The 119345-nt window shown below is 42.1% G+C and overlaps 1 protein-coding gene and 1 long non-coding RNA gene across 3 annotated transcripts; one reads left to right on the top strand and one right to left on the bottom strand.

The window, feature by feature from the left end:
* Positions 1 to 2334: 2334 nt before the first annotated feature.
* On the bottom strand, positions 2335 to 47763 carry LOC116979554. Its single transcript, XR_004413742.1, has 4 exons — positions 47484 to 47763; positions 21703 to 21877; positions 18283 to 18492; positions 2335 to 2426 (listed from the first exon to the last, which is right to left on the bottom strand). It is a non-coding gene; the product is annotated as an uncharacterized LOC116979554 (long non-coding RNA).
* Positions 47764 to 48681: 918 nt separating this feature from the next.
* Positions 48682 to 111448, top strand: slc25a36 (solute carrier family 25 member 36). Of its 2 annotated transcripts, XM_033031108.1 has the most exons (8): positions 48682 to 49075; positions 49110 to 49188; positions 73576 to 73743; positions 84396 to 84473; positions 88467 to 88567; positions 102434 to 102500; positions 104421 to 104710; positions 105741 to 111448. In XM_033031108.1, exons 2-8 carry the CDS (start codon positions 49148 to 49150, stop codon positions 105932 to 105934), a joined length of 939 nt encoding a protein of 312 aa, XP_032886999.1. In that variant the 5' UTR covers positions 48682 to 49075; positions 49110 to 49147; the 3' UTR covers positions 105935 to 111448. The 2 variants fall into 2 exon arrangements, with proteins under 2 accessions (XP_032886999.1, XP_032887000.1); XM_033031109.1 differs by lacking the exons at positions 48682 to 49075; positions 49110 to 49188 and adding an exon at positions 50293 to 50408.
* The last annotated feature ends 7897 nt before the right edge of the window (positions 111449 to 119345 follow it).

The raw sequence follows: 119345 nt of genomic DNA, 5'->3' as shown, positions 1-119345 counted from the left end.
CTCTGGTTTTATTTTCTTCTTTTGTTACAAAGTCATGCATTCAAACAAGAGACAGCTCTTTTCTCAGGGAACCCTTTTGATGTTTTATAAAGTCCTGTTGCTATTTATAAGACGTATTTATACTGACTTTTGAAGCGTGGAAAAGTGGTTACCCGGAAGTCCCATGCTATTTGAGGCTGCCACCATGCGGTGCTTCACGTCTTGTTTAAAGTTAATTCAAAGCATCTTTTGAAGTGCTCAGGTATTACTGTTCACGTTCTCTGTGTGCTAATAGTTTAAAGCAGTGGTTCCCAACCTTTTTTAGCTCATGGCCCCCTTGGGATCTTTTAATTTTTCTGTGCCCCCCCCCCCCCTGACATTATCAGCGGAAAAAAAGTATTTCAATATTAAAATACCTTCCATAAAAATATCAGTGTCTATTAATTGCACATATATTCTCTTTTATTCTATTCCACAAACATCAAAAATATTTCACCTACATTGATTTAAATTTATTAGAACTGAAATTTAGGAGGCAACAGGGTGGTAGCTCTGTGGCCCCCTTCATTGAACCTGTGGCCCCCTAAATCCCAAAAATTTTCTGTGGCCCCCCTGAAATTTGCCATATTGCCCCAGGTTGGGAATCACTGGTTTAAAGAACCAGAAGGGAACAGCTTTCATCCAGGTGGGAGAATTGCAAATGGAACTGAGCATTGTAAATTTGCATTGGACATCGCGTCTGCAGAAGTGTCTTGACCCAACACGTCGCCTATTCCTTCTCTCCAGAGATGTCTCTTGACCCGCTGAGTTACACCAGCATTTAGTGTCTACCTTACTACATTAACAACATGGGTGTAGGAAAAGAATAGCAAATGATCAATGTTTAATGGTTGAATGAGACAAAAAAAATCCCTCTGCCATAAAATTCTCAGGAGCATTTGATATTTTACAAATATCAAAATATTAGGCTTGTCTTGGCAGAAAAAACAGATCAATTTTTCAAGACATGGACACCCTTCACCAAATTCTTACAAGGATAGGATGGCGCAACACAACTGGATTTAAATCCAACTATGGGTTGGGTGAGGTGGGCGGGGGGGGACGAGAGGCTAAAATGTTAAAATTGAAGCTGTACAATAATTGTATAATTTTATATGCCGATTGTTTTATTTTTGTACCCTTGCTTCTAATAAAAATAATTAAAAATATATATATATATATTTTACAGGTGCAATGAAGTGTAGGGGCGGCATGGTGGCGCAGCGGTAGAGTTGCTGCCTGACAGCGTTTGCGGCATCAGAGGCCCGGGTTCGATCCCGACTAAGGGGGCTGTCTGTACGGAGTATGCACGTTCTCCCCGTGACCACGTGGATTTTCTGCGTGTTGTTCGGTTTCCTCCCACACTCCAAAGACATACAGGTTTGTAGGTTGAAAATAGGCACAAAATTCTGGAGTAACTCAGCGGGACAGGCAGCATCTCTGGAGAGAAGGAATGGGTGACGTTTTGGGGCGAGACCCATCTTCAGACTGATGTCAGAGGAGTGGGCGGTACAGAGATAAAATGTAGTCAGTAAGACTGGTGGGAGAACTAGGAAGGGGGAGGGGATGGAGAGAGAGTGAAAGCAAGGGCTACTACAAGTTAGAGAAGGCAATGTTCATACCGCTGGGGTGTACGCGACCCAAGCAAAAAATGAGGTGCTTTTCCTCCAGTTTGTGCTGGGCCTCACGCTGAAAGGTCAGTGTGGGAATACGAGGGGGAGTTAAAGTGCTGATGTATGCAAATAGTTGCCACTTAAAAGGTGCTGACAAAGTTACAAAGTATTTGCACAAGGTCCACCCCCCTCCCCTGCCCCCTCACCCTCTTTCTCACCATCCCCCCACCCCAGGTCCTCATTGTTCATTGTTCTCCCCCTTCCTCATGGTGGTCCCTCCACGCCGGGTCCTCCATTATTCTTCCCCCTCTCTCAGGGCGGTATCACCACGCTGGGTCCTCCTTTGTTCCTTCCCCCGGCAGCGGCGTCCACGCTGATGATTTGTTGGTTCCAGTTCAACCCATTTCCATCGTCACGATGAAGGAAATCAGTTTGATCTCGTCTGCTTTCTGAAGTTTCCCAATATATGATGAGGAATGATGGCAATAAAAATAGTATGTTTAAGCAAAGAATAGAAACTGGTCATAGAGTCGTAGAACATGGAAACAAGCCCTTTGACCCAACTTGCCCAACATGTCCCATCTTCACTAGCACCACCTGCCTGCTTTTGGCCCATGTCCCTCTAAAGCTGTCCTGGCTAAATGTTTCTTAAACGTTGCAATAGTACTTACAAAACGTCGCGATAGTACCTGCCCGTCAAATGTCTGAACTGGGGTGTGATCCAAAAGGGTGGAGATTCAAAGGCAGGAAGGTAAAAAGCAAACATTCTTCCCCGTCCTCTTTCTCTGTTGCTTTCTATGATATCAATAAAAATGCACGGAAGTGGGGATTATAGGTCTGCACAGCACTCTGTTATCGTACCTCCAGTAGGTCTGAACATTCACTGGCAACAAGTTATTTAAGTTGTCATTCATACTAGCTTTCCAATCACTGTCGTTAAATTGTGTTCACAAAATGAACTCAAGGTTTTTTTACCCCATCATCCCTGTTCCATGCCTTAAGGGGTTGGACAGGCTAGATGCAGGAAGATTGTTCCCGATGTTGGGGAAGTCCAGAACAAGGGGTCACAGTTTACGGATAAGGGGGAAATCTTTTAGGACCGAGATGAGAAAAAAAAATTTCCACACAGCGAGTGGTGAATCTGTGGAATTCTCTGCCATAGAAGGTAGTTGAGGCCAGTTCATTGGCTATATTTAAGAGGGTTAGATGTGGCCCTTGTGGCTAAAGGGATCAGAGGGTATGGAGAGGAGGCAGGTACAGGACACTGAGTTGGATGATCAGCCATGATCATATTGAATGGCGGTGCAGGTTCGAAGGGCCGAATGGCCTACTCCTGCACCTATTGTCTATGTTTCTATGTTAACCGTACATCCCATTTATGGGACTCGAAGTACGGTGGTAGCTCAGCAGGTCAGACAACATCTCTGGTGAACATGGATAGGTGATGTTTTGGGTCGTGACTGAAGAAGAGTCCCTACCCAACATGTGACCTATCCATGTTCAGAGATGCTTCCTGACCTGCTGAATTACTCCAGCAGTCTGTGTCCTTTTCTGTAAACCAGCGTCTGCAGCTCCTTGTTTCTACATAAAAGGACTGCTGCTGTTATAGACATGTTTAATAGATATATATTGAGTTAAAATAACTCAGGCCATAAACTGCTAAGACTGTTGAACGGATCATAAACCAAGTTGTGTAAGGGTGCTGTGAGTTTCACGGTGTGGTGTCATTTACTTCCAGGATTGACTGCCGTGTGGTATTCAGACAGTGCAATGTGAAATCCCTTTGCACCAGACATTGCTAGAGGGCAGTATTGCCTCAGGTATTTTCCAAAGTACACTTACTCCGTCTCACTGAACTGAACGTCCTCTCTCCACAGTCTAAAGTACAGTGTACGTATTCCTGCTTATCTCTGTCCCACGAGTGCCTATTTGCAATCGAACGCTTGGCTTTCCCGTCTGAACTACTGAGACAGCGCCCAGGAATGAACTGCAAAATGGAAAGTGCACACACTCCTCCAGTTTACATCAGAAATTGCCGAACAATGTACAGGATCGATAATCTACATAAAAAGACTGGCAACAATTCTCCAATTTCTTCACATTCTTTCCATGAATGTTCACTAAATCTGTCTGGTCATTTTTGCTAGTTACAAAAAATATTTTGCCACCAATGGAAGTCACTCCCGGCTCATAGAGGGATATTTCTTTTTAGTAATGGAAGCTTCTCTTAGTTTATTTAGCTTAGAGATGCAGCACAGCAACAGGCCCTTCGTCCCACCGAGTCCGCGCCGACCTGCTGACGCTGAAAGGTCAGTGTGGGAATGCGAGGGGGAGTTAAAGTGCTGATGTATGCAAATAGTTGCCACATAAAGGGTGCTGACAAAGTTACAAAGTATTTGCACAAGGTCCACCCCCCTCCCCTGTCCCCTCACCCTCTTCCTCACCATCCGCCCACCCTAGCTCCCCATTGTTCATTGTTCTCCCCCCTTCCTCATGGTGGTCCCTCCACGCCGAGTCCTCCATTATTCTTCCCCCTTTCTCAGGGCGGGCCCCACACATTAACACCATCCTACACACCAAAGTCAATTATCCAACAAACCTATACATCTTTGGAATGTGGGTGGAAACTGGAGCACCCAGAGAAAACCCACACGGTCACAGGCAGAACGTACCAAGACAGCACCAGTAGTCAGGATTGAACCAGGGTCTCTGGCGCTGTAAAGGGCCTGTCCCACTTTCACGACCTAATTCACAACCTTTTTTACTCGCGGACATTTTTCATCGTGCTAGAAAATACGCCCCGACCTACTTGATGCCTCGAGTATCTACGACTAGCATCACGACCTGCTACGACCTTGTGACGGCCATGCTGCACGAGTCAAGGGCAAACTCGGCAGAGGTCGTGAATTAGGTGGTGAAAGTGGGACAGGCCCTTAGGGCAGCAACTCTACCACTGCGCACCATTCCTCCCTTCCTCATCCTCTGCACTCAACGAGCTGCTGAATGCATGACCTTGCTCACAAGAAGAAATACTGCCTCTGGTGTGATTTTTTCATTCACATTCATTCAAGTACCGAAGAATTCTGATTTTCTCAATTGTCAATGAATGTGTATTTAAAAATAGCTCCACCTGGAGGTAAGTTGTGGCAAGTCAGAGGACATACAGGCTGCATAAGGAGGGTGGTATGGTGGCGCAGTGCAAGAGTTGCTGTCTTACAGTGTCAGAAACAGGTTCAATCCTGACGACGGGTTTGTAACCCGTGTGGATTTTCTCCAGGAGCTCCGGTTTCCTCCCACACGCCTACAACGTACAGGTTGAATACTTTGACACAGTAACAGCTGCAGCCTAAATGGACGTGAGCAATGTTTTAATTTGCCAACAGTCTCCTTGGTAAAGAGAAATCAAAATTCACATCACACTCAGTGGGAATATTTCCACAGGTTAATATTATGTTAATTTTATCACAGCTGGCTCCAGGCAAAGATAATTTTTGATGTTTCCTCTGAAAGGAAAAGCCAAGTGTTTCTTTATTACGCTCTGTGTGAAACAACATTTCACAGACCCGAGATGCTGTAATTGCCTAAAGCATTTTCAAATGAAAGTGACATCTTCAGCGACCTATGCTAACTTTATTGCTGAAAATATTATGTCCCACACAGGTATTCTTTTCAGATGTTGGTCAATTAAAACATTGCTCACTTGTCCATTTAAACTACAGCTGTTACTGTGTCAAAGTATTCAAAAAGAAATCATGATATATTTTATTCTGAATTACATGATGATTTCAACAAAGGAATGTTTCACAGCTGCTGTCTACAGGATCCTTATGACTTTAATTATTTTTTAATAAACAGTTTAATACAAGTGCAAGATTGTTGGTGGATCAAAGAAAGGTGTCCTTAACCACAGGTGCAGTAGGTCAAGACTTATATCCTGCAGTGTTCTTGTGATTGGAAAAAAATATTTTGATACATTTAAAGCTTAAGATGCTTCGAGCATCTTGGAGAATATTGAAAATAGACACAAAATGCAGGAGTAACCCAACGGGTGAGGCAGCATCTTTGGAGGAAAGGAATAGGTGGCCTTTCGGGTCAACATAGAAAATAGGTGCAGGAGTAGGCCATTCGGCCCTTCGAGCCTGCATCACCATTCAATATGATCATGGCTGATCATCCAACTCAGTATCCTGTACCTGCCTTCTCTCCACACCTCCTGGTCCCTTTAGCCACATCTAACTCCTTCTTAAATATAGCCAATGAACTGGCCTCAACTATCTTCTGTGGCAGAGAATTCCAGAGATTCACCACTCTCTGTGTGAAAAATGTTTTTCTCATCTCGCTCCTAAAAGACTTTCCCCTTATCCTTAAACTGTGACCCCTTGTCCTGGACTTCCCCAACATCGGGAACAATCTTCCTGCATCTAGCCTGTCCAACCCCTTAAGAATTTTGTACGTTTCTATAAAATCCCCCCTCAATCTTCTAAATTCTAGCGAGTCAAGACCCTTCACCAGACTGGAGATGATCCCTGATTATTAGATCCAATAATCCACAATTAGCTATGAACACTGGCCATTACTATCACCAAAGCAGTAGGAGGCTTGTGGAGGGAGATATGTAATGTTTTAGTAGCCTCTACTCTACTCGTTGAAGGCAGTAGTGTAACTTCTCATCTTTGTTAAATGAAAATATTTGGACGCTATCGACTCCTCTCATATCATCCCATTTGGATGAACGTGTGTAACCCATTTGGAAAGCCATGAAGCATTGTGATGATGAGAATCTGTGGATTGTTGCATGATTGAAGGCATATTGAAGGCATATCCAAAAAGAACCTCTCTTGAGGATGTTTCCACGGTTCTCCTGCTAAGTTTGTGGTGCAAATTGGAGTTACTGGTTTGTGTTGCGGGCATTGTAGCACTTCAGTGCCTTGAGGAATGAGACACAGAAGTGCTCACATTTTCAAACCACATCCCGTTGGTTTACGCAAGCATTACAACGAAGGCACGATTATGTCAGGAAACAAGAGTCCTTCATTGTCATATGCACCGAGAACAGAACAATGGAATTCTTACTTGTGGCAACATAACAGGCCAGGAAATGCAACACACACAGATAATATCGAGTAAACAACAAAACAATTAATGAATAACCACAATATCAAGGGAAAAAAACCTAAAGTCCTTAGTGCAACCAGGACAGTTCATAAAAGTTGAAAGCAGATGCGATCAGAATAATGGGCAACATTTAACAACTGTGCTACATGGGGAAATGCTGTTACCATAAATGTGCAAGCCATGGGAGAAGAAGTAGGCCATTCGGCCCATCGAGTCTACTCCACCATTCAATTATGGTGGGTCCATCCTTCCCTCTCAACCCCATTCTCCTACCTTCTCCCCATAACCCTTGACACCCTAACTAATTAAGAGTCTGTCAATCACTGCCTTAAAAACACTAATTGACTTGGCCCCCACAGCTGTCTATGGCAATGAATTGCAGATTCACCACCCTCTGACTAAATATATTCCTCCTCATTTCCTCTCTAAACGTGTGTTCTAAAACATTGAAAGTCCAGCTGCTGCCAATTATGGTAGCACAGAAAATGGAAGGACTAATCAGTCCTCCATTTAATGAGTTTAAGAAGGAACAACAGATGCTGGATAATCGAAGGTAGACAAAAATGCTGGAGAAACTCAGCGGGCCGAAACCCTTCTTCAGGGAAAGAAGAAAGGAAGAGAAGGATTTTTCCTTTTCTTTCTTTCTTCTTCTCTCCCCCCCCCCCCCCCCCCCCCCCCCCCCCATCCTCACATCAGTCTGAAGAAGGGGTTCGTCCCGAAACGTTGCCTACTTCCTTCGCTCCATAGATGCTGCTGCACCCACTGAGTTTGTCCAGCATTTTTGTCTACCTCCATTTAATGAGGATGTTATATGTGAGAGAAGCCAGGAAATTCTGGGTAAAAAGTAGTTTAGCATACAGCGACTAAATGCAGAGCTACAGACGTGGGCCACAGGATTTGAGGCATGCAGAAGGCAGAGTGAAAGGAAGATCGAGTTTTTGGAATATGTGGACCTGCAACATATAGAAGGATATACAAGAGAATAGTAGGGCAAATGTTGCCAGTTGGTAGTAGAGACAATATTGCTGACATACCATGCATAATACCTGGGAGACTGACTGGTTAATGATCAGAAATGCTTGCAATGAATATGACCACGTCACACCAAATCAATATCAAATCTTATTTGTTCAATGTTTTAACCAACTGGGTACTCTTTGCACAGTAAGGAAAGGGCATTGGAGACAGTATGGTTTGGTGGGGATGCCAGGATTTCTGCAGGCAACAATGCTTCAGGTTCCTGATGTAATTAGTTTGACATCCAAGTAAAATATTTTTTTCTACCCCTGCAAGTAAAAAAGTTGTGTTGTTGGTTTCAGTAGCATTTGAGCAAAAGAGCCAGTGGGGATTGAATAGTAGAATTCAGAGTTCCTCGTTTAGGGTGGAGTCCAGTTACAAAAATCATTACCAATTAGAAGACTAATACAATGTTGGTCTTGTCTACCACTCTTTTACTGCACTAAACGTGTAATGCATATAGTGCCAATACCCACAGATTCCTGTGCTAACACAGGACCTCTGTGCTTCCCTTTGGAAATCGCATGCAGAGCTTGTAACTCTGTACTCTTGACTTGATGGCTGCTGTGAAATGGGGCTGGCACTTATACAACAGCCACAGTACAGCAGCAAAAAAAGGCTACCATGGAGGAGAGGGAAAATACAGAAGAAAAAGAGAAACAGGATGCTCTCCAAGATAAGTAGGAAGGAACTGCAGATGCCGGTTTACAGAAAAGGCAGACACAAAATGGTAGATGCACAGAATCTCTGGTAGATGCATAGAGTTTATTGCACAGAGAAGGGGAATCAAGAACCAGAGGACATAGGTTTATGGTGAAGGGAAAGATTTAATAAGAATCTGAGGGGTAACTTTTTCACACTAAAGTGGTGGGTGTATGGAATGAGCTGCAGAGGAGGTAGTGTGGCAGGGATTAATGCAACGTTTAAGAAACATTTAGACAGGTACATGGATAGGACAGGTTTGGAGCCAAATGGGTGAAACGCAGGCAGGTGGGACTAATGTAGAAGGGACATGTTGGTTGGTGTGAGCAAATTGGACCAAAGGGCCTGTTGCCAAATTGTATGACTCTAAATTGCTGGAGTGTCTCAATGAGTCAGGCAGCATTTCTGCAGAAAAGGAATAGGTGGCATTTTGGGTCAAGACCTTTATTCAGACTGAAAGTCAGGTGAGTGGGAAACTAGAGGTATGAAAAGGTACACAACAAACACTGCAACTGTTTACCATATATATTAATGATTTGGAAGAGGGAATTAGGAGCAACACTAGCAAGTTTGCATATGACACAAAGCTGGGGGGCAGTGTGAACTGTGAAGAGGATGTTAGGAGGTTGCAGTGTGACCTGGACAGGTTGAGTGAGTGGGCAGATGCGTGGCAGATGCAGTATAATATAGATAAATGTGCGGTTATCCGCTTTGGTGGCAAAAACAAGGGGGCAGATTATTATCTCAATGGGGTTAGGTTAGGGGGAGGTGCAGCGAGACCTGGGCGTCCTTGTACACCGGTCACTGAAAGTTGGCGTGCAGGTACAGCAGGTAGTGAAGAAAGCTAATGGAATGTTGGCCTTCATAACAAGAGGATTTCAGTATCGGAGTAAAGAGGTTCTTCTGCAGTTGTAAGACCTGGTAAGACCACATCTGGAGTATTGTGTACAGTTTTGGTCTCCTAATTTGAGGAAGGACATCCTTGTGATTGAAGCAGTGCAGCGTAGGTTCACGAGATTGATCCCTGGGATGGTGGGACTGTCATATGAGGAAAGACTGAAAAGACTAGGCTTGTATTCACTGGAGTTTAGAAGGATGAGGGGAAGATCTTATAGAAACATATACAATTTTAAAAGGACTGGACAAGCTAGATGCAGGAAAGCTGTTCCCAATGTCGGGCAAGTCCAGAACCAGGGGCCACAGTCTTAGAATAAAGGGGAGGCCATTTAAGACTGAGGTGAGAAAAAACATTTTCACCCAGAGAGTTGTGAATTTGTGGAATTCCCTGCCACAGAGGGCAGTGGAGGCCAAATCACTGGATGGATATAAGAGAGAGTTAGATAGAGCTCTAGGGGCTAATGGAGTCAAGGGATATGGGGAGAAGGCAGGCACGGGTTATTGATTGGGGACGATCAGCCATGATCATAAATGAATGGCGGTGCTGGCTTGAAGGGCCGAATGGCCTCCTCCTGCACCTATTTTCTATGTTTCTATGTAGTGCTGGCAGTGATGACCAAGGAAAGGTGGAGCCCACAATGGTCCATTGTTGGCTGTGAAAGAGGTGATAAGGAAGGGATATATAGATGGGAATTGTGGAACCAGTAGGAGGCTAGGGTGAGAGAGGGGCAGGGAGGGAGGTAATAGAGTAGCTACCTGAAATTAGAGAAATCAATATTCATACCACTGGGTTGTAAGCTGCTCAAGCTTAATATGAGGTGCTGTTCCTCCAATTTGCACGTGGCCTCACTCTGAAAGCGGAGGAGGCCAGGATGGAAAACGTGGGCATGGGAATGGGAAGTTAAAATGCCTGTCAACCGGGAGATCACAAAAGCCAAGACGGATTGAGCATGTCCAGAGTACCACTCCTACACAATGAACTATCTTGATCATCGTCTGTGCAATGAATGAATCCTGGCCACTGCGAGTCTTTTCTCTGTAATTACTGAATGAATTCAATCCAGAGATTAGATATTGAGCATCCCCTTCTTCTATTTGGATAATTCTGAATAGAAAAACATTCATGGAATTGGCTTTAAGCCATTTGAACGTAGTGTGGAAATTAGTTCATCATATAATGGATAATGGAATTTCAGACATTCTTCCTAATAACTTTTAAACATTGAAAATGTCAATGCAGACTTTGTGAAGCAAAGATATAAAGGGTTAAGGAATAGAGCACAAGGATGGAATTAGAATACAGGAACAAATTAAATTTCAGAAAGACTGATGTACTGATTATTTAAAATGTATTAGATTATCATACTAAATACTCTTCCTTGTATGAAAATTATTAAAAAATAAAAATTATTTTCATCAATGTTGTCTCGTGTAATAATCACGAGCCGTATCTGGCAATGGACTTAATTGCATTTCCGCACTGTATATGGATGAATCCACAGAGCCTTTTTCCCAGGGTTGAGAAATCAAGAACTTGAGGTCGTAGATTTCAGGTGAGAGGGAAAAGATTTAATAGGAACCTGAGGGATGAGTTTTTCGCACAGATGATGGTACATATATGTAATGAGATGCTAGAGGAAGTGGTGAGGCAAATACAATATGAACATTGAAAAGACAGTTGGACAGATACATGGATAGGAAATGTTTAGGGGGATACAGATCCAACACAGATAAAAGGGGCTCACTAAAACAGGTATCTTGATTGCATTAATGAGTTGGACCGAAGATCCCGTTTCCATGCTGTATATCTGCATGCCCAGCTATTTTTAAAGTTTAATATCCTAAGCTAGTTTAGTTCAGAGATACAGCGCGGAAAAGGGCCCTTGGGCCCACCATGTCCGGGCCGACCAACGATCCCCACACACTAACACTATCCTACACACACTAGGGAAATTTACAATTTTACCATGACAATTAGCCAACAATTAGCCTGTACGTATTTGGAGTGTGGGAGGAAACCAGAGCACCCAGAGAAAACCCACGAAGGTCACGGGGAGAACATACAGCCAGCACCCATAGTCAGGATCGAACCCAGGTCCCAGGCGCCGCTGTGTGCAGCAACTCTACCGCTGCGCCACTGTGCCGCCCCAAGTTCTTGGTCCTAAAGGAGGGTCTCGACCCGAAACGTCACCTATTCCTTCTCTCCAGAGATGCTGCCTCTCCCGCTCAGTTACATCCGCATTTTTGTGTCTATCTTGGCCCTGAAGAACAAGCTTAACAAGATTTCAAATAACCTTCCTAAATAAGAGTCATTAGTTAAGCCACTGAACTGAACAAAGAATGAAATTGTTTTCCGGTATATAAGATCCTGTTGTTGGACCTACTGGAACAATAAATTCCTGGAAGAATCCATGAAGTTCGACATGGAACGTCAGCATTTACTTTTACAACTGTTGGAAATGTTAGAACTCTCATCCAAAGGTGCACAAGCATGGAATTCCTCACAACTAATCTGATTGCATTCAGCGTGGACCGCACAATTTACTGTAGTTACCCATTCATTTCACTAGACGTTGTTTAAGCTGGCAGAGTTTACCTAATGGGCCTGTCCCACTTACGCAATTTTTTCGGCGACTGCTGGCACCGATCATAGGTCGTTGCAGGTCGCCTAAAATTTTCACCATGGTGAAAATCCAGCAGCGACCAGAACAAGGTACGACTCTTTGGGCGGCTACTCACGACCATACAGGCTTCACCCCACGACATGTCACCGGGGTGTCGCCTGTATGGTCGTGAGTCGTCTCCTCAGTCGCCCAAAGAATTGTAGCGCCTTTCTGGTCGCCACTGGATTTTCAACATGTTGAAAATTTTCGGCAACCTGCAGCGACCTATGACGGGTGCCGGCAATCGCTGAAAAAGTCGCATAAGTGGGACAGGCCCATAATGCTAATTATTTCAATGGGGGAGAATGGCTAACAGGGAACAAAGTTTCATGTCATTTACTTATTTTAATTTACTTGAGAGAATTTAAATGTGTTTATTTTTAAATGTTTTCTACCATTTGAATCTTTTAGTTTTACTTTTATTCAATATTTCAAATAATTTCACAGATAGATTAATAGAATCTATACATTTTAATATTTTTGACTGTTCAGTCCAGTGGTGAGGCTTCAAACTATTTTGGCAGTGGTTATCAAAATTCCTGAGCAGATTCTCTGAGTGGGGTAAGGTCATGTCATAAGTGGTAGGAGCAGAATTAGATAATTCGGCCCATCAAGTCTATTCCGCCATTCAATCATGGCCGATCTATCTCTCCCTCCTAACATCATTCTCCTGTCTTCTCCCCAAAACCCTTGACACCTGTACTAATTAAGAATCTATCTATCTCTGCCTTAAAAATACCCATTGACTTGGCCTCCGCAGCCTCCTGTGGCAAAGAATTCCACAGATTCACCGCCCTCTGGCTAAAGAAATTCCTCCTCATTTCCTTCCTAAACAACCTTTAATTCTGAGGCTATGACCTCTGGTCCTAGATTCTCCCATTAGTGGAAACATCCTCTCCACATCCACTCTATCCAAGTCTTTCAACAGTAGATTCAAGGACATTCCAGGTGATTGTCATGTATGTATATTTATGTTCATTGGTGAAATAGTAACATTTAAATGGAAGTGTGCAAGTGATTTCTGATCATCTTGTTTTATTTTATTATCTTGCTTCAACCAAGGTGGCAAATGGTTGTTATGCAAGTAAAGATAATGATGCATTTGGGAAATTAAAAAAATCTGCTCTAAATGCTCAACATAATAACATATAGGTAGTTCATTACACTATTGATTTGAAATTCCAAGTCCCATGACATTTACTTATCTGTACAGTAACTATGAATTTTACCTCTGCTGTTTGTAAGTCCAAGCTGTATGCAAATTGAATGTTTACACCAATATTGATTCAAATTCAAAACCTGCACTCAAATTTGAAGGATCTTAAGTTATGAAAAGTGTCATGTAAACAAATCCTTTGTGTTATTTATTTACAATTGAGAAACAATAGACAATAGACAATAGGTGCAGGATTGGCCATTCGGCCCTTCGAGCCAGCATCGCCAATCAATATGATCATGGCTGATCATCCACAATCAGTACCCCGTTCCTGCCTTCTCCCCATTTTCCCTGACTGCGCTATCTTTAATAGCTCTCTCTAACTCTCTCTTGAAAGCATCCAGAGAATTGGCCTCCATCACCTTCTGAGGCATAACATTCCATAGAGCAGAACCCTCTGTGTGAAAATGTTTTTCCTCATCTCTGTTCTAAATGGCCTACCCATTCTTAAACTGTGGCCCCTGGTTCTGGACTCCCCCAACATCGGGAACATGTTTCCTGCCTCTAGCGTGTCCAAACCCTTAACAATCTTATATGTTTCAATAAGATTCCCTCTCATCCTTCTAAATTCCAGAGTATACAGTCCCACTATCCCGGGAATTAACCTCGTGAACCTATGCTGCACCCCCTCAATAGCAAGAATGTCCTTCCTCAAATTTAGAGACCAAAACTGCACACAATTCTCCAGGTGTGGTATTACCAGTGCCCTGTACAACTGCAGAAGGATTTCTTTGCTCCTATACTCAACTCCTCTTGTTAAGGAGGCCAACATGCCATTCGCTTTCTTCACTGCCTGCTGTACCTGCATGCTTTATTTCAGTGACTGATGAACAAGAATCCTCAGATCTCATAGTACTTCCCCTTTTCCCAACTTAATACCATTCAGTTAATAATCTGCCTTCCTGTTTTTGCCACCAAAGTGGGATAACCTCACATTTATCCACATTAGACTGCATCTGCCATGCATCTGCCCACTCACCCAACTTGTCCAAGTCAGCCTGCATCCTCATAGCATCCCCCTCACAGTTCACACCGCCACCCAGCTTTGTGTCATCTGCAAATGTTACTTTTAATCCCTTCATCCAAATCATTGATGTATATTGTAAATAGCTGCGGTCCCAGCACCGAGCCTTGCGGTACCCCACTAGTCACTGCCTGCCATTCAGAAAGGGACCCATTAATCTCTACTCTTTGCTTCCTGTCTGCCAACCCATGTAGAGGTCCTGCCCCTCCCCGCTCACTCCCGTCCCTCCCCGCTCACTCCCGTCCCCCCCCCCCCTCCCAGCTCACTCCCCCTCCCCGCTCACTCCCCCCTCCCAGCTCACCCCCCCCCGTCCCAGCTTCACTCCCGCCTCCGCCATTCAGTCTCCCCCCCGCCCCGCTCACTCCCCCCCTCCAGCTTCACTCCCCACCCCCGTCCCGCTCTACACATCCCACCCCCTCGCTCACCAGTCCCCCCCCCGTCTCACGGATCCCCCCCTCCCCGCTCACTCCCCCCTCCCCTCTCACATCCCCCCCCCCTCCCCTCCCCTCCCCGCTCACTCCCCCTCCCTCCCCCGCTCACCCCTCCCCCCCTCCCTCCCTCACCTCTCCCTCCCCCCTCGCCCTCACTCCCCCCAGTCTCCCCTCCCCGCTCACCTCCCCTCCCTCCCCCCCGCCTCCGCTTCTCACTCCTCCCGCTCCCTCCCCAGCTCACCCTCCCCCCTCCCCCTCTCACTCCCTCCCCCCCCCTCCCAGCTCACATCCCCCCCCTCTCCCTGCTCACTCCCCCCCTCCCAGCTCCTCCCCCCCTCCCTCAGCCTCCCCCCAGCTCTACGTCCCTCCTCACTCTCCCCCTCCCAGCTCCTCTTCCCCCCTCCCCCTCGCTCCCCCAGCCCCCTCTCCCCCCCCGCTCATTCCCCCCCCCCTTCACATCCCCCCCCCCGCTCACTCCCCCCCCTCCCCGCTCACTCCCCCCCTCCCCGGACACCTCCCCCCTCCCACGTCTCACTCCCGTCCCTCTCCCCGCTCACCCCCCCTCCCCGCTCACTCCCCCCCCCCCCCCTCCCCGCTCACTCCCCCCCCCCTCCCCGCTTACTCCCGTCCCCCTCCCTCCCCGCTCACTCCGCACCCCTCCCTCCCCGCTCACTCCCCCCCCCACCCCCCCAATAACCCTTCTGGCAATAACCCACCACCTCCAGTTTAAATTCCATTTGGAATATTTTGGAGGACCAAGAAACCAAGAAGAAACCAATTTTCTTTCCATGTCAGTACCCTAATCCCAATACCATGTGCTCTAATTTTGTCCACTAATCTCCTATGTGGGACCTTATCAAATGCTTTCTGAAAGTCCAGGTACACTACATCCACTCGCTTTCCCTTGTCCATTTTCCTAGTTACATCCTCAAAAAATTCCAGCATTTCCCCTTCATAAATCCATGCTGACGCGGACCAATCCTATCCAATTGTGCCGCTATTTCATCTTTTATAATTGACTCCAGCATCATCCCCACCACCGATGCCAGGCTATAATGCCCTGTTTTCTCTCTCCCGCCTTTCTTAAAAAGTGGGATAACATTAGTTACCCTCCAATCCACAGGAACTGATCCTGAATCTATAGAACATTGGAAAATGATCACCAATGCTTCCATGATTTCTAGAGCCACTTCTGTAAGTACCCTTAAAGTACCTTTAATTCCAAAGCAAACCCAGAGAGTTAAACAGTAAGAATATTGCATGCAGGTAAATTCAATGCTGCCTAATAATCCTAGATCATAATTTGGTATCCAAATGAACTTGGTAAGTGATGCCTCCATTTCAGTTGAAATGCAAATAACCTTCTTTAACTTCTACAATCCAGTTCCTAATTAGCTCTGAAAATTTTATTTTCTGAATTGAATTAAGTTTAAACATGGAAGAAATTATGCAGCTCTGTCATAAATTTGATTCACAAAATGTGACTTATCTTAATGGCAAATTTGAGGCACTTTCGTTGCATTTAACCCAGTTAATTTAAGTAAGGATTTGTGAATGTTGCCAGTCATATGGACATCTTATTGGAAGCACGTTGACGATTATAGCAGAAAATTGCCACAATGAAGGATTAAATTTTTATCTAATTTTAGCTCAGAGTAAAATATGCTTTGAACACTTAACTTATATCCTTAACATTCCTACTTTGGTTTCTATCTCTGTATCCCAGTTTCTCTAACAAAGTGAACAAGGTAATAAGTTTTGTATGACTTCAATTGCTAAAATTTGCAATCCTTTCAGCCAAAGTTCATGTATCCCAGTTTTCCCCTTCATCTTTTCTCCTCAGGCTAACATTTAATTCTACAAATAGGCAACGCCCCACATTTGAATCACGAGTTAACTAACATTAATTAGTTTTATAATAAGACATATGGACAAGATCGTTTTTTCAGAAATGTAATCAGTGAGTTCTTCTCGCCCGGCAGAAAGGCCACATTCATTCATTTCTCTTTTTCATGAATGATTTGAATGAGGGAATTAAGGTAAGTATTTAAAAAATGTGAAGAAGACAGGTAAGCACACACACACAAGGCTAACTTAAATTAGAAGATGCAAATGAATGCAGCTGCTGGCTTACAAAAAAAACCCACAAAGTGCTGGAGTAACTCAGTAAGTCAGGCAGCATCTCTGGAGGACGTCGATAGGTCACCTTTCAGGTCGGCATCCTTCTTCACTCTGAAGAAGGTTCCTGATCCAAAATGTCGCCTATAGATGCATCTCCTCCATAGATGCTGCCTGACCTGTTGAGTTACTCCAGCATTTTGACTCTATGCTGCCTGACCTGCTGAGTTACTCCAGCATTTTGACTCTATGCTGCCTGACCTGCTGAGTTACTCCAGCATTTTGACTATGCTCCCTGGCCTGCTGAGTTACTCCAGCCCTTTATAACTTTTAACATACTGTATATTAGTTCCATGCTGATTTAAATAATATGCCTTTTTTGGTAAACTCCTCTAATTATCTCATGATGTGGCAAAGAACAACCAGCTGGAGGAATTCAGTAGGTCTGGCAGAATCCGTGGAGGTAGAGGGATAGTTCACGTTTTGATTCGAGACCCTGCATTAGGATGAATCTCAACATGAAACATCTCAACCTCCACAGATGCCGCCTGACCTGCTAAGTTCCTCCGGCAATTTGCTTTTTGTTGCAGATTATGTAATCTGCATGTGTCTACCATATTATGTATTTGGGTGTGTTAAGCACCATATTTAATGTCATAAAATATGAAATAATGACCTGAGAATCATAACTAATAAAATATTGAAGTGCAAAAAGCAAATAGAGACAATAAAATGAGTTGAGTCCAACATTGTTAATGCAATACAATTAGGAAGTTATCTACACTGGAATTGCTACACTAGCCCCACAAGGAAAGGATACTGAGGTACCCCAGACTCCACTGTGAAATGTAAAGTGTTAACCAGTATTTGTACAAAATTGCCCCATTTCCTTTGGAGAGTTGGACTGGATAGACTTGCACATTTGCCATTTTCATTTTGACTACATGTAGGTGAAGGAGAGACTTGCAGGTTACAGTCAAATGTGTGTAAACCAGATGGGGGTCTCAGAATTAATTCTGATTTCATCAACAACTTGTCAATATAAATGACATTAATTATTATGTATCTCTCCCACACGATGAGGGAGATGAGGCATTGTCAATGGGCCCTTCATCAAATTCACTGCATAAGCATCAACGGACCAATGACATGTGTTTGCAGCCAAGTTACTACAATAAGACAAGATCATTGCCTGTTCTGCAGTTCATTGGTGCCAGACAAAATTCAAGAATTCAAGGACATTCTTGATAACCGGGAATTGTGATTCCCATCCAGTTTATTTTTTTTAGTTTTAGAGATACGTTGTATCTCCAGTTTTTAAATTCCATTTCGAATATTTCGGAGGACCAAGAAACCAAGGAAACAGAGTCTTTTCCCACTGAGTTTGTGCCGACTAACGATCCCCGCACACTATCCCACACAATAGGGACAATTTACAATCTTTACCGAAGCTAATTAACCTACAAACCTGTACGTCTTTGGAGTGTGGGAGGAAACTGGAGCACCGGGAGAAAACCCACGCGGTCATGGGGAGAACGTACAAACTCCGTACAGACACCAGTTGTGAGGATCGAACCCTGGTCTCTGGCCCTGTAAAGCAGCAAGTCTATTGCTGTGCCGCTATGCTGCCCAAAGTTGGTTGAGTCAATCACATTAAAGAATTTTAACAGCAGCAAACCTGAAAGGAAAATCAATCATTTTTAGTCAGTCTCAAAAATTATTTAACAGATGCAAAATACAGTTCAGAACAAACACACACGATTAAAGTAGAACTCAATGTCAACCAAATGTGGCCCTGTCAACTAGGGCATTTGCAGTTTGCCACCTCCTTATTTTCTATTATTAATTCCAGAGACTCATTTTCCATGACACCAATGGTCACATTGCCAACTCTTTTCTTTTTAAATTATGTACAAAAACTCAGCCTGTCCCGCTAAGTTGCTCCAGCTTTTTGTGTCTATCTTCTGTTTTTGTATTAATCTTTCTGGCTAGTTTTCTCCCAAACTAGGTGTCACTTATTCTTTGCTAGTTTGCTGTTTGCTAATCTTTCTATCCAATCTTCCACCTTTGCACAATAATATCATTATGTTTTTTCTTGAACTCTGTTGCTAACTTTAACTTATTAGTTAATCACAAATGCTCCTCGTGTATCCTCTGCTACTTTAGTTTCGTTTAACGCGGAAACAGGCCCTTCAGCCCACCAAACCCACGCGATCCCCATACACTAATAATATCCTGCACACTAGGGACAATTCTTTTTTTTTACCAAAGCCAATTAACCTACAAACATGTACTTCTTCGGAATGTGGGAGGAAAGCGGAGCACTGGGAGAAAACCCACACGGTCACAGGGAGAACATACAAACTCTGCACAATACAGCACCCATAGTCGGGATCGAACCCGGGTCTCGGGTGCTTTAAGGCGCTGCACCATCATGCCGCCCGTTGGGAGACTATGGACGTGGCCTACAAACTGATTGGAAGTTTCTCGTGAGACGCTCTTGTAAGTTTCATAGCAAAAGGATTTGAGTATAGGAGCAGGGAGGTTCTACTGCAGTTGTACAGGGTCTTGATGAGACCACACCTGGAGTATTGCGTACAGTTTTGGTCTCCTAATCTGAGGAAAGACATTCTTGCCATAGTGGGAGTACAGAGAAGGTTCACCAGACTGATTCCTGGGATGTCAGGACTTTCATATGAAGAAAGACTGGATAGACTCGGCTTGTACTCGCTAGAATTTAGAAAATTGAGGGGGATCATATAGAAACGTACAACATTCTTAAGGGGTTGGACAGGCTAGATGCAGGAAGTTTGTTCCCGATGTTGGGGAAGTCCAGAACAAGGGGTCACAGTTTAAGGATAAGGGGGAAATCTTTTAGGACCGAGATGAGGAAAACATTTTTCACACAGAGAGTGGCGAATCTCTGGAATTCTCTGCCACAGAAGGTAGTTGAGGCCAGTTCATTGGCTATATTTAAGATGTGACCCTTGTGGCTAAAGGGATCAGGGGGTATGGAGAGAAGGCAGATACAGGATACTGAGTTGGATGATCAGCCATGATCATATTGAATGGCGGTGCAGGCTCGAAGCACCTATTTTCTATGTTTATGTGATATCATCGGCAAGATTAGCCATGGCTTGAGAAGCAATTGTAAATGAAATCTACTTCAGTGCAAGTACACCAAGCATTCTCAACTCCATACCATTATCATTAATGACCAAAGCTATTTCAAGGAGTATAATCATTGCCACACCTATCCTAGTGAGTGTAAAATCAATGGAAGAGTACCTTCAGGAAAATCTCCAGGCAAGGATGTGCACCATTACAGCATGTCCAAAGAATCATCAGCATGCATTGCCATGTTTTGTCACTGCCTGCTTCCTCCCATTCTCCTGCTGTCATCCTTCAAGCTGAGCCTGAGCTCTCAATCTGCCTAGTTTACGGAACATGCAGAAAGTGATGATGAAAGTGGTGTCACAGGTAGATGGAGTGGTAAAGAAGGATTTTGGTACATTGGCCTTCATCAGCCAGGGTATTGAGTAGAGAATTTAGGACGTTATATTACAAATGGACACAAAGCATTGGGGGCTGCATTTGGAGTACTTTGTTCAGTTATAGTTACCCTTCTAAGGAAGGATGCTGTTAACTTTTGGTCACCCTGCTATAAAGGGAGAAAGGAAGAGAGAGAGAGTGAGAGGGGAGGGAGAGAGAGAGAGAGAGAGGGAGATACTTGAAGGGAGATTAGGAGAGGGACCAAGGGCTTTGCTTTAAGGAAAGAGGGGCAAAGTTTAAATGAGATGCAGGGAGCAATTTTTTTAACACGGTGGGTGATGAGTACCTGGAAAACGCACTGCCAGGGTTGGTGGCATTTAAAAGGCCATTAGATAGGCATATGGATATGATGGGGATGGAGGGATATGGAGTAGTTCAGGGTGAATACTGCCATGTGTACCAAGGTATATGGAGTAGTTCAGGGTGAATAACTTTGTTTTGCATGCTCATAAATTCAAAAGTGATAGGAGCAGCATTAGGCTATTCGGCCCATCAAGTCTACTCCGCCATTCAATCATGGCTGATCTATCTTTCCATCTTAACCCTATTCTCTTGCCTTTTCCCCATAACCCTTGACACCCGTACTAATCATGCTATCCAATTAGATCAGATAACACTGTACATATATCCAATCAAGTCAGACTCAAGTACAATATTCAAAATATTACACCTGGATGATATGAGACTCCTCCTCGCAGGCAAAGCAGACCACTTCCAAAAGACGTGGTCTGCATTAATGGACTTACTACAAGTATAAGGTGCAACAGTAATAATGGTGTACAATAAATGGTGCCAGGATCTGGTAACGGGGGATGAAAAATATGGTTGGTATATCCCTTTTTGCGGAGTTTTGTATAATAGAGCGACTGTTTCTCTTTCTTTCTCTTTTCTAGGGTCTATTTCTTAACTTTCTTCTCTAACTCTCTTTCTAATGGGCTTTTTTTTCCAACACTTTCCTGCACTATCACGACTCTTTCTCACTTTCCTTACTTCCTTTATTTCTATCTTTCTTAAAGCTCAAAAAATGAAGGGGTACAACAAATGTAATAAGATATATGTGGTGTGTATTACTGTAACATTGTACTTCTAATAAATAAATAAAAAAAATAAAAAAAATTAAAAAGTACAATAGGTCAAGCAAAGGGGAAGATAAAGAGTGTAGAATAAAGTTCTCAGCATTGTAGCACAACAGTTCCATAGACAAAGTCCAATGTTTACAATGGGGTAGAGATGAATCGGACAGTGCCCTGGGTTATAGAAGGACCATTCAGAGGCTTGATAAGATGGGAAGAAGCTGTTCCCGAGTTACATCATGTATGCTTTCAAGCTTCTACACCTTCTGCCCGACGGGGAGCTCAGAGAAGAAGGAATGACCCGGATGGGACAAGTCTTTCATTATGTTGGCTGCTTTTCCAAGGTAGTGCTGGGCTCCTGTGCGAACATATTATTTTAATTACTTCCTTGCACTAAAATTAATCATATTGCTCTTGCCAACTGAAGTCAGCAATTACCTGAGAGAGACAAGAGAGAGAGAGAGACACTTGTGTTTTATTGTCATATTGTCATATGTCCCAAAACAGAACAATTAAACTCTTGGTACACAAAAATGCTGGAGAAACTCAGCGGGTGCAGCAGCATCTATGGAGCAAAGGAAATAGGCAACGTTTCGGGCCGAAACCCTTCTTCAGACTAAAGAATTTAAATTCTTACTTGCAGCAGCACAACAGTTATGTACTCATATTTCTATGTAAACACCATAATAAACGAAAAAAAAGTTCAGTATATAAAAGCAAACCATTATATTGCAAACACAAGAACAATTGATTGAATCCTTTATTTGTCATTCAGACCTTTCGGTCTGAACGAAATGTTGTTGCCAATGTCCTCAAATCTAAGTAGTTTGGAGCTTAGTTAGAAGTTGCAGTGTAGGAAGGAACTACAGATGCTGGTTTACACCAAAGATAGACAGAAAATGCTGGAGTAACACAGCGGGACAGACACCATCTCTGGAGAGAAGGGATGGGTGACATTTCGGGATGGGACCCTTCTTCAAACTATAGTATTTAATAGCCTGATGGTTGTAGGGAAGAAGCTGCACCTGAACCTGGACGTTACAGTTTTCAGGCTCCTATACCTTCTTCCCGATGGCAGGAGTGAGATGAGAGCTTGGCCAGCATGGTGTGGGTCTCTGATTTTGCTGGCTGCCATTTTGAGGCAGCAACTCCTGTTGATCCCTTCGATGGTGGGGAGACCAGTAGTCGTGATGGGCTGGGTAGTTTATCCTAATTATAAATGAGATATTTAACTGAAGACTCATCAAAAGGATTTAAAGAGTTTTCAAAGAAATGTATTAGAGCAAGACTTTTATTTAGGACTGTACAGTTGTTCATACTTGGCAATCTTTGATTGCAACGCAAATGAGATAGTAATCAAGGCACATTAGTTTAAGCAGTTTATCACAGATGCTGCAGTTTAGTAAATTCCTGTGGTTACAGTCTCGGAAATGTAATTATTTTCAATACCACTCATTTAATTAACTGAAATATGTAGCAAATCCTTCACAGAAGTGAACTTCATGATGTTATTAAATTTTAAGCAATCATCGTCCGGCTGTTTCATTGACTATTGCTTAATTTCCTCATTCCCTTTCAGCTTTCTTGTCTTTGATGGCCAAAGATATTCTCCTTTCCTAGTATTACTCTCTGTTATCCAATTCTTTGGGAATGTGCTCCAACCTGTCCATTTTGTTTCCTTTACAGATACAACACGGAACCAGGCCCTTCAACCCACCGAGACCACACTGACTATCGATCACCCGTTCACACTAGTTCGATGTTATCCCACTTTCCCAGCTAATCCCTGCACACAAGGGGCAATTTACAGAGGCCAATTAACCTACAAACCTCCATGTTCGCAAGTTCACAAGTTACAGGAGTAGAATTAGGCCATTCGGCCCATCGAGTTTACTCCGTCATTCAATCAAGGCTGATCTCTGCCTCCTAATCCCATTTTCCTGCCTACTCCCCAGAATCCTTGACACCCGTTCTAATCAAGAACTTGTCTATCTTGTGGTTTAAGGCACAAGAGTGCCGCTTGTGCCATAAAAATATCCACTGACGGCCTCCATAGCCCTCTGTGGCAATGAGTCCCACAGATTAACTACCCTCTGACTAAAGAAGTTCCTCCTTTCTAAAAGAGCGGCCTTTAATTCTGAGGCTATGACCTCTGCTCCTAGATTTTCCTACCAAACATCCTTTCCACATCCACTCCATCTGTGCCCTTCATTATTATGTAAGTTTCAATGAAGTCCCCCCTCAACCTAAACTCCAGCAAGTAGATGCCGAGTGCTGTCAAACGCTCATCATATGCTTACCCATTAATTCCAATAATCATTCATATAAACCTCCTCTGAACCCTCTCCAGAGCCAGCACATCCTTCCTCAGATATGGGACTCAAATTTGCTCACAGTACTCCAAATGTGGCCTGACCAGCACTTTATACAGCCTCAGCATTACATCTCTGTATTTGTATTCCAGTCCTCTTGATATAAATGCTAGCATTGAATTTGCCTTCCTTAGTACCAAATCGACTTGCAAATTAACTTTTTGGGAGTCATGCACCAGCACTCCCAAGTCCCTTTGCAACTCCGATTTCTGGATTCTCTTTCCATTTAGAAAATAATCTACGCTTTTATTCTTAATACCAAAATGCATGACTCCACACTTTGCTACACTATATTTTATCTGCCACTTCTCTGCTCGCTCATCTAACCTGTCCAAGTCCTTTTGCAGAGTCCTTGCTTCCTCTACACTACCTGCTCCTCCACCTATCAAGTTAAGTCAAGTCAATCTTAGCATCAACTGCAAACTTGGCCACAAAGCCTTCAATCCTCTTATCCAAATAATTAATGCACAACGTGAGAAGAGGCCCCAGCACCGACCTTTGCAGAACTCCACTAGTCACTGGCAGCCAACCTGAAAAAGCGCCTTTTATTGCAACTCTTTGTCTTCTGCCATCCAGCCTTCTCTCTGTCCATGCTAGTATCTTGCCTTCAATACCATGGGCTCTCATCTCTCCGTAGCAGCCTGACGTGTGGCACTTTATCGAAGGCCTTCTGAAACATGGCACGTGGTAGGAAACTGGAGCACTCAGAGGTAACCCATGCGATCACAGGGAGAATATGCAGATTTCGCACAGGACCCGAGGTCATGATGAAACCCGAGGCTCTGGCAATGTGAGGCAGCAGGTCTACCCGCTGCGCCACTGTGCCGCTTCTTGCCATCAAAAGGCTGGGCACTACCTACCAATAGGTTCCCTTTATGATCATCATCGGTGTGCTGCAAAGAACCATCCTTATTATTAGCTAAACATGGCACCAATATCTCCTTCGGCCTATTCACTGCTTCTACCTCATTTGCCAATTTGTCCAAGGAGTTGGGATGAGTCTTAAAACTTTCCACAACTAACTACTGAGAAGCCATCGCCAGCACTACAATTTCTATTATTTTGCTACCTATTCTACCCTGTCTCAGCCAGTGATTCAGACAGAATCAAACAACTTTCCACTCTGGCAGTCAACGCTGGAAACCGGAAATTAAGACCGAAGATGCTGATAACAGAGTTAATGTTTTACTGAGCTAGTCCTGATGAAAGGTCATCAAGCTGAAATTATGCCATTGTATCTCTCCGCAGATGCTGCCTGACCTACTGGGTATTCCTTATTTTCTGTTCGCCACTTTTCGCGATCAATAAATGTTGATGCATCTAAATTTCAATTGATATTTGGCACCATTTCCTACAAGCCATTTCTGCTCCCTGATTCTGATGGATGTTACCAGGCTATTCTTTGGTAAATCTTCACTGAAGATGAACACAAAATGCTGGATTAACGCAACGGGACAGGCAGCACCCTCTGGAGAGAAGGAATGGGTGACGTTTCGGCTGAGACCTTTCTTCAGAATGAGAATCGGGGAGGTGGAGACTAGAGATATGGTAGGGTAAGGTGTGAAAACTTCACCTCAGTTAACGATGTGCCATTCTACGTTTCTAGTCTCCCCCTCCCCTGACTCAGTCTGAATTAAAAATGTCTCGACCTGAAATTTCACCCAATCCTTCTCTCCAGGGATGCTGCCTGTCCGGCTGAGTTACTATAGCATTTTGTGTCTATCTTCAGCATTTGCCAATGAGATCAGTGGAGGTGAATCGTGTATAGACAATAGCCAATAGATGCAGGAGTAGGCCATTTGGCCCTTCGAGCCAGCACCGCCATTCAATGTGATCATGGCTGATCATCCCCAATCAGTACCCCTTTCCTGCCTTCTCCCCATATCCCCTGACTCCGCTATTTTTAAGAACCCTATCTAGCTCTCTCTTGAAAACATCCAGAAAACCGGCCTCCGCCGCCCTCTGAGGCAGAGAATTCTACAGACTCACCAATGACCAATGTAATGAACAAAGGATGTAACACCTCACATGTTGATGCAAGTTAACGTTAGTTTATGGCTCCAGTGATCAACATGAAATGTGCTGAAAATCTTATAACAATGCATTTTAGTGCCAACATTTCACATCATAAAAATTCTATGTTATCATATATAATATAAATTACTTGGGTAAACGAATCATCATGTAATTACACCCTGTCACCAGTAATAACACTGCATTCAAATACTCTATTGTACCTAATAGAGAATTACTCTGAATAGAGTTATTCATCAAACTTGTAGTTTTGCATTTTATACCCTCTTGAGGTTATCTGTACTCCTCAAAATCAAGTAACATGATTATAGGGTTGGTGAGTGAGACTTAAAAATGGGTTCTCTCTGCTATATATTTTGGCAAATATAATTCTCACAGATGCTCTTGTATGTGTTTCCCCAATAGAGCATAGAACAGTACAGTACAAACACAGGTCCTTCAGCCCACAATGTCTGTGCCGAACATGATGCCAAGACCAACTCTTATCTGCCTGCAACATAATCGATATTCTATGTCTACCTAAAACATACAAGTTTCCAGCATTGCTGTCTTTTGTACCTTCTGTTACTGAAACTGTCTATTGCCAGCTCCATATCATTATTGAATCTGCACAGCTGTCACGAAAGCTTTGTTATCCACAAACTTATTCCGGTGCATTTCTGGCTAACATACCATCTTCCAAAGTTTGAATGTTATATAATATTCTACTGCCACTGTCCTGACTCATACTAATGGTAGCAATGTTACAAAATTTTGAGATTTTAAAAATCAAGTCTGTAATTTATCCCATCAGATAAAGCATAAAAATAAGTTTAATTTGACACCTAATTCACTTTCATATCTCAAGTATTTAAAAAGTTATGGCCATTTTCATACTCGGAAATGAGCATCTTGTTCCCTATTGATTTTCTATGGACATAACAAAAAAGTTGTGATCGTGAACAGTCAAAAGCCCATAACTTTCTTAAAAATTAAGAGAACTGAATGAAATTTTCAGTTATCATAGATTGAAGCATTCTGAAACAAATATAAAATAATCTTACTTGGATGACCTGAAATTAAAGCATATAATTAGTTAGTTACCTAATTGTAGCTAATTTCAGACTTCAATTACTAGATCTAAACATCTATCCATTTCTTAATAAATGATTAACATTTTTAAATAGCCTAAATGTCCAAATAATATTCACAAATAATTCACAATAAAACATGATTTTTAAATCTCATTTACATTAATTTATAGGCCAAATGGAAGGAATTCAGTGTTCAATTGCTGTAAATAAATGCCCATTTAAATCAGCTTTCCAGTGGGTCCCTGTGGAACGCGCTGGTTTAGAACGTTCACATTGCGGTAGATTTGTGCCCCCAAATGCCCAGAAAAATACTGCGCGATATAATGGGCCCAAAATGAGCTACTCGCAATATTAAACTTTGTATAAAGGTATCTTTAGAAGCCCTTTTTAATGTAAAAATATACAACCTACCTTCTGTGGTTTGCTTTATGAGGCCCTGCGGTTGCTGGCGGTCGCGGGTTTAGAGATTGATTTTTAAACTACTATAACTATTATTCAAGGCCTTTAAACCTAATAATAGCTTTTGCGACGGGGTCTTCCAGCGATTTTTCGTTAATAATTAACTAGGCTGAACATCTTCGATTTGAACAGCCTAGAGAAAATCGCGTTTTAAACCCGCCCCCTCTAAACGGCGCCAAAATCGCGCACACCCGCAGCGACAGATTTTCAAAGACGCTTCAGGTAGGCTTTGCAACATACCTACTAATGGGCCTGTCCCACTTACGCGACTTTTTCGGCGACTGCCTGCACCCGTCACAGGTCTTTGCAGGTCGTCGAAAATGTTCGACGTTGAAAATCCAGCGGCGACCAGAAAGATGCTACGACTCTTTGGGCGACTGAGGAAACTACTCACGACCACACAAGCGACATGCCGGTGACATGTCGCGGGGTGAAGCCTGTATTGTCATGAGCAGTCACAAAAAAAAGTGTCGTACCTTGTTCTGGTCGTGCTGGATTTTCAACACGTGAAAATTTTCGGCGACCTGCAACGACCTATGATGGGTGCCGGCAGTCGCCAAAAAAATCGTATAAGGGGGACAGGCCCATAAATTCTATTGGCCTATAATCTATGTGTTATGACCAATATACAATAGGTGCAGGAGTAGGCCTTTCTGCCCTGCGAGCCAGCATTACATGTAACTACCTTACATTGGATTAGAATTAAGCAATGTCTTGATTTTAATATTTCCTCTCCTTTCAAGTTCTTCTGAAGTCTCTTTTGACCCTATCACTATAGCCTTCTAAAATAATGGAGAGTGTTCAAGAATATATTAGTGGATTAACTAAATGGGCAAGATGGAATACAAAATGAAAAATTATACTGTCATCTATTTTGTTGAAAGGGTGGAATATATTAAACCGATGAGAATTTGAAAGGTATTGGCATTCAAAAGGACCTTGATACCTCTTTTCTTGCATATGAATTATTGAAAGCTACCATGCAGGTACAAGAACCAATTAGGAAGAATAAAGAGACTTTGACCTCTATTGCAAGAATAGAGAAAACATATTCCACATACATACGGCCCAGGGTGGTGAATCTGTAGAATTAATTGCCACAGAAGGCTGTGGAGGCCAAGTCAATGGATATGTTTAAGGCAGATAGGTTCTTGATTGGTATGAGTATCAGGAGCTATGGGGTTAGGAGGGAGAGATAGATCAGCCATGATTGGATGGTGGGGTAGACTTGATGGGCCGAATGGCCTACTTAAGCTCCTATCACATGAATATAGAGTACAATTCAGCTTGCCCTTCCTAAAGAAGGATACCGTGTAATTAAAGGAGTGCAGGAAACATTCAATAGATTAATTCCTTGGATGAAGTGTTTTGTTGTGCAGGGAGAGGTTACGTTTGTTGGGCTAATTTTAGAAGAATAAGAGATCATATAATTAAGGAACTTAATGCTGTTAAAGGTTTTACAGAAATACTAGCCCTAGGATCAGTCATGTGAACATATATTTGGTGCAGAGGTGTAAATATGCTTTTTCTAAGCTTCCCCCCAATCTAGTTCAGTCAATAAAATACTGATTCAAGCACTTGAACAACTAAACTTTATTCTTGGATAACACAACAAATTCCCCTATACGATACCTAAACCACCACGGGTTCGATCCTTGTATCTGCTTGGCCAAGCCCTCTAGCCTCGTGCAAGCAGAGACACTCCAAAAGGTCACACAGTCCCAAGTACTCTTCCAGAAGGTCGACAAAGGACCTCGTGGAGGCTGCCTTTAAAAGGTCCCCGAACCTTGAGGGGCCGAACTACATGGAGGTGGTCATGAAGTTACATGAAGCTTCCAGAAGGGAGCCAACACAAATGAATAGTGCAACATTTGCCCTCGGATTTGAACAGTTCCTCCAAGGCTCAACATTTCAACCAATCAACATTTAACAGGGTAACCGTCTCGCAGCATTTTTTATACTATGTACATTTAGTTTGCATTGATCCAATCAACTCTATGCATTTTACACCTCATTGTAAGAACTCTGCAGATGTCTCATTCATTCTCTGCAACACTGATCTGGGCCCCAGACTTAGTGGCACCATTCAGCAGCTTGTCTTACTTCTGCAGAGCACATCAAACTTGACCAAAATGGCATAACAGTCCATAAGTCCTTACTAAATTTTGGTGCTACGGCTGCTCTGTTTTAGCCAGGATTAACATTCCTCCCTTTTATCATATATGATAACCAGCGCAAATCCCCTCCATCTGTGTTGTCAATCCCTCTATATTTGATCCATAGTTGAACCTAAGAGAACTTGGGATGAAGTAAGTTACCATTCATGTGCTGATGCTTTCCCATACATTCCTGTCATCCACTGTCAACCACAAGCCCTTTTTCTGTACTATTCTGTGATACGATCTTTCCCATACTAGGATGAACACTAACATGTAGTCAGTTATCTCCTCAGTCACACGGTGGTTTCCAATGTATTCCTGATGATGGTTCCTCATATAAATTTCAACTGGGTTCAGTCCAGATTTCGCTACAGGCGTGACTCTTATTCAAAATAACCCTGGGGAGTGCTCCAATTCAGCCAAATTCAGTCTCAGCCTTCAATTTAATATTTTGAACTTCAGGGTCACCCTTTTCCATTCTACAGCTTGTGGTCAATAAGCACAATTAAATTCAATTGCTGTGGAATTCCCAGCTGTTCTAATTTCATCAATTAATTTCCATATGTTGTAGATTACTATATAGCCAATTAAGAATGCTGAATCTAGGAACAATTTATTTACACCTTGATAATAGGAGTCGCTTTATTATCAAGGGTTAGATAAATTTTGATTCACCGGTCAAATACATCAACTTTGACAACATGTACCCATTCCCCCAGTACTTCTAATCCAATGTACTTTTCTTAGTACATTGAACAGATTCATAAGTTTCTTCCTTATAATTAGTCTCCTTTTACCACTGAGTAACTTTCTGGATGGTTAGTATTGACCTTTCCGAGGGGAACTCATTATTTAAACTTTCAGTCTACCTCATCATTCTACACCTTACGTTCCATGGGTATTTCTTAACCTGATATCTGCGAAGGTCTGTCCTTTTCTTGATAGCCACTAAACAGTCCCGTCCCATCTTAGATTATCCTCCTATGGGTGAGACAAGAAAAGAATGCCATGTCAACAATCAATTTTCCAATTATTTTTAAAACTATATCCCATAAGCCATTTCCAAATCTCAAATTTTAAAGTCCTTCCAATTCATCACAATTTAGAGATCGAATTCAGAATTTTGTCAATTTATTTCTAATAACTAAAATTTAGGCGCAGAGTAGGCGTCCCCGAATCACAGAGGAGTATTCATTTCCAGATTTCCAAATTTAATTTTTCAAGTTGGAGCTTGCCCCAATGGCCTTCAGAGGCTATCTGTATTTCTTCAGAAAGTTTTCGACGTAATTCTTTACTTTTCCCTTCACTGGTGTCAAATATATGTTATGTTCTTATATCGTTCTTATATATATTTTTTGTCCATTTGAATGTAGTTTGTTGTGTTCTTTTTATATTGTTTTTGGCTCATATGTGGGGGGTGGGGGTGGGTGGGGGGAAACTTTAAAATCACTTCCCTGCACGGGAGACCCGACCTTTTTCCTGTCGGATCTCCGTTGTCGTTGAGGCCTAGTACCGTGTAGCGGCCTCCAACCGGAACGACCTGGGGCTCCAGTCCCGGAGCCTGCCGACAACTCACCATCATGGGGCTGGCCGGCCTCGGAGCGTGGGGAGCGATGGTGGCGAGCTTTGGAGGCTCCAGCCGCAGGCCCGGTGGACGGTGACATCGGGAGCTCGCGGGTCCCTGGTGGGAGACCGCTTTTCGGAGCTCCCGCAACGGAACTTCTCCCGCCCGTGTCGCGGGGTTGGAATGACCGTACATCGCCCAGCGCGGCCTTAACGGCCGTGGGACTTACCATCGCCCGCCAGGGGCTTTAACATCAGGAGAAGAATGGAACACAGGGGAGAGAAAAGACTTTGCCTTCCATCACAGTGAGGAGGAGATTCACTGTGATGGATGTTTGTGTGAATTAAATTGTTTGTGTGTCTTGTAGAAATTGGTTCTTTTTGTATAGCTGTAGAAACAGAGTTTCGTTTGAGCCTCATTTGAGGTTCAAATGACAATGAATAAATATTGTATTGTAAAGTTGGGCACTAAGATATGTATCTTCTTTTTCCTTCTCTATGTTAATTCTGAAGGAGTAGGAATACTGAGGATAGCCTTCTTTATCTATTGACCTTTCCCAGATGGTATATATTAAAGGGACAGGATAGTATCACTTCTTCCTTGCGGTTCGTCCTTGTCTCTGGGGAGCTACCTGGATGGAGATGATGGCTACTCATCCTACCTGAGCAGTGCCTTCCACCCGTTCTTGAGGGTCCACATACTCTTTTACCTCACTCCCCAGATAATGGCGTGTTGTAGGTGACACTGTCCTGGAGGCATAACAACTTAATGTCAAGTTATTAACCAAGTTTACAATTGCTCCTATTCCTTACTCCTACACATCCTGTACAATAAATTCATTTCTTCTTTCCCTAGTGCCAATCTGAGTTCCCTTCAATTCTTTTCCTTTTCTTTTGACACCAGTTACTGTGTTCCTTTTCTTAATTTCTTTATTGCTTCTTGATATCTCCTTCACTCTGCTATATTTTTCCTTCTGGCTGGGCATTCTTTACTCCAATAACCTAATTGTTTACAGATACAACCAGCTCCTAGATTACAGAGTTCTTTGCTTTATGTTTTTTCTTGGACAGTTATAGAATTGCTTACAATTTTTCCTTATGTGATTTTCAGTTTTTACGATGATAGTACATCCAATTCTTTCATTCTGGTAAATTACTTTTGTGGGTTCTCGGGTAGAGGTCATATTACCAAGTCCACAATTCCTGGACGGGTTGGTAAGTCAGGACTGAGAGAATGGGTTAGTTTGAGTAAACAGTATGTGTCTTCTTGGTTCCTGACATTCTGTCCAGCTCTCTCTCTGTTTTCTTGGGTCCCAGTAGTCTCTTGAATTGAAGGACCTCCTATAATTATCTTGGATATTTCTATATCCTCTAGGATCTCGAATATCCTCATGATCCTGGAACTTATTTCCTTGCCCCCTCTCTCTCACTTGCTCCCTTGTCAGACAGGCTCGACTCCAGTGTCCCATTCCCCCACAAGTATAACATTGATTAGGTAATGTGGTTGAATTTATTTTACCACTGGATTCCAGTAGATCTCTATACTTTAAATTTACAGGGACTAGTTTCCTTTCAGGAGATCGACCTCTTCGCTGTTCCCTGTGCTTTCCTTCATCTCTACCCCTTTCCTTTTTACTGCCTGAAGGTTGATCTACTTCACCATCTTTCACTTCTATTCCAAGTTTAGAAATTGACTTTTCCCAACTCACCATCCACCTAACTTATTTATTCGCCTTTCATTCCTCATAATATTTCTTCCGTAATCCTATTAATTCCTTTGCACTCTCACTATTAAAATGCTGCCAAATGATTTGTTCTGTGTACTTTATCCCTTTTATTGTTCTACTGCCTCCCAGCAGCCATAGTTTGTTTCCTAATTTCTTATTTAGCGCTCCCGACAAGTCTCTTAATTTCTCTGCCTTGTGTGGGAACATTGCATATTATTTGCAATAGGCTCCGAGCATCTTCTGTCATATACGGGTCTAGGCTGTTCCCCATGCCCCCGGACAACCAAAACAAATTCCTAAATCCTTCACACCTTTCCAATAATTCACTCCTCCCTTTCAATCTCTAAAGTTACCAAGCTCACTCCTGAACAGTGGCTAACGGCTCCGACGCGTTAGCAGCCTCCCACCTCTTCACTCCTTTGCACAATCAATCCTTCCAATCTACTAGAGAAGGGGCAGTGCTGGACCTCCTGTTAGGAAATGAGACAGGTCAGGTGGCGGAGGTATGCGTTGGGGAACACTTCGGGTCCAGTGATCACAATACCATTAGTTTCAACATAATTATGGAGAGGGTCAGAACTGGACCAAGGGTTGAGATTTTTGATTGGAGAAAGGCTAACTTTGATGAGATGCGAAAGGATTTAAAAGGAGTGAATTGGGACATTTTGTTTTATGGGAAGGATGTAGAAGAGAAATGGAGGATATTTAAAGGGGAAATTTTAAGAGTACAGAATCTTTATGTCCCTGTTCGGCTGAAAGGAAATAGTAAAAATTGGAAAGAGCCATGGTTTTCAAGGGAAATTGGACACTTGGTTCGGAAAAAGAGAGAGATTACAATAATTATAGGCAGCATGGAGTGAATGAGGTGCTTGTGGAGTATAAAGAATGTAAAAAGAATCTTATGGAATCAAATCCATTGCCGATTACCATAAAGTTAACACCCCCCCCCCCCCTCCCCCAGACAACGCCTCCCTTCCTGACGAGCTAAACCACTTCTATGATTTTTAACAGATCGCCCACAGACTGTCAGGATGGGGTCCAATTACTCCCCAGTCCTGACGCTCAGCACAGGAGCGCCACAAGGTTGTGTGCTGAGTCCCATCTTGTATACAATATACACTTATGACTGTATACCAACACACAATACAAACAGGATCATCAAGTTTGCGGACGACACGACTGTGGTGGGACTGATAAACAACAACGACGAGTCTGCCTACTGGGATGAAGTCCAAAAACTGACTGTCTGGTGTACCAAAAACAACCTGGTACTCAACCCATCAAAGACAAAAGAGCTGGTCGTTGACTTCAGGAGGAAGAGGAGAGAGGAACCTGCTCCCTTATACATCAAAGGAGACATGGTGGAGAGGGTCACTGGCTTTAAGTTCCTGGGAATAAACATCTCCCAGGACCTCAAATGGCAAATGAACACCGTCACTCTCGTGAAGAAGTCACATCAGCGGCTGTATTTCCTGAGGTCTCTGCGGAGAGCAAACGTCTCACAGCCGCTGCTGTTGTCCTTCTACCGATGCGCCGTGGAAAGTATCCTCTCCTATGGAATCCTGGTGTGGTTTGCTAGCTGTACTGTGGCTGAGAGGAGGGCGCTGCAGGGAATTATTAAAACTGCGCAGAGCATTACAAACGCCCAACTGCCCTCCTTGGATGACATATATAGGGCCCGATGCTTGCGCCGGGCCACAAATATCAAGCAGGACACATCCCACCCTGCCAACCACCTTTTGACTCTGCTACCCTCTGGGAGGCGATTCAGGACTCTGAAGGCTCGCACCGGTAGACTAAAAAATAGTTTCTACCCATGTGCGATAAAAGAGCTAAATTCCAACAGAGAATGCTGGGGAAGCAAAATGTAATTCCAAGAAATGCCGCCAAATTCTTTTAAATTCTTTTAAATTCTTTTAAAATACCTATTTATTATTTACTAATAAGTGTACATATGTGTTAATGGTTGTCGTGTTTGTATTTTTTTTAACCGGAGGAGATGTAATGGAATTTCGTTGCACAGTATTGTGCAATGACAATAAACGTATTCATTCATTCATTCATGCTCGCTTTGACCGGGACAACAAAACTCCAGCCACCAAAGTTGCTCCACCCCCGAACGAACAACCCCTCAGTCTCTCCACCTCTGCTGTACAAGATGCACTGAGCAAGGTGAATGAGCACAAAGCTGCCGGCCCCGATGGCATCCCCGGGCGGGTGCTCAGGGCATGTGCTGGACAACTATCCCTGGTCTTCACTGACATTTTCAATCTGTCACTGGCCCAGGGTGTCGTCCCCACTTGCCTCAAGACATCAACCATTGTGCCAGTGCCCAAACAATCAGCTTCAGGGAGTCTCAACGACTTCCGCCCAGTGGCACTCACCCCTGTCATTGCAAAGTGCTTCGAGCGGCTGATCCTAGCTCACCTCAAAGCCAGCCTCCCCCCCACACTGGACCCCCATCAGTTTGCCTACCGGACCAACAGGTCTACAGAGGACGCCATATCGGCGGCCCTACACTCTGCCCTGACCCTCCTGGACAGCAATAACACCTACATCAGGTTGCTGTTCATTGATTTCAGCTCCGCCTTTAACACTGTCATCCCCGCTAGCTTGATCACCAAACTCAGCAGACTTGGCATCTCCACCTCCCTCTGCAATTGGACACTGGATTTCCTCACCAATAGACCACAGTCTGTTAGGGCAACAACCTCACCTCCTCCACTATAACACTGAACACCGGCGTGCCACAGGGCTGTGTGCTCAGCCCTCTCCTCTACTCCCTCTTCACCCATGACTGCATCCCTAAGAATGGCTCCAACGCCATCATTAAATTTGCCGACGACACCACGGTGGTAGGACTGATCAGTGACAACGACGAGTCAGCCTACAGGAAGGAGGTCCAGCACCTGGCAGCCTGGTGTGCCAACAATAACCTCGTCCTCAATTCCAAGAAGACAAAGGAAATTATTGTTGACTTCAGGAAGAACAGAGGGGGCAGACATACCCCCATCCATATAAACGGGACTGAGGTGGAGCGCGTCTTCAACTACAAATTCCTCGGGGTACACATCTCGGAGGATCTGTCCTGGTCCCTCAATACCTCCAAACTGATCAAAAAGGCGCAGCAGCGCCTTTACTTACTGAGGAGGCTCAAGAAAGCTCACCTGTCCCCCCAGATCCTGACCAACTTTTACCGCTGTACCATCGAAAGCATCCTGACCACCTGCTTCACGGTATGGTACAGCAGTTGCACCATAGCTGACAGGAAGACACTACAGCGGGTGGTGAAAACCGCACAGTACATCATCGGTGTCCCGCTCCCTGCCATGGATGCCCTCCACCGAAACCGGTGTCTGAGACAGGCCGGGAAGATCATCAAGGACCCCTCCCACCCCAACCATGGACTGTTTGCCCTTCTCCCATCAGGGAGGCGGTACAGGAGCCTCAGGTCTCGTACAAGTAGGATGAGGAACAGCTTCTTCAACAACACTATCACATTGCTGAACTCGGAGTCCCGCCGATAGATTTCTCCAGTCTCTCCGTCCACATTGTTTGCTTATTCTGTATTTTTATTTCTATATTGCATTATTACTACGAACAGACGCTAAACTGCATTTTGTTGTACCCATACTTGTATCTGTGCAATGACAATAAAGTTGAATTGAATTGAAGAAATAAATTAGAAAAGCTAAAAGAAGATATGAGGTTGCTTTGGCAAGTGAGGTGAAAGTAAATCCAAAGGGTTTCTACAGCTATATTAATAGCAAAAGGATAACGAGGGATAAAATTGGTCCATTAGAGAGACAGAGTGGACAGCTATCTGCAGAGCCAAAAGAGATGGGGGAGATATTGAACAATTTCTTTTCTTCGGTATTCACCAAGGAGAAGGATATTGAATTATGAGAGGTAAGGGAAACAAGTAGAGTAGCTATGGATACTATGAGTTTCAAAGAAAAAGAAGTACTGACACTTTTGAAAAATATAAAAGTGGATAAGTCTCCAGGTCCTGACAGGATATTCCCTAGGACATTGAGGGAAGTTAGTGTAGAAATAGCAGGGGCTATGACAGAAATATTTCAAATGTCATTAGAAACGGGAATAGTGCCCGAGGATTGGCGTACTGCGCATGTTGTTCCATTGTTTAAAAAGGGTTCTAAGAGTAAACCTAGCAAATATAGACCTGTTAGTTTGACTTCAGTGGTGGGCAAATTAATGGAAAAGATACTAAGAGATAATATATATAAGCATCTGGATAAACATGGTCTGATTAGGAACAGTCAACATGGATTTGTGCCTGGAAGGTCATGTTTGACTAATCTTCTTGAATTTTTTGAAGAGGTTACTAGGGAAATTGATGAGGGTAAAGCAGTGGATGTTGTCTATATGGACTTTAGTAATGCCTTTGACAAGGTTCCTCATGGAAGGTTGGTTAAGAAGGTTCAATTGTTGGGTATAAATGCAGGAGTAGCAAGATGGATTCAACAGTGGCTGAATGGGAGACGCCAGAGAGTAATGGTGGATGGCTGTTTGTCAGGTTGGAGGCAGGTGACTAGTGGGGTGCCTCAGGGATCTGTGTTGGGTCCACTGTTGTTTGTCATGTACATCAATGATCTGGATGAAGGTGTGGTAAATTGGATTAGTAAGTATGCAGATGATACTAAGATAGGTGGTTTTGTGGATAATGAAGTAGATTTCCAAAGTCTACAGAGAGATTTAAGCCATTTGGAAGAATGGGCTGAAAGATGACAGATGGAGTTTAATGCTGATAAGTGTGAGGTGCTACATCTTGGCAGGACAAATCAAAATAGGACGTACATGGTAAATGGTAGCGAATTGAGGAATGCAGTTGAACAGAGGGATCTAGGAATAACTGTGCATAGTTCCCTGAAGGTGGAATCTCATGTAGATAGGGTGGTAAAGAAAGCTTTTGGTATGCTAGCTTTATAAATCAGAGCATTGAGTATAGAAGTTGGGATGTAATGTTGAAATTGTACAAGGTATTGGTGAGACCAATTCTGGAGTATGGTGTACAATTTTGGTCGCCCAATTATAGGAAGGATGTCAACAAAATAGAGAAAGTGCAGAGGAGATTTACTAGAATGTTGCCTGGGTTTCAGCAACTAAGTTACAGAGAAAGGTTGAATAAGTTAGGTCTTTATTCTCTGGAGCGCAGAAGGTTAAAGGGGGACTTGATAGAGGTCTTTAAAATGATGAGAGGGATAGACAGAGTTGACGTGGACAAGCTTTTCCCATTGAGAGTAGGGAAGTTTCAAACAAGAGGACATGATTTAAGAATTATGGGACAGAAGTTTAGGGGTAACATGAGGGGGAACTTCTTTACTCAGAGAGTGGTAGCTGTGTGGAATGAGCTTCCAGTGGAAGTGGTGGAGGCAGGTTCGATTTTATCATTTAAAAATTAATTGGATAGGTATATGGATGGGAAGGGAATGGAGGGTTATGGTCTGAGTGCGGGTAGATGGGACTAGGGGAAAATAATTGTTCAGCACGGACTTGTAGGGCCGAGATGGCCTGTTTCCATGCTGTAATTGTTTTATGGTTACTATTCAAATTCTTCTCCTATCTCCCACAAATCCACACACTTTCAACCAGCAGTTTCCACAATCCTCAGTCATCTAAGATCAAGGTGCTCCAGGGAACAAGCAAACAGAGTTGAGCACAATCAAACACTTTCCCGCTGCCTGTTTCCTATACCTAGAGAACCCTCAATCGATACACATGAAAATGAGCTCCAAACACGCAAGCAACACGCAAGTACACAAACAAGAAATCACACCACTTATTATTATCATGCACAACCACACTCCTACATAAACCACAATCATTCATCTAATATCGCATTCAGTAGCTGTACAGTTCCAAAAGCAAATCACAATACTTCAATCCCGCGTCACGCTGCTATCAACCAGTGAACCTCTCCAGCCAATACCGAAGACTTTCCCCTTCCTAGGGTACTCTTTGCTGACGGGTACTACTTATAATTAGCTACTTTTCACCTTCAGATACTTTTCCTCTCTCTATATGCAGCCTCAGACTTCTATTGGGGGACCCTTCCCTCCACTCTAAGTTCTCAGGCTACGGGGTACTTTTTACCGTCCAGTTACTTTTCACTAAAAAAATCAGTTTCCCTTCTCTCAGTTACTCTTCGCTATCAGGTACTAATCAACAATCGATCAGTCGGGGTACGAACTCCTGGTTGATCAGCCACGATTCGGACTCCAATTACAATAGCAGTCTTAATCAACTATTTATCTCTACAGCCGATTCAAACCAATATCACAACAGTGTATCTAACATTCAAAATTTAAATCAAAAACAATACTCAGTACACAGTAAATACAATGCAATACCGGCAATCTTAATACACTATAACTATTACTTCAAGTTTTATCATGCCCAGGTTAATCCGGAGAGAAATCTATACATTTTAAATTGAAATCGATTCACACTTTTAAATATGCTTTTGTAAGGTATATTTACAAATTTTAATTATTAACAAGTCTTTACGTGGTATTTGTACACAAGTTAACTTGGAAAGAAAGATATATACACTTGGAATTAACCAGCACCTCAATTTGAGATATTGAATATTATTGAATTTGAATCGGAGAATTTTTAGTTCATTAGTCTTTATCCAATTGAAATTTTGACGCGTTCAAATTCAAAATTTGTACGTAAAGTCTCTAGGGATATGAAATTTTCAGTATGATTAAAGTATTTTTTGACCAGTTTATACTTTAACCACTGAGTTCCCAATACCTTTCGAGACTCCTTCCTCCGTTTTACAGGGATCCAGATATCTCACACAGGTGGGGATTTTAACCCACCTAGGTCCACCCTTGCAAGGGATTTCCCTTCTTACCTGCTAAGTATTGGGTATCAGTGCGTAACCTCTTTACGATGGCAGTCGATACCGATTTTCAGAGCGCGACTTTCTAATCCGCACCCCCAGCGACGCTGTACTTTGCCGCCTAGCACTGCTTAAACCCACCTCGGCACCAAATCCCCCCACAACCCCCCCCCCCCCTGTCCCATATCAACTCCTGTTTGTCAGCTATAAAAACCTGGATGCAACATAACTTCCTCAAACTCAACAGCGATAAGACAGAATTCCTCCTCATAGGCTCCAAAGCCACACTCAGCAAAATCAATAACCCCACTCTCACCATCGACGGCACCACTGTCTCCCCATCTCCCAAGGCCCGCAACATTGGCGTGATCTTTGATTCCACCCTCTCCCTTGAGCCTCACATCCGCCATGTCATTAAAACCTCCTTCTTTCATCTCCGCAACATCGCCAAACTCAGACCCTCTCTCACACCTCCCGCAGCTGAAAGACTCATCCATGCCTTCATCTCCTCCCGACTGGACTATTGCAACTCACTTCTCCTTGGCATCAGCTCCACCTACATCAACCGACTCCAACTGGTCCAGAACGCAGCCGCCCGACTCATCACCCACACCAAATCCTGGCATCACATCACTCCAGTCCTCAAACAACTTCACTGGCTTCCCATCTCCCACCGGATCACCTACAAAATCCTGATCCTCACCTACAAAGCCCTCCACCATCTGGCCCCCCCATATCTCACTGACCTCCTCTCCCCCTACCAACCCTCACGGTCCCTCAGATCCACATCAGCCGGTCTCCTCTCCATCCACAAGTCCAACCTCCGCAGTTTTGGGGACAGAGCCTTCTCCAGGGCAGCTCCCAGGCTCTGGAACTCCCTCCCCCAACTGATCCGCAATTCCGTGTCCCTCACCATCTTCCAGTCCCGCCTCAAGACCCATCTCTTCACCTCTGCCTATCCTTAGCCCCACGTCCCCCTCCATTTTCATCTGTGCACTAATTGCCTCATATTGTGTTTTGAATTGTATTCTGTCTATACTTTGTGTACTAGTCATGTCTCTACTATTTATTTCATTCCCCTTACATGTTTTTCCTCTACCTGCTAAATTTTTGTAAGGTGTCCTTGAGACTCTTGAAAGGAGCCCATAAATAAAATGTATTATTATTATTATTATTAATAAAATTACAGCTACAAACAATCTGCTGGAGGAACGCAGCAGGTTGAGCAGTGTCTTTGGAGGAAGGGAGGTGAATAATTTGTCGACAGTTCAGGTGGAAACTCTTCATCAATCAATTGAGAATGAAACGGGGAGATGCGAGTATACAGAGATTAAGAAGGAACTGCAGATGCTGGAAAATCGAAGGTACACAGACTGAAGAAGGATTTTGGCCCGAAACATTGCCTATTTTGTTCGCTCCATAGATGCTGCTGCACCCGCTGAGTTTCTCCAGCATTTTTGTGTACCTTCCAGTATAAAGAGACTTGGATAAAGGGAATACAAGTTAGCTTGATTTACTTGATTAAGGGCGGAACGATGGCGCAACGGTGGAGCTGCTGCCTCACAGCGCCAGAGGCACGGGTTCGATCCCGACGAAGGGTGTTGTCTATACAGAGTTTGCATGTTTTCCCCGGTTGCTCTGGTTTCCTCCCACACTCCAAAGACGTACAGGTTTGCAGGTTAATTTGGCTTCGGTAAAAATTGTAAATTGTCCCCAGTCTACAGGACTTTACAATACAATTCAATTTATTGTCATTTGGACCCCTTGAGGTCCAAACGAAATGTCGTTTCTGCAGCCATACATTACAAAACAAAAAGACCCGAGACACAACACAGTTTACACAAACATCCATCACATCGTTGTGATGGGAGGCAAAAAAAACTTATCTCACCACTGCACTCTCCCCCCCATGTCAGAGTCAGAGTCAAAGTCAAAGCCCCCGGCTGGCGATGGCGATTGTCCCGCGGCCATTAAAGCCACGCCGGGTGATGCAAGGTCGCGCACCGGGTCTTGGTGTTAGAGCCCCCGGCGTGCGCCCGCAGAGTCCCGCGGCCATTCCAAGCCGCGCGGGGCGGTGATGTAAGGCCCCGCTCAGGTAATCTTCAACCCCGCAACTCGGGCGGGAGAAGTCGCCGTTGCGGAAGCCCCGAAAAGCGGTCACCCAGCAGGAACCCGCGAGCTCCCGGTGCCGCCGTCCGCCAAACCCGCAGTTGCAGCCTCCGAATCTCCGGAGGTCGGGTGGCAGCAGCGTCCACCACAGCTCCACCCGCTCCGGACTCGGCCAGCCCCGTGACGGTGAGTAGTCGGCAGCTCCGCAGCTGGAACCCCAGGTCGTTCCTGTTGGAGGCCGCTCCACGTTGCAGCCCCAACGACAACGGAGACCCGACAAAGAAAAGGTCGGGTCTCCCGTGCAGGGGAAAGATTTTAAAGTTACCCCCTCCCCCCCACACCACCCCCACCCCCCCACACACACATACCCCAACAAAAAAAATAACAAAAACTACATAAAAACGAGACAAAAAATAATAAAACACAGACGGACTGCAGAGGTCGCTGCTGACGAGAGTCGGGCCGCCCACCGAATTACTAGTGTATGGTTGATCACTGGTCGGCACGGACCCAATGGGCCTGTTTCCGCGCTGTATTTCTAAACTAAAGTAAACTGCTGAGAATGAAACTGCAACAGAGCTGAGAACAAAATGTACATATCATTTTCTGGGTCAAGCAAAATATTCCAGCCATTTGCATTAAATATTGATGGCAGCAACAGGATTACTGCAAGAATATCAAGCAGACTTGCAGAGTTGCAGTGTATGAATTTCATGCTTTTAAGTTTCATTCCTTAGATTATGTTGTTTAGTATTTCACAATCCTTGAACAAAAAGCGAACTGCTGGAGGGACTCAGCAGGTCAAGCAGCATCTGTGGAGGGAGATGGACAGACATTGTTTTGGTCGAGACCCTTCTTCAGATTGTCATCAGAAGGGTCCGGACCTGAATGCTGCCTGACCCACTGAGTTCCTCTCGCACTTTATTTTCTCCTTAAGATTCCAGCATCTGCAGTCTCTTGTGCCTTAACTAACAAAGTAAGTTGCAGATTATGATTTTCATGCTTTTAAGTTTCCATCACTAGACTATGTTGTATCGCATTTAGCAATTTGTCCTGGCTGTGACAATTTCACCGTAGACATTATTGGCACTGATATAGAAACTGGGAATTAATAGGGATTACCTAGTGGTGGTACTCATGTCCATTCTAATGAAGGACTGTCATATGCTGAGAGAATGGAGCAGCTGGGCTTGTACACTCTAAAGTTTAGAAGGATGAGAGGGTATCTCATTGAAACATATACGATTGTTAAGGGCTTGGACACGCTAGAGGCAGGAAACGTGTTCCCGATATTGGGGGAGTCCAGAACCAGTGGCCACAGTTTAAGAATAAGGAGTAAGCCATTTAGAACGGAGACGAGGAAACACTTTTTCTCACAGAGAGTGGTGAGTCTGTGGAATTTTCGGCCTCAGAGGGCATTGGCGGCAGGTTCTCTGGATGCTTTCAAGAGAGATAGGGCTCTTAAAAATAGCGGTCAGGGGATATGGGGAGAAGGCAGGAACGGGGTACTGATTGGGGATGATCAGCCATGATCACATTGAATGGCGGTGCTGGCTCGAAGGGCCAAATGGCCTAGTACTGCACCTATTATCTATTGATGTCCATTCCAATGAAGGCTGGTTATGATGTAAATCAACTCCTACCTCAGTAAAGACCAAGACCAACTTCAATTTGTCCACTGCCACAACAGATGGGCAGTGGACACGGCACACTGACATTCAACTCTGCGCTGGACCACTTGGGTTATGACAGAAAAAAATGAAATTGTTTTAAAATTCTGAGTACCCCTGAATATTACATGAGATTTTGCTGTAAATTGCTTTGACAGTTATCATATGGTTTTTGCCATGCATTTGCCCACTCACCCAGCCTATCCAAGTCACCTTGCAGCCTCCTAGCATCCTCCTCACAGCTAACACTGCCCCCCAGCTTCGTGTCATCCGCAAACTTGGAGATGTTGCATTCAATTATCTCGTCCAAATAATTAATACATATTGTAAATAGCTGGGGTCCCAGCACTGAGCCTTGCGGTACCCCACTAGTCACTGCCTGCCATTGTGAAAAGGACTCTTTTACTCCTACTCTTTGCTTCCTGTCTTCCTCTTTGGCTGGCAGACAGGAATCAAAGAGTAGGAGTAAACGGGTCCTTTTCACAATGGCAGGCAGTGGCTAGTGGGGTACCGCAAGGCTCAGTGCTGGTGCAGCAGGCAGTGAAGAAAGCGAATGGTATGTTAGCATTCATAGCAAAAGGATTTGAGTATAGGAGCAGGGAGGTTCTACTGCAGTTGTACAAGGTCTTGGTGAGACCACATCTGGAGTATTGCGTACAGTTTCGGTCTCCTAATCTGAGGAAAGACATTTTTGCCATAGAGGGAGTACGGAGAAGGTTCACCAGACTGATTCCTGGGATGTCAGGACTTTCATATGAAGAAAGACTGGATAAACTCGGCTTGTACTCGCTAGAATTTGGAAGATTGAGGGGGGATCTTATAGAAACTTACAAAATTCTTAAGGGGTTGGACAGGCTAGATGCAGGAAGATTGTTCCCGATGTTGGGGAAGTCCAGAACAAGGGGACACAGTTTAAGGATAAGGGGGAAATCTTTTAGGACCGAGATGAGGAAAGCTTTTTTCACACAGTGGTGAATCTCTGGAATTCTCTGCCACAGAAGGTAGTTGAGGCCAGTTCATTGGCTATATTTAAGAGGGAGTTAGATGTGGCCCTTGTATCTAAAGGGATCAGGGCGTATGGAGAGAAGGCAGGTACAGGATACGGAGTTGGATGATCAGCCATGATCATATTGAATGGTGGTGCAGGCTCGAAGGGCCGAATGGCCTACTCCTGCACCTATTTTCTATGTTTCTATGTTTGTGTACATATAATGTTGTTGATTTTAACTATTCATCGTCATTTGCCTGTGATGCCCTAGTACAGTTCCCCAAAAAACATTTATTTATCATATTCAAAAATTAGTGTATATTTATTTTACTTCCATCTTTTGCCTTTGACCACATAGCCAATGACCACATCAAATGACCCCCTCCTGCTTTTATCTTTGTTCGTCGTATCTTCTGCAAAATGTAGGGTATGTAGATACAAGGAACGGCAGATGCTGGTTTAGAAAAAAAAAGTACAAAGTGCTGGAATAACTCAGCGGGTCAGGCAGCATCTCTGGAGAACATGGATAAGTGACTTCACCTATCAATGTTCTCCAGAGATGCTACCTGACCCGCTGAGTTACTCCAGCATTTTGTGCCTTTTCAAATGTAGGATAACCAGAGAGTCAATATCCACAGACATTCCCTTATCCATCACAGTGACCATCTCAAAACATTAAACTGGCTTAAACTCACATGAACAACCCATTGCAAGTCAAAAATAAATTATGTTCAACTCTTTCTTGTCCAAGAGCTCAGTAATTCAGTGAGTAATCAATGATTCCTGTAACTTCCTCACAATCAAAGCTAAATTAACAGAGCAACATTTACTTGTTTTTCTTTCCATTCTGTGTAAGTAATAGTATGTTCCAATCCAAAGCACAATTCACAATCTTGGCGACTTCTAAAATGTATTTATAGCAAAATAATCAACAGGTCCTTCAAGTATACCTATCTTAAGTTCCATTCATTTTTTACCTTGACAATCTAAATATTAAATCTACTTGATCTTCCTTTTACTTATTTTTTTGGCCCACTTTTACTGCTGGTATCTTGTCTCCTTTCTTCACAATGAAATGAAAATGAATTAATAATAATAAATGTCAATTATTCTTCTGAACATTGACATCTAATATTTATCTTTAATAGGTCCACATTTCGATTTACCCAAGTCACCACACTCAAATATAAGGCTAGTTTTGTCCCCAGTTCTTATCCTTCTTTCAATGTCTAAATATAAAATGCAGTAAAAATACTTCTGTGTTCTTCACGCCAGCAACTATTCAAGTGATAAATATTAGATCTCTTTGCAGCTGTCTGACCCTATGGTCTTTTTGACTTATGTTGGTCAGACAATGGCAAGGTTGGTCTGAATAGTTTGTTGTAATTAGAAATATTAAAAACAGATTCATGGTTGAGGAGGTCTTAGAACTGTGTCGTCTAGTGGGCATTGACGGCCTTCCTAGTCTTGGATACAGACGGATATGGATTAGGATTAGGGTTATAGAGATAGAAACATAGAAATTAGCTGCAGGAGTAGGCCATTCGGCCCTTCGAGCCTGCACCGCCATTCAATATGATCATGGCTGATCATCCAACTCAGTATCCCGTACCTGCCTTCTCTCCATACCCTCTGATCCCCTTAGCCACAAGGGCCACATCTAACTCCCTCTTAAATATAGCCAATGAACTGGCCTCGACTACCCTCTGTGGCAGAGAGTTCCAGAGATTCACCACTCTCTGTGTGAAAAAAGTTCTTCTCATCTCGGTTTTAAAGGATTTCCCCCTTATCCTTAAGCTGTGACCCCTTGTCCTGGACTTCCCCAACATCGGGAGCAATCTTCCTGCATCTAGCCTGTCCAACCCCTTAAGAATTTTGTAAGTTTCTATAAGATCCCCTCTCAATCTCCTAAATTCTAGAGAGTATAAACCAAGTCTATCCAGTCTTTCTTCATAAGACAGTCCTGACATCCCAGGAATCAGTCTGGTGAACCTTCTCTGCACTCCCTCTATGGCAATAATGTCCTTCCTCAGATTTGGAGGCCAAAACTGTACGCAATACTCCAGGTGTGGTCTCACCAAGACCCTGTACAACTGCAGTAGAACCTCCCTGCTCCTATACTCAAATCCTTTTGCTATGAAAGCTAACATACCATTCGCTTTCTTCACTGCCTGCTGCACCTGCATGCCTACTTTCAATGACTGGTGTACCATGACACCCAGGTCTCGCTGCATCTCCCCTTTTCCTAGTCGGCCACCATTTAGATAATAGTCTGCTTTCCTGTTTTTGCCACCAAAATGGATAACCTCACATTTATCCACATTATACTGCATCAGCCAAACATTTGCCCACTCACCCAGCCTATCCAAGTCACCTTGCAGTCTCCTAGCATCCTCCTCACATCTAACACTGCCCCCCAGCTTAGTGTCATCCGCAAACTTGGAGATATTGCCTTCAATTCCCTCATCCAGATCATTAATATATATTGTAAATAGCTGGGATCCCAGCACTGAGCCTTGCGGTACCCCACTAGTCACTGCCTGCCATTGTGAAAAGGACCCGTTTACTCCTACTCTTTGCTTCCTGTTTGCCAGCCAGTTCTCTATCCACATCAATACTGAACCCCCAATGCCGTGTGCTTTAAGTTTGTATACTAATCTCTTATGTGGGACCTTGTCGAAAGCCTTCTGGAAGTCCAGATACACCACATCCACTGGTTCTCCCCTATCCACGCTACTACATTATACAGTAGGTTTGGTTGAGACCAGTCCAGCAGTCTTTTCAGATGGCATGTGTGATCAGAGCATTTTTATGACCTGTCCCTCAGACATTGATATAACCCAACATGTGCTGATACCAGAATGGGGATGTTACCACGGCATTTTGTTAGTAATTTTGACAAAACAAGGCATGTTCCAGGCATTTTTCAGGAAGAGTACAGCCTTAGCACTAGCTTTTACTATGCACACCCAGCACACCACCCACCATTTGTCAATCACACCTTGTAAGGGGGTTGTACCTTTACCACACTTATGTTGAAGTCACCAGGAGGATGTCCAGTTTGTTTTCAAGGTCAAGGTTGAATTCTTCATTGGCCTTATCCTCATTTTCAGAGTTGGAATAGCTTGATCCTGAGGGTCAGTGTGAAATTCCTGCTGGTTAATCAAGAATTGGCATGGACTTTGTGTTAAAGCAGGAAAAGTATTCGGTGCAGGGCAAACATCTTTAAATTGTCCTTGGAGACATATAGCAAAGGGATATTTTTGTCATTGTCTGCATTTGTCATTAGTTCTTTCTAATAGATTATTTATATATATATATATATATATATATATATTATATATATATATAATATAGCTCTCTATATATACATATATGTAGTAAAAATATATTTTGCCCATTGTCCATATTTGTCATTGGTTCTTTCTCAGTCCAATTTAAATCCTCATCATGGTGTTTTTGATGGGCAAGTTTGTTTAGCTTCATGATGTAAGTCTGTTAACCAGATTTTAAATACATTTCAGGCATTTTCAACAGACCGGAGCTGTTGAATGTTCTAATTCCTGCCCGTGCACCTACACATATCCTGGCCTTGCAGATTGGAAGCCCTGAGTCGAGTACTGGAGGGTAAATACCAAAGATCACAGAAGGCTCCAGTATCTTCGGTAAAGGAGTATGATCTTTGGTGTAGTGTTTCTGCTGTTACTTTCCTCGCGATATTGTAGTCGTCTCTCCCCACGCGTTGCCGGCATGAGCAATTGTAAAATTTCAACATTGCGCCGAGGAAAGCAGCGTGACTGCACTGCATTCGAGCAGGGTGGATGCAGCCGGCGCGATTGGGCGAAAGGGGGGGGAGAGGTGGGGTCAAAGCTGGTGCTGGTGTGCTGGCGGTCGGGGCAGAGGAGTTATTAAAAAAAAGCAAAGGACAGGACAGGACTGGACTGGCATCCTCCCCTTCTTGTGCGGGGGGGAGATTGATAGTAGTAGTTGTTGTAGTTGTAGTAGTTGTAGTTGATCGCGGCGGAGTTAGTGCCCGCGTGATTCAGTGGAGCTGCTCGAGGTCTCCCGGTCACTGGTGGCGCGAGCAGCAGCGGCTCGAGCATCGTCCCGGGGCGGAGTGTGTGTGAGTGTGTTGTGGCGCGAGCAGCAACGGTTCCCCGGGCCCGGAGTGAGTGGCGCCAGCAACAGCTCGAGCAGCAACGGCGCGAGCAGCAGCAGCAGCAGCAGCAGCAGCAGTTTCCCGGGCCCAGAGTGAGTGGCGCGAGCAGCAGCAGCAGCAGCAACAGCTCGAGCAGCAGCAGCAGCAGTTTCCCGGGCCCAGAGTGAGTGGCGCGAGCAGCAACAACAGCAACAGCTCGAGCAGCAGCAGCAGCAACAGCAACAGCGCGAGCATCAGCAGTTCCCCGGGCCCGGAGTGAGTGGCGCGAGCAACAGCAGCAGCAACAGCAGCGGCGGCTCAAGCAGTTCCCCGGGAGTTGGCGGCAGAAGCAGCGGCGGCGCGAGCACCACCACCACCGTTACCGTCGACCCGCGAGCCGAGCAGAGAGAGAAGGAGGCGGCAAGAAGAAGAAGCAGCGGCGGCGGCGGCGGCGGCGGCGGCGGCGTCCCCGGGCCGGGCAGAGGCGGCGGCCCCGGCAGAGAGAAGGCGGCGTCCCCGCTGGATCGGGACAATAATGATTCACCATGAACCAGAGGGAGCCCTTGATTCATCTGTTTGCTGGCGGGTAGGTCGGTTGTTTTGTGCCTTATCTGGTTCTACGTGAGGGGACGCTCCGTGTCCTCCACAGCCCCCCGCCGACGGGCAAGGAGGCCGCGGCCCGATCCCCGGGCTTGCCTGACTCCCCCGGCCGACCTGCCCTCACTCAGACGCCGCCTCCAGCGGCACCACGGCGCGGCGGTGAACTGCAGACAAACAGGCGGCCACTCCTCCAGCACAGGCAGAGACAAACCATTAATTTAACAAAGATAAACATTTAATTTAACCGTACACGTGTCTATAAGCTTCTCGAACCGTTACCCATTCCTTCTCTTCAGAGATGCTGCCTGCCCTGCTGAGTTACTCCAGCACTTTGTGTCTTATCTTCTGTGATGGGCATGTTGTTTATCTTTTGCAGTTGATCCCTTGAAAATCCTTGGTGTAAAAGTTCAGTGTTTCCCACACAAGACATTGCACATGCTGGTGTATAACCAGACAACAAAGTGCTGGGTAACTCAGTGGGTCAGACCGCATCTGTGGACGGGCAACGTTTCAGACATTTCAACCCAAGATAGACACAAACAAGCTGGAGTAACTCTGTGGGTCAGGCAGTATCTCTGGAGGGAAGGAATGGGTGACGTTTCAGGTCAAGACCCTTTTTGTGACAGTGTATCTTTGGTTTAAACTAGCATCTGCAGTTCCTTCCTACACATTTCAACCCATGTGTAGGAAGGGACCACAGGTGCTGGTCAACACCAAAGATGGATGCAGAATGCTTGAGTACTCAATGGGTCAGGCAGCATCTCTAGAGGAAAGGAATATGTGACATTTTGTGTCGAGCCCCTTCTTGTGACAGTCTGAAGAAGGGTCTCGACCTGAAACGTCACCCATTCCTTCTCTCCAGAGATGATGCCTGTCCCGCTGAGTTACTCCAGCATTTTGTGCCTATCTTCGATCCTGACTGAAACATTGTATGTTGATTTCCATCCACAGTTGCTGCCTGACCTGCTGAGCTTCTCCAGCAGTCTTTTTTGTTCAAGAATAGCTAAATACTAAACAACATAATCAAGGGAGGGAAGCTTAAAAGCTTGAAATCCATAAACTGCAACTTACTCTGTGAGTGATTGATATTCTTGCAGATATCCTGTTGCTTCCATCAATATTTAATGCAAATGGTTGGAATAGTTTGCTTGACCCAGAAAATGATATGAGCAGTTTATTCTCAGCTCTGCTGCAGTTTCATTCGCAGTAAGTCAAGCTAAATTGTCGTTCCTGTATCTGAGACTTTTGCCCTTGTCTTACCACTTTCTACTTTATACTGGGTAACTCCAGTCTTCACTCTTGTCCTCATTCAAGGTTTCCACCTGAAATATTGACATTTTCTTCACCCCACTCTCTCCAAAGATGCTGCTCAACCAGTCAGTTCCTCCAGCAGATTTGTTTTTTGCTGTATTTTTACATATTGGTAGAGGAATGGGGAGACCTGGAACTTTAGATGCTGGAGTAGTGAATAAAAATACAAGAGGGACTGATACACAATGCTGGAGTGAGGGTGTCTGTTTGGATCTGGTGCAACAAAACCTAAATGGTGCTAAAAGTTGCCTTCTGTGGCAGAGAATTCCACAGATTCACAACTCTGGGTGAAAAAGTTTTTCGTCATCTCAGTCCTAAATGGCCTACCACTTATTCTTAAATTGTGACCCCTGGTTCTGGACTCTCCCAACATCAGGAATTTTTTTCCTGCCTCTAGCTTGTCCAATCCCTTAAGAATTTCATGTTTCTATAAGATCCATGCTCATCCTACTAAATTCCAGTGAATATAAGCCCAGTCGACCCGTTCTTTCATCATATGCCAGTCTCGTCATCCCGGGAATTAACCTGGTGAACCTATGCTGCACTCCCTCAATAGCAAGAATGTCCTTCTACAAATTTGAAGACCAAAACTGCACACAATTCTCCAGGTGTGGTCTCATACTATCACAATGAGTGGAGGGGATTGAAGTTTGTGGGTGAAGGCGAGTTAGTAATAAGATTAAATACTTGTGCAGTGAGTGGCATTATTTGACAGTGAAGGAAGATAAACATTTGGAACTGTGTAAGATTTGTAATTTATGTAATATACAACAGCTACTGACCTCGCACCCCAAAGGTTATGACGGAAAACAAAGTTATTTTAAAATTCTGAGCACCCTGAATATTACATGAGATTTTGCTGCAAATTATTTTAACATCTATCACATGGTTCCTTTACTGATAATGTTGATTCTAACCCTTCAGTGCAATTTGTCTATCATGTTTGACACAAAAGTTAAATGGACAGTTTTTAATTTGTCCTTACTAACTGGCGCCTCAGAGTGCAAGAGACCCCGGTTTGATCCTGCCCCCCCCCCCCCAAGTGCTGGCTTTGTAGTTTGCATGTTCTTCCTGTAACTGCGTGAGTTTCCTCCTGGTGCTCCGCATCCCAAAGACGTGTGGGTTTGTAGATTTATTGGCCCCTTTAAATTTCCCCCCAGTGTGCAGGGAGTGGATGTGAAAGTGGAATTCAAAAGTGTGTGAACGGGTGATCGATGGTTGGCGTGGACTGTGTGGGCCGAAGGGCCAATTTCCATACTGTACCACTAAACTAAATGTAAGTGCCCCAAACCATACTTTAGCACACTGGTCATATAGTGTATTATCTGCAGAAATGAAGATTTCTGCTTCAAAATGAGTCAATTCTGTAGAAAAGCTGCTCCAGGACAGACACAACAGTAATGTCAATCCAACAACTACGAAATTTTAATAGTTATGCCCTGTCCATAAAATTGGGACAAATTCAAGCCAGCTAATTTCTTCCCAATTAATTTACACTCATCACCAAGTGGCTGGAAGCTGTAATTAACACAGCTATCAAGTTGCATTTGTAAATAACTACATAAATACCCATGTTGAGCTTTACCCGGGCAAATATGGATCAAGGACCTAAATTCAAGACCAGGTGTGAATTATAGACCTGGACATCAAGGTAATATTTGACTCTGGGTGGTAATACAGAAGTCAGCAGGCAAGGTGGAAATGTGGTCCAGTAGTTGGACATAGTTAACACTAAAGGGGGTGATTGTGGTTATTAGAGATTAATAGTAAGATTAAACGAGAACTTACCAGTTTGAAGTTTGATCTGTATTTTATGAGGAGTTACGATGAGGGATTACGTGAAGAAGCCCGCCACGACGCATGCGTGTCATTCTTCAAAGCAGCGGTGTGAAATCACAGATAACTAATGACTAAACATAATAAGATTAGAGAAGAGATACCTGTTAAGTATATGATCAAGGGTGGGAGCGGAGGGCACGTAATCCCTCATCGTAACTCCTCATAAAATACAGATCAAATTTCAAACTGGTAAGTTCTCGTTTAATCTTACTATTTTACTTCGGAGTCACGTGAGTGACTACGTGAAGATTTTAAAGCTCTGTGATTTCATGCCGTGGAAACGAGTCCATGCATCACGTCTGCCTTGATGACTGTAGGAGGAATTGTGTTAACATAATTTGGACATGAATTCGACATTGAAATCATAAAATTTATTAACACAAATTTATAACCCCTTTTTATGGGTTTAAATTAATTTACAGAACTTAAAATTGTTTCTGCAAACGTTCCAGGTTTCATTACTGGTTTATTGTAAAATAATTTGAATGTTTTTTCCCCAGACCATCCTGCTGCCTTGAGGATTTGGTCCATTGGTACATCCAACTGTATCGCTGCCGATGTAGCTGCAGCCCTGGTGGAATGAAATTTTAAAATATTAGTATCCACCCCAGCCTGTGTTAGCACCTGTTTCAGCCATCTTGAGATGGTCTGGACCGTCACTCTTTTGTGTGGTTGCTTGTGGCTGACCAAAAAGTGCCTTCTCATTGCCTCTTAGGATTTTCGTTTTCTCCATGTATAACGACAGATGTCTTACTATACACAGACGGTCATCTGTTGGGTATGACCTAAATTGTATATTGAGGCCTGCTGATCCCTGTCTGTTCTGCTTACTAACTCATAGATATGAAACGTAATATTTTCTGTTGAGGAAGTCATGTTGTCCAGTCTTAGTTTATGCAGTGACTGTACCCTCTGTGCCGTGACCAATGCCATTAGCATGACTGTTTTTAATGTCAGTCTGTGTAGGGACAGAGCTGTTCCTGGAGACCAATTCCTGAGCATCTTCAGGACAATACTTACATCCCATATTTGGGAGTACCTGGTTCTTGGGGGATTAGTATTAAAAATTCCCCTCATAAGTTTTGTTACCAGTGGGTGAGTCCCAACAGAGTAACGCTCTGTCCCCTGCCATAGGTAAGTCGATAGGGCACTTCTGGCGCAGTTGATGGCACTGTAACTGAGCCCCTCATCATAGTGGAGGCCTGCCAGATATTCCAGAACAGATGGGATGTTCATGTCTCTGTAGGTGATGTTGTTTTTATGGCAGTGCATCGCCCACTTCCTGATATAGACCAGATACTGTTTTTTGGTTGACTGTCTTTGGGCCGCCGAGATTATGTTCACTGTTCGGTCCGTCAGTCCCAGTTGTAGTAAAGGTGTTTTTAAAACTCTACAAATTAATAAGTTCAAATGTTTATGGCATGGGTGGCTATCCCTTGTTACGGGATGTAGCAATAAATCTGGTCTATGTGGGATGGTGATACATGGTTCTAATACCATGTTTAATACCACTGAGAACCATGGTTGAGTAGGCCAATCGGGTACTACCAAAATACCAGACGCAGAGTCTTGTTGTATTTTCCTTAATACCCGACTGATGAGGCAGAAAGGAGGGAATGCGTAAATAAACAATTTCCCCCCAATGCAGCGAAAATGCATCTGTCGCCGCTGCCCCAGGGTCTGGTTCCCATGAAACATAATTTGATAACTGGTGGTTAAGTCTGGATGCGAATAGATCGATATCTGGTGTTCCATATTTTGCTGCAATATCAGCAAATACTATTTTATTCAACATCCATTCGGTGTTTTCATTAAATTTGCGTGACCTGGTGTCTGCCACTAAATTTAGTCTTCCTGGTAGGCAAGTGGCTGATATCCAAATATCTCTCTGGATACACCATTGCCAAATTGTATTAGCCAGATTGTCACATGATGTCGATTTGTTTCCACCCATGTGGTTAATGTATGCTACCACGGTGGTATTGTCTATCTGTAGTCTAACATGCTGGTGATATGACCCAGTACAATATGACTTTAGGCCATGGAATGCACTCAACATTTCCAGGTAGTTTATGCCCAGTGTGAGTAATAATGATGCCTCCTGAGCAGTCCATCTACCTCCACAGCTGGTGATGGTATTGGTGGCTCCCCACCCAAGTGCACTGGCATCAGTTTGTAGTACCATGGAAGGGTTACTGACAATGATTGGATTGGAACAAAGCCAGATGTTATCTATCCACCATTTTAGTTCCATTTTAGCTTGATTGGTAGTTTCATAGGTCTGTCAAAGTGACCTGCATTAATTTAGAGTGCTTGTATTTTTGTTCTCTGTAAGTTTTGGTAATGTAGAGGTCTAAATTGTGGCTGGAAAGGCAGCCACCATTTTGCCAATTACTTTTGCTACCAATCTGATGGATGGTTTGCTGATGTCAATGAGGTTATTGCAAGCCTCTATTAAATCTCTAGCCTTTCCCTTAGGCAGAGTCACCGACATGTGAACTGAATCAATGGTGAACCCCAAATAGTCCACAGTAGTGGAAGGCGTTAGTTTAGATTTAACTGGATGGATAATAAATCCCAGTTTTTCAAATAACTGTTTTGTGGCTGTTAGTTTGTTTGGCCAATTCCAAAGTTTTGCCCACAATGAGTATGTCATCTAAATATGCCATGACCATGTGTTTACGTTTACGTAGAAACGCTAGGGCTGGTTTCAAAATTTTGTGAACAGCCTGGGGCTGATGATAACCCATTTGGCAGTGCCAGAGTTGTCCCATCCAGTTGAATTTTAAGTAACATCTGTGGTCACCTCGTATAGGCACTGAATAGTAAGCATCTTTTAAATCGATGCTGGCCATGAAGTAACCTTTGGAAATTAATTGTTTAGCAGTAACAAAGGTTTCCATTTTGTCAGATCTATGATAATGCGACAACCACCATCTTTTTTGTTTTTGGTAAATATATTGGACACGAATTCTAATGGTTCGTGTTGAGTTTTCTCAATTACACCTTTTACGTAAAACCGCTCCAGTTCAGCTTGCGCTTTTGATTTTTCTTTATCAGAAAGCACGAACATTCGGTTCGGTATATGTTGAACTGGAGGGCTGTACTTGTGTATAAACTCTATTGTATATCCCTGGATACTGCTTAAGATGTAAGTATCGGTTGTTAACATGCTCCATGCATTCAGAAAAGAGTGTAATCTTCCCCCCAACCTCCATGCTCCCTGTATTTTTTAGGGAACCAGACCCACCTACCTCCATAGTTACCAGTGGCAGGTTTACTTCTTTTTGTAGGTTCTTCGCTGCTGTTGTTGCGCTGGTGTCTGGATTTTCGGTTTGGTTGGCGTTGGAGGTCCCCGCATCGTCCAAGAAGGCCGGCCTGGGCCATGGCTTAAAAAGACTCATGTTTTGAGTACCGGGCCTTCGAGCTTTCACCAGTTCTGCTGGTGGGTGCGTAGGGGTGCTGTCTTTGGCTGTAGTGGGTTTTGGTTGGAGTCCCTTTTATTAGTCCAGTAGGTTCTCTCGTTCCTGCACCCCTTGCACACTTGTCTTTCCTTCTGTGGACCCCTCTTCCAGGTCAGCCCAGAACTGACCCGCAGTGCTCCCCTCTGATGAGGTAGACGCACTGTGCAGCCCTTCAAGAGGTACTGTGGGTTTATCATAGGGCCCACAGTGACCCGACTCCATCTCCCGGAGTCTGTCACGTTGGAGCAAATGCTCCACACACCGCTCCATCCGGCTCCAGCGCTCTCGGTCGCTGGCCGCCCGTGGTTGTTCAAAGTCGGACTCCTCTGAGTCCACGACCTTGTTTGTTTTTGTGTCTAGCCTTTCCGCCCGGCCGCGTGGATCTGGCCGGTGCGGAGGCGACATCGGGCACAGCTGATCCCACTATCGGTGATCCGAGTGCCGCTGGCTGCTGCTGGCTGCTAGCCCACCAGCTTTGTCGCAGCCCGTTGGTTTCTCCACCTGTAATCAGCATGGGAAAACACAAAAAGACCACAGCTCTTACCTGCAGGTCCAGGTTTAAATTGTCGCTACGGGGGAACGTCGTTCCACCCCGTCTCCTGCCGTTTTCGACTTGTCAAAAAGTCGACGGCCCCATTTGAATAGTCTCCCGCCTGGCCGTGGTGTTCTGGCCGGCGCGGGACCAAAAGTCGGCACAGCTGATCCCTTACGGGGCTTGTGCCTTCAGCTGCTGCTGGCTCCCGCAACTTCGCGGTCCTCCCCAGCCAGCTTCACTCGCAGCACTTGTGGACACTATTTTGTCCAGCTTCTTCCCCCCCCCCCCGTGTAAAAACAGCGCGGGGACAAAAACTACCGCAGAGTAAATCACTTGCCTGCAGGTCGCGGTTTCAAACTTACCGCTGCGGGGGAACGCTCCACCCCGCCTGTCGTTTCGCAAACGTGAAAGCGATATGACACGCATGCGTCGTGGCGGGCTTCTTCACGTCATTCACGTGACTCCGAAGTAAAATCTTCCTAACCTGAGGATAATACTACAGGAATTCCTCTAGGCAGTGTCCTGAACCCAACTTCAGCTACTTCAACCAGTGACTGACCTTGCATTACAAGGACAAAAAAGGCAATGTTAGCCTATGGTTGTGAATTGTTTGCTTGCATTCATATCCCTTAGAAAATACAACAGCCCATGTCTGAATGCAGACAGCATCCAGACATGAGCTGCTATTGGCAAGTAATGAATATGCCACACAAGTACCCGGTAATGGCCATCTCCAATAGTTGCCCTTGATAAATTCAGTGACCATGCCACTGCTGAATTCCCCATCTGACCCCGAGGTTAATGTTGTCCACTAATTTGAATAAACCAGCCAGATAAATGCAGCTGCGACAAGATCTGCTTGTGGGTTGGGATATCGAGTGTCAAGAGATTGTCCTAACACTCTAAAACTTTTCAATACTACAGTTCAAGAGATGTGAAATGCTGTCCACGGGATGAATGTATGTTCAACTGCACTCCAAGCTTGAATGCCACCATCCAAGACAATCAAGCAGCTTATTGGGTCCTTCTTCCATTACGCTGCAAATTCATTCCCTCCACTGCTATGAATGCTGTCTCCAAAGTGCACTGTAATTTCTTGCCTCTTATTCCAAAAATACTCCACAACCGCTGTGAATAAGGAAGAACCACGCAGTAGGCACACGTGACCTCTCCCATCTGGGTCCTCCCTTTGGTCAAACACTACTATGATTACCATGTTTCATCAAACGCTCTGTTTGTGTCCTGGCACCAGATCAGTTGCTCTACCCTTGAATCCAATTATTTGGCCTACGTTGGCATTTATATTCTCCAAGGCTGTTTAGTGTCTGGGGTTCTGATCAAATGCAAAATGGGCATTGGTGAGCAGGTTATTCATAAGTCCTGCTTCAGTAGCAATCCACCCCATCACACAGTGGTTAGATTGGAGTTATCCCATGCTTTCTGCATAGGACTTAGCTGAGCAATTTTATACAGAGTTGGATAGATACTAATGTTTTGTTGGCTTGGTGCCACATCTTTTGTTGCTAGTACTTTATAGCTCCAGAGACCCAAGTTCATTCCTGAGAGGGCATCAATATGGTATTTGCATGTGACCAATGTGTTGCTGCCAATGGTTCTGGTTTTCTTCCATATCCCAGAGATTCTTGGTTACTGTAAATTACCTTTGTGTAGATGTGTAGCAAAAGAACCAAAGGCATTGACAAGCAGATGGGAGAGAATATGTTTTAGCGTTTGAGGGAGATAAGGAAAGGGAAATGGGATTGGTGGGATTGCCCTTCTCAAAGGTGGTGTGGACTCGATGAGCTGAATGCCCTCCAGTTGCATCAGAAGTAAACCCTCAAATGTTAAAACTTGGAAAAGACAGTACAGAACGACTAACAAAATTGTTTTAATTTAATCAAGTTTGAGGGGAAAGTGGAGCAATAATCTTCTGGAAATTTTGTGTCATTCCTTCTTCATACCGAGATGTAAATCTTGCATCTCCTTGCAGTGTTGTGGATGTAAAGAGAGTCACCACCATTGTCTTCAGTATGTTAGGAGATGGGCAATAAATATTGGCCCTGCTAATGACACCTCATCCCAAAAATACGTTTTTTTTAAAAAACCTTGTTTTACTTGGTACTATTAGTCTACACTTGTAATCTATCAGCATGTGTAAAAATGGTGATGAAGAAAAATTACATTTTGTTTATGACTAGACTGATTATTGTTTGTAATATTACAGGTAGCCAGTTGTATTTGTTGCCATTCACACAAATAGCACTGTAAAATGTTCTGTTTATCTTTGTTTAATAAGGATAATGAGCTTGCATATCAGTCGTCATTTTCCCAGATTATTTAATGTCTACATTGGAAATATAAACTTGTTTGGGCTCTGTCAATGTAAAACCTCAATGGAATTTTTCTTTTCAGCTCTGCTTATTGATACACTTCCAGATTGTTTCTATTTAAAACGATCCCCCCCAGTCATTTGGCATCAGATTAGTAAGGTGACCCTGCCGTAAAGCTTATTGGTTTTCATTGCTGTTGCAATACAGAACTTGCATTTGCAAGATGTTGGTTGGGATTCAACTCTAATACATTTTGTCAAAAATAGTTAGTTGTGAATAATGAGAGTGTTGTCACCACCTTATAGTAGCATCTGCAGTCTTTTTGGCAAAACTGGTAAATAAAATTATATCCCAACTGTTTGTATTGACAGGATATCTGCTAGAAGCAGGGTGTTTGGGAGTACTGCACAAACACTGATATTTATAATAGATGGATGTCTGGTGCAGGAGACTATGCAGTCGCCGCATGTTCGCGGGTGATTGCCGGGAGTCGCCTTAATGGCCGTGAGGAGTTCCCGCATTGTAGGAACTAGTCGCGGCCTCATTATGGTCGCCATGAATTTTTCAACGTGTTGAAAAATTAGCGGCGACTAGAATGAAGCCACCATGGAGAGTACCGAGAATTCTCGAGCCGTAGGTGGGTCGCCAGGAGGTCCTCGTGGGTTGCCAGGAGGTCGAAGGTTCTTGGAGGTTGTAGCTGACCGGTGAATTTCATTGGCTCATTGGGGAGAAAAAAAAGGTAAGCAGAGGTTTTCAGAACCAAGGATAACCGACCAGTAATATTAAATGTCTGCCGAGCTTCACAGCTGTGTATCTCTGGCTTCTTAAAAGTTGTCTCCACTCCTTCTTCCCCCCCCCCCTCTCTCCCCCTCTTTTAAAGGACTTACCGTACACTGTGCTTTAGCCGTATTTTTACAGAGCCAACCTTCCTGTTCATCGTGGTGTGTGTCTGTTTCACCTTGGCTGTGCATCGTGTGAATCTTTTAGACAGCATTCCTCCCGCTTGCCCTGTCCCCTGCCTGCATAATGAGTTGGTGAAGGAAGCTGTTATCTGTGTCTGTGTCTATGTACATAAATGCTGGAGAAACTCAGCGGGTGAGGCAGCATCTATGGAGCGAAGGAAATAGACGCCGTTTCAGATCAAGACCCTTCTTCAGTGTGTGGGTGGGTGGTTTCAGGTGGCTGGCGGCAACTTCACACAGACCGCTGAAAAATCGCCTAAGTCGGACAGGCCCATTAGAAACGCTTATTGGGTTGAATGTAGGACTCAAAGATGAAGTTTTTTTTTTTACCTTGTCAAGCTCCATTTTTCTTCTGACTTGCTCAAAGCTACATCATTTCCTCGCAAGCAGTGGGTCCAACAACATTGCCAGCTTAGAACATATGTTCTTTGGTGTAACTTTGAAAGCTGATGAATGTTCTTTGTTGACCTCTGATGATGCAAAGTCGCCACTGATAACTTCCAATTTTAGAGAATTCTGAAGACTATCTTTGAGAGCAGAATATTAACTGCAGGGGTTAGACCAGCAGTTTGTTGGATATTTGCTGTAGAATTACAGAGCTTTGAATGATGTGAATCTTATAAGTGAAACATGCAAAGATTGAGTGACAGTACAGTGCCCTCCATAATGTTTGGGACAAAGACCCATCATTTATTTATTTGACTCTGTACTACACAATTTGAGATTTGTAATACAAAAAAAAAATCACATGTGGTTAAAGTGCACATTGTCAGATTTTAATAAAGACCATATTTATACATTTTGGTTTCACCATGTAGAAATTACAGCCGTGTTTATTCATAGTCCCCCCCCCCCCCTCATTTCAGGGCACCATAATGTTTGGGACACAGCAATGTAATGGAAATGAAAGTAGTCATGTTTAGTATTTTGTTGCATGTCCTTTGCAAATAATGACTGCTTGGAGTCTGCAAATCATGGACATCACCAGTTGCTGGGCGTCTTCTCTGGTGATGCTCTGCCAGGCCTGTATTGCAGCCATCTTTAGCTTATGCTTGTTTTTGGGGCTAGTCCCCTTCAGTTTTCTCTTCAGCATATAAAAGGCTTGCTCAATTGGGTTCAGATCGGGTGATTGATTTGGCCATTCAAGAATTGACCATTTATTAGCTTTGGAAAAACTCCTTTGCTGCTTAGCAGTATGTTTGGGATTATTGTCTTGCTGTAGAATGAACCGCCGGCCAAGGAGTTGTGGCATTTTTTTGAACGAGCAGACACTTCAGAATTCATTCTGCTACTACCATCAGCAGTTGTATCATCAATGAAGATAAATGAGCCAGTACCTTCAGCAGCCGTACATGCCCAGGCCATAACACACCCACCACCGTGTTTCACAGAGGAGGTGGTATGCTTTGGATCTTGGGCAGTTCCTTCTCTCGTCCATACTTTACTCTTGCCATCACTCTGATATGTTAATCTTCGTCTCATCTGTCCACAAGACATTTTTCCAGAACTGTGGGTGCTCCTTTAAGTACTTCTTGGCAAACTGTAACCTGGCCATCCTATTTTTGCAGCTAACCAGTGGTTTGCATCTTGCAGTGTAGCCTCTGTATGAAGTCGTCTGCGCACCGTGGTCATTTGCAAATCCACACCTGACTCCTGAAGAGTATTTCTGATAGACAATGGGTGCAGGAGAAGACCATTCGGCCCTTCGTGCCAGAACCGCCATTCACTGTGACCATGGCTGTTCATCCACACTCAGTGCCCCGTTCCTGCCTTTTCCCCATATCCCCTCACTCTGCTATCTTTAAGAGCTCTATCCAACTCTCTCATGAAATCATACAGAGAATTGACCCCCACTGCCTTCTGAGGCAGGGAATTCCATGGATTCACAACCGTGGGGGAAAAAAAATCCTCTCCATTCTAATGGCTTACCCCTTAAACTGTGACCCCTGTTTCTGGATTCCCCTGGAACATGTTTCGTGTCCAAACCCTCAATCTTATGTTTCAATAAGATCCCTTCTCATCCTTCTAAATTCCAGAGTGCCTATAGAATTGCACATTTACAGTGCGAGTTGTGAATAATATTGGGAGCGGTGAGGTTTGAGAAATAACTTTATTACCAGTAACTACTTCGATTGAACTTATTGAAAGGCTTCAGGAAATTGCAAATGGGAAGGCCAATTGCTCCTCAAGCATCTAATATTCTTTTGGATTAACTAAATAGAGATGAAGACTTATTACTTATCTGCCTCTGATATCTTATTCGTAGTCCATAGATTTTCCCTAAATTTCGATTGATCAATTACCATACAGGACGATGGGGATGGTTTCCAGATTTCTCCAATCCTTTGAACGATAAGGAACTTTTTAATTTTTAATCTTAATTTAGGCCACTACATTTAAGACTCTCTTCTCTTTTGATGATGCATGTTGTATTGTTTCAGTACTTAAAGCTGTTCTTTTATCATTTGTTAGTAAGTGTTGAAAGAGCTGTATTGAATAGGCACAGAACTTGTTTTTGCAAAATCGTCACTTCCCTCCCAAACTCACTTATTTAGCTTCCACTTATGTTTGGTTTGTATTGATTACTGCATCATTGGCTTTAAACTGAATTTGTGCTTATAATTCATTTTACTGAACATGCTGTTTGTGCACTGTTGAGGATTACAATTGTTTTGAAGGATGTTTGGGATGCATTAAAATTTGTAGTTGCATTCAGAGCCCCCAATATCTTAGCGTCCTTTGCAGTTGTGCAAAGACTTATTCCTTTACTCCAGACATTTTGTTTCAAGTTATGCTGGGATATAGAATGACCTTTTTGTTTCACCCATTGTATACTATTTTATAGATTTGATTTTTGTTCAAACCTTTTTGAATTTGAATTTTTGATTTTTAAGAATAGCTAGACTTTCAACAGCAACCATTAATCATCATTCAACTGATAATCAACAAAGTTGCCGGAATGAGAGCAGAAGAGAGTGCAGCACAAAAATTGGTGAGCAATCAATAGGTATCTTAAAAACAAATTTGAATTGAAGAATTGGAATTTAAACATCAGAAGTGTAAATCAGTGAATTAATTCACAGAAGGCATGAAAGATATTTTGAGAGAGAAATAATAATATGTCTGTACAAATCATTAAAATTGTCTTCATGTCTCCGGTAAATAATAGTTGAATTGCAGTTGTTTTTTAATACCAGAGAAGTTGATTAGTGTCAATGATTATTAGTGCTACAAAATTACTTGGATTATGACCATTTTTATTGTCGAGTTCAATTACTATCTGTCATGAACTACTGTAACAATACTATTTATTGAATAACTATGATGAAGTGAATAGCAAAATTCGCCATATTTTATATTGGTATTTTTAATTCTAAATTTGATGCATTACGGTGTTGTATGCTAAATTCACTATTTGTTTCAGCCTGTATTTAGTTGTGGTCAAATATGTGTACTATGTCCCTGAATGTGCTCCTTTTCTGGGTTTTTTTTAATGTTTATTTTTTACTTCACTTAATTTTCAACTCCTTTTATACTCCATAAACATTTTCCCTTTTTTAACATTATATCGCTTTATTAAAATAAAGTGATGTGAGATCAAAACTTGTTTTGCCTGTGCCTTATCTCGTTGGCATTGGACTTTAGTCATTCTTTGTTTATTACTCCTAATTCAAAGCTGGAGAGTACTATTTAAACCAACAACAGTTTGTCATGTGAATTGGGTCGTTGTAATTTTAACAATATTTTAACAACCTTTACTACTAAAAAACATTAATTCTCAAAATATATCTAATTGAAATCCTTATTTGAGGCAATTGATGATGTTTGAGATGAGAGGTACAAATAATCACTTCTCTCAGCATTGTTGCAGAGCAACATGATCTCCATGACTAGGTAAGAACTGCAGATGCTGATTTAAATCAAAGATAGACACAAAATGCTGGAGTAACTCAGCGGGACAGGCAGCATCTCTGGAGATAAGGAATGGGTGATGGATTAGTTGGGAAACTAACATTCCTTGAAGATTTAATCTCAACAGGAAAAGTGGTTCTGGCTGACAGGAAAAATTAGAGTGAAGTTAAAGGAGGTTGCTTTTTAAAGTTGTCAGAAACCAAAGTGGATCTGAGGACGGAGCAATTTAGAATTTGGCACCAGGAATGTGATGAAGAAAGACACGATCATAGATGAGAGTAAATTGATAAGAAACAAACTGTAAACACCCTTAGACGTGCATTAAAAGGGAAGTACTACCAAAGTTAGGTACAATATGGTGGAGTAACTCAGCGGGAGTTACATGTACCAATTAAGGTACATTCTGGAATTGGTAGCTGTTTTTTCCATGACTGTAGCAGTAGTTTCTTTGTCGTAATGAGACAGTAGGAGAGGAATTGTCGTTGAGCAGTTGTGAGTTGTCTTGATGTTTCAGATCCCCCAAAGATGATTAATAAGGGCTCTGGCTTTAATGAGATGTCTAGAATGTCTGAGATATATCTATAGAGATATGTCTGAGAGATTAAATATATCAGACCAGAAAGAGGTGAGTTTAGGGCACGATACAAAGTTATGAAAAAGAGCAGCATCTGAGGAGTGACATTTATCCCAAGTAGGAGAAACATTTGGATATACTGAATAATTTTGAACTGTATGAGGCAGTGTCTAGCATTGTTTGAGCACCTATGTATAAGTTTGAGGCTTTCCTCCCATATTTCATCTGGTATTTGCACATTTATGTATTTTCCCCAATTAATCTTATACTTGCTAGAGGATGGAGAGGTTATTGATAGAAGGACATCATACATATAGGAGATGAATTTGTCTTTATATGGTGATGTGTTAAGGCAGTCATCTATTTGAGACTGCCTCTCAACTTCAAATCCCAACAGATGCTTTTGTGTATATAATCCCTGATTTGCAAGTATCTGAAGAAGTTACTATTTGGGAGTTCAAATTTCTTTTGTAGCTGTGTAAAGGTGGCAAACGTACCATCGATATATAGGTCTCTGACACTGTGGATTCCTAATTCACTCCATGTTGAGAAAGTCTTATCTAAAATAGATGCTTTGAATGTGGGATTGTTTGCTATGGGCAAAACGAGAGATATAGGTTTAAGTTCAAAATGGGTGCTGATTTGCTTCTATATACGTATCAAATTGTGTATAACAGGATTAATTCCATAATATTTATCAATTGTAGGAGCTAGTAGGATGGTACCTATTGAGTATGGGTGACAATCCTCTTGTCTATTTTTAGCCAATTCAGAGGGATGTTTGAGGTTTCAAGCCAGAAACCAAAGAACTTGATGGCAGAGGCCCAGTAATATAATCTGAAATTTGGAAGAGCAAGCCCGCCCTTAGTTTTTGATTTGGAGACCTGATTTTTGTTTATCCTATGAGTTTTGTAATTCCACAAGAAAGTTATTATTATCTAATCTCTTAAAAAAATGTTTTTGTAAGAGAAATAGGAATGTTCTGAATTAGATATAGTAGCTGGGTTAAAAAGATCATTTTAATGGTATTCACTCTTCACAAGGAAATTGGAAGAGATTTCCAGAATTGGATTTTGCTTTTTAGGTTTTCTAATAAGGGAAGGAAATTGGCCTGTCAAAGGGAAGATTAACACTTTGTAACCTCAATCCCTAGATAGGTAAATGTATCTGTTGTTACTCTGAAAGGAAAATTCTCCAATGTATCTGAGGGGATGGTATGAACAGGCAACAGTATACTTTTATTCCAGTTAATACTGTAGCCTGACAATGTACCAAGCAGGTTAATTTTTTCCAGTATCGCTGGAATAGTGGTTTGAGGTTCCGTTATGTACAGGAGGATATCATCCGCGTATAAAGATATTTTATTTGTAGTCTCTTTCGTGTCGTAACCATGAATACGGGGATCTAATCGAATACTCTGGTGTTAACATCAACATCCACCGCCGCGGATTCTCCACATTCCTCACTGTGATGGAAGGCAAACTCCAATCTTCTTTCTCTTTATTCTCCCGCGAGTGGGGCAATCGAACCATCCGTCGGGGCGATCGAAGCTCCCGCGGCAGAAGCCCCCACGTCGGGACGGTCGAAAGTCCCGCGGTTGGAGTTCCTGAAGTCGGTCTCTGACCAGAGACCACGGGCGCCATGATGTTAAGTCTGCAAGCACCCAGGGTTGGAGCAAAGGGATCGCAAGCTCCGCGATGGTAAGTTCGCAAGGGACCACAGTGGAGCTCTCAAATTCGGTCTCCAGCAAAGGCTGCCAGTTCCTCGATGTTAGGCCGCATTGTGGACGGAGGTACGATACGGAAAAAGAGATTAGAAAAGGTTTTCCCCAACCCCCCACCCCCCACATAAAACGTGCTAAAGAACACTAAAAACATACATTTAGTGGTAGTAGGCCCCCGTCGGTCAAGACTGACCATGGGTGATGCATCCTGGTCGGATGCGAGCCTAGGCGATGTCATATGGACAGGCTGTTGCCCATGCAGCACGTCCCCCCTCTCCACGTCGCTGATCAATCCAAACGAACAGCAGGGCCGTTACAGTTTGGCACCTTCGCTGTCGCAGGAGCTGCAAGAGCGAGGTTGTAGACAGCGACGAACTGCCAAAGGGGCTCCGACTCCGGATTCTCTTGAGGTTTACCCCTGGAGCCTTTTCCATGACTGGATATGGCCACAAGGCAGTGAAGGTTTTAAGTCAGAGTTTTCTCTCTCCTAGATGGACTGCCTTCCCAGGCTGACAAGCCCCATCTGCCCGAGACTCGTGAGGGCGGGAGCTTCTACCTTCCCGTGCAGGTCTATAGCATCTGCCCACATACAAATAAAACACAAAGAAGAAAAGGACAGAGACTGTTGGAGAGGCACCCTTCTTTAGACTTTGTTTAGGCCATACATTGTGCAGTTTGGGTCACCCCATTAGAGGATGGATGTGGAGTCTTTGGCGAGGCTGCAGAAAAGGATCATCAGGATGCTGCCTGGATTAGAAGATATTACCTACAGGGTGAGGTTGTTTTCTCTTGAGCATCAGAGACTAAGGGGGAGACTCGATGGAGTTACATAAAACTGAGAACCACAGATTGGGTAGATAGCTCGGGTAAAAATCCCATATACTGGAGGGAATCGTTTTAAAGTGAGAGGGGTGGGAAATTTAAAGGAGATGTGCAAAGCATGTTTCTTACACAGTTGTAGGTGTCTGGAATGTGCTACCAGGGGAGCTGGTGGAAGCAGATAAGATAACAACTGCTTCCACCATCTTTTGGGAGACATTTGGACAAATGCATGAATCGTCAAGAATAGCGGGATATGGATCATGTGCACGCAGATGAGATTATCTCAAATTTACATCATGGTGGGCTGAAGGACCTGTCCCTGCTGTGAACTTTAAAATTAGGTTAATGAGAAGCACTGGTCCTAGTTGTGCATTCATTTGTTGTGTAGTGAACTATTTCTGTTTGTTATTAAATATATGTTGTATAATTGCACACACAAACGAGCTCTTGTAAAAACCTATAAATGTTAGTTTATAATTTGCAAAGACAAATGGTCTTATTGTAAACTTGGAAATGAGATGCAAAAGCCTACTTTCCCAGTGTATGTTAATGTGCTTCCCAGGTTTTAGTAAGATCATTTTGTTCCTGGGTGCCATTAGTCCAGTGATTATGCTGCACACAGGCACTTTAATTTGTTTCTTATCTCACCCAATTATGTAAAAGGATCAATGTTGTAAACCTTATTGTTCAGTTCAACACGGTAGAGAAACAGCCTGCAACAATGAGGTTAATGTTACAATAGTGAGAATTGTTTTTTTTGTGTGTTTTTTTGCTTCTCTTTGTAATATGACGACACTTAATGAGGTGCAGTTTCAAAAACTTTGAGGAAAAAACTACTTGTACGTTTTTAGTTGTTCAACATTAGCATGGACAGTAACCTCAGCTGGTTGTACTTTGAACCTTCCAGGGCCTGATACTTTCTGTCACAGCATTCACATAATACTTGTATTTTAAAGTGTAAAATAGGACAGAACCATTTGTTTCCGTCAAAGAGCAGTGCAAGCAATGGTGACTTTTCGGTTGCTATCCTGGCTGAGATCAGTTAACGTTACTGTATGGAGGCAGATCTGAAAGTTCTTATTTCACAGCGTAGTAGATTTCTCTTGTACTCTGACTATTAAAGCTTGATCATTCTGCAGGAGAAACTTTTGTGGTCTCCAACTTCACTTTCTTCATATTTTGGTCATCACATTTATGCATGGAGTTATACTTTAAGATGAAGCTGGCGAGTCTATCTGCTCCTTTAATCGGGATAATCACTGGTTCCTGATTTCAGTTCTAATTTTTAACAAATGTCGTCACCTGCTTAATGAAAAGTATTTGAAGGCTACAAAGCTCAAGGCTTGCTTTCAGAAAGTGCTTGAGGGAAACTGGAATATTTATTTGGTTTCTTTAACTAATTTTGTTTCCCAACAAAAAAAATCAACATTTTGTTTGAAGGTTGACTGGTGTCCGATCACTCACTCACTCGAAGTAGAGTGTCTGTAAAAGTCTCTATGAGTTGACACTCAAATCCTTTACTTTTGGAAGAAGGGATAATTGGCTATAATCTTCACTCTTGATATTTTGAAAAGATCTTCATGGAACACGCTGTACACCCAACCATGTCAACTCAGCAGATTATAGAAACCTAAAAGGACTCTAAATAGTGACCTGTTCGTTGTCTGCTGACACTGATATTCTTTACTTTGGAGATCTTCATTCTTATTTCTCAACCACATGGTTTGGAAGGATTTCAGCTACATGTATTTGACATAGCTCTTAAAGTTCAGCTGTGTTCCAAGTGTCAGTATTCTCTCAAGAAGTTTGTTTATCTCAAGAAGTACAGGGCATAATTCCAGATTTTTAATTTTAAAACTTTGCTGGAAGGTCAGTTGGAATTAACCACCGATAGTTGCTCATTTTGAGAGCTGATGGTGACCGATGCCTGCAAATGTGCTCTTCAGCTATGTCCCGTTTGTCTGATGCTTCGTCTATTTTTTTTTTTTAATGTTGAACTTGCCTCCTCAAGAAAAATGGCTCCATTCATTTGCTTGCAAATAAGCTAGATGCAGGACAAGTTAGATGCACGAAAAATGTTCCCAATGTTGGGCGAGTCCAGAACCAGGGGCCACAGTCTTAAAATAAAGGGGAGGTCATTTAAGGCTGAGGTGAGAAAAAACTTTTTCACCCAGAGAGTTGTGAATTTATGGAATTCCCTGCCACAGAGGGCAGTGGAGGCCAAGTCACTGGGTGGATTTAAGAGAGAGTTAGATAGAGTCTAGGGGCTAGTGGAGTCAAGGGATATGGGGAGAAGGTAGGCACGGGTTATTGATAGGGGACGATCAGCCATGATCACCATGATGAATGGTGGTGCTGGCTCGAAGGTCCGAATGGCATCCTCCTGCACCTATTTTCTATGTTGTTGAAACTTGTCTGATAAAGTCTCTTCCGACATCTCTACAAGTCTTTGATCTGAGAAACCTTTCCCATCCACCCCCCTCCACCAATAAAGTGATTTTAAGGTTGATATTTTTAATAGTGACATGACTTTCTGTTCTCTTTTAATTCCCTGAATTGGGCTAATAGACTTTAAATTGTTTCTAGTGCCGAGGAGTCATGTGCTCACATTTACTTATACAACATGTTCGGCATGTTAGTGCACCTAGTTTTATTACATCATTGTCATAGTCGGTACATTGTATTTTTCATCCTTGAAGCTTAACTATGTGGAGAGCTGTCAAATCAGTAATAATGTTTCCAATAGCCTCGAGGGAACATGCTGGAATAAGTACATTTGTTTGTACATAAAGTCCATTTATCTTTTACTTTGTGTTGTGGATTATTAACAGCATAAATGCTTAAAAAGCCACTTAAATTTCCCCATGTACACAATATCCTGTTTCTGTTACGTGAACCTTGAGTGTGTAAATCATGCTCTAGTGTAGAAAGCTATGCCGACTCCAGCAATAGCGCGATGACCAGTTGTTGACAGATTCATGTCCATTAAGTTTGAGAAATTCCACGTTCAAAATTTCAGCCCCTGAAGTCTTGAAATCCCTGTATTTAAACATGGCTCACGGATATTTGGCTTGTTTTCCTTCTTGGATAAATTTTTTTTTTTAATGTTTTAACTGCAGTTTTGTTAAACGCAAAAGGCAGTATAATGATTCTGTTAGTGTTGAAATGTATTCATAAATCTAGTGGCGGGAATAATGTTCGTATCACTTAGTTGCCCAAAGCAGATTTACTTTTAGATGCATGGTGTTATTTCCTAATGTATTGCCCCCTTTGGATCAAGATGATAGATGTTGGGAAGGTCTTCATTCTGATTTTCTATCCAATGTAGATTCTGGTGTTGTGATTTTCTTTATTTCCAAATCAATTCCAGTCCATAGCTGCGGCAAATATGCTGAGCTATTAATTATTAATATTTGAGCTTCTCTAATTAAAAAAACATAGAAACATTCTTTAAACTTTTCTAAAGTGCTATAGTTGCCACCCAGGGCAACCAGAGGATAACTGTTTTTGTTCACTGAGGCAAGGATCTATTTACTGGAAAGAATAAAATTGAGGTGACTACCTGGCATTGTCCAAGACGCCAAATTCTGACTTGGCGAAGCCATTCCCGGAACGATCAACCTTGCAAAGTCCTCTTTGCAAACATCTGACGAAAGGAGCATTGTCCCACTGACTATTTGATGAACATCCTGACGTATATGTAAGGATTCATATCTTGCAGACAGTGCCAGACTGTTTCATCACAGTCCTTGTGTTTGTTTTGCCACACTGCAGGACCCACTACAGTCACAGCACCATGAGTTACAGGCAGGAAGAAGTAGTCCTTTCCTCAACATTGACTGTATTCTTCATGATGTTTTGTGGCATGAGTTCAAGCATAGGCAAGGAAATGTGATTGGTGTTAGCTGTCCTCCTTTAGCTGTGCTCCTCAAAGTTGTACAAAATTTGGAAGAGGCATTGCAACCAGCAAGAGTAGTGAGTGGACTTAAGGGCCTGTCCCACTATATGGGTTTACCCAAGAGCTCTACCGAGTTAAAGAAAAAAATCAAACTCGTGGTAAGTACGTAGAATGTACGTAGCGGGTATGTCTGAGCTCGGGGCGTCTCTTAGCGGCTCGTAACGCTAACAGCAGGCACTCGGGGAAACGCGGTAAGCTTGTGAAGTTTTTTCAACATGTTGAAAAATGTCCACGAGAGCCCCGAGTACCTACGAGTGGCTATTACCGTAATTCTCCGAGTTCGAATCAGGGGAAACTCGGGAGAACTTGAATTACCTCGTACGGTGGGACAGGCCCTTTATTGTGGGGTCTGTAATATCCATCAAGCTGGCTGAGTCCTGAAGGACATAGCTGGCAGACCAGGTCCATGGCAGGTTGCAAGGGAATCTACCTGACCTCCTATTCCATTCTGTTTTTGGAAGATGCAATAAGATGGTAATCACACAGTCCCGTAAAGACAATTTCCTAACTTTACACAAAGACTACCTCCATTATGTTGTGTGCAGTTACAAATTAAGTAAATGGGATAGGGCTGTAATAGAACTTGTACCTCAAAGTGGACATCGATGAGATGCATATCCATTTTTCAACTGTTACTATCTAGCAGAATGGCATGTTCAAACATGGGCAAGGAATGACATCTGGTAGAGGCACTGAGGGGCTAACCTAGTGAAGATACAGCATAATATTAAATATCTAAGCAATCCTATCACCATTGGATCAGATTGAAGTTAAGATTAGGAGCGGGAGTCTCCAAATATTCTGTCTTTAATGCAGGCAGTAGCCAGTAGAGGTTCAAAGTTTCTTTATTAGTCACATACACCAATTGGTGTAGTGAAATGCGTGTTGCCAAAGAAATGCATAGATGCTAAAGAAATTGCTGAAGTATTCTCAACTGTCTTCAGCTGCAAGTGCTGATTAGATGATTATCTCAGTGTTCCCTTTAGTTTTCCCCATCACAATAGCCAGAAGGCAGCCAATTCAATTCTTTCTATTAATTAAGAAATTGCTTCGAGGATTGGACACCAACTAATACTAGAGAGTCCTTGGGCACAATAACCTTGTTACTGAAGACTAGCCCCCAAACCAGCTACATGCACAAACGCTTTTCACTGTACCTCGGTACATGTGACAATAAATTAAACTGAAACTCCCAGCCAAGTTGTTCCAATGCATTTATAATACTGTTGTCCTTTTGAGGTTAGTTAGATTCTATTAAGTTCGATTCCATTCACAATTTAAAAACTAATGTGCCTTCATGCGACAGGACCTATACAATCTTTAGGCTAATCAGTGGCAAAATAGGTTCACGCCGCATGACAAATAGTGATCATCGAATGAGAAAACCTCGCCACCATGGAATTTTAGCACCTGGCTATAGCGAAAAATACCAAAAGCTGATACCAAAACCAGAGCACATTTGAAATTATTTTTGAAAACGTGACAAATCTGTACATAAATGAGAAAGCATTGTAGTTTCTGTTGAAATTAATAACTCCTTAAACATATTGACCATTGCCTTTTAAATGAATATTGCAAAATGTGTGTGCTTGGGACATTTTGTTTTGGAGATGGCACTAGATAGTCCTCTCCCACACCAACATTGCTAATGCTGAGGCTCTAGTTACATTTGTTTGTAAACATCTTGTTGTGGCCAATGTAGCGCGTCTGACATCAGACCTCTGCCTACAGCTGCTCCTAATTTATGTTCTAAAACGCTTTCTATTCCAAACTCGCTTCTATTCCTGGAAAAAGATTACCAGGCAGACAAATAAATGATTCAAGGATGTGCTCGGTGTCCTTCTAGAAACGCAACATTCTCAGTAATTCCTGGGAATCTGGGCCTTGAATGCTCAAAGTGGAGGAGTATTTCGAGTTATGCAGATAATCCCAAGGTCATGTATTGGGAACATAGTAGGGTAGGAATAGTCAATGTGTGTAAACAGTGGAGTGGGGATAAGTCTAATCCAGTTACCATGTCAGCCACTTCTTGCCCCATCTCTGGAAGAGTGTAACATTCCACATTGCCCTCATCAACTATCTCAGAGGCCACAACACTTGAATGGGAACAGGTTAGACACAAAGCTGGAGTAACTCAGCGGGACAGGCAGCATCTCTGCAGAGAAGGCATGGGTGACGTTTCGGGTCGAGACCCTTCAGTTATTCATTTAGACTTTGGAGTGTGTGGAAACGGGCGCTATGGTCCACGAAGTCTGCTCCGACCAGCGATCACCCCATACACTAGCACCATCCTACACATTAGGGACAATTTACAATTTTACTGAAGCCTATTAACCTACAAACCTATATGTCTTGGGAGTCTGGGAGGAAACCAGAGCACTCTGAGAAAACCCACACGGTCACAGGGAGAACGTGCAAACTGTACAGATAGCACCTGTAATCGGGATCAAACCTGGGTCTCTGGTACTGTAAGGTAGCAACTCTACAGCTATGTGCCACCCCATTTCTTGGTCCTGAAGCACAGCTTGAAGAAGATTTCAAATAACCTTTCTAAATAAGAGTCATTACTCGAGCCACTGTACTGAATAAAGAGTGAAATTGTTCTTCGGTATATTCACGGCTTTTACTTGTACAATAAATTATTCCATTTTATTCTTTCTGCTACTTGTCCAGCAACAGCACACTGGCTGTCTCTTCAGGTAATGTGGGTATCATTGCATATTGTATAATATTTACACGGATTTATTTTGATGTGCAAGGATGCCAAATTGTCAAAATCCAGGCAGCGACTGTAGGAACTTCCTGGTTTGCAATCCTCATTGGTATAAAAAAAATTCCGCTGTGCCATTTTCATTCTGTAAACACTGCCAAAGACTTGGTTGTTTCTGTGTTGGACCCTTTTCCCTCCCACTAAATTGATTATTTTTCTCTCTGTTTTGGCAGCTGCGGGGGGACAGTGGGAGCCATTTTAACCTGTCCTCTGGAAGTGGTGAAAACTAGACTGCAGTCATCTGTTACATTCTATATCCCAGAAGTTCATCTCAGCACAATAAATGGAGCCCGCGTGGGTCCGGTGGCTCGTGTTTCCCCTGGCCCTCTGCATTGCTTAAAGTAAGTACTGGATATCCCCCAAGATGTAAATTAGCCCCGAATACCTCTTTAGCTTGTACTGTTGGCCATTTTTTTAAATCAGTTGCATGTCGAGTGAGTGGTTGACCTTTTCCCATGCCTATTTTTAAGTGATTGATCCTTTTATTGCGAACACTTGTCTTGAATGTCACCCATCATTTACCCACGTATAATGCCACAACCACAGCGCCCTTAATTGGCGACTATTGCATACCTTGGGTATGAAAACAAAGAATTGCACTGTGCCTTGTCACATGTGACAGAAGTATTCAATTCAACAACCGAAATTCGTCTGCATGAAAACAGGCCCACCGAGTCTACACTGGCTATTGATCACCCATTAACATTAGTTCTACTTTTTCTCAATTTCTCATCCACCCGTTATGTACTCGGGACAATTTAGAGATGCCAATAAATCTATGAACCTGCATGTCTTTGGGATGTGGGAGGAAACTGGGGCACCCTGAGGAAACCATTAAGGTCAAAAAGGGCATGTGCAAAGTCCACACAGAGAGCACCTGAGGTCAGGATCGAACTTTGGTGTTTGATGCTGTAAGGCAGCAGCTCCACCATTGTGCCGTCAAGTGGCTCCCACTGTGCTACCACTGTGCATGGAAGTCCTGGGCAGTTAGGAGTGGACAAGCCTGGCTTGTTTATTTTTTAGTCAAGTCAAGTCAAGTTTATTTGTCACATACACATACGAGATGTGCAGTGAAATGAAAGTGGCAATGCTCGCGGACTTTTGTGCAAAAGACAAACAACCAAACAAATTATAAACACAATCATAACACACATATTCCTTTACATAATAAATAATGGAAGGAAAAACGTTCAGTAGAGTTAGTCCCTGGTGAGATAGGCGTTTACAGTCCGAATGGCCTCTGGGAAGAAACTCCTTCTCAACCTCTCCGTTCTCACCGCATGGCAACGGAGGCGTTTGCCTGACCGTAGCAGCTGGAACAGTCCGTTGCAGGGGTGGAAGGGGTCTCCCATGATTTTATTTGCTCTGGAGTTGCACCTCCTGTTGTATAGTTCCTGCAGGGGGGCGAGTGAAGTTCTCATAGTGCGTTCGGCCGAACGCACTACTCTCTGCAGAGCCTTCTTGTCCTTGGCAGAGCAATTCCCAAACCAGATGGTAATATTTCCGGACTTTACTTTAATTACTTTCACTAAGAACAGTAATTATAGTGTCCTTTTACCTATCTGTTGATTGTCAGTACTGTATACTTCTATAATGTTATGGTGCATCGCCATGCCATCTCCCAAACCTGCCTCCATTTCTGAAAATTTCCGATCAATTATTCTCCCTTCAAGTTCCTGAATCATGTGGCATTATATTCCTTGTTTGCTTGTTTCTCTCGATTGCTATGCATACGATATGCTTAAACCCATCAGCTGACAGACTTCGTTCTTTGGAATCTAATCTGATTATTGTCGCAATTACTGTTGCTTTGCATCCAATTGGTCCTTTTCTACTTAAGTAATTATGCCTAAAATATTGGAACAGATTTTTCACCTGTTACTTGGCCGTGTTACATTTTCCTGCAGGATCCTGGACACTGTGTTCTACTTGCACCCTAGTTACTGCAGACAGGATATGGCCTCTCCTGACATCAGTTAATCTGCCCAAATTGTTATTTTCACACCTCCAATTGCCAACCATACCATAGACCATAACTCCACATGGCTAATCTTTTAGTTTTGAAATAGTTTTTTTATGTATTTTAAACCACTTTTATCACTTAACCTTATCATCGTACCTTTTAGATAGGAGATAAGGAATTCTTTAGCCAGAGAGGGTGGTGAATCAGGGAATTTCATTGCCGTAGACGGCTGTGGAAGCCAAGCCTTTTAGTATTTTTAAAGTGGAGATTAATAGGTTCTTGAATAGTAAGGGAGTCAAAGTATACGGGGAGAAGGCAGGAGAATGGGGTTGAGAGGGAAAGATAGATCAGCCATAGATTGAATGGCAGGGTAGACTCGATGGCTTATTTCTGCTCCTAAGACTTATGAAATCTGGTATACCAGATAAGTACAGACATGATGCTGTGAACAATTAAGCGTTTATATAAAGCAGTATGGAAACCACATCCTACTTGAGCATATGAATCTTAAGGCCCTGTCCCACTTACATGTCCTTGGCACGCAAATTACGCAACCTCGTGGTCTGGTTGAGGTGTACCAATGAGAATACCAATGCATCTTTGTGCTATCTTATCAATATGATCTTGCAAAAGTAGATAAGCACTTAAAAGGAAAAGGAAGTGGAAGGTTATGCTGACTAGGTTGGGTGTAAAGAGTGGGAATTGGCCTTTGTGACCATCTAAGCACTACTATAAACTTGTTTATAGTACAGCCAGTTGATATCAATACTAATCATGTTAAAATATAAATTATGGCTACTGCAGTTAAAAGCTGCAAATGATTCTGACAACTATAATTCTGATATAGACAAGATGAGATGCAGATGCTGGTTCACAAAAAAAAACAGTGCTGGAGAAACATCAGTGAGTCGGGTAGCATCTCTGGTAGGCATGGATAGGTGACATTTCAGGTAGGTGAGCTACCGTATTTCCCGGCAATTACGACGCACCTGCGTCAAAGACGCACCCCCATTTTGAGTCGCTAAATTTTGAAAAAAGGCTGGCGGTGTTAATATTGGCTAAATTAAAGACACCATAAAATGGAGGATCCCTGCCCTTGTCAGAATTGCTTACTCCTTGTCAGCTGAACTTTACAGGCTTTGATTGGCGCAAGCCAGTCGAGGCTCAGACTGATATGCTGGATGGTGAGGGGTCCAGGTGTTCTCCATGTTTCGCTTAAATTGATAACATGTATAGCAGTTTTGCAAACTAACTTCAAATGCATCATTTCTATTAGATTGCTGCAAAAGCATTGTATGTTGCAAGACGGTCATCCTGTTAATTGATGATTGTTTGAACTATTGAGCCTTGGAGAAATTGTTTGAATCTCAGGGTACATGTTTCAATGTTTATTCTTGTTGGCTTCCTTCTAGAGCTTTCCTTCTCTACAATGTATTGAGCTGTTGTATTATTGGGTTACGGAAATGTCTGTTATGTATGGGGTTAATCGATATCTGTAATTGGATTGCTCAGAGACCACCCCCATGTGGTTCGGCCCCTCGCGATCCAGGGACCTTTAAAAGTCCACTACCACGAGGTCCAGCGTTGATCTTCTGGGAGAAAGCTTGGGACTACGTGACCTTCTGGAGTGTCTCTGTTTGAGCGAGGCCTAGAGGGCTTGATCAGGCAGATATGGGGATCGAACCCGCGGTGGGATAGGAGTAGTTGAACTGTAATTGTGTTTTGCTAAAATAAAGATTAGTTGTTCAAGTGCTTGATTCAGTGTTTTTGGCTGAAACTAGACTGGGGGGAAGCTTAGGACAAGCAATTTACAGCTGGACATAGAATTCCTCATGCTCTAAAATAAATTAATAAATGTAGAGAGGGTGACAATTCAATTTGCCCAAGGCAAATGGGTGGAGGGCGACGACAGGCGGGGAAAAATGGGAGCACACCGGGACAATTGATCAGTTGTGATCTTATTGAATGACAATACTAGTTCAAGGGACCAATTGAGGTTACTTGCGCTGACACAGGAGAAGCAGCTGACATGAGCGAGGCCCGCGAGTGGCAGGAGAGCACTGTCAGAGGTGAGCGGGCCCGGCAGAAGGCGCTGAGGAGGTGGCCGGTTCTGCTGTCCGGTCCCGGCGGCCACCCACAGCCACCCAAACTACTTCCCTCCCTGGCCACAATGCGGTGGCTCCCCGCCCGGAACGCCGCGGTGAGTGAGTGAGTTGCTGGCATGATTCCCGACCCCCTCCTTCTCAACACTCCTGCTCTCCCCACAACTTTACCCCTGGCGGTCCAGCCATGCTGACCAAGGCCAGACTCCCCACACGCTGTGAAAGGAACTCTTTCTCCCCCTACTTTTACAGTCGCTTCCCTCTTTACAGTTGCTTCCCATCAGCTGCCAGCAATGAGGGATAGACTTGGCTATCTTTCTTGGCTAACAAACTAACCATCGGCCTCCAAGACGCAGGTAAATTTTTGTGCCTTATTTTGGGGTAGAAAATAGCGTCTTCATTGTCAGGAAATACGGTATATGTCCAAATATGTTGGTTACGGGTAAATAAGATTCTTCCCCAGAAAATATATGCATATAAAGAAGTATGGTTGAGAGAGATATACAACAAATAACTCGTGAGCTCAAATCTTCTTGAGTGAATATATTAACAGTTCTGTGTGAAGGTGCTGCCATTTAACTCTGTCAGTACAAGTTGAGAAGTTTTGAACCTTTCATGCTGCTGATCAATAGTTTTCCAGTTGCATCTGCCATTGAACTTCTCGCCCAGTGATGAGCAGAACTTTTCTACTGGATTTTCAGCACTTTTAGCAAGGTTGCTGAAATATTAAGTGGGCATAATGCTACTTGTAATAATGACATACTGTGGATAATGGTAAATCAGAGGGTGTACTGTGCTATTTCTGAAAACATTTGTTAAGGTGCTGTATCAAATTTCTAACATTTGCATTTTTTATCTGCACAAAGGGATAATTTACAGTAGAGATGGAATTGCAAAGCAAGTTTACAAACACAATGCACAATATGCTGGAGTAACTCAGCAGGTCAGGCGGCATCACTGGAGACCATGGATAAGTGATGTTTCCAATTGGGGCCCTTGAGACTGCGCCCAACCCAAAACATCACCAATTCATGTCCTCCAGAGATGCTGCCTTACTCGCTAATTTATTCCAGCACTTTGTGTCTTATTTTGCAGGATTCACTGTTGTGCCCATTCTTAAAGCAGAGCAGTTTATGACTGGTGGTTCAGGCAGCAAATGCCAAGGCCCAGATTCCATAACATCCTAATGACCATCTGCCAGTTTCTGGCTATCAGACCTTTTAAACCATTCTTAAATATTTGTGATGACTAGTGCCATTTAAAAGTTTAAAGTGATTTAAAATGTTTTTTTAAATTAAAAAGAACAATTAAAATAAATTAAAATGATTAGGATTAAACAAATGACAAGACAACCACTTTTTTAAAATCATGGCCTGTGCCCTCAATTGCATGAATAGGGTCAGTGTTTAACCCACTAGCATTGCCGTTGGAATGTAGGAGTAAACTGGAGCAGCTGTTCATTGGCACAACACTTGACAGCCCCTGCGGTCAGATCAAACCTGGCAGTCGAGAAATGTTGGGTAACAGCTGTGCCAGTGTGCTTGTACATCGGTGTGGATACAAGTTCAACTGCCGAACAGGAAATGGAAGTCAAAATGGGTTGTTGTCAGGTAAATGAGTTGTAATGCGATCACTGCTGGGATTGGAACTTTTAAGAGGGATCTAGCTGTCTTGGTGTGGGATTCAGAAAAGGCATTATGGTGGGGTTGTCTACATATAGCAATGTTACAAAATTTTGAGATTTTAAAAATCAAGTCTGTAATTTATCCCATCAGATAAAGCATAAAAATAAGTTTAATTTGACACCTAGTTCACTTTCATATCTCAAGTATTTAAAAAGTTATGGCCATTTTCATACTCGGAAATGAGCATCTTGTTCCCTATTGATTTTCTATGGACATAACAAAAAAGCTGTGATCGTGAACAGTCAAAAGCCCATAACTTTCTTAAAAATTAAGAGAACTGAATGAAATTTTCAGTTATCATAGATTGAAGCATTCTGAAACAAATATAAAATAATCTTACTTGGATGACCTGAAATTAAAGCATATAATTAGTTAGTTACCTAATTGTAGCTAATTTCAGACTTCAATTACTAGATCTAAACATCTATCCATTTCTTAATAAATGATTAACATTTTTAAATAGCCTAAATGTCCAAATAATATTCACAAATAATTCACAATAAAACATGATTTTTAAATCTCATTTACATTAATTTATAGACCAAATGGAAGGAATTTAGTGCTCAATTGCTGTAAATAAATGCCCATTTAAATCAGCTTTCCAGTGGGTCCCTGTGGAACGCGCTGGTTTAGAACGTTCACATTGCAGTAGATTTGTGCCCCAAATGCCGAGAAAAATACTGCGGGATATAATGGGCCCAAAATGAGCTACTCGCAATATTAAACTTTGTATAAAGGGTTCTTTAGAAGCCCTTTTTAATATAAAAATATACAGCCTAACTTCAGATATTTGCTTTATGAGACCCTGCGGTTGCTGGCGGTCGCGGGTTTAGAGATTGATTTTTAAACTACTATAACTATTATACGAGGCCTTTAAAACTAATAATAGCTTTTGCGACGGGGTCTTCCAGCGATTTTTCGTTAATAATTAACTAGGCTGAACATCTTCGATTTGAACAGCCTAGAGAAAATCGCGTTTTAAACTCGCCCCCCTCTAAACGGCGCCAAAATCGCGCACACCCGCAGCAGCAGATTTTCAACGACGCTTCAGGTAGGCTTTGCAACATACCTACTACATAGAAATGGGCCAGGTAATGATTTTCTGTAATGAGAAGCCACACAATCTGCACACGCATCAATAAACCTAAGTTAAGGGAAGAACTTCATATTTATTTACTTTACTTCACATAAATTCCTGGAGCAGAAGGCCTCCTTGACCACAGATTCGGAGAAAGTAAGAGAAATAAATGGTATCCTTGCAAAAGACGGTGGGAGAAGGTGTAGACTGGGTGGCTGTGGGAATTAGTGGGTTTGGAGTAAATGAGGTGGAGATAGAAAGTCCAGAAAGGGGAAAGCAGTGTCAGAAATAGTCCAAGTGAATTTGAGAGGAAGGTGGTGGGGAGGGGTGTGAAAGTTGGTCATGAAGTTGATTTTTGCTGAAGCACTGGCTGGTGCTTGTATATTTGTTTGAATCGTAGTTAGTTACAGGCAACCCCCTGCATTTGGGGAGGGGGACATAGTTTGTCTCACTTTTTTCCATCACACACAGCTGTCTCAGCTGCACAAGCATCAAGAAACGTGAATTGAAAAAAACATTTTGCGTCCATTTGCTTCTCTTCACAAATTCGGAGTACAAATTTTATTCAAGATCCCACATTTTTTAGTAGTGATTTTGTGAATTCTGTGAGGGTGAATTTCTGTTATTCAAACAGCCGTTGGGTGGCAAAGTATTGCTGTAGTATAGTTGCTGTCTCACAGCGCCAGCCACCCGGGCTCGATCCTGAATACGGGTACTGTCTGTATGGAGATAGTACGCTCTCCCTGTGACCTCGTGGGTTTTCTCTGGTTGCCTCCCAGATTCCAAAGACGTACAGGTTTGTAGATAAATTGGCTTTAGTAAAATTCTGAATTGTCTGTAGTGTAGAGGATAGTGCTAATATACAGTGATCGCTGGTCGGCGTGGACTAGGTGGACCAAAGGTCCTGTTCATGTACTGTAAAGACTATCTCTAGTGGGTGTCACATGTATCTATAGTTCCTAAATTATATTAATTATATTGGATTTGGATACTGGGTTCCTGATTCTTTTTCTTTTTTTAACTTTTCTACTTTTGATTGGATCATACGCCTGCAATTATGAGAAAAGTCACGATAAGTAGCATGCAGGAACAAGATCTGTGTTCATTTGCAGGCAGTCCATATGTGATTTGCAGTTTTGCTACTGGTCCATAAATCTTGTTTTCAACAGTTCATTTCCCACAACTGAATGTCTTTTTGTTCAGTTTTGCTCCATAGTTACTTGTAGCAAATTGTGTGAAACTTCTTTCACAATATTTGGAACTGTCTCTTTATTTTTATCATGGGGTATACATTTATCAAACATGTCTATAAGTAATTACATTCTGTATTAGCATATGTTGAAATGTTTTCCATGGCTTGACTATGAAAGAATGACTAGATCTGATAAGTGATCCATCAATGATTTACTTTCTTTTGTAGAGGAATAGTTATAATTAAAATATTTTAAGCAAGAAGCTAGCAATTAAATGTCAAGAAGTGTTATGTAATGTCTGGATCATAAATGAGGGAGAGAAAAGGTCCTTGTTTTCATTCCATTTATGCAGAACTTCTGGTGAGAAAACCTTAATGGATCTTCACCTCTGAGTTGTGTAATTGTACATTGTTTAGTTTATTACTGCCATGTGTACAGAGACACGGTGATAAGTTTGTTTGCAGAAGTCGGAAAGAACATAGAACAGTACAGCATATTAACGGCCCATAGATTTGAAAATGTATATGGAAGACAATACGGAAAGTGTGTGTTAATTGAATGAGCGTTGACTTGTCCTATGATGGGCTTCTATAAGGAAATGTTTCTTCATACTTAGAAATACTGGGGTTACAAGAGCAAGTTAGAGGTGGGGTATTTTATGGTGAGACTTGATCCCAGCTCCTGTAACCTTTCTATCATCTATAAAGCATGTTAAAAATGAGAAGGATATTTTTGTTTGAATGAGTACAGCAACAATAACACTGAAGTTCAATGTCCATCAGAACAAAGTAGCCTATTTGATTGACACCCATCCACCTTAGTAATGTTCATCTCTTGACATTGGCATGCTGGTTGCAATCTGTATAATATACAAAATATTGCTGAGACTTGCCAGAGAAACGAATTTCCTATATATAACTGTTGAAGTTTTCTTTAATATTTATTTCGATTAATTTCAGCCATTACTATTTCACTGAATTGAATACTATCTCAATGCTTTATTTTAATTTTTTTTAAAACAGGAACGGGGTACTGATTTTAGATGATCAGCCATGATCATATTGAATGGTGGTGCTGGCTCGAAGGGCCGAATGGTTTACTCCTGCACCTATTTTTCTATATTTCTAATACGAGGGAATGTTCATTTGTCAACACTTGATATAATTTGATTGATATAATTTAATTGCCACACAACCAAGGTCGGTGGTATTTGGGTTGCCAGCAGCGGTACAGTAATAAAGAACACAACCACAATAAAAATTTTACACAAACATCCAACACAGCATTCATCACTGTGGTGGAAGGCACAGAGCTTGGCCAGTCCTCCTCCATTTTCCCCCGTGGTCGGGACCTCCACCCTCCACAGCCGTTGCTGCGGGCGTCCAGATGGTAAGGGACAAAGTCAAAGTCAAGGTGAGTCCAGGATCGGCTCTTCCCAACCAGAGACCGCGGCTTCAGGCTGGTGTAGGCCGCAGGCCGGTGGTCAAAGTTTTAAAGTACCTGCCATGCCGCAGCCGGAAGCACCTCAGTCTGCAGGGCCGGCGGTCGAAGCTCCCCTCCAGGGGAGATTGTAAGTCCATACCGCGCCCGCGGTAGAAGACGGCCGCGGGCCGGCGGTGGAAGCTTCTTCCACCCGGGTCCCCAACGTGAGATCCCGGGCTGTGGACGCCGCACCAGCTGGAGTTCTGCAGACCGCGGCTTCAGGCTGCCGGCTGCCGCGGGCCAGCGTAACGGAGCGCTCCCCTCCAGCGAGGTCTCACCCGCTCCGCGCCGAGAGTCCACGCTGCGCCCGCCGCTGAAGCTCCGGGCGCGTCTCCGGGAAAGTCCGCGCCGATCCTGCTGTTAGGCCACGGGGGAGGCGTGGCAATAATAGGCAGTTGAACTTGATGCTTACAATTCTTGGAAGTGATTGGACATTATTCAATATTTAAACCAAGATCAATGGGACGAACAAGATGGACAGATTGGATAATTTATAGCAATATGGTATTGCAAGCACGATCAATCAAACAGCCATATTTTGTGTTGAAATTATGTTCAGTATCAAAGGTGTTTTATTGGTCACATTCACATACACCTAGGTGTAGTGAAGTGAAATGCTTCTTGCCATTTTGCAGCACATAAAGAAGGAATACAGACAACATTAATAAGAGTTTTAAACATAAAGAACATCCCCCCACAATGGTTCCCATTATGAGGGAAGGCACAAAGTCCAGTCCCCAACCCCAGTTCACCCATAGTCGGGCCTATTGAGGCCTCCACAGTTGCCTCTACGGAGGCCCGATGTTCCAGGCCGTTCTCGCCGGGTGTTGTTGCTCCGGCGTCGGGAGAGTCCTCTCAGTGGCTTGGGAACCCTGGAACAGCCGCTTCCGTACTGGAGGCCGCGGCTTCCGAAGCCAACAAGGCCGCGCCGGTTGGAGCTCCACAACTGGCGATCTCATCTAGAGATCCCAGGCTCCCGGTGTAAAGTTCAGCACCGCCGCCCGCAGCTGGTCGCTCCACAGTCCCGCAGCTCTGCGATGTTTTCCTCAGCGATCTTCAGCTGACCGGAGCTCCAGCGCGGCGACCCGGGCAAGGCATCGCCCGCTCCGCGATAGCGCTCCAGCGCTGTGCCGAAGCCGAGGTTCTGGCGGTCCCCGACAGGAAACGCCGCTCCAGGCCCGCTGGTAGGCCGCGAGGACGGGTCAAAGCTGCAGCCCGGAGAAAAGCTGCCTCTCCAACCAGGTAGGGACCCTGAAAGATAGTTTCCCCCTTCCCCCGCCCCCCACATAAAAAAATCTAGACCTCCAAACAAAACACTTTAACTAACTAAAATAAAAATAAGAAGATGAAAAGACAGACAGCTGCTGGCCGGGCAGCCATGCACAGGACAGCGCCCCCTCTAGTTTAGATTGACCAAATTGAGGGGTATCAATAAATTTATTTTTCAGACTGGCAATATAGGTTCTGAACTGTAACTTTATTTCTTGCAGGATGATTCTGGAAAAGGAAGGTCCCCGGTCTCTCTTCAGAGGGCTCGGACCTAATCTGATAGGTGTTGCGCCGTCCAGGTAAGCAGTAAAACTAGATATTGTTAGAAGCAGGAAATTTATCAAAAAAAATCCCATTACATCAAATTTTCTGATTTTCTGCTTCTGTTACATTTTGGCAAATGTTTATAATTTTTCGCACAGCGTGGCAACAGGCCCTTCGGCCCAACTTGCCCATGCCAACCAACATGTCACATCTACACTAGTCCCACCTGCTAGCATATGGCTCATATCCCTCTAAACCTGTCTTATCCATGTACCTGTCCAAATGTTTCTTAAACGTTGCGATAGTACCTCCTTCCATACATCCATGGGGAAAAAGTGTTGTGTTGAAATTTAATTTCACTGTGTTTTATAAATTGGCCACATATTGAATGTAACTCTTGGTAGCAAATTTAATTGCTTTTCCAAGCCACTTTTTAATAGCTATGCAGCAGATACCTAGCTCAATTGAACCAATCTTGGACTTCAAGTTCAAGTTTATTGTCAAGCGCATAAGTCAAAATCAAATTTTACAAATCGCCTCACAAATTCCCATTTTGAAAGTCACCAATCAGTTCCTTAGTCTTGTTGATATTCAGCAAGAGATTGTTAAGACAGATCACATGGCAATCGGGGGCTGTTGGAGCTTGTTTAGGTGTAACATTGTTCTCCCTTTCAAACCATGCGATGATGATATTGTCATCTTGAAGTGATGTTTCGTTGTTACTGTAGCTACCTTGTTTCGTCGTAGGAGATAATGTCGTGCAAGTCCTGCCACAGCTGTTGAATGTCTAAGTGACTCCAGCTTGGCTGTCTCTTAGTGCTCATGGTGGCCTTCAGGAAGCTATTGAGGAGGCTAAGATTTTAAAACTTCTTAAAAATAGCAGTCAGGGGATATGGGGAGAAGGCAGGAACGAGGTACTGATTGGGGATGATCAGCCATGATCCCATTGAATGGCGGTGCTGGCTAGAAGGGCCGAATGGCCTACTCCTGCACCTATTGTCTATTTTGGGTATTTTTAAGGTGGAGATAGAAAGGTTCTTGAGTAGCACAGACGTCAAAGTTTAAGAGGAGAAGGCAGGAGAATGATGTTGAGATGGAAAAAATAGATCAGCCATGATTGAATGGCGGAGTAGACTCGATGGACAATGGCCTAATTCTTGTTCCTATGTCTTATGGTCTGTCACACCTGGTCACACCATGGATATTGAGCAGCTTTGTAATTCTCATGTAAGATTACATTATATTTTGTCCCAGGCAAAGTTTGAAATGGGGAATGTGTGGGATGGATAAACAAGAATAGCAAACTAAACCTAAAGTACCTGATGAATACAATCTGATTAGAAATTAAAGAGTGTGGAGAAAAATCAATAACTGTAAATATTGTAAATATTTTAATTATTTTTAGGTTTAAGTTCATTATGCCTCATGATAAGTAAATAATAAAGGTCTTAAATGAATTTTATTTCAAGCAAGCTTTGCAGTAAGGGTTAACTGAGGAATCGGGGAGAATCAAATATCATATTTAGATTTTGCTACAAAAATGGTCTTTACATCTCAGGTTTTAATAATAGGATGGTAACTGTTTTCAACTTGCACTAAATAACATATGCAAACTGAAGTTTTATCATTGCAGTTAAAATATTTCTCAAAAATAAGCACATTACATTTATGCCTTGCTTGTGAGTAACCTGATTTTGAATAATTGATTTGTTTTAAAAGAAAAGCATTCATAAACCATTTCCATGCAAAAAGTGTTTTTAAATAGTCTCAGCAAGTTGTCATAATTGAATCTTTCATTGATCAAGTGCAGTGAGTGAAAAATATGCTTGTGTTTTGTGCGGCCAGAGCCCTGGCTGACTTCAAACACAAAAGACTTTTAAACTATTAAAGTTCGCAAAATTTTTATTTTGTGCGGGTTTGGCTGGGTTTGTGCTTTCAACTGGCATATTATCTACCCAAGTTATCATTTGAATATAAATGTATCAAAATAGGCTGACGTATTTAAGGCCCCAGTTGACGCAGTGTAAATGAAGATTGTTGTTTGAGAGAGGAGCTGACTTCCATTAATTTGATAGAATTAGGGTTATCTCCTTTCTCTTTGGGTTGAGCGTCAACTGACACCACAAAATACGTGAGTTGTTTAATTTGAGTACTATTTGACCATAATGTCCAATTCAGCATTAAAGTAACCCGTTGCAAATTTAATACAAACAAGACTAATGATGTGTGTTCAAAATGATCATCAAACTTAACAAGCTTTATGTGATACTGTTGAACTTTCCATTTGTGACTAAAAGCTGTAATGAGTGGGTGAGTTAAGTTGTAGCACGTATGGCCTTTTTGTTGAACAAGAGCATTAGTTACCATGGACTAAAATGTCATAGATCCCTCACTTCAGAAGTAACTCATTAACGAGCATGAATGCAAAACATCTGTCAATATCCAAAGTACATGTCTAAAGCTGAGATGCACTTATCAACCTGCTGTTAGTGGAACTAATGAAGTAATTAATTTTAATAAAATTGATAGGAGAAGGAAAACCACCAATATCACCTTAACACTGTATTGTGTGTTTAAAAATAAAGGCAGTGCAATGTCATTAGTGTAATGTAGACTGAGGTTTTTCATAGCAATGTTTGGGGAGATTTTCTATTTTCCCAGATCAATTTTTACACTTTTCACTTCACTTAAAGTAAATTATGTTCAGAGTTCATCCCAAATAATCAGCATTGATAAATGTTGTGGGTTTTTTTTGTGGAAATCTGGTCAACCTACCAAATACATTAAGCTGCACTGAGCCAATAAGGCTCCTGTTTTTGTTTGAAACCTTTAGCAGTCAGCTGGCCTCAGGTCAGGCGATCGAACTCTGTTTTGATCTTTCGCCCTTGGATAGAAGGTAGTTAGGCTTTGGCATCTGACCAAGGCCCAATGGGACGAGCTGCCATAGTGTCGCGTTTGGGTCAAAAGTATACTTTGATAAAGCTTTTGAGCCAAGCCAGTTTATCTAAGACAAGGTGGTTTACTTAGTAATACTGCATGTGATCTGAATCAATATTTGGTGTTGATCTTAAAACAGATCAAAAGACGTTTAGGTTTGTTTTATTCATGGCAGGAGACAGGCAGGACAGAGGCAGCACAGTTGGAAAAACAATATTGTTCTCAAGTTGGCTTCGCTGGTTTGGATGTGGCCCATTGTTCATTTTCCACCTGAGCAGATGTACAGAAAGAAGATCCCCTGAAGATGTTGAGTTGTTTAAATTTGTGAAATAATCGCAGATTTTTGATTATATGCTTATTTTTTGTGTCACTCGTAGCTAACGGCAACATTCCACATTAATTTAGAAAAGTGTTGCATGCCAAATATTAACTTGTTTGTTCTTTCTGCAGATGTGAATATTTCTAGCTTTCTGTGATTTTAATAGTTGTCGTTATGGCAGCTGTCATCTAAGCTTGTCCCCTAAGCATGGCCTGCATGATAAGGTAGCACTTATCTGTCATGGCTGGCAATGTAGAAAATGGATTGGAAATAGGTTGCATGCACTTTGACAGATTAATGGAACTCCCTTTTGTGTGCTAGAGTGCAAAATCTGTGAAGGAAAATATTCAATGGGCAGGGCGGATGTTGCAAGATTTGGCATTGTTCTTGCGTAGGGATGCTGGTTCTGGTACTATAACCAATCTTATAGTAACAGCTAAAAATATAATAATCTACATGCCTAGCTTGTTGGGATGGAGATAATGCCCTTAAATATTTTATTTATTGTAAATTAACAATGATCTGACATTTTCTGTATCTGTTTCTGCAGTGTTTATTTAACACTAATGGTACCAAATGACAATGGCAAAATGTATTTCATAAACATAAGTGTTTTCTGCAAGGTAAATTTACATAGAAAAGGAACAAAACTACAATGGCTTCCAATCTCTAAAAGGGCAGGATTAGATGAATTAGATTTGAATCTTTAAGTTAATGGGCTTCACCTTTAACTAACTTTTTACTGATGATGCGATCTTACTCCTTCTTGTAGAGCTATTTACTTTGCTGCTTACTCCAGTTCTAAGGAAAAATTGAATGCTGTCCTAGAACCAGACACGAGCCTGGTACACATGCTCTCAGCTGGAGTAGCAGGTAAGAATGAGAAGAGTTATTACCAACAAAAAGTTTTTACAGCATGCTGAGCAATATTCATACAAAATTATCTTTTTCCCCTAAAATCTGTAAATTTTCAAAACACTGCAGCTAAGCAGCTTTTTGAACAAAAGTCAAATATTGCCAATGCATCATTGATAAAGAATAAGTTATAATGTTATTGACTGAAACAGAATTGTGATCTACAAATTTGAAAACTTTAGATTATTTGGACGTGTATTGTTTATCTTCGAAGTGTATGTATGTTTTGTAATATAGAGGTCACTGATGTAAGCAGTTAGAAAAGTAATTTGCAAGAATGGTTAACCATCTGAATCTGTATGTGAGAATGAAATATTTGTTTAAATCGCGACTGACAGATTGGTGTCAGATCTATTGTAATCGATTATTAAATCGCATTGACTGTTGCCATTTCAAATATACAATCATTTTAATATTTTCTAGCAAGTTGGAGGTTTGACAATTGAATGTCTTGATTGACATGATTGAAGTGTCTGACTTTCTTAATATCGCCTGTTGATAAAATAATCACAGTCTTTTCTTTGCCTCTTTCCTGCAATGTTCAATGATTTTAAACTATATTAAACATGCACAATCCTTTTGGTGAGACAATAGTTCAATAAAGGGGAAAAGGATAAAGGGGAAATTTTTTAGGACTGAGATGAGAAAAACATTTTTTACACAGAGAGTGGTGAATCTCTGGAATTCTCTGCCACAGAATGTAGTTGAGGCCAGTTCATTGGCTATATTTAAGAGGGAGTTAGATGTGGCCCTTGTGGCTAAATGGATCAGGGGGTATGGAGAGAAAGCAGGTGCAGGATACTGGGTTGGATGATCAGCCATGATCATATTGAATGGCGGTGCAGGGTCGAAGGGCCGAATGGCCTACTCCTGCACCTATTTTCTATGTTTCAAAAGAATCCATGATCTTTAAAAGAGCTATAGTATCGTCAGGTTCACAATGATTAAATTTTAGTAACTCCATAAAAAAAGGGTTTTTTAATCGATATGTTCATTAATCAAAAAAATAGACAAGCAACTTTATTGAGCAAAGATTTCTCATGATTTTTCATGCTTCCCTGTGTAATTGTAATCATGAATATAATTACATCATGACAACTAATTAAAAGCATGACACACCCAAGAAAAGAGATCATTGCTGCAGTCCTGGATTTGAGTAATATTACATTTGTTATTACATCGATAGTTGAGAGTTTCTCTACAGCTTCTCTACACTTCTCTCCACTCAAAAAGGAATAAGTGACTTTATTTTAAAGTCATTCTAACATCAAGCCGAGGCTGAATATTATTATAGATGCTAAACTGCATCATAGGTAATTTATGGTGTTATAAAATCAAAAAACTGGCATGTGATGAATCTGAAATTTAAAGTAAATAAATAAATAAATAAACAATATTAAAGATCAGACAGCAACATTTTGGTTTGATGTCCTTTTGCCAAACTGGGAAAAGTGAGAAAACGAATGTTTTAAGTTGAACTAAGCAGGTTTTGGGGCTGGAATGGAGAGAACAAAACTGATGTATATGATAAAACAGATTGCAGTATACTGATGGTGCCATCTGAGAGTGGTGAAGGTTGGTTAATTAAAATTGATCTGTTTGGAGGGTGTGTAAATGGGATGCAGTGAGTAAGAGGAAAAAGGGAATGCTGGAACTGAGTTGCAGAAATAAGAGTGCTAGTAATATTCAGTAAGTCTGGCAAAATTCAAAGAGGAAAAAATAGCATTCCTTCTCCAGTTTGGTGGCCAGTTCTGACACAAACGGGAAAGGAATCATCTAAAATTATTGAATTTAATATTGAGTCCTGAGAGTGGCAATGTGCCTAGTCAGAAGATAACATGCTTTTCCTGAGTTTGTGTTGGGCTTCATTGGAATAGAGTAGAAGTTGGATTGAGAGTGTGATGGAGCATCAATAGGACAAGCCAACAGAAGCTCGTGACCTTTGTGGACTGAAGGGAGGTGCTCTGCTCTGTAATGCTGTTCAATCTGGGATTTTTGTTTCTCCAGTGTAGAGAAGACTATATTGTGAGTACAGAATGCAGTACTCCACTCTAAATTCAATTCAATAGTTCTTCATTGTCACGTATGCACTGCTCGTTGAAATTCTTTTTGCATAGCTCACACATGCACAAGCTGCCACATTTAGACCAGTTTGCCATCGAGGAAAACTCGCAGCATGGTCGACACGTGATCCTATGAGGTCACTGGAACTCTCCTTCGTGCTCGAGGGAAGTTCACGCCAACTCGCGGCCTCAGCTAGGTCGCGGAAATTTTTTCAGTATGTTAGATTTTCCACGAGTAAAAATTGGTCGGCATGGATCTTTTTAACTCGTAGTGCAGTGGAGTCGCTGTGTAGTTACAGGCAGTCGAGGGCAGCCGTAGGCAATCTCCTTCACTGACCGGGCATTTTAATTGGCTCACTGGAGTTTTTGAGACCAAGGTTAAATGCCTGCTAAACCTCATTATAAGTTGTCTGGCCTCTTAAAAGTGTCTCCACTCCTTTTTTTTTTTTTTTCTTCCCCCCCCCCCCTCTCTCCCCCCCCCCCTTCTCCTCGCCTTCTGTCCAAACTCTTCTTCCCTATCCTTTCCCCCCCCTCTACTGGACTTACCGTACACTGTGCAGCCGTCTTTTACCTTCCTCTTCATCACGGGTGTGAATTTCAGACAGCGCTCCCCCGCTTTACCTGGCCCCTGCCTTTGCGATGTGTTTGTGTGTGTGTGTGTGTGTGAGCTTGAAGGTCGAAGACATTCTTTTGAATTTGTGGATTAGGTCACAGCAGTGGGACAGCCCCTGTAAAGCAGCAGATGTTGAGGGGTGAAGGTTGAAAGATGGGGAAACCCTGCCCTAATGGAAGAGACTAGGTTAAAGCTGAGTTACAGGAATTGGAGTGGATGGAGTTGAGAGCCCTGTCGACTATGGTTGGGGGATAGCTAGGGTTAAAGGAAAAGGAAGACCTCTCGTATGCACTGATGAGGAAGGTTTTGTTGTCAATACAGAAAAAAATGGAGCTTGACTAACTGGGTGAATGAAATGGAAGAACATAACTCGCTTTTCCCGAATCCATTCAAAAACAAACAGCGAAAATCTGAGGGTTTTTTAGTAGGATTGCAGGACTATTTTTGGAAATGTGAGCACTGGCCTGTGCTTCAATTGATCGATCGCCAGCTTGGAAAAGATACAATTTCAATTGGCATTGAGGTCAAAATGTTGCAAGTACTCAAGGTCAGTCAGCAGTTGTGGAGAGAGAAAACAGTCACAATTCCAACTCGGTGACCTTTCATCAGTTGTCAAAAGGTCTGTGAAAGGAAAAAGGATGAAATAAACGTGAAGGGGGAAAATTGGGCAGAAGGATGTGGTTAAAGAAACAGAAGGGTTGAAAGGAGATGTGAATGGAAGGAGAATTCAATTCAATTCTTCAATTCAAATTTAATGTCATTGCACAAATACTGAGTATCGGTACAACGAAATGCAGTTTGCGTCAGTCCGTAGTAGTGCAATATAGAAATTTAAAAAAAAGAGGATACAGAACAATAAAAAATGCAGAATAATTAAACAATGGGGACGGAGGGACCGGAGGAATCTATCGGCGGGACTCCGAGTTCAGCAATGCGACGGTATGATTGTAGAAGCTGTTCAGAAGAGAAGTAGCATTATCTTAAAATGGTAAATACAATTTTAAATCTGAGATGTATAGTTTAAATGTGCCTACTCAAAAGACAAGGATGCTATTGATCAAACATGCGTTAAACTTCATTGAAACATTTGATGAGTAAAAATAGGATAGAGAATTAAAGGAACAAAATAATCGAAGTTCAGTTATACTTTCTGTCTGATACAGTAATTCCTCAAAATGGTATTCTATTTATATTTTAATTACCTGACATAGGAAACAACATTGAACACATACTTGTTAACTTTGCCTAATGTCCAGAGGTAGGTATGAGATGATTTTCTATTCAATTTTTTTTATTTTACTCGGTCACAATATCTTTCCATTATAATTAATGGTGGCCTTCTCTGTCCTATTTGTGCGTATCTTCCTTCGCCCATTTCCCCTTCTCCAGAAAGTTGAGAGAATATCTTTAACTCACTTTCCACCCTGCCAACCATCATTCTCTGTCATTTCTAACATCCAGCATGCAGTCATTACCCAGTGTGGGCAAGGGATCACCAATACTGTCTCCAGAAATTCCACCAAATCCATCGGCCGATTAAACAAATGTCAGCACCCTCTTCCAAGCCAACACTGCTGTCATTGAAGCTATAATTAGTCTAACCGGCTTCTTTAGACTGTCCATGACATTTGCATGCCTGACATCAGACTCACGGAATAGAAGGCTTAGGAAGGTTGGCATGTCCTCAACAACTCTCACCAACTTCTACAGATGCACAGTAAAAATCATTTTATCAGGATGCATCACAGCATGGTTTGGGAACTGTTCCATCCAAGACTCCGCAAGAAATTGCAGAGAATTGTGGACGCTGTCTAGACCATCACACAAACCAACCTCCCTTCTATTGACTACATTTACACCTTGCGCTACCTCGGCAAGGCCACCAGCATAATCAAAGACGAGCCGGCCATGCCCTCATTTCCACTCTTCCATCAGGCAAGAGGTACAGAAGTGCAAAAACACATACCTCCAGATTAGGGGACAGCTTCTTCCCAGCTGTTATCGGACAACTGAACCATCCTACCAACAACAAAAGAGCAGTCCTGAGCTATTATCTACCTCATTGGAGACCCCTGGACTATCTGTGATTGGACTTTACTGGATTTTATCTTGCACTAAACGTTATTCTTGTAATTCCCTTTATCATGCATCTGTGCATTGTGGATGGTTCGATTGTAATCATGTATTGTCTTTCCGCTGACTGGTTAGCACGCAACAAAAGCTTTTCGCTGTACATTGGCACACGTGGCAATAAACTAAACTCAAAAGATGTCCAGCTGGACAGGACGTGCTCTAGAAATTTCCTCAAAATATAAGATTCTCAACGAACTCATGGGAATCTTCAGTCTATGACTGACCAAAATACAGGAGCATCCAGGCTGGTCATGAGAACCTAAAATACCCTGGAACATACAAAAGCCTAATAAAAATAGGAAAAAGACTGCACCATCTCCTATACCTGCTATAGAACTACCTTACAAGATCAGAAATGTATTTTCATTTTTATGCACCTTACAGATGCAATAACTGATCTTTTTTATTTCTTCCAATTATTCAGCAGCTTTAGCACAATTTCCAGCTATGATAACAGCTTTCTTTTTCATCAGATTTGATACAATGCGTACTGCTCGGTTTCCACTCCATCGGGGTGACTAAATATAATTTAGCTGGTCATTTTTAAGGAACAGCTTTATTCAGCTTGCTTCCGGTTGGCACTTGTCATTTTCTCTTTGTTCAATCCCTTCTCCATCTCCTCTATTCCCAGCCAATAAATTCCAGTAAAACTGAACAACAACGCACTTGGAGCAAAAGTTCATCTTTTGGCGAGAAATGTTATGGCCTTTGAGCTCAAGAATTTTAGTCAATGATTGCTTTTACTGTTTACTCATCCCACAGGCTTGCCTCCTTTTGTGGGCTTTTTTTGCATTGTTACCATTCATTTTCTCTTTCAACCATCTATTTGATTTCTCCTGCTTTTGTCCTTTTCCACTTTCTCTCCCATAACCCTTTCTCTTTTCTCTGACCTGAAGCATAACTTGATTCCTCTGACAACAGATGACACCTGACTTGCCAAGTATTCAGTATATTTTGTTTGGATTGCACGATCCACAGTATTTACCGTTACAGCTTCAGTGTGCCCGGGTTGAGCTGAAAGAACAAACATTTCACTTTCAATTTGCATCCAGTGATGGGGGTGCCTATACAGTTGGGCGATGTATTCCCCTTGTAGATAGACACAAAATGCTGGAGTAACTCAGCGGATCTCCACAGGTAGCATCTCTGGAGAAAGGAATGGGTAACATATCGGGTCAAGACCCCTCTCACTGACTGGGGAGACGAAAACTAGAGGTATGAAAAGGTACAAAGAACAAATGAAGGAAAGGTAAGAAAAGAACAAATCAAAGTCAGCAACGATGATCAATGAAAGGTAGACCCCACGACTAGTGTGGAGGAGGGATGGAGAGAGGGAATGAAATGAAAGAAATCAATATTTATGCTGCTGGGTTGTAAGCTGCTTATCTTGACTATTGCAAAATTGCATCACTTTATTCTTCACAAATATAATTTACAGGCAAATTATTGGATAATATCTTGCATCCTGGGAAATTCCCTTCGCTTGTTCAAGACTTCAGAATGTCACAAAATAGGTGTTAGGAAAAAAGAATCTGTTTGGAAAGAAATTTGTCATCCTTTTCATCCACTTATTATGTCTGTGGCATGGTGTTTATCAACGTTTATGAAATCAATGGCACTGCAAATATTTAACTCAATCCTGAATATTATTATCAATTATGTTGTTTTGCCAGGATTAACAGTTCACTAAAGAAATGCATATGTTCTGTAAAATAAATTAGTGCATGGAAATGGTGCAATTTTCTGTTCTATCAGCCTAAAATTCTTTGTTAATAATTTGGAAGAACATCTTGAAATCAAAAAATTGTGTTCACACTTTCATGTTGGAGATCAGGCTCAGTGGATTCCTTGCACGAGGATCCGCCTTCAGGTTGGATGGCCATTGTTCTCCATAACGTTCTGGTTAGTTGATGATTTCACATGTGCCTTGCTGTATAGTTTTTATTAAGTGGTACGGTATTGTGGGGGTGGGGGAGAGAGGAACTGTAAAGTACCGGTATATGAAACATTTTAATCAGTTCTTGTGTGGGATAGTAACATTGGCACCTCTATGTGAAATTTGTCAGAGGATTGGTTTGGAAAAACTGTTTAAAAAGAGATATTGTTATCACTTTTTGTAAAACCACTGTAGGAAATGCTAACCTTGTCATATATTGGGAACATAAAAATAATATTTTATAATTGCACATGGAAATTGCCATTATTTTAGACTCCAGTGGTCTCAATTTTCAAATTGTTTTATTGATCAGAATTCTTTTTATTTGATTGCGGCTGTGAATACTATTTCTTAGATTCTAATAATTGACCTATTTAATTAAATGTTCTGAATTTCTGGCCATATTATGCAACAGCATTGTCAAGTGGTACAATCCAGGAAGATGGAAATTATTTTTTAAAGGAATTGTGATTATTGTAAAGTTAACCTTTATTCATAATGGCTGGAGATTCCACATGTCAGCTCCCGAGCATGGTTATACAAATTCCTCAACAGTGTCTTCAGCACAACCCCCTTAGCTGCTGATTCATTGACGTTTCTCCTGAATTGTGTTAGACGTGGGTGAAGCTGATGATTGTGCAACATTTCAATAAATTGAATAAAATCAAATAAATAAAATCAATAAATTGATTCTAATTCTGATTTCAATTCTATTCCCAGCTCATTGCGTGTGCCGACATAGTAAAATCAGGACAAATGTAGATGTGTGTACAAATAATGCTTGTCACTTGAGTACCAGTCATGATCTAAAGAAAATCTTTAACCAGTGCGCTCAAAATGCATCACTATTCTTATTGCTGAAGTGCCAGGCCCACACCCATCCATCAACATCCTAAAGATCACAGTTGATCAGAAACTTAACTGGAGTCTCCATGTAAATTATGTGTTTAGAAGAGAAATAGATATTGTTCAAGCAGTAACTTGCTTTCGACTACAACGCCTTTTCAGTGTTTACGTGCCAATCAAGAGCCCTGTGGAATATGTAATTGCCCGGATAAGCTCAGGGCTCAGCAGTATCTATGACAAAGCAGGGTGATCCTGATTTGTTAGCACTGTCAACACTGAATATGAACACTCGGGGCACTGCAGTTGCAGTCTGCACCTCATGCAAAGTTCACCACAGCAACACGCCAATGTTTTATTTGTCCGTGCCTGTGTCCTGAGAATGGGGCTGTAGGCATGTGGCAATACCACCAGCCTCCTATTATAGACCATCTTAATTTGGAAGTGTATCGCTGTTTCTTTATTATCAATAAATCAAAATTTCTGAGTTTGTATTTTTATCTTGCTTCATGCGAGTGGGTAATAGAACATGGAACACACAACAGTGCATCACACGAACGAGCCCTTTGGCCCACTATGTCTGTGCCACACCTGATGCCAGGTTAAACTAATCTCCTCTGCCTGCACATGATCCATATCCCTCCATTCCCTGTATATCCATGTGCTTATCCAAAAGCCTCTTAAAGCCACTCATATTTGCCTTCAGCACCATCCCTGGCAATGTGTTCCAGACACCCACCACTCTGTATAATTTTTAAAAAATCTCCATCTCATTTAAACTTTGTCCCCTTCATCTTAAAGTTAGGCCTTCTATTCTTTGACATATCCACCCTGGGAGAAAAAATCTGGCAGTCTAGGCTTCTCATGTTTGTATATATTTCTACCAAGTCTTCCTTTAGCTTTCAGTGTTCCTGAAAAACTAACCCAAGTTTGTCCAACCTTTCCTTATAGCTGATAATCCAGTCAACATTCTGGTAAACCTCTTCTGCACTTTCTCTGTGAGAGATTGTGAAAATATGTACAAATAAGTGGGAAACACCTTCCCCTCCTTGTTTGTGACAGTCATAAATCTTTGTGCTGCATTAGAATTTTGTTTAAATTGTGCTTGGATGCGCACAGCGCTTACGTTGCGGATGGTGACAGTTATTCATATCTTGCTGGGTTTATGATAACACCAGCTAAATGACCAACCTTAAACATTAGTACCTTAATGAATATGGAATTGAGATTATGCTGCTAGAACTATTTATGTGCTTTGCTTCCATTTCTAGGTTGATAAAATGTATCTGTCTATCTAAAAATACTGTAATTCAATTAAGTAGGTTTTGTTTGCCATCTTTTTTTTGAAAATTGTCATTAATATTTTATTGCTCATCAGTTTATTGGATTTTTTAAAACTTTCCTGTTCTGAATATGATGCTCACTCAGGTGAACAACCCTCTGATAGCTTATGGAAGCAGCTATTCTTGATATAAACCTACAACGAGGGGTTGTTTGAAACTGGGCATCGCTAAGAAACCTAATTTTACTGATGTCAGACATGAAAATTAGGGTTTTTTAATTAGCCTCCAAAAAGAGGCGACTATTGCTACACCTTTGTTCCATGAGTCAACTAATGAGAGACCAGACGGTAATGTTTGTTATTAGGGTACACAAAAATGCTGGAGAAACTCAGCGGGTGCAGCAGCATCTATGGAGCGAAGGAAATGGGTGACGTTTCGCGGCGAAACCCTTCTTCAGACTGTTATTAGCCGGGGGGAATCAAACATGAAAAAAAAATCAATGTGGGGATGGCTGGAAAACTAAAATATTGGGGATAATTCATAGCAGCATTTTGTTTATTAGTGAGCACAACTATCTAGGAAAAGATGCAATGTTTGACTAAGAAATAAAAGCATAGGAGAATAATTCTAGTTGTGATTTGCAATTATGCTTGCCTTTTCTGTTTCTTTTTTACTCCAAATTCTTCTTGCCTCAAACTGACAAAATATGTTTTTCTTGGATGGCATAAAAACTGTAATATGACTCTTTTGATGTTTATTGATCTAAAACAATCACAAACTATATGGTAGTGTGCTATACATCTGTAACAAGCGAAGAAGAAAATATTCAAGGCTATAAAAGATTTGGCTCTCCTTCAAGATCCATTGTGTAGAACTCTTGAAAATTAGGTGCTTTAATATATATCCTAACCTTTAAACCTTTGTCAGTGCATATTTGCTATATTCTCATGACAAAACAAGGTTAGCATTTTTATGCATTTCAAAACATTGTTATCAAACTCTTTATTTGTTGGACTGATGGTTATGATTTTGTATGATTACTTTGCAGTTTAAATTTCTGCGCTCTGCTGCAAATCGCAAATCTTCAGTACAAGCTTTCTCATTATCTCCTCTTTACAGTGGTTCAAAGGGGGGGGGGAAATCTCAACTTGAATGAGACTTGCTTTTAATTAATTGAGTTCTACCAAAAGGTATAGTATTGCAAGTTCATCTGTCAGGGTCACTTTTGTGTGATGCAGAGAGACTCTATCTATTTTAGGCGTATAGTCTGAAAAGGGTGAATCTTTTCATCTCGTGCTTCAGATCAGGTTTTTTTAATAATCGCTAAGCAGAAAGTAAAAAAACAGCTTTAATTACTGGAATACGATCTGATCACTAAGTGCAACCTATATTGTATCTGTACACTGCAATCCAAATACTAAGACCATTTGTCATTTCAAAATGCACCACATTGTTTTAAATTGATATCCTGTGTATTTTTTGTTGACCAACATTGTACTTTTCACCCAGTGTTCAATTCTCAAGCTAGAAATGGATGGGGGTAAGTGGGGGAGCTGGCCTCTCTGCTGCATTACTTAAAAATTAAATTCATAAGAAACCACTTACACCAGTCTCATAATAAACCTGACCTCATTAATGCCAAAGATTGGTATGTGATTCCACCTCAACTCTTTTTGCTGTCATCTGAAATTACGTGGTAAATCTGTATATTAAGTCATTCCAAGAAGCAACATTTTCAGCATCCCACCCTAGTGGAAGGGCACATAAGATCATTGTGAGGGCAGTTGGGGTGGGGGGGGTGAAAATTACTGGTCTTGCCAAGGATGAGTTTTAGAAAGATGTGATTGTTCATATTATAACACCATTTTAGTTGCTAGGTTTGTGCAATGTATTAAAGGGCAGCACTGTGGTGTAGCAAAGACCTGGATTCAATCCTGACTACAGGTGCTGCATATACGGAGTTTGTACTTTCATCCTGCAACCCCCGTGGGTTTTCTCTGGGTGCTCCGGTTTCCTCCCACACTCTAAAGACATGCAGGTTTGTAGGTTAATTGGCTTTGGTTAAAAATGTGTAAAATTGGCTCCAATGTGTAGGATAGTATTAGTGTACGGGGCTGATCGGTGGTCGGCATGAACTAAAGTAAAGTGTCAATTTAGGTGGAATGTGTAAAACATTGTTAATAGCGGGTTTGGACTTTATAGTCCTCTGAACAGGAGTTTGGTGATTATACCATTAGACGGACATTTTCTACTTGCTTAGTAAAAACGATGAAGGTGGGGCAGTGGATGTTATCTGCGTGGATTTCAGTAAGGCATTTTATAAAGTCCCTAATGATAGGCTGATCCAGAACATTAAGATGCATAAGATCCATTGTGACTTCACCATGTGGATTTAGGACTGGCTTGCTCATTGAAGGCAAAGAGTTGTGATGCAAGGGTATTATTTTGGCTGGACTCTAACTTGGATGTCGATTAATTGGTTAGTAAGTTTTTAGATGACACCAAAAATTGCTGGAGATACAGGAAGGCTGTCGAAGTCTACAGTGGGATATAGATAAGCTATAGAAATGAGTGGAGGACTTTAATCCATGCAAGATGTGAGGTGGTGTTCTTTAGGAGGTCAAATGTTGGGAAATATACAGTTATTGGCAAGACCCTTAACAGCATTGATGGACGGAGATATCTTATGGTCCAAATCCACAGCTTCCTTAAAGTGGCACGCAAGTAGTTAGAGTGGTAAAGCAGGTGTATGGTATGCTTGCCTTCATCGGTCAGGGCATAGGAAAGAAGTCGCTGTATGGCTTTATAGGACTTTGGCTCTGCCACATTTGGAATGTTATGCCGTTCTGGTCGTCTCCATTACAGGAAGGAGATGGAGGCTTTGGAGAAGAGGCATACCAGAATGCTGCCTGGATTAAGGTGTATTAGCAATAAGGAGAGCTTGGACAAATGTGAATTGTATTCTCCAGAGTTTTGAAGGAAGATCTGATGGGTAAGATTGAGACCCGTTGTTAGAGTAAACAGTCAGCATTTTTTTCCCCCAGGGTGGAAATGTCAACAATTAGAGGGGACAGATTTAAAGGAGATGTATCTGGCAATTTTTTTTCCAGAGGGTGGTGAGTAACTGGAAAGTGTTGCCAGGGGTGGTGCCTGAGGCAGATACTATAGTGGTATTTAAGAGTCTTTTTGATAGACACATGGATATGCGGGAAACTGAGGGGTTTGGATCATTAGCCTGTAGAGGAAATTAATTTAACTTGCCGTCACATCTGGCATGGGCATTATGGGTCGTAGGACCTGTTCCTGGGCTGTACTGTTCCATGTCCTAGAAGTGCTCAAGCTACACATCCTTGTTGTGACAGCATTCTACCTTATTTCCCTTATCATGAATAGACCATGTGCACTTTTGACAACAGCAACATTTCAGCCATGATTTGAGGAATGAAACAACTAAAAGCTAATGCTATTCTAGTTTGGAAGTTAAAACCTCAGAATTGATTTGTAGACAAGTTCAAACTGACCCTAAAATAATTTTTGGAAAGCCATTTTTTATTAATGTGCTACAATTTGTGAAACTTAAGTAAATACTATAAAAATGTAATGGGCCTTGTAACACACAAAATCAAAAAGATCTTGGGTTTTCACAAAGTGTTTTTCAAATTTTTTTAATGATGTCCAATGCATTGTGCATTCATTACCCCAAAGTTCATTTGTAGGTGAACATTATTTGAGGTTGGATGATTGTAGATGTCTAGAATAAAGTTGTTAAAAGTAGGATGGAACATGTCCACTTAAATCCTCATGAAGGTTTTATTTTATTGCCACTCATTTGCATGAGTGACCAACGCAGTTGAAGTATGTTTGGCACCAGCAAGCAGCCCTCTTTGCACTCGCACACGCACGTGCACACGTTCACGCTGGCACTTCTCTCCATTCCATAGGGTGTTGTCTCATGCTGGTTCCACAGATGTCAACACTCCTGGCACCTTGTTCAACTGGCTGTGAGCCAACATGTGTGAGCCTACACTGTGAGTGTCATTAGGTTATTTGTACCATGGGTGACATTGTAGTTGAGCCTCTTTTTTTTCAAATCCTCGCCCAACATACATGCAACTCTCGCTTTCTAACAGGATCAGTGGCAGGAGAATTGCCTAACTTATATTAACCTGGGGAAAGTTAAGTCCGTTGACTGCCATTCAGGCAGGGAACAACTAGCATGACAAAATCCAAGGATCAAACCTGGAGGCGCCTTGTTCCCCGTAGTTCAGTTGCACACAGGTTGGTGGCCTTTTATCTATTCAGATATCAGAGGAGCTTACCAACAGTTTTTTTTTCAATTGGATGTGAAATTAGAATTCAACGTTCATGTAAATAAAAGTTGCCTTGGATGACTTATTTAGTTTCCAGCTTAATGTTTCCCAGATTCTGAAAGAACAATTGTACCGTTAGGTATATTCATCAACTGCGGTCTTTTTATTTAATGTTGAAGTCTGTGGCACGGTCACCTATAAACTGAAGAAAGATATTAACCAGTTAATAACCTTTAAATCTCAGAGTTGTTTTGATCACCATTGATAGTGAAATTCATGAAAATGGTGACCAAAATAATTCTTACTCTGCCATAGCTATTTATTTTTCATCAAAACCTTGTCTATTATGAGTATTCCAACTATGAGAGATGGTGCCATAGCAGATACAATTTGATTAAACAGTGGACCTACTTGTGCACCCATTTCTGTTTTATAGTGTCAACTGTACTTGATTTGTTATTTCAGCAAAATGAGGACATTTGCCAGTTTGAAAAAAATAAACAATTACAAAGCTAAAATTGCTAATGCTGATGTTATTTGCAGTAGATATTAAAATGTGCATTTGCTCGAGCACATCATTAAAACCATCTTGTGTGTTCAATGTTCAAAGGCATTATTATCAGTATGTGTTGTTTCTTCCCAGGCTTTACTGCTATTACTGCTACCAATCCCATCTGGCTAATAAAGACGCGCTTGCAACTGGAAGCACGGTGAGTAGGTCTTGTTTAATTTAGTCGTTATGATATGGTATTGTATGGAAACGAGCAATGAGCTAATTGTTTATTTGAGATAAATGCAGCAAATAACGCAGTGATTGCAAATAAGATTATTTTCTAAAATGTGAATAGCTTGCTGTTTAAACCTGTATGAACCGCATCCACAATCATTGCCACAGGCGGCTGTGGAGGCCAGGTCAGTAGATATTTTTAAGGTGGAGACTGACAGATTCTTGATTAGTAAGAGTGTCACGTTTATGGCGAGAAGGCAGGAGAATGGGGTTCAGAAAGAAAGATGGATCAGCCATGATTGAATGGCAGTATCGACCTGATGGGCCAAATAGCCTAATTCTGCTCCTATAACTTACAAATCTAATGTACACTATTATGCTTTAATAATTTTTAGTTTTTAAACAAATGTTTCTAATTCAACCTTAACTTTTAATTTTTAAATCCCAAAAGACTAGATCTTTTATAATTGAGTGTTTGAATAAACTATTACCATGTCAAATAACCCAGACATAAATGTTACCCCTCCCTTGAAGTTAATAGCTAATAAGGCACCCAGAGAGTTGTGAATCTGTGGAATTCTCTGCCACAGAAGGCAGTGGAGGCCATGGCATTCACTGGATGTTTTCAAGAGAGTTAGATTTAGCTCTTAAGGCTAAGGAAATCTAGGGATATGGGGGGGAAAAGCCGGAACAGGGTACTGATTTTGGATGATCAGCTATGATCATATTGAATGGCCTACTCCTGCAGCTATATTCTATGTTTCTGATGCCCTTTTTCAGGATTAGGATATCGCCACAATTTTACTTTGCCTTTAGAGCAAAGACAAGTAAACCATATAACCATATAACAATTACAGCATGGAAACAGGCCATCTCGGCCCTACAAGTCCGTGCCGAACAACTTTTTACCCTTAGTCCCACCTGCCTGCACTCATACCATAACCCTCCATTCCCTTCTCATCCATATGCCTATCCAATTTATTTTTAAATGATACCGACGAACCTGCCTCCACCACTTCCCCTGGAAGCTCATTCCACACCGCTACCACTCTCAGAGTAAAGAAGTTCCCCCTCATGTTACCCCTAAACTTCTGTCCCTTAATTCTGAAGTCATGTCCTCTTGTTTGAATCTTCCCTATTCTCAAAGGGAAAAGCTGGTCCACATCAACTCTGTCTATCCCTCTCATCATTTTAAAGACCTCTATCAAGTCCCCCCTTAACCTTCTGCGCTCCAGAGAATAAAGACCTAACTTATTCAACCTTTCTCTGTAACTTAGTTGTTGAAACCCAGGCAACATTCTAGTAAATCTCCTCTGTACTCTCTCTATTTTGTTGACATCCTTCCTATAATTGGGCGACCAAAATTGTACACCATACTCCAGATTTGGTCTCACCAATGCCTTGTACAATTTTAACATTACATCCCAGCTGATTTATAAAGGCTAGCATACCAAAAGCTTTCTTTACCACCCTATCTATATGAGATTCCACCTTCAAGGAACTATGCACGGTTATTCCCAGATCCCTCTGTTCAACTGTATTCTTCAATTCCCTACCATTTACCATGTACGTCCTATTTTGATTTGATTTTAAAACAGCTGACTCGGTCCATACCAGGACTGGTATGATTTTGTTTAGTCATAGGAAAATGGTGTTTTCACTGTCATCACTTAAACACTTAATACATTGAAATGGATCTTTCATTTTGCAGTTTGTTGTGTTATGTTTTGAGTGTTGAGGATACGCTTTTGGTTTGTTTTGGAAGGGTACAAGACCAGTTGAAGAATTAACATCTATCTGAAGTTGTAATTCATGTTCTCTTATGTGAGAATTGAGCAGTTAGTTACATGTCGAAATGGTGTACGTAAATTGTTCGTTAAAAATGTTTTTGTTTTTTTTGCAGAAGCCGAGGTGAAACGCAGATGAGTGCTTTTGAATGTGTGAGAAGAGTATATCGCTCTGATGGTATTAGAGGCTTCTATAGAGGAATGTCGGCTTCCTACGCAGGCATTTCTGAGACTGTCATTCATTTTGTAATTTATGAAAGCATAAAGCAAAGACTGATGCAATCCAAGACATCTTCAAATATGGATCCCGAGGAAGATTCTGTAAAATATGCTTCTGACTTTATAGCCTTGATGCTAGCTGCTGCAACATCTAAAACGTGTGCCACCAGTATAGCATATCCACACGGTACGTACCGGCTGTGCACATATATACTTTTTAAGTTCATGGCTGATTTGATTGTCATTGAACTCTGCATCTTATTTGCATTAGCTTTTCACTGCATCACTTAACCGGAATTAGCCTGATTGGGTTTAAAAATATTCAAAGACTTGGGTAGGGAGGAACTGAAGATGCTGGTTCAAACAGAAGATTGACAGAAAAAGCTGGAGTAACTCAGCGGGACAGGTAGCATCTCAGCAGAGAAGGAATGGGTGACATTTCGGGTCGAGACCCTTCTTCAGACACTTGGCATCTGGAGAGAAAATATCCCCTCATCTCTGACTTCAATGTAGAACCACTTCATTTTAAACAAAGACCCTCCTTGTTATAGGTTGTCTACAAGAAAAGTATCCTCTCCTAATCTATCCTGTCGAGATCCCGCGGGATCATTTGCACTACAATTACATCCCCTCCTACTCATATAAACTCCCAGCAGGTATTAGCCTAGGCTGTTAAACCATTTCTTAACACTTGCCCATTCCAGCTGTCAATAGAGTAAACTCTCTGAACTGCTTTTGTTGCATCAATATATTTCCTTAAGTAGACATTTGTAAATGGTCGTGTCGTATTGATCTCATGCCAATACGACAGAAGAATAACCTATTTTTGCAGTCTTAAAGATAGCGGCTTCAGGGGATATGGGGAGAAGGCAGGAACGGGGTACTGATTGGGGATGATCACGTTGAATGGCAGTGCTGGCTCGAAGGGTCGAATGGCCTACTCCTGCACCTATTGTCTATTGTGTGCTGTTCCTGTAGTAATAAATTATACCTCCCATTAACTTTTGTCTATATTTTGTAATGTTGGATTATTTAGAACTGATGAACTATATTATAAATAAAGAATTGTAATGGAAATCTTATTTCCAGCCCAAGCTACTAGAATGAAGTTGCAAAGTGCAACAATTCCGTGTGAAATGAATACTGGTAATACCATTGTAAACGTGTACAATTTTAAAATCATAATTTAACCAACTATATATCTTTTTTTTAAACAGAGGTCATAAGAACTAGACTACGAGAAGAAGGAACAAAATACAGATCGTTTTTTCAGACATTTTCGTTAGTAATATCTGAAGAAGGCTACAGATCACTTTATCGTGGTCTCATCACCCATCTGGTCAGACAGATACCAAACACTGCTATCATGATGGCCACCTATGAACTGGTGGTTTACCTTCTCGATGGGTAAAGAAAATGTTGATTTATTGTGAAAAACCTTGAAGACCAAAGGATTTGACTGGACCAGAAACCCCAGATTAATGTAATGCTGAGAAAGATGGATCAATTGTGAAGATTTAAGCTGCTGTTAAGACGAAGAATGTCCAATTTGTGAAAAGAACTTGCTCTGATCAAGGAGCTGCCTGTAGTCATGGCAATGACATAAGCTAGAATCACCACATAATGGGGAACATTTAACAAATCTAAATATATTATCCTGTTATCTTTCAATATAATATTTTTTTTATCACTGTGCTTTCAATTTTAAGAGATGTCAAGTATCTTTGTAATAAAAAATGTATTTTCAGCTATTTCACTTAACTGATAATACAAAACTCTTTTTAACATGAACACTTTCCCAATAATCATCCCAATAATAAACTATTGTGTTGAAATTTCGTAAAAATTTTCAAAATTAGCTCTTCCACAGAACAATTTCTAAAATGGAAACTTGCAAAGTGTTTTAATTTCATTCATTATTGAAGCCCGTCCTAGTCGTGTGTTTTGCAATTAATTTACAACATTTTGAATAAACCTAAAACTGCGTCAAGTGCATACTAGCATACGCACGTAAGAATGTATCTCGGAAAAATTGTGTTCTTGTCTTTTTCCTACATTAGATGCTGCACAATAACATTGTTGCTCTAAAACCCAACAATGCAGAAATGTAATTGAACTTGATTTGCACCTTTTTTAATGAATTCCAAATATTTCTATGATTTCTTCACCTGCCATGTAAGGTATGATTAATGGATGTAAAGCAAGATAATTAAGATTGATTTGTTTACTGTTCCCCTTAAACAGAAAATGTGCATATACTTATTGTGGGATACATCGGCTGTGTTAAGAATTGCTTCAAAGAAACATGTATAAGTATGATCACATTATGCTTATGTTTGTCCAAACAGCCTATAGATGCTTACAAAAAAGGATGCTAATGTTTGAAGAGGAAACAGAAATATGCAATACTCCACTACGTGTTACAAATCTGAATTTTATGCTGTAATAAGTGGCTTTGTCTTGAACATTTCTTCAAGCACTTTGTGGCCTTTATACCTTGTGGGTTTTGTTTTCCCTGATGGTTTCAATTCTTAAATCATCAAAATGGCTAATAGATCTTTCACAAGTCTGTTCAATTATAATGGTTTCTGTTCATGAAGTTTGTGCATTTTGCAGTACCAATTGCTTCTAGATCCATAACTGCGCTGTAATAATTTGTTTTGTTTCTATCGCCGCATATTCTCAAGTATTTGCAACTTTCAGTTTTTACATTTGTTGAATCCTGATGAACAAATTGTTATATCCAAATTGTATTTTGCCTTGTTTTTCCCTCTAATTATATTATGGAACTTGGAAAAAGTGCTATGATCTCCCCTTATTTCCATGTGCCACAACCTTGCTTACCCAAATCGTCATGCATGTACCAGATCCCGTTAAGTTGAGTAAACAGACACAAAACTTACCATTTTAATGGTTTAAGAAACTGAAAGATGATAATCTGGCTACTTCATAAAGATAATAGTTAGATAATGATGGACGCGAGCACACAATTTGTTTACAATTAAGACATTTTTCAGTGCAACTGATGGAAGTCTGAATGCATTTGACAAGTTGTACCAGAGCAGAATAACTTAAAATAACTAGCAAGGCAGTATTAATGTGAATTTAAAATTTAGTTATCTGCACCTGTTTGCAATGGGGAAAATAAATGACCATCCGGAATCTCAAATACACAAGGCTCCTGTTGAACTACCATGCCTAGAGCATTACTACTTTTACATTTCTTCATTCATTTCTCATAACCGAGTGTCATAACCTGGTCTGCACTTGATGACACGGCTTCAATCTTGTTTTAATTCTATAGCAATGCTTGTAATTGTGATCACCAAAAGCTACAGTATATCTAAAATGAATATGCCGACTTAGACTGATGCTTTGCAAAGACTGCTGTTCAATTTCACATCTAAAATGTGTTTGATCCTTTTGCTTAGTGCATCTGTGGGTGCAAGTAAAGTATGTACATATTCTGTACAAAATCATTAAGTCTTCGTGTGCTTTGGATGCCTTTACATTGCAAAAGATTAAAATTGAATTAGAAAATTCTATCATGGCTTTATTGGTATGCATTGTACATGGTATTCGTGCATGCCTTTTATAATACAGTATACTATCCTGTTGGTAATGAATTTAAACAGCTGCACAAAAATGCATTTATAAGTTCACATCCACATGCCTCTCATCCAATGATTTTTTTTCAGATCCTCCAGAATTTGTAAGGAAAAGGGATTTGTAAGGTCCAGGGGGTTTGGATTTAGTGACTTTTGGTGTTCACACAGTATAAAGACTTCACCACGTGCAAGTGTTGAGTTTGAATTGTAGTAGTTTTATTTTAATGATGACCAAACTAAAAGGATGCCATGTCTGTTTACGGATAAATCTTTCTCTGTTTAGCTCATTGGGCAATTTTAAGATTTCGTCCCAATAGTTATGAACTTAAATGAAATTCATTGAACAATAAGAGTATCCCAAATTAAATCAGCAGGGTGAAATGTTATTTTGTATTTTTCTCAGTTCATCTGTGGAAGTTAAGAGGATTGACATGGGGGGAAAAATAGTCCATCTATTCAAGTTCTGGTACAATTCAACTCAAAACGTGATCATAGAATGTATTCGAATAATGCAGGTACATAACCAGTAGGAAGGAAAAGACTGCCTGGTACATTGATTGGAAACAGTCCTATTGCCAATAAACTTAACTTTTTCAGTCTTTTTACTTTTTCTGCATAAAAGCCAGTGGACCCGAGCAGTGTGCCCCCCTCACTCGTTTGAAAGAAGGTGACGCTTGCTGAAATAGTTCTAAAAATGCTGTGCCCCCTCGGTCTTGCTGAAGTGCCCACTTTTGTCTCTATGTCAGTGAGTTTGTGTATTGTGGTCTGTGGCACCACCTGATGGCAAGAGTATAGAAACATAGAGGCATAGAAAATATGTGCAGGAGTAGGCCATTCGGCCCTTCGATCCAGCACCACCATTCAATATGATCCTGGCTGATCATCCAAAATCAGTACCCTGGTCCTGCTTTCTCATCATATCTCTTGATTTTGTTAATGTAGTCCTGTCTTCATCTGTGGTCTCCTTATTTATTTCTGAGAGGTCGGCAATGGTCCCACCATTATGGTTGAGAAAGCCAGGATTTGTTGAGTATGAGCTTTCTTAGAAATTGAAAACATTTTCTCTATGGGATAATTACTAAGACTTGGCACAAAACAAAAAAAAGATTTATGTTCTAAATAAATGTCTATTTTTAAAATAAAACTAACTGCATATATGTTTTCAGTTGTCTCAAGAGGATGAACAGATTTTTTTTAACCCTCTAATAACTTGTACTGATCAAATACTTAAATGAAGAATTTTGTCCTCGCTATTTTAAATATTAAAACTTTGAAACATGAATTAAATAGATATATTAATTGACCAAAGTTTTGTTTGTCAAGGAATTTCTAACATGGTGAATGTTGTTAAGTGTAAATTAGCATTTCCATTGTTTACTGACATCTACCGTTTAAGCAAACAACTCATTTGTCTTTTCCATCTTAAAACATGGATTCCGAGCTTATTTTCTTGAGTCATTTCTAAAAATGGTCAAAGTAAAGGCACAAGACATGCAGAAGTGTGTACCTGCATTTATTTTATTGTTTTACAATGGTTTGACTCGAGTTGACTTATTCAAGTGGTGATGTATAAAGTAGATCTCTTGTTCAATCATACTTTTAATCCACTTTTGGTCAAATTAAGTTAAAATCTACTAACTATTCAAGTAGAATCCCAATTCTCATAAACCTTTAAATTGGCTCCATTTGCTTTGATTCTTTTTTTTTTTTTTTTTTTTTTTTTTTTTGGGGGCCAGTAACTGGATTGAATATGGGCTGTAGTTGAATGGTTCATCATAGGAAGGACAAGACTATTTGGGGCCGAGTTCACTGAAGAATATTTCTAGTCAGCTAATCATAGCAGGGTGATGGATCAGTGTTTGTGTCAGTAACAAGGTTCCAACTGAAGAGGGCGTGGAGCAGGTGAACAATGGGTTGGGTATAGTAACATTCGAACGAGGGAAAATGAGTGGGGGGTGCATAGTTTAATAGACGATGAGGATCGAAGGCCACAGCTCAAGCACCAGCAGAATCTTAGACATAAATTAATAGTGCATGTGAATTAGTGCATATGGTTTGAATCTTGATTTTTCACATGGTTGTAACAGGCTTTGGTCATTCGGTATCTAATATCGAAATGGACACAATGCATCAAGTAACTATATGCAATCCTTGAGCAAAAAATTGAATTGTTTACAGTTAATTTTCATGGTAATACTTTGAGAGATGTATTTCTGGACGGTTCTGCTACATTTAACAATGTTTTGCAGTAGCAAACACTGGATGTCTGATCATGTGATTGTGGGCTATAAACACTTCAGTGCAATATTAAATGTCTATTTACTGTATTGGAAAAAATATCTTAAGTGACATTTTTGTGGAGTGAAACAGCTGTTTTAATTTCAAAACTGGGTTACTGTATTCATTAAAATGGTTGTGATGTGGACCTTCACATTTGTCAAAAATACGCAGTAATAAACTATTTTAATATATAAATAGCATATTGGCAGACATTGGTGGAAACAAAGAGTTTGATTTGGGCGTATGTTGCATTAGAAATGATTAAAATATATCGTAAATATCGATTGCTACAGTGGAAATATCTGGTACTCTATTTGAGGGAACCACCTCACCTAAAAATACCATCTTTTATGTTCATAGAATCCATTTACAAATGTGTGCACTTAATACTTATTCAGCAAAGGTTGGTTAAGTCAAATGAAACCATAACATTTTAATAACAGCCATCACTCCTTGTCCACATTCTCACCTTATATTTGGATATTTTTAATTTTACGATCAGTGAATGTTTCCATATTGTGTTTGATTTTACTACCAAATTCAAAAACGGTAGGACGATAGGATCAGCTCTAAGCAAGATTTGCCATGTAGAAAAATTCTGCTTGAGCTGTGTACTTTAGATGAGAACAGATTATCTAAAATCTAATATTTATACTTTATGTTTCTTAAACAATTGAATCTTGCAAACTGTGGTCCATGTCCCAATATGTGCAGCTTTCACATTTGTATTATGAACCCCAATCAGTTCTCAATTGCATTTGTTTTTGGAGAGAGAAAATAGATTCCCAAACCCCTCCATGCAAGTATCGCAAACGTTGATCGGTCAAGCTATTACTCATTACGCACATCTTAACTTTGATAGGCAGGAAACATTTCAGTGAGATATAATGGGGGGAAAAAATTACTAATTTGATGCCAGGATTTGGTACTACTGAACTGATTTGCAACTAATTTTCACTTTGCCTATATAGTTTTAGCAGTGAACTATTTTTGTGTGTATTTGTGAATGTTGTAAGATGTCAATAAAATTGAAAATGGACACTAGGACTATTGTATTTGATTGAGTGTGATTTCAGTGTCCAAGGTGACATTCTCTCTTAAATGTCCTTGATATCATAATCTTCTAGCCTTTGTCATAAATTATATGCAAACCATATTTAAATATTACTATGAAAGATTTTGAATTATGAACTAAATGCAAACTTTGAGTGTAGATGTGGTTTGGAGTGGTTTTCAAGTCCAGTATCTTGTCACTTGCATTAGTTTGGGTTCAATGAACATCTTGCATGTAGCAGCGTAGATTTGGACATGTAAAAACATAAACAAAAATGATTCATGACAGCAAGATATTCAATACATCTTGTGCAATGGCAACATTTCTAACTATAAATTATTTAAATCGACTTTATAAAGGACAGGCATATTGGTTATATATTTTCAATGCAGTTTGGAAGATTCTGTGACATCAGGTGCAATACTAAAGAGAGACAAGGAACCTGAGATACTGGAATCTTTAAGCAAAACGCAAAAAAAGTGCTAGACTCAATGAGTCAGGCCGCATCTGTGGAGAGAACGGACTCTTCTTTGGATGTGATTTTAAGTTTGATTACCAAAGAGATTCAAAGAATAGGACTACCATATATTTTGTTATTCATCTCAGTCAAAGCACCAAGTTAGACAAACTACTATCAACCAAAACCGGTGCTCGCTTAGGCCATCCCAGCGATCATGAAACTGAGCAGCAGTTTGTCGACCGCTCGCCATGGTGCTGCTGCCTGAGTTTTGAATCAATGGAAAGCTCTTTGGGAAAGATCTTTAGAGTATCCATCAGATATAAAAATCAACGATCTCCAAAGACCACTGATGTCGGAGACAAAGTCTAATTTTAAAGGCACTTTGATAGTATATTTCCTCCATTAAATTGTGACTATGTCTTGGATTTCTCAAAACACTGAAATTTACTTGAGTTTAGTTTATTGTCACATCATAAGGAGTATGAGTATAATTAGGCCATTTGGCCCATCAAGTCTACTCCACCATTCAATCATGCCAGATCTATCTTTCCCTCCTAACCCCATTCTCCTGCCTTCTCCCCATAACCTCTGACACCTGTACTAATCAACAATCTATCTCAGCCTTAAAACTAACCACTGACTTGGCCTCCGCAGCCTTCGGTGGCAAAGAATTCCACAGATTCACCACCCTCTGACTAAATAAATTCCTCCTCACATCCTTCCTAAAAGAATGTCCTTTAATTCTGAGGCTATGACCTTTTGTCCTAGACTCTCCCACTAGTGGAATCATCCTCCACATCCACGTGTACCAAGGTACAGTGGAAAACTTATGTTGCATGCTAACCAGTCAGCGGAAAGACAATACATGATTACAATCGAGCCATCCACAGTGTACAGATACATGATAAAGGGAATAACGTGAAGTGATAGATAAAGCCCAGTAAAATCCGATCAAAGATAGTCCGAGGGTCTCCAGTGAGGTAGATAGTAGCTCAGGACTGCTCTCTAGTTGTTCGCGGGATGTACTGTGTAGTCATTTAAATGAGGAAATCTGTAATGCATACTAAATAGTTCAAACCCACATTTTCAGTATTGATTGAGTTTAGATCATTCGGTGTTTTAGATTAAAACAGTTGCAGCACACTTGTATTTTAAAAGATACTTGTTTAAAGTCTATTTAAAAATTGTCAAAGTGCACGATCCTTAATGAAACAAAATCCTACTTTCACATGCACAATACCTTGATGAGAGAGGATCAAAACAGATCTGGATCTGACGTGTCGCTCTAAATCAGCAGCAGCAAAAATGTGCACTATTGCAATCTGAACAAATCCATCGCTCTGCCATCACTGTCAAACTCTGATTGCTCCTGGCTCAATAAGGATTGTAGGAGAGCATTCTAGACGGAAAAACTAGGTATAACTAAAAATAGAGTGCCAATCTGATGAAGTTGCTCTCCGATTGCTCAGCGGTAGTGTTGCTTCCTTACAATGCCAGAGACCCGGGCTCACTCCTCACCACAGGTGCTGTCTGAGTGGGGTTTGTACGTTCTCCCTGTGACCACGTGGGTTTTCTCCAGGTGCTCCGGTTTCATTCCACACTCCAAAGACATACAATATGGTAAGTTAGACAAAAATGCTGGAGAAACTCAGCGGGTTTCGGGTCGAAACCCGAAACGTCACCTATTTCCTTCGCTCCATGGATGCGAGTTTCTCCAGCATTTTTGTCTACCTTCGATCTGCAGTTCCTTCTTAAACAATTTGCTAGGTTGATTGGCTTCTGTAAATTGTCCCAAGAGTGTAGGATGGAGAGGATGATTGGCAGCCGGCAAGGACTCAGTGGGCCTAAGGACCTATTTACACACTATGTCCAAAAACTAAAGAAAAAACTAAGCTGTTAAACGCAACTGATATATACTGTAAATCTCCACTGAATCTTGGGTCAGATCAAGCGCTGCAGTCCTGCTACATTGTAAATGGTGGACAATTAAAGCTCTTAGAAAATGTGTAGGAAGGAACTGCAGATGCTGGTTTAAACCGAAGATAGACACAGAATCTCTTACAAAATCCTCAACGGGACACAAAGAGGAGCTGCTAAAAGTGAGAGAAGCTTGAATAAATCTATGGTAGACAAAAGTGCTGGAGAAATTCAGCGGGTGCAGCAGCATCTATGGAGCGAAGGAATAGGCAACGTTTCGGGCCAAAACCCTTCTTCAGACTGATGGAGGGTGGGGGCGGGAAGAAGAAAGGAAGAGGAGGAGTCAGAGGGCTGAGGGAGAGCTGAGAAGGGGAGGAGATAGCAAGGGCTACTGGAAATTGGAGAATTCAATGTTTATGCCGTTAGGGTGCAGAGTGCCTAAGCGGAATATTTTTGGTTAAAAAAAAGCAAGAAATGCTTTCACAAGTCTGTTCAGCAAAAAGTGTGGAATAGATTTCCAACATGGTCTCCTCCAGAGATTTCCTACCGGCGAGGTAGGTGGTCTTCAATCAAACCGATTCAGTCCACATGATAGTCATGAAATGGCTTTAGGTGCTGACAATGCAAAATAAATCGAACCAGACAGCACAGCAGGTGGAATAGCCATGCCCTCCAGCCAAGCTGTTTTTGTGCAGAAACAACACTCGTGCCATCAATTAGTCATCGGGAAAATTGTCCTGGTGGGGCTTTTACATAAAATGAAAGACAAATTTAATTAGCCTGATTACTATTCAATCTGCAAATTACTAATCATCTGCAACGTACTGGAAGCCATCATCACAAAATTAACAGTCGTGTACAAAATTGAGAGAGGAATGGATTGGGTAAACACACCGAGTCTCTTGCCCAGAGTAGGGGAATCGAGAACCAGAGGACATAGGTCTAAATATGGAACGAGCTGCCGGAGGAGGTACTTGAGGCAGATACTATCACAATGTTTAAGAAACATTTAGACAGGTAAATGGATAGGACAGGTTTAGAGGGCTATGGGTCAAATACAGGCAGATGTGACTGGTGTTGATGGGACATGTTGGTTGGTGTGAGCAAGCTGGGCCGAGGGGCCTGTTTCCATGCTGCATAGCTCTGACTCTAGTTCTATCAAGCAGCATTTATAAACTAACAACAAACTCACCAATGCCCAGCATGTTTCACCAGGAACACTCTACATTAGTCCTCATGATAGCCTCTGCCCAAACTTGAACCAAAGAGCTGAATTCTAATAGTGAGGTGAGAGTGACAGCCAATGTCATGGACACATTTGGCTGAGTGTGGCACAAGGGAGTCCTGCTGAAACTGAAGACACTTGGCATTGAGCCCCTGGTTGTGGCTGTTGGAGTCTATCACACTTCTAATGTTTCCAGGGCAGTGTTCTCTCCCCAACTCTCTTCAGCTGTCTCCACTAATGATTGACCTTCCATCTTTGATGTAACTAGTGGGGATTTTTGCTGATCGCAGAACTGCGATCTGACCCAAGATTGAATGAAGATTTAGATATCAATTGCATGCGGTTTAGCAGATGTGGAGACTTGGCCTGCAACTTCAGCCAAGATTGGCAATCCATTTTTAGGCATGCCTGGTTCTCACCTCATTCTGCCCTTCCGCACTCCTCGTTGAACCAGGAAGTTCATAACTCTGTAGCAACTGAAGGACGACAGATGGCACAATGGGCTAAGTGTTCGGCTGGCAACCTGAAGGTGGCCGGTTCGATTCCTGCTTGGAGTGTGTACTGTCGTTGTGTTCTTGGGCAAGACACTTCACCTACCTTTGCTTGGGACTAGAGACGGAAATTAGCTACTGATTGGCTACAATCTCGCATATTTACATGCAAATGTTCATTAATATGCACTGTCCCTATAAACAAATTATTAAATATATTATTAAATTAAATCCAAGACTGAATGTAATAAGTGTAGGAAGGAACTGCAGATGCTGGTTTACACCGAAGATAGTCACAAAATGCTGGAGTAACTCAGCAGGACAGATAGCATCTCTGGAGAGGAAGAATGGGTCACGCTTTGGGTCGAGACCTTTCTTCAGACTCATGAAGAATGGTCTTGACGCGAAATGTCACCCATTCCTTCTCTCCAGAAATGTTGCCTGTCCTGCAGAGTTACACCAGCATTTTGTGGTCTGCCTTCTGAATTCAATAAGTCCTGTACAACATTCAGTCATGCACTCAAATGAGGCAAATAACATTATATCAAGTCAAGTCAAGTCAAGTCACTTTTATTTCTATAGCACTTTAAAAAAAACAACCCTTGTTGGCCAAAGTGCTTTACATTGGTGGAGGTACTAACGTTATACAACAGTGGTTCATAGATTAAGTACATACATAAATACATACATATAGCCCTCGCTCAGAGGACGTCAAGAAAGGCTTGGGAGTAGAGGTGAGTTTTAAGTCTCGACTTAAAGGATTCGATGGAGGGGGCAGTTCTGATGGGAAGAGGGATGCTGTTCCACAGTCTAGGAGCTGCAACCGCAAAGGCGTGGTCGCCCCTGAGCTTATGCCTAGACCGCGGGATGTTCAGTAACCCCAAGTCGGCCGATCTGAGGGACCTGGAGGTGTTGTGGTGGGTGAGAAGACTTTTGATGTAGGTGGGGGCAAGCCCATTGAGGGCTTTGTAGACATAATGGAGGATTGGCTTTGTAGACATATGGCATGATTGAGTGTCTCCAACAAGAAAGAGTCCTACTCAAGGCATTATGGGGGCATGAACATTGAATTCTCCCAATTTTGCTAGCCCTTGCTGTCTCCTCCCCTTCCTATCTCTCCCTCAGACATCGGGCTCCTCCTCCTCCTATTTCCTTTCTTCTTCCCGCCCCCCCCCCCCCCCCCCCCCCCCCATCAGTCTGAAGAAGGGTTTCGGCCCGAAACATTGCCTATTTCCTTCGCTCCATAGATGCTGCTGCACCCGCTGAGTTCCTCCAGCATTTTTGTGTATCCCCAAATCAGTACCCCGTTCCTGCCTTCTCCCCATATCCCCTGACCCCGCTATTTTCAAGAGCCCTATCTAGCTCTCTCTTGAAAGCATCCAGAGAACTTGCCTCCACCGCCCTCTGAGGCAGAGAATTCCACAGACTCACCACTCTCACCACCATCAACACACAGTGAATGCAGGATGTATCCCATCTACAAGACGAACTGTTACTTGTTCAGGAAATTCCGACAACACATGACAAACCTTCAGCCATTACTCAATGATTCAATTATACTTTATTGATGATACTAACAAAAAGGACAAGGCACCAAAGGACAAGGTGGGCCCACCACAATCCACATGATCTCCTCCAACTCACACAATAGCCTAAGTTGAAATGCTGGACCATTTAGATCATTAGATGGCAGGAATGAGTAGGTTAAAATATGGTGAACGTTTGACACTGGGCCTATATTCGCTGGAGTTTAGAAGAATGAGGGGGACCTCATTGAAACGTATAGAATAGGGAAAGGCTTGGATAGAGTGGATGTGGAGAGGATGTTTCCATTAGGGGCCAGTTGAGGACTGGAAGTCCTCTGAATTAAAGGACGTTCTTTTCGGAAAAAGATGAGGAGGAATATCTTTAGTCAGACAGTGTGATGAAACTGTGGAATTCTTTACCACTGAAGGCTGTGGAGGCAAAGTCAGTGGATATATTTAAGGCAGAGATAGATAGATTCTTGATCAGTACGGGTGTCAGAAGTTATGGGGAGAAGACAGGAGAATCAGGAGGGAGAGATAGATCAGCTATTGAATGTCGGAGTAGACTTGATGGGCCGAATGGCTTAATTCTATCCTATCTCTTATGAACTTATGATCAAAAAATGAACATATGAGTTTGCAAGAGTTGTTATCTATTCTACTCTAGCCACAGTGTGGCGCTGCAGGGACAGGTTATGCATTGAAAGAATTTTCAGGAAGAACAGAAAGCTAATTTGTCTAAAATCCGAACAGCTCTTTTATAGAAAATGTCTTTGATGCCCGCAAGTAGCCTTCCATTGTGATTCTCAGGGGGTGGGAGTGGGGGTGGATTCAGTAGGCTGGGATTTTAATTTCAACTCAAATCTCAGCTGTAGTTTTCTCATTCAATGAGCAATTCAGCCACATGGTTTGCTGTGGTACAGGACATGAGGTTTCGTAAATCCCGTGGGCAAAGTCAACAGCATCTAAACCACATACGCAACCAGTCTAAGTTACATGGAACTCTTTTTATTTCCACTTCAATCGATTGAGGAGTAGGCCGGTTGGAGAGGGACCTGCAGTGTAGGGTCGACAACTTTCCCACTCCCAAATAAGGGATAAAATCCCAACGCCAATTCGTTGTCCGACTCGGCCATGGCTGGTTGAATGATGAGTTGGCCCGGGTGCGGGACTGCACACACAAAGCCCAGCCGGCGGGCCAGCTGTGGAGTTTTGGCCCCGGGCGCCAGACCTTGCGCGCGGTATCGCGCGGCCCGTGCCAAAACTCCTCAGCTGGCCCACCGGCTGGACTTTGTGTTCTGCTGCACGCAGAGTCCGGCACCCCATCCAACCCATGAACCGATGATCGGCCATGAGAAGGAGGTTTCGCGATAAGCGAAGATACCAAGATCGGACAGCTGGCCGGGCTGCCGACCGACGCGGCCACGGGCGAGGCGCTGCTGCTGCTGCACTCCATGGGCTGCACTACCTCGGGACGGGTGAGGCGGGGGCCGGATGCGGCACTCCGACCCGACAGTCCCCTCCACCCGAGTAGTAGCGGTCAAATACGGGACAAGGGCGGTCCTGTATGGGACAAACCAATGTAGCCCAATATACAGGTTGTCCCGACTAATACGGGAGAGTTGGCAACAAGGTCGGCTGCAGGAAGCAACCCCGGGGGACGGCCAGGCGAGGAGAGGGACGTCGGTTTCCTGGGCCAAGCTGATCGAGGGAGATGAAGGAGACCCTGCAGCAGCTTGGGGCTGACCTGGATCAGGAGCCGATACAGAGCATCGAGAGTGTGGCCTGGACTTTGAACAATGTAAATGGCATCTCAATATGCATGTGTGTGTGAGCTGTGCAAAAAGAACTTCACTAAGAACCGTTGAAAAAAACCCCCACATTTCAATGTTCAATACAATGGGTGTTTTGGGTAGAAACATGTTTCCTTGGCAGGTACACAAAAGTGCTGGAGAAACTCAGTGGGTGCAGCAGCATCTATGGAGCGAAGGAAATAGGCAACGTTTCGGGCCGAAATCCGTCTTCAGATGTTTCCTTGGCAGTTTGCCTCCACTAATGTGCAATTGTCTGGTGAACTTGGTCGTCTCTAAGTGGTGTTGAGTTACACATCGCTACTCAACATGGAGCACCGTAGTTAATGACATCTGATCTAGATCCATGATACAAAGTAGGCTTTGTTCAGTTGTTCACTTCTGCTCTCACTCATCTTTCAGCCGAGCGGCACTTTAGTGGGAAGTATTTCTAAAATACTGAATCTTGAT

Source organism: Amblyraja radiata, chromosome 13 (assembly GCF_010909765.2).
Source record: "Amblyraja radiata isolate CabotCenter1 chromosome 13, sAmbRad1.1.pri, whole genome shotgun sequence".
Taxonomy (NCBI): Eukaryota; Metazoa; Chordata; class Chondrichthyes; order Rajiformes; family Rajidae; genus Amblyraja; species Amblyraja radiata.
The sequence above is the reverse complement of the archived record's forward strand: the minus strand, read 5'-3'. Positions and strand labels throughout refer to the sequence as shown.

What these genes read in the sequence shown, in the direction of transcription:
- slc25a36 (XM_033031108.1), top strand. Translation starts at nt 49,148, where the DNA reads ATGAACCAGAGGGAGCCCTTGATTCATCTGTTTGCTGGCGG. An exon ending in ATTCATCTGTTTGCTGGCGG is followed by an intron (nt 49,189 to 73,575) that starts GTAGGTCGGTTG and finishes CTGTTTTGGCAG; the next exon opens with CTGCGGGGGGACAGTGGGAG. An exon ending in CAGTATAGCATATCCACACG is followed by an intron (nt 104,711 to 105,740) that starts GTACGTACCGGC and finishes TTTTTTAAACAG; the next exon opens with AGGTCATAAGAACTAGACTA.